General features: G+C 24.0%; 6 protein-coding genes across 9 annotated transcripts in view; 3 read left to right on the top strand and 3 right to left on the bottom strand.

Annotated features, from left to right (window-relative positions):
• The window catches only part of LOC122512542, a 7,513-nt gene extending 6,824 nt beyond the window's left edge, over positions 1-689 (bottom strand). The window contains exons 1-2 of the mRNA XM_043628441.1: positions 607-689; positions 394-449 (exon numbers count right to left, since the gene is read on the bottom strand). Of these exons, the coding sequence (XP_043484376.1) occupies positions 394-449; positions 607-633 (83 nt within the window). The 5' untranslated portion in view covers positions 634-689. The remainder of the gene's footprint in view (positions 1-393; positions 450-606) is intronic.
• Positions 690-78,761: 78,072 nt separating this feature from the next.
• LOC122512253 (sodium- and chloride-dependent GABA transporter 1-like) lies at positions 78,762-90,973 on the top strand. The gene is made up of 15 exons (XM_043627997.1): positions 78,762-78,984; positions 82,307-82,553; positions 82,722-82,853; positions 83,957-84,111; positions 84,512-84,597; positions 85,168-85,300; positions 85,394-85,528; positions 86,075-86,178; positions 86,974-87,098; positions 88,198-88,310; positions 88,544-88,672; positions 89,021-89,120; positions 89,827-89,927; positions 90,072-90,224; positions 90,554-90,973. The coding sequence occupies exons 2-15, from the start codon at positions 82,325-82,327 to the stop codon at positions 90,710-90,712; spliced, it is 1,854 nt and encodes a 617-aa protein (XP_043483932.1). The 5' UTR covers positions 78,762-78,984; positions 82,307-82,324; the 3' UTR covers positions 90,713-90,973.
• A 3,056-nt stretch (positions 90,974-94,029) lies between these two features.
• LOC122512565 lies at positions 94,030-106,760 on the top strand. Its single transcript, XM_043628465.1, has 7 exons — positions 94,030-94,253; positions 102,193-102,343; positions 104,342-104,482; positions 105,000-105,140; positions 105,432-105,578; positions 105,847-106,070; positions 106,585-106,760. The coding sequence occupies exons 1-6, from the start codon at positions 94,030-94,032 to the stop codon at positions 106,006-106,008; spliced, it is 966 nt and encodes a 321-aa protein (XP_043484400.1). The 3' UTR covers positions 106,009-106,070; positions 106,585-106,760.
• Positions 106,761-106,826: 66 nt separating this feature from the next.
• Positions 106,827-112,545, top strand: LOC122512592. 4 transcript variants are annotated; one of them, XM_043628511.1, is made up of 4 exons: positions 106,827-106,874; positions 111,484-111,661; positions 111,800-112,025; positions 112,204-112,545. In XM_043628511.1, exons 2-4 carry the CDS (start codon positions 111,484-111,486, stop codon positions 112,391-112,393), a joined length of 594 nt encoding a protein of 197 aa, XP_043484446.1. In that variant the 5' UTR covers positions 106,827-106,874; the 3' UTR covers positions 112,394-112,545. The 4 variants fall into 4 exon arrangements, with proteins under 4 accessions (XP_043484446.1, XP_043484444.1, XP_043484443.1 ...); XM_043628509.1 differs by lacking the exon at positions 106,827-106,874 and adding an exon at positions 107,486-107,732 and having other exon boundaries at positions 112,204-112,543; XM_043628508.1 differs by lacking the exon at positions 106,827-106,874 and adding an exon at positions 111,074-111,169.
• A 446-nt stretch (positions 112,546-112,991) lies between these two features.
• LOC122512602 lies at positions 112,992-121,624 on the bottom strand. The gene is made up of 4 exons (XM_043628524.1): positions 121,148-121,624; positions 115,426-117,504; positions 113,848-113,993; positions 112,992-113,363 (listed from the first exon to the last, which is right to left on the bottom strand). Exons 1-4 carry the CDS (start codon positions 121,603-121,605, stop codon positions 113,257-113,259), a joined length of 2,790 nt encoding a protein of 929 aa, XP_043484459.1. The 5' UTR covers positions 121,606-121,624; the 3' UTR covers positions 112,992-113,256.
• A 2,926-nt stretch (positions 121,625-124,550) lies between these two features.
• LOC122512438 (uricase) lies at positions 124,551-142,815 on the bottom strand. Its single transcript, XM_043628260.1, has 5 exons — positions 142,597-142,815; positions 135,406-135,528; positions 129,554-129,966; positions 125,438-125,748; positions 124,551-124,961 (listed from the first exon to the last, which is right to left on the bottom strand). Exons 2-5 carry the CDS (start codon positions 135,525-135,527, stop codon positions 124,791-124,793), a joined length of 1,017 nt encoding a protein of 338 aa, XP_043484195.1. The 5' UTR covers position 135,528; positions 142,597-142,815; the 3' UTR covers positions 124,551-124,790.
• Positions 142,816-144,179: the final 1,364 nt, after the last annotated feature.

Raw genomic sequence — 144,179 nt, 5'->3', positions numbered from 1 at the left:
TAGTACTACTACTATTAGTAGTGTTACTACTAATAGTACTACTACTATTAGTAGTGTTACTACTAATAGTACTACTATTGTTACTACTAGTAGTGCTATTATTATTATTATTAGTGTTATTATTACTTGTTGTAGTACTATTATTACTAGTTGTAGTTCTATTATTACTATTACTACTACTAGTATTAGTACTATTATTATATTACTATTATGATTATCACTGCTACTAGTAGTAGTACTATTACTATTATTATTACCACTACTAGCATTACTATTATTATTATTAATATCATTATTGCTACGACAATTATTATTATTACTAGTATTTTTACTATTAAAATTATTAATATTACTATTACTAATTTCGTGTACTTATCTATAAACTGTACGTACTATTCGAAAATTGTCCCCTCTGCTGAAGCAACGAGCAATAACAAAAGCCAGAACATCTATAAAGAATAATCTTCTTTAAATAATTAAAACGAAAAGAAAAGTAATAAAATTTGTAAATTAAAAAAAAATTAAAAGTAGAGAGTATCACTTCTAACACTAAAAATTGAGAAAAATAGACAAAAAAAAGTAGCAGAAACGATAAAAGTGAATTACTACGAAAATGAGACGCGTCTTCTTCATGATGCCCCAGTTTTCTGGGCGTCTAACGTCCACGTGAAATGCATAACAAACTGAGAATTGCTACCAAACAGGATCTGTTTATAAGAGCTACTTCCTTTTCTCGTCTTTTTTTCCATCTCCCATTACACTCACACTTACCAACTCCCTTCCCACTTGACAAAAAAATTTTTTTTTCCTCTCTTTGTTATCTTTTTCTCGCTCATTCACTTTACAGAGTTCACTGGCACACGGCGGGAGATTAAATAAATTATCAACAAATCAAATATTCATTATAGATAAACCAAATTACTAGTGTTAATAAAAAGTAAGGCATTCAAAAGTAAAAAATTTTTATATCTAAAAATTTTATTTTTATTTATATTCTCATTATAAAATGTTTTATTCTTAACCACACTTGTTAATATTTTATATTTGGTCAGAATTTCTCAAACGAATCACCTGAAACAAAAAAATCTTCTCTTTGAACCAAAATATTTTTTTTGACTCTTAATATGGTTAAGAAGAATCCCTAAAAATATTAAGACAAAAAAAATTTTTTTGTAAAATTTATTAACATTTGAATTTTGTAATACTGCTAAATTAATTATTCCCGAAAATTCAATTATTTTGAGACATTTAAATGAAATTTGTTTCCCACATTAAGTTATAGTATTAAACAATTTTTTTTTAAAATGAGTACAAACTCTGAAAGTGAAATGATTTTTAAAAGGAAGCAAAGTTTTCGTAGTAAATAAATTAATGCAAATAAGATCATTTAATCTTAAACAGAGCACATGATGTGCTTTATTATAATCACTCTTGACGATATTTATATATGTATATTAGTCTGATATAAATCGCATAAACGAATGAGGTAATAAATGGAAAACATGAGCTCAATGTTGTATACATATATATAGTAATAAAATTAAACTGAGATAATAAATTCTCAGTTGTCACATAAATTAATTTTTCATTTGTCAATAAAACCTAATCATTTCATTAAATTTTAACTTTCTCCAAAGATTTGAATAATTCCTTTTTTGCAAATTTTCATTTCATTTATATACTTTAATTTTAATATACAAGATCAATATTTTTAAAAAAATATCAATAAATCACAAATATTTAAAAAATATTAATAAATCATCAATTTAAATATTAATATCATTAATATTTAAAAATAAATGAAATTGACAATAAATCAAAATTACTTTATTTGTATTTTAAAATTATATTAATTGCGAAAAAAGGAAAAAATCAAATTTCGAATTTCAAAAAGCCCGCGTTAAAATTGATTGGCAGAGGGCGCCATTGACTTTCTCGCAAGTGCTAATTTTTCCCATGAAAAATTTTTTTTTATCAAATTTTACATCAAATTTTTTTTGTTAACACTTCTATTATATTTCCAATGTCAAGTACCACTGACTTTGAACTCTATAAATATTAATTTCACCAATTTTTTCATATCACGAAAAAATATTAATTTTTGATAACAATTTCCTTTCTTTGCAACTTCCGGTAATAAAATTACTATATTTTTATAAGTAGTTTAAGTAGAGGAAATAAAAATCGATTACTATAAGACTGAGAATTATTCTTGCGATGAAATATATACATATATGTATATGTATGTTAATGTATAGTTGACAAGTTTTCACTTTCATCTTTTCTACATTGCACTTTGAACATAAAAAAAATTCCCATTTAGGTGAGCGAAAGAGAGAGAGAGAGAGAGAGAGAGAGAAATTCTCACCATTTTCAATGCCCTGTTGAACTTGAAAACGAGATCTCAATACTTGTCACTGTGTCACTTATTATAGCAATTTTTTTCTAAACTTTGAACGGAACACAATTTTGTATTCAAGAAACGCCTTCGCATTATTATTCCTTTTAAATAAAAGTCTAAAGAATAATAAATATGTTCGTGTGTAGAGAATGTTTTAGAAAAATTTTCTTTTTAATTTTCTCAATTTGTTATACTTTCAAAAAAAAGAAAATAAATTTACTGCAAAAATTAAATTATTAAATAAAATGTTAAAATACTAAAAAACGTTATTAAATTATAATACGTACATAATTTAATATTTCGTAATAATTGAATTGTAAAAAATTTATTTATATTAACTTAATAATTTCTTAACAATGTTTATATTATTATAAACAATAATATAATAATCTGATATAAGTAACAATATAATTATAATAATTATTTTTTATTATTTTTATTAATTACTTTCATTATTATTATTTATACCTATAATTACATAACAATCTTTGTATTGTTATAAAAAATAATTGTTAATATAACGTACAAAATAATATTATAATACGAAAATAATACAATAATATAAAATATTAAAAGAATAATAAAATAATTAATTATAACATTTTTGAGAAACGGTTAAATAATTGATATTTTCATTTTGAATAAAAAATAAATTTTATTTTTATATAAAAAATAAAGTTTCATATGTAAAAAATCAATAATGCCAATAAAAAAAAAAGAAAAAGTTTCATACTTGTTAAGCAAACAATCATATGGGACTTGTTCTACTAGCATAGTAAGGCATCTTATTTACTTTCTCAGATGACTTTTTGTTTTTCCTGTCACATAATGACAATAATAAGGATTCTTATAACGATATCTCCAATCACTCTCAACATTATTTTTTCCCCACCTGATATAATATTTAAAATTGTTTACTTTCTATTTCCATATCTAAACTTTAGTATATCAGAATTTTTTTTCTCTTTTTTAATGAACATATGCGGCAAATGTGTATTTAAAATCAATAAAAATAAAAAAAGATAAATTAAAGTAAACTGAAATAAATGAAAATAAACTGAAACAAAAATAATAAAAAAAAGAAACTATGTAATAATAAAAAAAAAATTTTATTACTTTAAAAAAAAGACTTTAGTTTAAAAAAAGGAGATTTATTTTAGAACAAAAATCATTCTATTCAAATACAACACTTAATTTTTATTAACAATTCATCAAGTCTCAAATTTAAAAAAAGAATGTCAAAAATTTTATCACACCTGAAAATAAGATATATATTGCAAGTGAATTTTTGACAGTGATTTAAATGAAAGCATAACTTTCCAGGTCAAAGAGTTAAGAGCAATTAGAAAACCATGCCTTTTCAAATTATGTATTAATTTTATTTTCAAATGCAAATGCAAAACGTCTATTCTAATTCTATATATAAATATATGTATACCTTCCGCTTGATAAAACATGATCGGATTCTAATTAATACAAGACGAGATGAAATGAAGGAGAAAGCACACACGAGGAGAGGTATAAAGTTTATATACAAAGATTTTGACAATTTCCTATTTTTTCGCTGACACATATTCACACGTTATACATATACATATATATACATACTCCACTGACTGTGAGACAAGTTCTTTCAATTATAAACACTTTCACTTTTTTTTACTTCCGTTGTAATCAATGTTTAATCATTTCTTAATATAGATAGAGACAAGTTAATTTTAAAAAGAATTAGAATTTTCAAAAATATACATTATAAAAAAGTAGGTTCTTCAAAATAATGAAAAGTAAAACTAAAAATTATATTTTCAAAAATAGTGTAAACAAATTTTTGATTTTTAAAATAATTACATTTACCAAAACATTAATGTTGAAAAAATTTGATTCTTCTTTTTAAATATAGGATATTTTTTTACTGAAAAAAGCAGGTTTCGACATTGCAATATGAGATAAGGTAGACTTCAACTTTATCAACAGTCGGTAATGTAACTTCCTACTTTACCTATAAATGCTAATGTTAGTACCTACTTTACTGACGACTGACAATGATATTTCCTATATTACCGACGACTGGTTGTTTTTGACATTGTCGTGAATGATAATAAAGATTTTCTATCTACCAACATGTTTTAATATAATTTTTTGACATTGTCCATGGACGGTACGATAGATTTCGACTTTCTCAACAGCCGATAATGTAGATTTCTACTCTACGGGATGATGGTAATGTCGATTTCGACTTTATCGACCAGTGTTAATTTAAGTGTTGATGTTGTTAACTGTAGATACTGCAGTTTTCGATATTATCGATAGATGGTAAGGTAGATTTTTTATATTTTGTGAAGATGAAATCGAATAGAAAATTATTTTGTGCTGAAAATATAATTTAATAATTCTTAAATACTAAAGTAGAGTGGATTTTAGGAAGAAATTTTGCATATTAAATTCTATCTCTAGAAGGATTAAACGAATATGTGCTTTATTGTCAATGTTTATGTAAAATGTAAAAATTAGTTAATAAGCCGTGTAAAAGGAAGTCATTTTAAGAGAAAAGGCAGACCGGTTTTTGGCTCGAGTGCTTTTCATTTAAATCCATGTGCGGAATTAGTCAGTGAGTATATTTTGTAAGTTGGTTCATTTGTTAGAAAAGGGGTTGGAGATTGACTGAGAAATGGACAAAACCGCACAAGTGAGCGGACACGTAATGGGATTAGTGTGACGAGAAATATACTTGCTTCAACGAATACTCGTTAGGGGACATCCGATTTCTCGAGGAAAATATATATATACATATGTGTATATGAAAGGTGCCATTTTCCACCTATTCGAATAGGGCTTTCTCTCTCATTCACTCACTCACTATTTTACAAAGAGATATAAACGTTCGAAGTATTATTAAATAAACCTTGTCTCTAATATTTTATCCCGACGACTAACCACAAACCATGAAGAGGAATTATTTATTTTTCCTGCGCGCTATCGTTTTCATTGTGTGTGTGAGTGTAAATGAGTGTACTTCCCTCCCCCCCCCCTCTTTCACCACCCTTTCAAAAAAGAAAAGGTGTAGGGAAAAGAGCTTGTCAGAGTTCGCGGTCAATTAGCTCGGGGGATTTTAAAATAAACATTCGTTAACGGTACTTAAAACAAAACTCCTTGTTTGATTTAATTATCTGTCTACACAATTTTTCATTGAGTACACGTTGCACTTAACCGTTAACTATGTTATAAACTTTTATGTATTGTTGGAAGAAAAAATATTGACAAAAATGTGTAGAAAATTTTCAATACTACTTCTACTGCTACTACTACAAAAAATGTCGCATACAGAATTACTCGGGTAAAAAGTTATTGATAAGAATGAATTGAATTGTTCTACTTACAATATATTAATAATTCAGTTAAAAGTGACTCTCTATTTAATGTCATTAGTCGATAAGGTTGGATCCATTATATCTACATACCAATTACTAACAGATTTATCGATAATCACTTACTAATGGTAAAGTAGAAAGCCACTCCAGATTCAATACTACTAGTTGATATGGTTAGAATTATAATATATTTTGTAATTTCTATCAGATTTATTGGTAATTACCGTCTGATGGTAAAGTTGAAAGTGACTCTCCATTCAATACTACTTGTTGATAAGGTTGGAGCCATTATCTCTACATACCAACTACTAACAGATTTATCGGTAATCGCCGACTGATGGTAAAGTAGAAAGTGACTCAATTCAATACCATTAGTCGATAATGTTGGAATTATAATAAATTTTGTAACTGCTATCAGATTTATTGGTAATTACCGACTGATGGTAAAGTTGAAAGTGACTCTCCATTCAATACTACTAGTTGATAAGGTTGGAACCATTATTTCTACATACAAATTACTAATAGACTTATCGGTAATCGCCGACTGATGGTAAAGTAGAAAGTGACTCTATTCAATACCTTCAGTTGATAAGGTTGGAATTATTATTTCGTAATTGCTAACAAATTGATCAGTAATTACCGACTGATCGTTCAGTAGAAAATTCTTCAGTATTCAAAATCATAAATCGATATGGTTGAAATTACTATTTTAAAATGCCGATGAGTGATAAAATAGAAATATTGTTACCAGCTGACCTGCAATTACCGAGCATTAATCAATAGATCGATAATTACCAACTGATGGTAAAGTAGAAAATGATTTATTACTAAATATCACAAGTCGACAAGGTTGGTATCATTATTTGCAAATGACGATGAGTGATAATATAGAAACATTATACCGATTTTGAAGAAATAGTAGGTAATTGCCGACCGATGGTAAAGTGGAAAATAGTTGTGTGCATTATCATACGTCGATAAGGTAGGAATTTATAGTTCAAAAGGCCGATAAGTAGACTTTTTCGTAATTTCTAAGTATTTTTAGAAATTTATTGCTTTTAAAGTATAATTCAGACAAATTTGAAATGTATAATGTTGACAAATTGATAGGTAATTACCGACCGATGGTAAAGTAAAAAATAGCTCAGTGTAAATTATCATACGTCGATAAGATAGAAATCAATAGTTCAAAATGCCGATAAATTGACTTTTTTCGTATTTTTTTAAAATTTTATATCTATTAAACGCACAATGCAGCGTTATCTATTATAGAGATAACAAATAAATACTGAATGACATTAATTACTACAATAAGAATTATTAAATTAACGCAACAAATTATCTTAAAATTAATCAGGCTTCCTACTGCTTTCTTTTCATATTTCTATTATTTAATGAAAAAATTTTTTCTTAAAATAAAAGTAAAAAGTCACTGCAACATTTTACAATGTTCCCAACATTCTTATTATGATTATTAATAATATAAGAAAATCTCAGCGTTAAATTTTCATAGGATTGAAATGAAATTGAAAATTTTTGTAGAATTTATCACAATTGCCACCCCCTTGCCGGTGAGTTTATTAAATATAAAAGAAGGTGATTTAGGACAAAATGCGAAGGGGGTGGAAGAAAAAAAAAGGTATACAGAAAGAGAGAGAAAGAGAGTTGGGAGTCGAGGTTATCCAATCACTTAAGAAAATAAGTTTTACGAACGCCTATTTTCTGGAGCGAATATATATGTTTCTCTCTATATGTATATATATACTCACACGTGCATATAGACGCAGGCTGCTATAATGCTACTCATAGAACAAAACGATCTATACAGTCTCTATACTCACGGAAAATGGTATAAACTCTTGTTTATTGCATTACTTTAATAACACAGATCATATACGTACGAGATCGTGTTGTATACGCTGCCAAACATTTTCGCAGCTATATTAAAAAAAATTTTCTTAAAATAAATTTTCAATCAAAAGGAATTCCTTAAATTAAATTTTCAATAAAAAAAAAATGTCTTCAAATAAATTTAAAAAGAAAAATTTTCCCAAAATCAATTTTCTATTAAAGAATTTTCTTTTAATTGTAAATGAAACTGCAATATTAATAAAAAAAATAAATAAATGAAAAAAAGAATCGAAGAATTTCTTAAAGACCTATAGAACATAATCTCTTAGAATGTGACCTTTTAGAAAGTTAGTAAATATATCTAATGGACCATCAAATGAGACTTGTTTCCGAATCGAGAGGAAAGTTGATCTACAAGTAGCGTTTTCGTTTTACGACCAAAAATTGGCTTGCAAAGTGTTACTGATATAATTTGCGAGTTATTATGATTTTCTATTAATAGGAAGTTGTTATTTTAATCACTAGTATTACTATCAGTTATTATTATAAAAACTATTATGATTATTTTATTATTATTATTATTAATTTGATTACTGTTAGTGGAAAAAGGCAATGTTAATGTAAATCCCTACATTATCCGTCGTAGTCAAAGTAGATTTCTATATTACCCTTCGCAATCTATGTAAATTTCTATATTATTCTTAGCAGTAAATGTAAATTTCTACATTACTTTCAGCAGTAAATAAGGATTTTTAAATTACCGTAAGTAATAAATGTAGATTCCTATTTTATCAACCAGAGTCAGAGTAGAACTCTACATTACCCGACGTACTAAACGTAGATTTCTGCAAAACTTTTAATAGTTAATGCAAATTTATATATTACCCTTACTAGAGAAAGTAATAATAATTATTTATAATTTTTTATAAGTAAAAATTTTTTTTCATTAATTACGCACATTTAGATGTTTGCATCTTTTGTTCTAGACACCAACAATTTTATTACGGTTGGAAATTAAATTGTCTGAGATCTTTGCTGTTGATGTCGCCGTTGAAATTGAAAAATGAATCAGCAACGTTCTATTACTTTCGATTCGTAATAATTAATTAATTGTTTGTTTAATTAAATTTTTTAAATCAATTTTATTTATGTCTTCAAATAATAATTTTTTTCCTTTTTCTTTCACTTTATAGGAAAACAAAGACTAATTAAAAACTTGTATATGGAGAAAAGATCATTTAACATTTTTTTTTTTCGTTTGTATGTTGTACTTGCATTCGATGTTAAACAATTTTTTTTTACTTTCAATTTTTTAACAACTCTCGGTGAATGTTAATTGGCAAATAAAATGTTCGACGGTCGTTTTACTGAGACAAGTTGCATTCCAGCCGACCATACTCTCGATCGATTTCGGCAATTAATTTAATTCCTCGTTACTATAGCTAATTAACGTGTCAGGCGCAGACTTTGCACACGAAAGGTCAGAAAAGGTGGTTTGGTGCAAGGTCTAGACTTGAGCTCTACTCTCTCGCTCTCTCTCGGCTTTACCCTCATAGAGGTCGTGACAATTAACTCCTCTAATTGCCGGGACAGTATGAATAAAATAAATAGTGACGCTTTTTAAGTGAGGACTCATTTTTTTTAACGAGCTATCATTCACTTTTTCTTAATTCCTGACCTGGAATCAAGTTTTGAAAAAAGGGGTAGATTTTAAAAACAAGGGTGGATGTGGATTAAGATTTCATTATCTTATATTTCAATAGAGCTTGATCCTTATTATCGTTACTTGCCCTTACCTCAAAATGTTATAGTATTTCATCCATTCCTGGCAAAAAGAACAATATGTACCACAATTATATAATAATTATTAAGATAATCTGTCCTCATGCCGGCTTCGCACTCATTTACTAAAACCTACTATTTACTACTTTTATTACGACACGTTTTAATTTTTTTTATTTTCCTATCTGACTCAAAGTGATCGTTCACCTCAATGTTTTTTAAATTAAAAATTTTATTTTTAATTTTTGTTTCTAACTATAGAGAAAAATTATATCAAAGAATATTATTTTCTCAAAATATAATACAGTCCAAGTATACTATTTGTACGGAATTATACAATTAATACACCATAATGATGAGAATTAAGAGGAGGCGTAACTCGAATGGACGTGAGTTTACATGGAATCCGTTTAACTACTGGCAAAAAGCCCTTGAGGGATTTTACATGAGAAACTGCCTGGGCTAAAAATCCTTGCCCAAATATTATGCTTAAATCAGCAATGTAAATAGTAGAAAGTAATTAACAGCCTAAACGCGTATCAAAACTACCATATACACAAGTTTTGATATACATACATAAGAACGCCTCAAGCTTACAAATTTTAAGGCTAATTTTCATCATAATATTTAAACAAAAACTAATTTTCTCCCAAAAGTATAAAATTTACAGAAAATTTTTATTTTCTTTTTCTATTTTCAAACCATTTTTTCCTATTTACAAGAAGAAAATAGATTACTCTTATTCTAATGGAGGAAAATTAAGTTCAGCATTTCTTTTTTTATCTCTTCTTTGTCTGCCAATAAAAAATTGCATGACGTCAATACGTGTATATGCTTGTTAAGATGGAACTTGTTAAATTTTTCAAGACGTGTGTGGATGCACTTAAATCTTAGTTCACGTGAGCAATGTACATATATATGTGTGTGTGTTAAGGTAAAGGTATTGAGAGAAAATACGCACAATAGAAACGACAGATATGTTAGCGAGGGAAATTTCAACGACATTCACCCAAATCCACCTCTCTTTCCAACCCCTCTACTCAAACCGTAGACATATATGTATCGTTATAGAATGAGGGGAATAAAGGTGCCACAGAGACCGTGGGTGTTCCTTTATTGAACTAATTTTATACCCCACGGTATCTTCACTATCTACATGTATATATATATATATATATATATATATGTATAAACCGACTCGATACACACGGCCGTCCAACTTTGCCCCATTACGTCTACGCAAATATAACCAGTTAGCGGTTGCGTGCATTTGTGAATGCACAGTCACATACGTTTGTCTATACATACATATATGCACAAAACTACCCCTGGGAAGAAAGATAACGAAACCAAATACGACATTTTCATATCTCTTTTTAAGACACTAAATTATATTTGCTAATTTTTAATTTTATACTTTCGTTACATACATATTTATTTAAGAATAAAAAATTTTTATTATAAAACTAGTGAAAGGCACAACTAGTTTTTTTTAATAATGGTAGATGTCTACTTTACCTTCAATCGGTATATAATCCTACATTACCATCGGTCGGTAATATTTCTACTTTACCTTCAATCGGTAAGATATAATCCTACATTGCCATCGGCCTATAATATAAAGTATTTCTTTATAAATTGGCTAAGGTCGGTTTCTAGTTAACCCTCCATAGGTAATGTAGAATCCTACATTATCATCTGTCGGCAATATAAAGTATTTCGTTTTTAACTGCTTATTATTATTTTGCCACGAGTAGGAAATTAAATGAAATATAATTAAATATATATAAAACATTTAATAAAATTAAATATATATTTAAAAATACCAAATTTCTGTAAGAAAACTAGTGAAAGACAAATAAGTCTACTAAAAATGGTAGAATTCCAGTTTACCTACTATAGGTAATGTAGAGTCCTACATTACCACCTGACGGTAATAAAAAGTATTTCTATATAAACTAACAATGGTAGGTTTCTATTTTACCCTTAATATGAAATTGGAGAATAAAACATAATCTGTAGGCAATAAAAATTATTTCATTTTAAAATGTTCATTATTATTTAATTTCCTATATTTAAAATGAAAATTTTTTCAATAACGAAACAAGTAAAAGACAAAATTAGTCTTCAAATAATGATTGATTTCTAGTTTACCATCAATAGTTAATGTAGAATCCTACATTACCATCTGTCGGTAATGAAAAGTATTTCTCTATACACTGGCAATGGTAGATTTTTATTTTATCCATAGTAATAAGTAATTAATAATAATTAAAATATAATTTTTAATAACTAGCAAGGATAGAATTCTATTTTAACCTTATCAGAAAATTGTAGATACATTCTGCATCAGCATCAGTAGAAAATGTAGAGTTCTATATTATAATAATTCTGTAAAAAAATAATTTTACATAACGCAATTCTAGATTTCTTTTACGTAAATTAGAAAACGTAGATTTTCCATTTTTATTTTTTGTAAGAAATGTATATTTCTAATTTAATGTAAGCATTTGGGGAAAAAAGTAAACGAAACCAAATAAGAAATTTTTATAACTCTCCTTAAGACATTTAACCCCTTCACAGTCGAGTGAAAATAAAGTTTTTGTGCCATAAGTGTTCAAAAAAATTTTTTTTTTTTAAATCATGATATTGTCATATCATATGTTTTTGAGGTCACTGATTCAAAATCCGTGGTCGAAAAGCCAAAATTCAAAATGGCGGCTTCAAAATATCCACCAAAAAAAATTAAAAAGTTAACGAATTCGTTAACTTAAAAATTTTTTTTAGCTTTTTTAAAGCAGCCATTTTAAATTTTGAATTTTTGACCACGGATTTGGAATCAGCGACCTAGAAAACTCCCGAGTAGGCATTTTAAGGTATTTTTAGACAGATTTGTTAACTTAAAAAATTTTTCTGGGCGCCATTTTGAAGCCGCCATTTTGAATTTTGAATTTTCGACAACTGATTTGGATTCAGCGACCCCGAAAACCCCCGAGTAAGGATTTTTAGCCATATTCGTTAACTTTTAAATGTCTTTTTTTCGATGGCCCTATAGAGCCCATGGACATACAGTGCACGACATTTTTATGGCTCTATAGAGCCCACTGACAGTGAAGGGGTTAATTAAACATATTTGCTAATTCTATTTTAAAACCTACATTACATATATATGTATTTAAAAATAAAAACTGTCTGAGAAAACTAGTAAAAGAAACAACTAGTCTTTATATAATGGTAGCTTTCTAGTTTACCCTCAATAGATAATATAGAATCCTATACTACCATCTGTCGGTAATACATTATAAACTGACAATGATAAATTTCTAGTTTACCCTCCATAAATAATGCAGAATTCTACATTACCATCTGTTGGTAATACAAAGTATTTCGTTTAAAACTGCTTATTATTATTATTTTGTCACTGGTAGGAAATTAAATTCAGTGTATTTACAATAAAATATTTTTAAATCAAATATATTTAATTTCATATGTATAATATAATTAAAAATATTTTTATAAAAATAAAACAATTTCTAAGGTAACTAGAGAAAAAATAAATTAGTCTTCTAATAATGGCAAATTTCTAGTTTACCATCCATAGGTAATGTAGAATCCTACATTACTATTTGTCAGTAGTAAAAAGTATTTCTTTATAAACTGGCAATGGTAGATTTATATCAGAAATGATTAAATTATACATTATTATCTGTTGGTAATACAAAGTATTCGTTTTAAACTGTTTTTTATTATTTTGATACTAGAAGAAAATTGAGATACTTGTTTCCTCATTCGGAAAAAATAAATATGTATATTTGAAATACAAAATTTTTCTCTAAGAAATCTAGTGAAAGACACTACTAGTCTTTAAATAATCATTTGAGGAAAATATATATTTAGAATAAAAAATTTATTTCTAAGAAAACTGGTGAAAAACCAAATTAGTCTTCTAATAATCATCAATTTCTATTGTACCTACAATAGGTAATGTAGATTACTACATTACCATCTGTTGGTTATAAAAAGTATTTCATTATAAACTGGTAATTGAAAACATGAAATTCTTTAAATGTCGATAACTTTGTTAAATATTAACATAGAAAGAGTTTTAAGGCAATTTTGGAAAGATTATAAAATATATCGTTAAATGATACTATCTTAAGTTGCCAAATAACATCCTAAAGAAAAGAAAATTTATTTCAACTTTTAAGTAGTAGTAGCCACAGCCGAACGTAAGCAGAAAATTAAAATTTGGGGAAAAAGACGTTTAAATTCAAAAATCTATTAATTCTAATAATTTTAATGGGCTGGTAATCATCTGAATTGTTGATGGGATGTTGATAAATAATATCCTTAAGAAAAGAAAATTTATTTTAACTTTTAAGTCGTAACAGCCGCAACCGAACGTTAGCAGAAGATCAAAATTTTGGGGAAAAAAAGTTTAAATTTTTAATTCTAGTAATTTAAATGGTCTGAAAATTACTTAAGTTGTTGCTGGGATATTCTTTAAAAAATCCTAAAGAAATAACAATTTTATTTTAAATTTTAAGTCGTAGCAGCTACATCCGAACGTTATCAGAAAGTCGAAATTATAATTTGGGGAAAAAGACGGTGAAATTTAATTTCTGTATTTGTTATTTGATTACATTATATTCTTGTTCTACAGAATAAAACAATAAAATAATCCTGTAGAATAATAGGACGTTTAATGAAAGAAAGTAATATTTCAGTTTCTCTTCAAAATTGATCTAATAAATTATCTAACGAATAAATAATCATTTCGTTAGCCTCATTTTCTTTATTGTAATTTATCTACATTTCGTGTGAGCATTTATCTATATGGTGGTGTGGCTAACGATTTTGCGTGGCCCGGGACTCATCTAAACGATCCTGAGAGAGAGGAAGACAGGGAAGATTTTACAAGGATGGCGAAGGTGGTGCAGTCGAAGATAGGCAGTGAGGAAAAGAGAGAGATAGAGGGAGAGAGATACGTAGAGACAGAAAAGGGTGGTCCCGTGGAGGCCTGTTACACGGTCAGCTAACAACCCCTTAGCAGGTCCCCTGAGGGACACCAAACGAGTATATAGCTCCCTGTCCCGGTAACGACTGTTTGATCGTTCCCATTTTTCGAAACGCAGCTAACCAATGTAAATCTTCATACGGAGTATTCCCTTATGATTTCAACAACTGCAATTTGCAAATTGATGTCTAAATTGACCAATTCTTCCGGGGAAACACGTGTTTCACATAATTTTTCACGATAACGATATACCTATAATCTTAATTTCCCCTAAAAAATAAAAAAATTTTAATTTTAAATTTTATCCTCATTAAAAATTTAAAAACTAATATTTAATTTTTGTATAAAAGAAAAACTTTCCCTCCTACTACTGTAAAATATTTATAATTAATTATTATTAAAAATTATAATAGTGTATTTAAATTAAAGACTTCGAATTGTTTGAAAGAATTTGATTATAACTTTTGAGAATAGTTTTTTCATTTCTAGTATTAGCGAATTTAAAGTAGTGGAAATTCTCAAAAAATAAACAGAAATAGTATCTTTTAGTAGCTAAAATCTAAAAAAAGTACTTAAATAGTAGCATAACGCAAAAAAGTAGTAAATAATAGGTTTTAGTAGATGAGTGCGAAGCCTGAAATTATTTCTTCTTATTCGTCAATTGTAAACTAAAAAAAAATTCCCTTATCTCAAACTTGGGACGCATGATTATTCCCCAAATGTCATTTTTCCGAAATGTCATTTTACCGAACTGCACTTTTGCGAATACTCATTTTTGCGAAAAGCCAATTTTGCGAAATGCCACTTTTGCGAATTGTCATTTTTTCGAAAAGCTATTTTTGCGAATTGTCATTTTTGCGAATGGCCATTTTTACGAATTGTCAATTTTCTGAAAAGTCATTTTTGCGAATCGTCATTTTTACGATTTGTCAATTTTTCGAAAACTCATTTTTGCGAATTGTCATTTTCACGAAAAGACATTTTTGTGAAATGTCATTTTTGCGAAAAGCCATTTTTGCGAAAAGTCATTTTTACGAATTGCAATTTTTGCGAATGGTTATTTTAAAGAAATGACATTTTTGCGAATTGTCACTTTTGCGAATCGCCATTTTTACGAATAGCCATTTTTACGAATTGTCATTTTTGCGAATAGTCATTTTTGCGAAAAGTCATTTTTACTAATTGTCATTTTTGCGAATTGTCATTTTTGCGAAAAGCTATTTTTGCGAATTGTCATTTTTGCGAAAAATACAATAGTGAATTTATAGACCTACAAGTTTTCTATTGTATTTTTCGCAAAAATGACAATTCGCAAAAATGACTTTTCGGAAATTTGACAATTCGTAAAAATGTCGATTCGCAAAAATGACTTTTCGGAAAATTGACAATTCGTAAAAATGGCGATTCGCAAAAATGACAATTCGCAAAAATAACAATTCGTAAAAATAACTTTTCGCAAAAATGACTATTCGCAAAAATGACAATTCGTAAAAATGGCAATTCGTAAAAATGGCTATTCGCAAAAGTGACAATTCGCAAAAATGACATTTCTCAGAAATGACAATTCGCAAAAATGGCAATTCGTAAAAATGGTGATTCGCAAAAATGACAATTCGCAAAAATGACGTTTCTCAAAAATGACAATTTGCAAAAATAGCTTTTCGAAAAAATGACAATTCGCAAAAGTGGCATTTCGCAAAATTGGCTTTTCGCAAAAATGAGTATTCGCAAAAGTGCAGTTCGGTAAAATGACATTTGGGGAATAATCATGCGCCCTCTCAAACTTGTACCAATTTCAAAAAGAATTTACTAAAACGACTGCATTTACCAGTAAGTACAGACAATTACTTCTAAAACAAAAAAAGAAATTAAAACCTAGTTTAAACGTATATTAAAAACTTAGTTTTGAAAGGAGAAGTTTATGCGGATAAATAATGGGTTTGGAGCAGAACAATCAAAATTAAAAGACAATTTGGTTAGTTGGAGGAAGGAGGATAGGTTGATAGTTAGATATATGTGTGGTATAGGTAAACAAGTAATTTGACTGTCAGGAGAACGTCCCTCTGAGGTAAAATAAGCGTATCATTATCCTCGGTCGGGCGGATCTTGTAATGTGCAAACACTCGGCGAGTTCCCACGCGGCAACCTCGCGAATATTACGCTTGTGTAGGCGAAATCATCGCTTTTTTCTGCTCTCTACCTACACTGTTACGTTCAATTTCAATACTAATAAAATACAAAAAAAGAACAATAATTTAACTATATTTATCAAATGTATCCTTGAGATCTGAAATTGAAATAAAAATTAACTCATAATTTGGTTTTGATTATCTTTTTCATTTTTAAATTTTGACATAGATATTAAATAGATAAATATTCACTATCTCTGTATCTATATACATTTATCGGCAATTATTATGTAGATTTCTACTTTACCGGCAGTAGCTAATGTTGATTTCTACATTACCCATAGTAGTTAATATAACTTCCTACATTATCCACAGTAGTTAATGTAGATTCGCACATCGACCCCTAAGTAGTTAATGCATATTCCTACATAACCCCCCCTAGTTAACGCAGACACCCACATTACCCCCATGTAGTTAATGCTTATTTCCACATTACCCGCAATGCTTATGTAGATTTCTACATTGGCAGTCAATATAGATTTCTACATTATCTTTCGTAGTCAATGTAAATTTCTACATGAACTTGAACAGTACACTTAAATTTTTACATTTTCCCTCAGTAGGTAATGAAAACATTTATATTATCAACAGTCGGTTAAATTTTAACGTTTTATTTTTTAGTTTAATTATATTTTGTTTTGGTTAACAACTGGACTTTCGACAAACTTAAAAAACAGAAAATTGTAAATCTTAACTTAGAAAAAAATGTTGTTATACTTACTTACATTTCGATGTTGACAGCTTTTGACGCCAGAAGCCCTAAATTTTTTTACGATTTGAAATTCAATTGCCACCTTGCTCTCAGCTGAAGAAGTGTTGTCTGAAATTGAAAAATGATTTAGATTAGTAATAAACATTTAATTTGATAAATAAATATGTTTTTAGTACAATATAATTCAAAAAAGAAGACAAAAAACCCAGTTTGGAAAAGTAAAATATTTGGTTAAAAGTAAGGACCCCAAAAAACCCATTTTGGAAACTAAAACATTAGGTTAAAAGTAAGGATCCCAAAAAACTTATTTTGGAAACTAAAATATTTGTTTAAAAGTAAAAACCCAATAAAAACATTTTGAAAACTAAAATATTTGGTTAAGAGTACAAATGGTTGGGAATTGAGAAATTTTTGTTTAAAGGAAACACCCTTTTGGACAAATTGGATAATTACTGTGTATGGTTAACGAAGTGGTGTAACATAATAATAAATGTCCCTTTACGTATATGTCAAGCTTCATTTTCCTTCTGTGGGTCCTTTCCCTTTTTCTCCTCTCTCTCTGTGTCTATATATGTATGTGTGTGTATGGTAGAACAGCTTCCTTTCCAACAAGCAGACAACTTGGTGGTTTCGTTGCCGCTTTCCAAGGGAACCACACGATTTAATGAACATTACGCTTGTTAGCCTACTGTATTACCCGACTTGAGAGAGTGAAACAAAAAGAAAAAGGAGGAGAAAGTGGTTGAGAAACGGAAGCAAAAGGGGGATGATGAGAGAGAGAAAGAGCTATTGTGGGTGGTGAAAGCGAATGCTTTTAATTTGTCTGCCATTAGCACGGATTAGAGGGATTCTTGCCAGAACTTCTCTTTCTCTCTCTTCATCCCCCTTTTGCAATTTACTCGAAATGATCCCAAAAACGAGATTTAAAATGAAACTGATCAACTACTAGTTTCGTTTGATTCCAATCAGATTGCAAGTGGAATTAAAAGAGAATTCTATTTTGTTACAAGATTTCAAACTTTTTGTAATAAAGCATTAATACAAATTTTTGTTATTCAAAAAAAGAATCCACGTCTAAACATTACCAAAAACTTCGTCTTCATAAACTATGAAAACAACCTAAAGCATTCAGTGCTGATAAATAATTCACCTACCTTGGGGCCCTCTACCCTTTTTTGATAATTTAGAAACAAAAAATAAAATATAATAATTGATATTAAAACAAAAGGTGTCAACATTAAACCAACTGCAAGTACTTAGCATGACAGAATTGGACATAAAACTAATACTTTTTTTATCAAGAGAATATAAAATCTCAAAGGCTTGTTTAAACTGGACGTAACAATTTATAAAATCCGAAGCAAATAGAATCTAAAATGATTCAGTGTAAAATTTTATGATGGCCACCATAAAAGAGAAATAAACAAATATGCTTTTGAAACTGACGTAAAAATAAGTAGTGTTTTTACCTCAAAATTTTCTAGTGTAAACTTAAAAAAGGTTGCCACAAAAATTTAATTTTCTTTTTTCCCTAACTTTCCCCTTAATTTTTGAAATTTTTTTTACAGAAAATTCACAATGTTCAAAAAGATTTAGAATTGTTTTGTTTCAAAAAGAATACTAGTTACGAACTAGAAATATTTATTCGAAGCTACAGTACAAAAATTGGTTCCATGTAGAACCCCAATCCTCCAGCTCATATTTTATATTTCCACGGATCTAATCGTTTCGTTAAAAATAATATTTGATATTCCTCGAAATGGTTGGACGAGTATCTCGCGGGACTTTATCTGCTTGTTTTCTTACGACCCGCACCGACCGTTTCCAAGGGGTCGAGAGACGAAGGGAGAGAGAGAGAGGAGAGATCTGCACTGACTCGTATCAGGCTATGCGAAGCAGCCGTCCAAGCAAATTATAATAGTGGACATTGTTTGAAAAATACTCCCGGCTCTCAAGAATAACAGGACCGCCATACTGGCCTCGGCATATGGACATCGTTATCTCGTCGACTATATGTCGCAAAAACGGGGGTTGGAGTGGGTGGGTTTACATGGGACTGCGCTTCCAACCCCTTACATTCACTCTCTCACTCCTTCTCATTCCGATGCACGAAACCGGAAATTCCTTCATCCTTACATTTTTCGAATAATAAAAATCTCTCTACAATCTCTATCTCCATACATAACACAACATTAGTAATGACCCCCTTTTTACGAATCACTATCGAAGGAACATTTTTTCCCCTTTTTTTACTGCGGATTTACTATCTCTTGAAACTTGTAATTTTAAATTAATTCATACTAGAAAAATTTATCACACTTTTTTTTCTTAATAATTATTTAGAAACAAAATATACTAATTGATATGAAAACAAAATGTTTTAACATTAAAACAACTACAAGTACTTAGCACGACAACATTGGAAAGAAAACTAATACTTTTTTCTATCAAGAGAATATAAATCTCAAAGGCTTGTTTAAACTGGACGTAACAATTTGTAAAAAACAAAGCTAATAGAATCTAAGAATTAGTGGAAAACAGAAAAAATTGTTGAAAAAGAAAATTTAAAATCACTACGAGAACTTTAATGACCCAGAGGAAAATATTAAGGGGAAGGGGGGACATGGGGGAGGGAGTAAAGGGATATAATGGGGTGGCTAAAGTTGCAAAATGGGGCAGGGACACGAAAGCCACCACGATGGACTACTATTATCAACACGCCACATGGCAATACGAAAAACATTAGGAGCAGAATAAATCTAAATCATAAAAGCTGCAAAGTGTTAACTAATGGATAATAATCAAAGAATTTTACATATATATGAATTTATGTATATATATATATATATATATACATACTATATACAATATAATATAGAATATAGTACATATTGTACACATATTTACACACATACATATGTGAGGAATTTTACGTGAAATGTCCTAAGTTGAAATTTCAACTTTTTGAAAAAATTGAAACTATTAAAATTTGTTGTTGCAAGAAAAGTCAATAAAAAATTTTAAACCGCTCAGAAACATTTTTTTTTAATCCAGATCAAGCATACAGTAAAAAAAGTTTTTAAAATTCTAATAGAAGTTGCTATTACTAAGAAAAGAATCAATCCCTCATTATATTCAAATTAAAATCAATCATTGCGTATAAATTATACATCTAATTAAATACAAATTATCAGTGATGGAGATAAATTAACAGTATACAAATTTAATGATGATAAATTTGAATTTCATACATTGAATGTCGATTAAAAATTTTAAATTTAAGAATCTAGTTAATATAAATAAAATTAAATGATAAAATTTTAATGATAACTATCTATTATATCTTTTATTATGTTAATGCGGTAACATAATCTTAACAATAAGTTTCAAGGGAATTTTTAAAAATTAATCCGCAATATTAAATCCGTCATTTTTAATATTTTAAAATTAAACTTTAATTTAAATTTAATTTTTTCATAAGCCCGTTTACTACTTGAGTAAACAAATAAATGAAATTATTGAATTAAAATTAAAATTTTATTTAGTAAAAGTTTATACATGATTTAATAGAAATAATCATATTTCCAAAAACTGTGTTTTTAAAGAAATTTTTAAAAAAAGGTAATCAATACTCCTGCATTATTATTTTAGTGCACTATAAATAAGGATGGAGATTAGAGAAAAGTAGTTATTCTAACTGATATTTCACTGTGTCGTGGTACTGGTATAAAAATTTATTTGTAGCATAGAATTTTACTTTTATAGATAAAAAATAAATTGAAGCGCAGAATTTGTTCTAGAACATTTAGAACATACAAAAATTTAAGGAAAAAATGTTTAAGAATATGTGTTATATTTTTCTTTTTGCTTTTGCAACAATTTTTCTAAATCAAAATACTTTTGCTTTAGACACTAGTGGAGTTTTAAAATATCTTCATTATTCAACTGCTAAAAGTGAGATTTACTTCAATTCGTTCGTCTTAATTCAATTTAGAAAAAACTTTTGTTTACTTTAATTTTTTTTTATCTTAAATAAATAAATAAACAATTAATTATTAATTTGTTTATCAAAGTGAATTTTGTTATTATTAATATAATTAATATGTATTTTATTGCTTTTAATTTTAGAGGCATGCATTAAATCAATTCCACTTAATGAGGATTCATTCAATGGATATGAATATAAATGCACAAAAAGTGGTCGTGTATCTTATAGTTTCGAATTGGCTATTGGTAAGTGTTACAAAAAATAATAATAATAATTATTATTATTATTAATTTATTTTAATTTGTTTTACGTTTAAATTAAATAAATATTTATCAACACTTTTTTTACAGCGCAATGCATTTATTTCTACAATGGATTCTATCGTTGCAACTAAATTCAAAAAAATTTAAAATTTTGCTAAGAAATGACTATTTCTTTTGTAAAAGAATAATAAAAAAATGTGTATGAAGTAATAAAATTGTAAAATTATTTCCACTCTAAATATTTTGTAAATATAAATTATTTGTTTTTTGAATCTTTTAATAAAAAATTATTTATTTTTTAAAATTTTAAACATAATAATAAATTACTTTTATTTTTAACCCTCTAACCAAAAAATTATTCATATTTTTGAAATTTATAAAACAATCGAGAAAATATTTTATAATCGAATTTTAAAATTTATGAAATTCTTAATTTTCAGGATTTCAATTATTTTTAATACAATTTTACAGGAAATCCTGAAAGAATGTAATTATTCTTAAAAATTTCATTTCAATTCTTCGAAAAAATTAATTATTTGAAAAAATGTTTTTTTAAAATTCTTTGGAAGAATTCAATTCTTTTCATGTATAATAAAAATTTATCAGGAATTCAATTATTTAAATTAAAATTTCCGTAAAATTAGTCGAAAAAAATCAATTATTTTAAAATTTTTGTAAAATTCTTCACAAGAATTAAATTATTTTTATAAATATTTAAATTCTTTCATGAAAAATAAAATTCGTTGCAGGAATTCAATTTATTAGTAGGATGAGAAAGAAGTAAATATTTTTGATAAAAACTAGGAAAAAGACAGGAAAATAAAATATAGATTGGAATTTTTGTCAGTTTTGTGAAGTTTCAATTTAATATTTTAAAATAATTTGGGTTAAAATTGACAAAATTCTTAATTTTTTGTCTGACGTTCCTTTTCAATTATGTACATGAAAACTATAAAAAGACAAAATAATTTTGCTATTCCTTAAGCAGTTGTCATGTCAAGCGTAGATGACTATTAAATATGAATGTAAATTGTCTGATATCTTACGAACTAAACCCAGTAATTTGTCCTGCATGTCTGAGAAGTTGAAATAGTTAGCTGGGACAGGATATATATATATACATAAAATATAATAATAATGTCATATTTCTTAACAAGACTTTAAGGGAATTATAAATTGAAAATTATTTTGAACATGCTTCATAACATCAGACGAATTCATTCATTATTAAACATGACAAGTTACTCTGAAATTCAGACACTTTTATTGATTTTCGCATATTTTTTTAAACTGATAATAGATCGTTTAATTATTATTAACTATAATAATCCTCTTATTCTTTCTTTCATTCTGTCCACACCTCAAGTTAGTCATGATTATTCTTTTGTTTTTTTATACATTTCGATAGAAAATAGAAATTAAAATCATCACGATTTTTTAACAAAATTCATGCTTTTGTTTTTTTATTTGTTTTGATAGATAATATTACATTTCTTTTTTTTATTATATCATTAATTTAATAATATTGTTTTCATTTTTCAAACAATTTAAAAAAATCTTTATTAATCTAAAAAAATTATTAATATTATTATTCATTATTTCATTTTATTTTTCACTGAAGTTACAAATTATAATCACTTATAAAGCAAAATCGAAATTCAGAAAATTAATGAAAACTTGGAATATTGTTGACAATTTGTCAATTAAAAAGATGAATTATGCAAAATCTTTTTCTTTCCTTCTAAAAAAAATTTAGTGACAAACAATTGTTAGTAAACAGAAGATAAAGTTTGCTCAAAAAATAATTTTTTATCTTCTGCTGATTATCGGCTGTGGTTACTATTTATAAATTGTGAATTAAACTAATTTTGATGACTCAGATATTAATTGGAATTGTTCTAGCAATAGTTTGGGACCAGTAAAAAATTTATTGACTGACAATTGTTAGTAAATTATTTTATTATAAATCGTGAAAAAATACCTGCTTTTTCACCTTGAGATTTTAAATTCTCTTGGTCACTGAATCACTTCAGCGAATAATTGTTCTTGTTTATAGAAATTGTTACGTCTAGTTTAAACAAGCCTTGAGATTTTAAATTCTCTTCGTCACTGAATCACCTCAGCGAATAATTGTTTTGGTTTATCGAAATTGTTACGTCCATTTTAAACAAGCATTTAGAGATTTTAAATTCTCTTGGTCCTCTCGGAAATTCTCCTTCTGTTTTAGCAAAACAGTTTGCTAAAATAAACTTTCCTAATCCGAAATTTATTTTTTCATTAAGAAATAATAATTCCAAAATAAAGTAGATATAGATTTTGTTAGTAGCCCCTATTAAATTATTGATTTAAATAATTATTAAGCATAATAATTAAATAAAAGAGTGTGTTAATCCCCTGGGAGTATAAATTTATACTCTCTTCTTTTACAAGTCGATTGAAACTATCAAAATCGAAACATAGTTTTACAAAACTTAAATAAGAATAAAGACTCTCTTCCATTACAAACTCGGTAATTGTTGATAAAATCAATGATTCTTTCGTTCTTTGATTACTGTTGTCATGTCTGCAATGATATTTCTGATGAGTTGAATAATAAGCTTGAGAGAGCATTAAATGCATGTATTCGTTTTGTTTATTATATATCCAAGTTTCAGCATATTACTCAATATAGAATTAAAGCGGGTTTGTTGAATGTTGCGACCAGAAGGCAATTTTTTATTGGGAATTTAATGTATTCTATCATTAATAGCAAAACTCCATCTTATCTCTTTGAATTTTTTGATCTTATTAATAATAATGAATTTAGTTGTACTAGACTTCGAGAGAGGAATAATGTGTTAAAAATACCTTTTCATCGTACTTGTAAGATGCAAAGATCATTTATTGTAAGAGGCTCAAGGCTTTGGAACAAACTGCCGAACAGTATTAGAGAAGCGCCTAATCAATTTTTTCTTTAAGAAACTATTTTTTAAGTATTTAGGTAAAAAGAGCAGTGGATTTTTTGATATTACTTACTGGTAACCCTATGATTTTGTTATTTCTTTTTTTCTTACATTGTTTTATTATTTGGTTTATTGTTTTTTCTTTTTGTATATATTTTTCTTATGAATGTTAATGAGAATGATGTATACCTCTATTATGTTATCTTTGCTATTATATTATTTGTATTTTTATTATGTTGGTCATCTTAGTTTTAGGACTATGTAATTAATATTAATATTATGTACATTGTTCCTTAGTGGGCTTACAGCCCTAGGAACTTGATTTCTTTAAAATAAATAAAGTCGTGTCAATTTCTCTGATAACGAGTTTTATCGTATTCGACAAGGTTTTTGGGGCACGCGTTAACACAATAACCCAATCCAGCCTCCTACAATTCCTCTCGTTCTACACTCGATCATCACATCGACAACCCTCTTTACTCTCTTCAGCCAACGGCATATACACATCGAATTCGAAGCCAGCTCTCCAGGGTGTTAACCCCCTCCACCTCATCCTCCTTCCGCCCTCACAAAAACGATCGATCCTCACCAATTATTAGTTGCCTAACCAGTCCCGATTGGAAGAATAGGTTTTGATAGAATTGTGGCTCTATATGGGAAATTAACCCCTGACCCAGGATGGCTACCTAGCGTCCAGTGTCACGTTTTTCTAGTCAGGATATTTTTGTTCCGCACACAACCCCCTCCCTCTCTCTCTCTCCCTCTTTTTACTCTTTCACCGATCCAATAGCTCTCTTTTTTCTCCCCCCCTCTATCTCTCTATCACTATTGCTAAAATTGCCCCGCGTTCCAACAATTCTCATCAACCCCTTTCATTTTCCAAGCCACAGTGTAACAATGCTACACTCGTTGAATTCGGAAAACGTCATAACTGCATCAAAACTCACGGATCAGGCAAAAAAAATGTAGAAAATCTAGGCTTCTCTCTCACACACACTCTCTCCCTCCTTTTGTGTTAGCTACCGTTTGTTTTTAAACGAAAACAAATTTTTTTTCATATTTTTTTGATATGGACATTTTTTTATTTATTATTCATTTGTTGAATAGTAGCATTTATGTATTTATTTAGATACTATAACGGAATTTTAGTTTTTTATTGAAAAGACACTTTAGTCAAATTTTTGCAAATTGAAACAATAGAATTAAAATAGAAAAAAATAATTGGCAGAACGGTGGAATATTATCAGGGTTGCCACACAAATTTAATTTTATTTAATTTCTTTAATTGTAAAATTATTTGAAAACATCAAAAACTTTATTTTTTAAAAACATTTAATAATTATTATTTTTCCATAGAAATTAAGATTTACAAAAAATTTAAATTCAAACCTCTTTAAAATTCAACAACTTATAAGAAATTGTTATAAAACATAAAAAAATTTATTCATGTTTTATAACAATTAACCCTCTGCCTACGCAAGTGACCGTTATCGACAAAAAAAACCACAATTCGGTCATTTAAATTGGTTAAGTAAATTATTTTTAATAATTTTTGAGAAAGTTCTTCTTTGAGAATTTTTAAAATCATTTCTTTACAATTCCATTTTTTTCGTGAAATGCCGGTTATTTGGAAATTTTTCAATTAATATATATTAGAAAACAGAAACTTTAAATAATTTTTTAAAATTCCGATTTAACTTTTCCAGAAAAATTTCTTATATAGAATTGTTAGCTAAAAGTATGAAAAATTAAAATTTTCAAACATTTTAATTTAAAACCTTTTCAAAATTCAATTATTTCTAAAATTCACGCTATTCTCTTAATATTAAATTATAATCTAAAATTGTAACTAAAATTCATTTTGAGATCAATATATATTAGAAAATTATACAAAAATCCAATTGTTTAAATGCAAAAATAAATAATTTATTGAATTAAAAATAACTGAATTACTTCGAAGAAATATATATATAAATAATTTATAAATACTTGAATTCCTGTAAAATTGTTATTATTTATAAAAATAATTAAATGTTTGCGTTAAATTATATTAACATTTTTTAAAAATAATTTAATTTTTGTAGAAAATTTTATTAAAATAATAGCTATTGAAAAACATTCAATATCGAAAAATTTTATTAAACCTTTTTAAAAATAATTGAATTTCAGAAAAGAATTTTTATATTTTTAATGATAATAATTGATTTTTTAACGAGAATTTTTTAAACTTTATGAATTTAATTAAATGTATTTAAAAAAATAATTTATTGAATAATTAAATGTTTCTCAAAGTTAAATTCTCATAAAAAATGTTATCAGCAATTTTTTTTAAATAATTGAATTGTTTAGAAGAATAGCAATTAAATTTTTAAGAATAATTACATTTTTCGAGGAATTCGATTAAAATTGTATAAATAATAATTGAAATTCTGACATGAGTTTTATTACTTATGATGAAAATAATTGAATTATTGTAAAGAAATTTATTGAAAATCTGTAAATAATTGAATTCCTGTGAAATTGTTATTAATTATGAAAAGAATTAAATATTTTAGAAGAATTTTATTAAAATTTGTTTTAAATAATTAGATTCTTTTGGAAAATTTTATTAAAATAGTCTACTATTTTAAATTGAAAATCATTAAACTGAGAAAAATTTTTAAAAATAATTAAAATTTTGACAATAATTTTATAAAAAATTTTAAAAACTATTGAATTTCTATAATCGTTTGAAAGTTTTCCAAAATTTAATTTTTGTTGTTTTAACTAAAATTCTTTTATAACATATTTTAATAATTGCATTCAATTATATTCAATTCCAGTTTTGATAAAATTTCTTAAAAAATTTAATTATTTTAAAAACAATTTTATAAATTTCTTTGTAACAATTAAATTATTATAATACATTTTAACAAAATTCTTCACGCATGAATTCAATTTTTATTTTCAACAGTTATATGAATCTGTGACTGATTTCAATGAGTTTCAATACAATCTTTATAAAATATCTTATTGCAATTTAATTTTTTTTGAAAATTCTAATAATATTCATCTCAGGGATTTCATTAGATACATTAAAATTTTTATATAAAATTTAAATTACTTCCAAAGTACAATTTAAAAAAACATTGAAATAATTTTATTATTCTATTATTTTCAAAACTTAATTGAAGAAATATTGAAACAATTTGAAAATTAAATTATTTTTAAAAGTAAAGGAGAGTAAAATTGAAATATTTTAAAAATTCAATTATTTAAAAAAAATATAATATAATTTAATTCAATGTTTTCTAAATAATTTCAATTAAATTCTTAAATAGAATTCAATTTTTACAAAAATTTTCATAAAACTTTTTAGAAGAATTGAATTAATTGCAATACAATTTTAATTAAATAAAAAATTTTTGATGAAAATTAAATTTCAGAGAAGAGTTCTATATTTATAAAAATAATTAAAATTTAGACGAAAATTTTTGAATATGTGAGATTTTAAATTCTCTTGGTTACTGAATCACTTCAGCGAATAATTGTTTTTATTTATAGAAATTGTTACGTCCAGTTTAAACAAGCCTTGAGATTTTAAATTCTCTTCGTCACTGAATCACCTCAGCATACAAATAATTGTTTTGGTTTATAGAAATTGTTACGTCCAGTTTAAACAAGACTTGAGATTTTGAATTCTCTTGGTCCTTTAGGAAATTCTCCTTCCATTTTAGGAAAACAGTTTGGAAAAATAAACTTTGCTTACCTGAAACTTTTTTTTCATCAAACAATAATAATTCCGAAATAGATTTTCTTAACCTTCATATATATATATATTCAGGTATATATGTATATATGACTGTACATATAGATATAGAAACATTTCACGTATTTAACAAGGGCTGTGGAAGGGTGGTCGATGGTTATAATTTGCGTGTGATTGGTGTGAGGGGTTTGCAGAATGATGGTAGGAGGATTCGTTATCGCTCCCCCCAGGGGGGAGAGTGAAGTCCTCATTAGGACTTGTGTGAGCAAAGCCCAAACTCACCCCGCTTTCTCCCTCCCTCTCTCTTTTATCATCTTCCAACCTTCTGCAACTCGCCGTCAAGTCTCAATTCGTTCAATTTATTTTAGAAAAAATTTTATACATTACAAAACCAAATATTTTCTCCAATCAATTATACATTGCAAAATAATAAAATTTAAAAAAAACAGCAAAATTAATAACACTAAATTTTGAAAAACCCTTTTTAATTTTTATGAAATTGAAATATTACTAATTGAAAATTATAACCGTACTTAATTTTAGTCAAATTAAGTAGGTACGATTTAAAATCAAGTGTAGTAAATTTTAGTAAAATTAAGAGCAGTGAATTTTATTAAAATTTCAATTTTTTGAAAAACAAAACAGTTTTGAATTTCGAAAAAACTTTTTTTCTATCAAGAGTCTCAAATGAACGAAATTTATATTTTAAAAAAACTGAGGAAACGAGGAGAGTCGCGTGGCAGGGACTTTCTAATTGGAATTGGAAAAAACGAGAAATGATAAAGAGGGAGAAAAGAGAGAAAGAGAGAGAGAGAGAAACAGAAGTTGCAAAGGGATGATTATACGCGCTGTGGAAACGACCCTTTTCCCTTCTTTCTCCCTCGTCCTCCTCCACCTCTCATTCTCTGTCACTCTCTCCCTCGTTCCTTTCTCAAGCCTGCGGGTAGGACTCCTTGTTACTCACATGCTAATTCTTTGAGGGCAGGTTAGTCCTTGAAAATGTTAAGAGAGGTAGAGAAAAAAACTTTTTTTTCAAGAATCTCCCGGAAAAGTAGTCGTTAAAATACGAAAAAAGGGATACGAACAAGTGAAAAGAAGCAAAATCGGCAACTATATTATAAAAAAAAGTGGTTAAAAAAATTTTATAATTGTATCGACTTGAAACGTTAAATGTACTTTAAAGTTTATAACATTTTTATTATAATTCACAACAATATAATGATATACTTAATAACATACTTTTATTTTGATTATTTACTTTTATACAATTTTTTTTAAAATTCGTTTCTCTTAAAAATATAATTTTTAAAATAATTTAATCAGGGTTGCCACAAAAATTTAATTTTGTTTTTCCCTGATTTCCAGACAAAATTTTAACTTCTTCCCTCACCCTCAAGAATATTTTGCGATTCACTCTAAAAATTGTTAAATACTCAAAAAAATGTTCTATTACATTTATTTACGAATTTCGTTAATTGTATAATTATTCAAAAACACCAATAACTTCTTTTTTAAATAAATATTTAATTATTATTAGTTTTCCATAAGAATTGTGATTTTAAAAACTTTTAAATTCAAACATTTTGAAATTCAATAACTGATAAAAATATTATTGTTAAACATGAAGAAATGGATCACACCGAGTCTTCGACTCAGAATTCTAGATTTCTTCTTGTTTTATAATAATTAAATAATGCAATGCTGCCAAATAATGCACAAGAATTTCCCTAAGGTGGCCACCTTAGGGGCCCTCTACCCAAAAATATAAAAATATTGTTACTGTAATTTCTTTAAAATTATTTTTATCATTTCAATTCATTTATTATTTTTTACAATTTTTAACTAAAATTCTTCTTAAAATCGATTGATTTTAATAATTTCTGAAAAAAATCTTGTTTGAGAATTTTTAAATCTGTTTGTTTACAATTCAATTTTACGTAAAGTTTAAATTATTCAGAAATTTTTCCATTAAATATACATTAGAAAATAAAAACTTGAAATAGTTTTTAAAAATTTCGATCAAGCTTTTTGAAATTTATTTTATTAATTTTTAAAAATAATTAAATTTCTGTGAAGAATTTTATTCTTTTTTGAAAATAATTGAATTTCTGCGAATAATTTTATTAAAAGTTTTTAAAATAATTGAATTCCTGTGATGAATTTTGAATATAATTTATTCTTACAAAGAATTTTATTAATATTGGAAACTAATTGACGTCCTCCAAATGATTTTATTATTTATGTAAATAATTAAATCCCTGAAAATAATTTTAAAATTTATAAAAATAATTGAATTACTGCAAATTCTATTTTAAATAACTGAATTTCTGTGAATTTTTTCCTTTTTTGAAAAATAATTGAATGTTCGTGTAGAATATTATTAACATTGAATTAAAAAACTTTTCGAAAATAATTGAAATTTTGACATGAATTTCATTTAAATTTTTTAAAATAATTGAATTTTGCAATTAATTTTATTGAAATTCCTGAAAGTAATTGTTTTTTTCCATTTATTTATAAAGATAATTGAAATGTTGAATTTTTTTTAGATTTTTTGAAAATAATTGAATTTCTGCGAAAGAATTTTATTAATTTTGAAAATAATTGAATTCTTATGACTATTGTTATTTACAAAAAATAATTTAATTTTACAATGAATTTTCTAAAAATTTCTGAATATAATTAAATATTGGCAAAGATTTTAAATATTTGTAAAAATAATTAAATTCTTGACGAGAATTTAAAAAAAAAATTGAAAATAATTGGATTTCTTAAAGAATTTTAATATTTATTAAGATTGGGTTTAAATTTTTAAAATTGAAACTAATTTCAACAGAATTTAAATTTAAATTTTTAAAAAAATGCTGCATTAAATGATTTATAATATTAATATTATGTCTTTTTATCAAAAGAATTAAGTTATTTAAAATAAATTATTATCAGAGATAAAAAAAATAAAGTTGTTTTTAGAATTCGTGGTATTTTAATTTTTTCCAGTACTATTAAAAAATTTCCCTTACTTTCCCTGAATTTCCTGATTTTCCTGACCTGTGCTGTGGTAACCCTGATTGAAGAATACTTATTAATAATAGCTGAAACTCGAAAATTCACCCAGTAAAAACCTACGAAGAAATTTTAAAATTTAGGATTTAGAAAAATTTTTAAAATACAATATAGAATAAAATTTTTTAAAATACAATGTAGGGCAAAATTTTTAATGAGTACTTTAAATTGGAAAAAGGAGAGGTTTCGGAATTTGGCACAGTGATCCCTTGGGAGCACGACTTTATCGAAGCACGAATTCTTGCACTTTCTTCTTTTTGCCTCCGGGACGAGGAGAAGAAAGAAGGAGGGTGAGTGTGGCGATGGTCGACGGTGGTCGTGGATTGGGGTCTGAATACACACTCAGGGGTGGAAATCGAGAGCTGAGGAGGCACACGTACATCGCTAATCCGTCACTAACGAGCCACCCGTCTGATGGGGGCAACATTGGCGTATCTCCCAGTAGAGATAAAATTCCTAACTCTTTTTTTTCAACCCCCCGAAATCATATAAAAACACTCAACTCATACAAATGTACTTCTTTTTCCTGCGAAAAATCGTATAAATAATTATATAATTTTATAAATAATTATATGATTTTATAAATAATTAATCATCGTGTCAGGATTTTGTGTAATATTAGCCTAAATGATTAGCCCAAAAAATCTTTACTTTGGAAATTTATTTAGGCTTTATTACTATTTATTATTTTACAAAAAATCTTTAATTCAGGAAAGTTTTGCAAAAACGGAAGGAGACTTTCCTAAAAAAAGAAAATTAAATTTTTAAAGGCTTGTTTAAACTGGACGTAACAATTTCCAAAAAATTTTTTCAGTTCGAAATTTTTTGAAACGTAGGAAAAAATTTCCTCAAAAGAAAAATGGATTTTATTCCAGCAAAGTTTTACTAGAAACGTCTACGTTGAAAATTTTGTTATTGTTTTATTTACTCTTTATATGCAAATTATATTAAATTAAAAAAATTCCAGTGTACACAACTTTGTTCAAAATTATTAATCATTCCTTTCGTTTTAGCAAAACTTTACTGAAATAAAATTTTAAAAAAATTTTAAGGATAATGAACACATTTATATAATATTTATGCTTAGTTGTAGTTTAAAATTTCTTAGAAGTAAAATATTTTTATTTCATATTTTACAAAAAGGCTGTTGAATATTTTTTAAACCTCTGTTTATCTTGAAAATAAATTTTTAGTTATTTTTTGTTTATATAAAAAATAATAAAATCCTGACGTGATGAGTTATTTTGGTGGTCGTCTCGAATTCTAAGCAATCAGTTAAATTGTTTTTAAAGTTAAAAGAATTTTTATTACTTCTTTATAATAAAATCTTGGAAGAGATGAGGAAAGAATAAAATCGAATTTTGACGCCATTGGATCGTCAATCTAAACTAATCCAATCCACACTGCGGGTCCAAAAAGGGGCAGAGGGGGTGGGGGAGAAGAAAGTTCTTAGAGGGGGTGTGTCGAGGGGTTAGGATCCCCTAATTGGCCCCACATCCATTCCTTACCTTTCCCTCCCTGACTCGCGACTCTTAACTAGGGACCAACAGAATTACCAGAACAAAGATCAAATAAGTGAATAAAATGTAGGAAAATTTTTCTTCTAAAAGGAGAAATCATTTTGAAAACAGGATTTTTAAAAAATTGAATTTTCAGAATAGTACTTTAAAAATAGCAATTTTGAAAATAGTATTTACAAAATGATATCTTAAAAATAGTTATTTAGAAAAAGTTATTTAAAAATAGTATTTAAATAGTAGTTTTATAATATGTTTTATAATAATTAAAGTGGACGAGTGATAAAATCATTATTTTATATTATAAGAATATTGCTATTGTAACTTCTTTAAAATTATTTTCATCATTTCAATTCAATTATTATTTTATAGAATTTTTAACTAAAATTCTTGTTTAAATTAATTATGTATAATAATTTTTGAAATTGTTCTTCTGAGAATTTTTAAATCCACTTATTTACAAATAAATTTTACTTATTTTATTCTATTCATATTTTACTTTTACTTAAATAAAAAAATTATTTACTTTTAAAAAATCCAATTCTTGCCCGTATATAAATAAATAAATTTAACAGAATTGTCAGTTAAAAGTATGAAAAATTCAATTTTTTAAAGATTCTAATTTAAAAACATTTTCATAATTCAATTATTTCAAAAAATTTCACGCAATAATGCTTTTAATATTCAATTATTAACTAAATTTTTAACTAAAATTTATTTTTAAATCTATTTTTATTACAAAATTCTAGTAGAATTCAATTATTTAAATACAAAAATAATCAATTTTGAGGAATTCGAATAAAATTGTATTACAAATAATTGAAATTCTGCAATGAGTTTTATTATTTGTAAAAATAATTAAATTCCACAAAAATTTTTATTATTTATGAAAATAATTATTGAATACATGTAACAAATTTCATTATTTATAAAAATAATTGAATTTTTGTAGAAAATTTTATATTATTTAAAAAAATAATTGAATTTTTGTAGAATATTTTACATTATTTAAAAAAATAATTGAATTCTCATCACAAATTTTCATTATTTATGAAAATAATTAAATTCTTATTACAAATTTTCATTATTTATGAAAATAATTAAATTCTTATCACAAATTTTCATTATTTATGAAAATAATTAAATTTTGCAAAGAATTTTATAAAAAAGTTTCAAATAAATAATTTTTTCGAAAGAATTTATGCAAATTATATTTTAAATAATTGAATTACTTTCAAATTTTCATTATTTTAGAAGATAATTAAATAATCGTGTGGAATTTTGTTAAAATTGTTTTTAAATAATTAAATTTTTATGGGAAATTTAATTAAAATAGTAGAATATGAAAAATCATTGGATTAAGTAAAATTTTTGAAAATAATTAAAATTTTGCCACGAATTTTATTAAAATTTTTAAAAATAATTGAATTTTATTTCTTTTAAAAATAATTGAACTTTGCTATTCATTTATAAAGATAATTGAAATTTTGACGACAATTTTTATTAAATTTTTGAAAATAATTGAATTTCTGGAAAGATTTTTAATATTTATTAAAATTGTGTTAATTTTTTCTAAAATTGAAAATAAAAACAGAATTTAAATTTAAATATTAAAATAAAAAATCATTTAATTGAGGAAATTCTGAGTTTGAAATTTAGAAAATTAAAAATAATTGAAATTTGGATAAGAATTTTATTATTTATAAAAATAATTGAAATTTTGAGGAGAATTTTTTAAAAATTTTTAACATAATTGAATTTCTGTAAAGAATTTTATTACTATTTGAAAATATAAGTGAATTTCTGCAATTATTTGTAACTTCTCCAAAGCTTAATTTTTTTAGTGTTTTTAACTAAGATTCTTCTATAAATCAATTATTTTTAATAATTAATTAAATATATATAGACACATTTAACTAATTTCAGAAGAATTTGAATTACTAAAATTTTTCAAAAATCTAAGTCCTTTTAGAATTTCTAATTAAATTCATTCAAAATTGAAATCTTATAAAATTTCAAATTAAAACCTTTTGAAGTTGATTTATTTATAAATATTGTAAACGTGACTTTAAAAATTGAATTAATTTTTGAAATATTAAAGTACAATAATTTATTAAATAATTTCTAAGTATTAATTTGATGATATAGGGTAAGTGCGTCAATTGCTGCGGGTGCTTCAGTTTCTGCGGCATTTTAATAATTTAAGTGAATACATTTGTTCAGGGCACAAATAATTTTGAAATTTTTTTTAAAAATTACTTAACGATGTAAGTTTTAAAATAGATATAGGAAGTATATACCAAAACATAATATTTATGTATTTTATTTTAATTAAAAGTTGACGTGTTCAAGGTTTTATTTATTTTCATTGCTAACTTTGCTGGCGGTGCAAAAATACCTACATAAAAAAGGCTTTATTATTGTTTTTAGACTTAAAGTGGTTATTATTATGATGATTTTAGATAAAGAAAACCTTGTTTTAAAAGAAAAATTAAACTTTACTTTATTTTTGTCTGTTATTATATTTTATTTTTAAGAGTAGTAATTAACACAGAATTTGGGCTTGATTTAATTTCTGCGCCCTCAGAAAATCAACTAAGACTGGTTACAATAGACTATCTATTTTGAAAAAGAGCAAGAAAAAATTATGAAAATGAAAGAAAAAATGAAGATTATGGAGGAAAAACTAAATAAAATTTAATAAATACATAAATTAATTAAGGAAGAATTCTGTTATTAAGTTTTAACTAAATGTTTCAAAAATGTGATAATTCAGAAATTATTTGTTACTTTTGTTAATATATGATATATATTTATTTTTAATAAATTTATATTCTATTCAATTAAACATTGATTAAAATCATTGTCCCATTTTGATTTCATAGTAGTTTGCGGTATTATACACATAAACACGAAATTATGCGCAGAAACTGACCCACAGGAATTAAATTCGCGCAGCAACTGATGCGCAGCAACTGACTCAAACGCGCAGAATTAAACGCATTGAATATTATTTTTAATTCATTAAATTTATTAAAATAAATTATATTTTAGAGATGTTATTTATTGTAAACATATCTTAATAACACAAACTACAAATTTAATAAGACATAAGTTCAATTTGATCAATATAAAAATTATATTTTATAGTTAAAAGACGTCTTGACCAAAATACCGCAGGAATTAGTACACTTACCCTAGTTCTTCAAGAATTAAGTTATTTGAAAATAAATTATTGTCAGAACTAGAAAAATTTGATGATTCTGTATTAGAATTCGTGGTAATTTCACAGTTTATGAGGCAAACAAAAGACTCAAAAATTCTAAATTTTCTTATTAATTCTAAAAATTTAATTTTTTGCAGTACTTTTAATAACAATCCCCCACTTTTCCCTGAATTCCCTGTCTCAGAATATATAATTATTATAAATATAATAGTATTAAAACTATTATTTTTATATTTTTTTGGGAAATAATATACAGTAAGAAAAGCTATCCGTCAGTCATAGGAAAGTATGGGAATCGCATAAGTCTGTCTCACTCCCACTCATGGGACATGACTGACGTGGTAGGTTTTCGTACTGTATATTATTTCAATTCATATTTTATTTTTATGAAAACAAGTTTGAATTAAAAATTTTCAAAATTATATTATTTTTAAAATTTTTAATTTTATTAAAAAAAAGTAAGTAAGAATTAAGCCGAGAAGTTAGCCTTGCAAATTTGTTGCTAGTTATTTATATAAAGTGTTAATAAAAAAAAGTTGACTCTCTAAATCTGTGAGTTGCGTTTGTAGATGGGTTTGGGGCAGGAGAAAAATGGGGGAGGAAATTGAAGGCTGTCATGGAAAATGTGCGTTTTTATCGGCGTTGAGAGGCTTTCCCTCTATAAGTCTATTTATTGTTTATCATGATTAGCAACGAGCGATGCATCAATTAAGCTTGGTATACGTTGTCCGGGCGGAGTAGGATGCATTGGATATATATGTATACACACACGCAGCCACCGGATATCAGACGTTGGCTAAAAGCTAAAAGCTTTCCCATATTTCATTAGTTTCTCGCCGCCTGCCATACACGCTCTACTGCCCGTTTTGCCATCGCGCCAAGGCTGAATCCTCACGACGACTACACACATACTACACTTCGTATACATACATCTACCTTTCGGTCAAACTCATTTCTATATTGGTCGTCATACCCCTACTACTGTCCATAACTTACCCCTACTCTTAACTCTTAACCCCTACTCTCCTTCCTTTTTTATTCCAAAAATTAAAATAAAATATTTAAATCTGAACGTAAAAAATATACAAATTTTTACTGTTGATAAATTCTTTTTATGAATATTTCCTTCTTTTACTATCAGAAACGGTTAAAAATTTTGTCCCTAGTTTCCCGAAACATTCTTTGCTTCTCTTTTTTTAAAAAATCGAAACTAATTGCAAAACCGAATTTCTTTCTTTCGTAGAATATATTGACAGAAAAAATTTGAATTTGATTCGTAAAAAAGTACTAAATATTAGGTTTTAGTAGAAAAGTGCGAAGCCTGACATAATAAATAAAATTTAAAATCCCAAAAAAAAGATGAAAATTGTCAACAAAAGATTTATGTCGCAATTAATTTCGTATATTGATAAAGTTAATTAAGCTTAAAGTTTCTGGGAGACTAAAAGTGCGAGTGAAGGCTGACGAGTAGACTTAAGTTAAGTTAACCCTCTCAAATAGTTCTGCCCCCCTACTGCTACTTTCCCCCCCTCTTCGTTATTTACCCCTTACAGTTTACTAGAGAAAGTATACCCCTACCCACCTTGCAACAACATCGAGTGCATTATCGTGTTCGAAACTTGGTGTTTCGCTCTAACCTGCCAGATTCACCCTTCTTCATAGTCAATGCCATTCCTCGACACCCTTTACTGATACACCTACCTACCCACTTACCAACCGACCCCACCTGAATATTAGTAAAACCAACTTAAAATCATCAATTTTCCACTTCATTCAACATTTGTTTTAGATAAACAATTATTTTCTTTCTTTTAAAATCAAAAAAAGTCTTGTTTAAACTGGACGTAACAATTTTTAAACCTTTTGGAATTGAAATCCGCAATCATCAATAATTATAAATTTAATTTCAAAAATAATAATAAATTTGGTTTATATAATAATAAAAGTGGTTTATATAATTGAAAACTTGTTTTAAATATAATAATAAATTAGTAACATAAAACAATGTAACAAGTGAAATGGGACGCTGCTATTTTTTAAAAAAATACTTTTATTAAAGTATAAAATTCGTACGTCATGTAATAGAAAACTATTTCTGTAAGTAAACCACATCTATATTCATGAACATACACATATGGGGGAGTAAAAGGAAAACGGTATTTTTCATTAAATTCTTTTGAGGTTAGCACCATACAGGTGGGGGCGCCTAGAAAAAAAGTCTCGTAACCAAAGATACAAACTAAACAGATATAAATCTAATGTTACGAAAATTTCAAAAAACCCTCTTTCCTTTATTTCGCTCAATGTGTTTTTATTTGAGGTTAAGTTTAGGTTTTCCGAAAATTTATTCGAGCTTAAAAAAGTACAAAATTAAAAGTAGTTAACCCCCGCGCCGCCTTCCTGTGGTCAAATGTATTATTGCGCCATTGTCCTTTCGGGTTCTAAACTTTCTTCTCCTTTATTAGATTCTCATCACATCCGAAAGAAATTTTTTTTTAATTATTCTAAGAACTGCTTTTTAAGTAATTAATTTGTTCTTAATTAATAATCATAATTGAATCATGAATTTCGAAAAGGGCTCAACTTTGAAAAACTCCGAAAGTTATTTTTACATGACAATTGATACTGAAAGTTACTCTTACGGCTTTTCGGAGTTGAGCCCTTTTGGAAATTCAGAATTCAATTGTTTTTAATGATTAATATCGTCTGTAACGCGGCATTTTGTTGGCTGCGTACAGATTAACTTTCTTTGTCAATAGTAAACTGTAAATTTCTATATTAATCACGCCAAATCGGGAATTTCCGATTATTTTCTCCTTCCGAGAAATAATTCTTTTATTAAATCTTTTAATTTTTGCGAACTGTCAGATCACTGATCAAAGCAACCAATTAATAATAAGGAAATTGATACTTTGTCAATCTTTTCATGTAAAACAATAACACCGCGATCATGGAGGTATACTTACGGAATCTTGCCGAGACGTTACTGCGAATGAAGCCAGCAAATATTAACAAAAATAATAAAACACCCGTTATACTTCATTATAATTTTTTTCTTTATTATAACGATGAATAGAAATTAGAAGAATTTCTATTTTTTCTAACTTCTGTGCCAATGAATCCCTATTAGATCACATAGACTAAAATGGGATCCCTTGTCGATTTGTGCTCTACAGTTTCCTGATGGTGAAACATCCACTGGAGACCGCAATCAAAGGGAGGAGAAGAGGGTATACACGACGACAGGCAAACTACGTCTTGAAGTAATGCTTAATTTATAGGAACACGCCTTGGCTCTTTGGCAGTCTGTATTTCCAGAATTCATCGGTCAATGAGAACTCAAGAATTTCGAATTAAGGCTACACGGAATCGATAATCATTTGATTGGCAGATATTCTAGAAATGGAATTTATTTTGCTAGGAATTGAAGATGAGAAGGGGGTCGATTATCTAATAATTCCTCAACTATTTCGACTACATTTGTAAATTTTAGAAATTTAAAAGTCTGCTAACCCTGGTATTCTTCAACTTTTATATAATTAAAAATTGAATAAGCAACTCATCTAGATCTTTCCTTACAATGCAAATTTTAAAATAATTCTAATTAAAAAATTCCCTTCGGATACGAAAATAAAAAAACCGATCACACCTACAATTTCCTTCAAAATGTAATTCTATAAAAAAAGTACTTCTATAAAAAAAAACCGAAACTTCACACAGCTAAAATAAACAAAGCAAAAAAACCCCTTTATAATAAATTCACTTTGACGCAACAAAACGTTGTTTAAATAAGAGGAAATGTTTTTACAAGTACCTGACCAATGGTGTGTTGCATAGTGGATCAGAAATTTGGACTTGTGAAGGCAGGAGAAGTCATTCCTAAAGGAATGAGATAGACAAATGTGGAAACATAAACGAACCGATAAAGTAGCATTCGGTTTGACGATATCGAGAAACGTCTGTGTCTATCCAACCCGAATCGTGTCGACAGTGAAAACGATCGGTTCCCTCTATATCTATACAAACACACACACAGAGAGAGAGAAAAGAGTAATTCCGTTCCGTTTCTCTGGTCAAAGGTCCCGTACTTCCAGTTTGTATGTATGTGTGTCTGTCGTCTCGTCGGTCACCAAGAGAAAACGCAAACACGAGCTCCGCGGGATTAAAGGGGGTCGCTTTGGTCCTTAATTATGCATTGTGAAGGATACTATCGTTTCATGAGGCCTTTCCTTTCCGTTCATTTTCGTTCAATCGATCGACGAAACCCTTTCATTTTATTCATTCAATTTCTGTATTTGTATATTCCCCCGGAAAGAAAACATACCCTTTATTAAAACAAGTCGATAGTGCTATTAAATTGATAGGGAATGAAAATAATTTTAAGGTAATCAGATTCCCTTGACCTACAGATCTTACGAATTTTGACCCAATTTTCAATTTATTCTTGAAGCGAAAAGGAATTTTCTAAATTTTCTTGACCTAAACTTTTCTATTGAAGCATCTTGAGTCATTAGGGGATGAGGAGCCGTTTTACCTTAAACCGTACGGACAATTTGTTTGTTGGTTATATTTATAGAAATTGTTACGTCCAGTTTAAACAAGACTTGAGATTTTGAATTCTCTTGCTGACTGAATCACCTCAGCGAATAATTGTTTTGATTTTGAAATTGTTACGTCGAGTTTAAACAAGATTTGAGATTTTAAATTCTCTTGATCACTAAATCACCTCAGGGAATAATTATTTTGGTATATAGAATTTGTTACGTCCAGTTTAAACAAGCCTTGAGATTTTAAATTCTCTTGCTTTTTCAGGAAATTGTTCCTGTTCCTTCCGCTGTAGGAAACCAGGAACTGAAATCCGCTTGTACGAACAATAAAAGTCTGTACCCTTCCGATGAAAGATTCCTGCAAACATGACAAAAAAGGATTAACTAAAAGATTACATCAAATTGCTTCAAAACTGCTAACAACGTTTACAAAACCAGCATCGTTTTATTAAAACATTTCAAAAATTGCTGAAGAAAACCCTAAGTTCTTAATTTTTTGAAGAGGAAAGAATATCTCTTAATGTTACCTCTACGATGCGACATATACCCAACTGTAAAACAACCCTAACGCCAGAAAGGTAACTCGTAAATAATTAAAAAACCGTGAAAGTAGTATTTAATAAAAAAAAATTTAATCCGTTACTAAATATCTAATAATAGAAAAATCCGTTAAATTTTAATTGCAATTCCATTATTAAAATAATAGAAACTATTTATAAAATACTCTCGTTATTTAAAATTTTTTCAATGTAAATTTAATCGGACAATTATAATTTAAAGTCGTAGAGAACTAGAGAGAGATATAGAGGGGAAGGAAGAGAAGGAGGAAGCAAGAAGGAATTTCCCATTTTAATGGAGATCGTTTGCAACTGTTTAATTGTCCACATCGTCTCATCCTACCATTTTCATCAAACCATTGAGATGCGAAAAAAGATAACAAATTTTCAAAACTGGAATTCATTTTTACATCTCCTATTTAATATTTCCTTTAGGAAATATTAAAATAAAATAAATATTAAATAATTTAATATTTCCTAAAAGAAATATTAAATAATAATTAATAATAAATAATTCAATATTTCCTAAAGGAAATATTAAATAATAATAATAAATATTAAATAGGAGATTTGAAAATGAAATTCTATTTTTGCAAAATAATTAATTCCTCTAATATTTAAATAGAAATTAAATCAATTTACTTTTTTTTACCCTGTTTTCAAAAGTACACGAATATTTACATTTTAACCCAAAAATTCTAAATTCGAATTTTTATAATTGTTATATAATATTTAATTTTTATTTATAATATTACTAAAGTTAATGAAAAATCTTTTCTGTAAAATTCAACTACAGTATCTAGTTCCTTTTCTGAAACAAAACGTCAATCTTTTTTTTTAAATTTCATTATCAAACATTTACATTCCTCGAGATGAAAAAAAAGTTTAATATAATAAAATACCGAAAAAAATGCTAATGAGCTTCGTTTCGATATTAGATAATTAAAGCACCTCACCCCCGCCCACTTCTTCCCCTTTGCCCTCACTAGACAGTCTAATTAACTTTGAAGAGAGATTGAACGTTCACGGAATGCGTTAATTATTTTCACAAATCGATTAATTAATCAAGAGTAAGTGCTGAATTCATTTCCAATAAATGTTCATCATAATTATTAAAATATAAAATTAATTTTGTTTCACTAAAAATAGTTTAATAAATATTTTTCAATAAAAAAAGCTTATAACTATTAGTATAGCAAATTTTGCGACAAGAAAATTAAATCTAAAAATTAAATCCAACTATAAAATGTATTCTATTTAAAAAAATAAAATTTATAAAAGTGAAGAAAAATTATAAACGACAAATAATAACAGATGATAATGAAAAATAGTAAAATATTTTTAATATAAAAAATACTATATTATTTTTAATTATTATTTCATTAATATTTATTATTATTATTTATTAATATTATTATTTTAGATTGTAATTACTATTAGTAATTACAATAGTAATTACAATATAAATAAAAATTAACAAAAATGATAATAGAAATATAAATAAATGACGTCAATAATTTTATCCAAGAGGTTAAAAAGTAATAAAAAAGTAAAAATTACATTTTTCACTGTAAATTTCTAATGAAGTGCAAACAATTAAATGAAAATTAATTGCAATACGAAACTGATAAGGTGAAACATAAGGAGAGTATAATGACAAGAACCTAGGATATTTGAGAGATTGAAATTGCGCGTTGCTTTTAAACTCGAAAACAAGTTCGTAGAGTGAGTCTAGTAATAGTGTGCGGTTCTATCTCATTCGAAATTCAATTAGTCGCCTATTTTCATCAAATTCTGTGTTTCTAGTATTTCGCGTCAAAGAACTTTCAATTTATAATGCAAAATCGTTTTGAAATTAGAAAAGAAATGTAATTTTTTCTCAAATTAAAAAAAATCCTAGTGTCAAAAAGGAAAACGTTATTTCTTGAGTGGGAAAAAGTTATACTTTACTCCCTAGGTAAAAAAAATAAGTAAAAAAAGAATATTAAAAAGATTTTTGAAAGAGAAATAGTTATACTTTGCTCCCTAGGTAAGAAAAAGTATTTTAAAAGTTGTTTGGAGGGGAAAAAATTATACTTTAATCCCTAACTAAAAGAATAATTTTAAAAAATTAAAAAGTAATTTAAAAAATATTTTGCCCTTTAGGGACTTTTGGAGAACCTATTTGCAGATATCTTGGATTCCACACTCTAAAATTATGCGGAGTTGGTATAGAAAACGACAGAATTAAAAAATATAAATAGTTACTTTGTCTTCGAGTGTTGAAAAAAGTCCTGTTGGTCCAGGTGTCTTGATATTTACGATTGGAAATTTGATAGCCACATCTTATCCACTGGGAACTCTTCTCTGAAACAAAAAACAAAAACCAACTTTAGAATAAAAAAATTTTTAGAAAAACAAATTTTTGTTCTAAAATTGAAAACTTTTGTTATTTGCTATTAATATCTTGTTTCATTTTCTAATAAAAAAATATACGTCTTCGTTAAAATTATAACCTGGAGAAAAGGAAAAAATAAAAAAACTAATTTTTTTAGGGGGAGGGGGGAGAAAAACAAGTTCGTTAGAAAATTGAGAGAAGCTAGATGTAAATGGAATTGCAATAATGATTATGATAATGAAGCAAGTGTAGTGAGAAGCTTTATGACAAGTAATACTGTGTTTTACGGACAGAGCGCCTGTTGCGAACTGATGGCAACACACTAACGACGTCATTACAATTACAAACGCTGAGACGTCGAGACTTGGGCACCATCCCCCTGTACCTACCGACCGCATCATTCTGCTTTCATTTCGAGGGAAGGGGGACGAGCCGCCCGTATAGCTCAACTACTACCTCATTTCCGTCGCAACTTGGTCGTCTCGTTGTCGTCGTCAGGATTGGAAAACGGGAATTTAGGATTTCGACTCGAAAATGTTACGAGAATAGTAAAAAACGAATCTCAATTCCGGGTCGGTAGCAATTAGTCGAAAACATTTTTCTTTAGAATTTTTTACTTATTGAATATAATAATTAAAATGTTGTAATTATATTACTAAGAAGAGAATTTGAAATCTCAAGGCTTGTTTAAACTGGGCGTAACAATTTCAAAACCAAAACAATTATTCGATGAGGTGATTTAGTGACCAAGAGAATTTAAAATCTCAAATCTTGTTTAAACTGGTCGTAACAATTTCTATAAACAAAATCAAACGAAGAAAAAGTGAGGGCAATTAATATTCTTTCAAAAAAGAAAGTTTTCCTTGAAAAAATTCTGCAGAAAGGAAAATAATTCCCTCGGGTGAATATTTATGGAAGAGAGGAAAAAAATGATAGTAAGTCCTCTAATTGTCACACCTCATAAATGCACGTTTTCAATTTGAAAAGCACTCGCTTTGAAAGGTGATAATTATCAGTCTCTCTTTTTCTCCTCACTTGGATTACGTTATAACGAATGCGACGAAAGCCGTCAAAAAATAAAAAAAGAAAGAAAAGAGAGTTTACGCGTGCAATGGCAGTAAAGTGTAATGGTTCCGAGGCAACACGAGAGTGTGTGTTTCTCCCTCAACAATGCAGCATCTCACACAACATCTGAGGGACTAAAATTCATGTCCGCTGAGGAATTCAGCATTGTGTGCTTGTATAGAAAAAAATTTTTAGACTCCACAAATTTTTACGATCTGAATTTTTGGTAATCTTAACCTTTTGATTTAGAAAAAAGCCTACAGGCCTTATGCGAATTTTTACGATTTAGATTTTAGTAGTTTCAACAAAGTTTTAAAATACTAATGATTTGAATTTTGGTAGGCTTAATTCTTTTCACGATTGTTGGTCGCAGTACAGCTATTAGGCTAACACCTAGCGTGATAAATTGTGGGGAAACAATCAGAAAAATGCATATTTAAAGAAAAGTAAGAAAACGATATGAATCGTTACAATATTTAATAAATCAGAAGAAAATTTACATTAAATAGTAATTGTAATTTATAAAATGAAAAATTTTGTAATTATATTAATATATCTTGTTGTATGGATCAGAATTATGGAAATGATCTTCCTGTTTGCAATCATCAGTTCATTGTTAAGTGAATGACATTATACAATATGATTGCCAACATTGTTATTGTTCAATACGAAATCTCTCGCTTGTTCGCTCTGGATGTTGACGTCCGAAGGAGGGGAGGAGAAGGAGGAAAGACCGATGTTTCGCCTAGTCCAGCAAACTTTTGGTTTATATTCCACCATCAGTTGTAAGTGTGTTCATCGACTTTGGACTTTACCTAAAACAGGGAAAGGTACTTGCAGATAATTTCGCGTTTCGAAGCTATTATAAACGGTAAATCAGAAGTTAGCGACGTGACTGTGGGTTATAATGTTAGGGATATCCCAAGTGCGAATTCCATCTGGTATTAATTCTCCGAGAGTAGTTATAGGTTTCGTGTGGATAGCTCTTCGGCGTTAAATCGGAACTATTTAGTAGGGGCTATCACCCATAGTTAAAAGGGATGAGAAGGACCGTGATCCAATGGCTGAGAAGGAGAAGGGGGGAGTGAAAGAGATGATGGTAATAGATAGAGAGTGCGGTATGCACACAACTATTTCGCCGTATCATGCCTATTCGGGGATAGTATCGTTGGCCACCCACTGCTAATAATTTATCGAAAGCACGCTGAGTATCCACCAGGTTTATAGTTTAATAACCAAGACCAATAAGGCAACAGACTATATAACGATTTTCGTTCAGAATTAGTTAAAAGTTGCTTTTTTAGAAAATGCTCCAATTATTTCTCGATACGCTTATGTTGTTGTTTGGAGATTCCGATTTTGTAATTTAACAACTTTCTCAGTGGCAGTTTATTTATTTATTACAAATTCCCGCAGTCTATCGGGATCATACATGGGTAACTTTTTATCTTTACTATAATGCCATTGTTATATCAACTGTCCCTTTTCAGACTAATTCTACAAAGATTATTTAAATATCTAACCCTACACTACTTCAAAAAAAATATCAAAAAAACTTTAAACAGAAAGCAAGGAATTCGCATCATTGGATGCTCAAATTTTTTATATCCAACATACCTCTAGATGAGGTTTATGAGTAGTGACACTACTTAGGGATTTTGGTTTTCCGTTTGAGGTAAAGTACTGCGCACGCATAATGATGCACGGTATATTCTGAAAGGGCTAAGAGAGAACATAACATAGATGCGGAGAAACCGCGGAAGAAAATGGATAGAGAGATGTACGGGAATGCAAAAGAGAAGGAGACTACCTCACTACTTCGTTAATTGGCACTAATTACGTCCTCTAATTATTGTACTCCGCTTCGAAACATTGCCAGACTCTCTCTCTCTCCCTCTCTCTTTGGATGGGGGAGAATTAAAAGGGGCGCGTACAGCCCGTGAGTATCCGCGAGAGGAAACCTGAAGGATCTTAACGTAGAGCGCATGAACCACTTTCCAAACAAGTTTTCTATATTTTATCTAAAAACAACCATTTTTTAGATGTAAACAATTTTTTACTTTCTTTTACTAAAAATTACATAATTACAAAATTGTAGAGACATATGTAGAGAGGGAATTTTATAAACTAGGTAAAAAATGGAACTCTCAAAAATTAAAATAATCTCGAAAGATTAACTCTGATGGCTATTTACTGTGAGTGTGGATAGGATCCGCGTCGCGTACTGAGTTATACGGAAAATAAGTACGAAAAGCTTTGCCAAGCTTTCAGCACACAATAAAATCGTATAAATTATTTTAATAGTCGACCGCCATTACCCTTCGTATATATTATATATACATATATACAGAGAAGTAAAGCTCATCAGTTGTTCAACGTACTTACATTCAAAATACACATAAATGGACCTAATTTCGTGTGTTCCTGAATAGGTCCACTTAGTTGCTCGCATATGAACCATGAGTGAGGTATTTTCTTTTTTAACATAAAAACACACACACACACATAGTAGAAAACTTTTTTTTTTGCAACTCTTTAGCATTTTTCTGGCCAATTGCCAAAATTTATTTCAGAATTAAGAGAGGGATTACGAGTAGTAAAATTAAAAATTGTTACCATAGACTTTGTTTTCGTATTTTTTCCCCTTTTTAATTTATTAGAATTATAACGATCTTTTGAATGATAAATAAAAAATTATGCAAAGATTAATAAAATAATCTTTCTTTTATTCGTTACAAATCAAATATTGAGCAGAAACGAAGCTTTTTTAGAAAAAGGTATACAAATTTTAATAATTTAGTGAAAAGGAGAATTTTAAATATTTTAGGTGAGGGAAATTTTGAGTAAAATGCGGTAAATAACAAGATGAATTGAACATGCGAATAATGCACTTGCAGAGGTCTATCACAACGACAGAGCGTAAATTAGATAGTTGTAAATTGAGTCGTAGCACAAATGAATATGAATCTCATATTCTCGCTTTGGACAAGAGACGCATGTCGTTGTATATATAGAAGCAAAACAGAGCTAACAGTGCAAGGCTGTATAATGGTGATGGATTCCCTTTCCAAATGGATCAGACCTTGCATAAAGTACAATTTAATACGCTTGCTACTCATTTTCTGTTTGCAAAAAAAATCTTCAAAAAAAGCCTTAGAAAAAAATAAGCCACCACCAAAAAACACAAAATTTACATTCTATTGTTCTAAAGTCCTAATTTCACTAAAACTAGAAATTAAAAGAAGGCCTCGCACATTTTATCGATCTAGCACGAGCCTTAAAACTTATAGCCTAAAATCTTAAAACCTTCAGTGGAGTTAATCCAACCTCAAGGAAAAACTGCTCCCTGACAATTTCGACGAGAGTTGTATTTGTAAAAATAAGTAAAGGACAAATTATCTTATCTAAAGCATTAGTTTCTTTAGCCTGTTCCCTTAGATCAAAGCCTAGTGCTTTGCAAATAAATTTTCTTTCTACATTTCAACTCTTATTTTACTTTTGATCAAAAATAGAAATTTGTAAATCCGAGTTTCATGCCGATCATAATTTAATGGTTTTTTTAGGAAAATAGGCAGTTTTAACAATATATCCTTATTTTATTAAGCCTGTAGACTATGTACTTCAATTCCCTTTCGTTAGTATCTTTTCTTTCTTTCTCAAGATTTTCAAAATAAATTTAATCTAAACAATTTTAAATTTTCAAGACAATTGAACATATCAAATTAAGAAGAAGATTTCCAAACTATTAGACACCAGGGAAGCCACAAAAAAATTAATTTTGTTATTCCGATTTCCAGAAAAAAATTTTACTTTTTCCCTAACCCTAAAGAATATTCTGTGATTCATTCTAAAAATTATTAGATACTCCAAAAAATGTTCTATTACATTTATTTACGAATTCCCTTAATTGTAAAATTATTCGAAAACATCAATAACTACATTTTTAAATAAACAGTTAATTATTATTTTTCCATATGGAATTAAGATTTTCAAATTCAAACCTTTTTGAAATTCAATGATTTATAATAATTAAAGATGTCCGAGTAATACAATTATTTTATATTATAAGAATATTGTTAATATAACTTCTTCAAAATTATTTTCATTATTTTAAATTCAATTACTATTATCTAGAAATTTTAACTAAATTAAATTAAACTTTATCAAAAAAATTAATTCTACAGAAACGTTAGTTAAAAGTACGAAAAATTCAAATTTTCAAAGATTTTAATTTGAAACATTTTCAAAATCTAGTTATTTCTACAAATTCAAACTATAATGCTTTTAATATTTAATTATTACCTAAAAATTTTAACTAAAATTCAATTTGAAATCAATTATTATTAGAAGATTCTATGGGAATTCAATTATTCAAATAAAAAAATAAGCAATTTATTGAATAATTGTAAGTTTCTTAAAATTGAATTATCATAAAGAATTATATCAACAAATTTTTAAATAATTTAATTCTTTTAACGAATTTTAATAAATTTTGTAATAATTACTATTTACCAAAATAATTAAATTCCTAAAAAGAATTTTATTATTTTTTAAAATAATGAAATAATTACGAGGAAATTTAAAAAAAATCTTGTAAATAATTGAATTCCCGTGAAATTTTATTTTATTTTTTGATTAAATATTTCTCTTCGCAGAACTTCAATTACATTTAAAATTTTAAAAAATTCAATTATTTGAAAATATAATTGAAAAAACATTGAAATAATTTTATTATTTAATTATTTTTAAAAAGTAATTGAAAAAACATTTAAAGAATTTTATTATTCAATTATTTTCCAAAAGTAATTAAAAAACATTGCATCAAAAAGTAATTCAAGAAAATATGAAATAATTTAAAAATTTAATTATTATTATTATTATTATTTATTTTTTTATATTCTTCGAAGGAATTCAATTATTTTTAATACAGTTTTAATGAAATTTTGTGATGGAGTTCAATTTTCTCTAAAAATTTTAATAAATTTATTTAATAGAATACAATTTCTATCAATATTTTTAATAAAATTCTTTAGAAGAATTGCATTAATTTCAATACAATTTTTATTAAATTATAATTTTTTAAAGAAAATGAATGATTTTATTATTCATAAAAATAATTAAAATTTTGACGAAAATTCTTTTAAATCTTTTAACATAATTGAATTTCTGCGAGGAATTCCATTACTTTTGAATATAATTGAATTACTGCAATCATTTATAACTTCTCAAAAATTCAATTTTTTAGTGTTTTTAACTACAATTCTTCTATAAATTCATTATTTTTAATATTTAATTAAATGTATATTTAAAAATTTAACTAATTTAAAGAAGAATTTAAAATAAAAAAGATTTTTAAAAATCTACGTCTTAAAAATTTCTAATTAAATTCATTCATTGAATTTATTAAAAATTGGAATTTTTTTTTGAAATATTTAAGTAAAATTTTATTCATTAAATAATTTATAAATAATAATTTTATGATAGTACTTCAAGAATTGAGTTATTTAAAAAGAAATTATTGTCAGAAATAGAAAAAATTGAAAGTTTTCTATTAAAATTTCTGGTAATTTCAAATTTTTTTAAGCAAATAAAAAAATCACAAAAGTTCAGAATTTTATTATGAATTCTAAAAATTTAATTTTTTCCACTACTTTCAATAAAAATTTGTGAACATTTCTGGAATTCTCTGTCTCAGAATATATGATAATTATAGTCATAATATTATTTAAATACTATATTCCAATTCATATTTTATTTTTATGGAAAAAATTTGAATTAAAAATTTTTAAGTTCTATTATTTTTAAAATTGCTAATTTTATTTAAAAAAGTAAGTAAAAAGTTAGCATTATTATTGTTATTTAAGCTTTACTATTTTTTAAGTTCATATTATTATTGTTGATAGTTTCTTTATAAAATTAGCATTTTGGTTCTTAATATACAATTTAGAGTTGAAATTCTTTTTGTTTTTAGAAATTGTTACGTCCAGTTTAAACAAACCTTTGAGATTACAAATTCTCTTCATCTTTTCACGTGAATTCACGTGAATTTAGAGTTGAAATTCTTTTTGTTTTTAGAAATTGTTACGTCCAGTTTAAACAAGCCTTTGCGATTATAAATTCTCTTCATCTTTTCACGTGAAGCTTGACGCAATCTTCTTGCAAGCTTCGATACTATCTACTTTTAATTAAAAAACACTGACTTTTCTCTGATTCCTTCCAACCAATTCTACTTTCGTTGACTTTTCCCTGACTTCCCCAATCGGTGGCAACCCTGCAATTTTTGATAATAATAAAAATCGGTAGTCTCAATTGTGAAAAATATTTTAAACTTTCTACAAATTATTACGATTCGAATTTTGGTTGCCTCAAATAAGAATATGTAACAAACATTTAAACAATATTTATCCACTCTACATTAAAATAAACAAATCCATGAAATAATAAATTAAAGATAACAATGAACAAAACCTTTTCAAAACTATGTAAAATTTGTACTTACATAAAGGTAGATACAAAATAATATTCGCGTTTTAACTAGAATAAAATTCTATTTGATGGATTTTTCATTTTTGATTTGTTAATATTGTTTTATTTCATTTTATTTTATATTTTCATTTACTTTCTAAAAAGCACTATTGTTTTTTTTAAAACAATATATTTCGGTGTCTTTTCAATTCCAATTTTTTTCAATATTTTTTTTTATTTTATTTTCAACGTACTATGTTATTTGATTAATTAACACAAAGAAAAGTTACCAGGCTTTGTCTTGGATGAATACTCCCTCATTAGTGTTTAAACGATGGATATGCGAGAGAGGCGGTCGACGAGGGGGATAAGCGAGAGCGGTTTATTCCATAGTTTGCTCAGCTCGTTCGCATTAATTGGATAAGTTTTACAATTAAAAACACTGACCCATGTATATTGGGAGATTTTTTTTTAATGTCAAACGAGCGGAAAATAGCGAACAATACGAGATTCGTTCACTTTGCCAATCTATATCTATATGTAGATGCATATATATGTATAGATTAGAGAACAAGAGAGTTGATAGAGTGCGCCACTGTATGGATTCTAAAATCGCCAATGGCATAGATATCGTTCGATTTTCGGGGGCGGAAAAAAAACTTTTCTTCGGCAAACAATAAACCAGAAGGGGTTTTCCAATGTAAAAATTATGAAATTGCCTTTTGTAGGGAAAAGTTCCTTTTTTGACAAAAGAATTGACCTATAGGCGGGAAATCGCAAGAGAAAAGGACTTTTTTGTGCTTTCATGTTAGGGGGTGGTTTTTGTGGGCACATTTTCGGAATATCCTATGAAAGATAAATTGCTATGAAAACTCAATCGAATTTTTACTTTTTTTTCTTTTTTTTTGTAATCGCTTTCACGCTCGAAGCAATCGAGTTTTATGGAGCGATTTTTAACGTTGTTTATAGAAGTGCGGGTGGGCAAATTTATCGGAACTTTCTGCATATTTAAAACAGTTGCAGTGTAGTCGTGTAAATGTACTTTCGCGACAAGGTAAACAAATAGAAAATGTATAAATAATTTTATTTTTTAGGTTAAACACGAGAGAGAAATATTTTAAATTTGAATTTTTAAATTGTATTTATGGTTTTTACCCCTCACTCCCATAAGAAGAAAAGTATCACCTTTTTTACTATTGGAGATAAAAAATAAACTTTTTTGATTCTAGGGAGTAAAGTACATGATTTTTCAACTCTAGAGTCATGCAGAACTCTTCCTAACCTTCTTTAGTAATATTTTACCATTCGTCGGTTATGCAGAACTCTTCTTAACCTATTTTTTTAGCTATTTTACCATCAGTCGGTTAAGAAGAATATTTTATAACCAAATGCTACAGGAAAGTAGGAAAAAATTATTTTAACTATATGGAGTAAATTAATTGATATTACAGCACCAATTATACTTTTGTAATTGTAAAATTATTCAAAAACACCATTAACTTTATTTTAAAATAAATATTGAATCATTATTTTACCATGGGACCTAAGATTTTCAAAATTTCGAATTCAAACCTTTTGAAATTCCATAACTTATAATAATTAGAATTTAGAAATGATCGAGTGATAAAATAAAATTATTTTATATTATAAGAATATTGTTACTGCAACTTTTTCAAAATTTGTTTTCATCATTCATCTTCTTTGAGAATTTTTAAATCCATTTGTTTATAATTCAATTTTACGTGAAATTTCAATTATTAAGAAATTCTTTAATTAAGTATAAATTTATTAGAAAATAAAAAATTTGAAATAATTTTTAAAAATTTCGATTTAACTTTTTGGAAAAAATTAGTTTCATAAAATTTTTAATTAAAATTATGAAACCTTCAAATTTTCAAAGATTTGAATTTGAAACCTTTACAAAATTCAATTACTTTTAAAAATTGCAATTATTAGTTACTTCTCCTAAATTTAATTATTATCTAAAATTTTAACTGAAATTAATTTTTAAATCAATTTTTATTTGAAACTTCTACGTTAATTTAATTATTTCAATTTAAAAATAAATTATTTATTGAATACTTGAATGTTTGTTTAAATTGAATTCTTATACATAATTTTATCAACAAATTTTTAAATAATTAAATTCTTTCGACGAATTTAAACTTTTTAGGAAAAATTACATATGTCGAGGAATTTGATAAAAATTGTATTAAAAATAATTGAAATTCTATAATGAGTTTCATAATTTATGAAAATCATTGAATTATGGAGAAAAATTGTATAAAAAAGTTTTCAATAATGGATTTTTTTCAAGTAATTAAATTCTTTTAATGAATTTTAATAAAATTTTTAAAAATAATTACATTTTTGGAAAAATTTAATTAAAATTGTGTTAAAAATAATTTAAATTTTGCAATGACTTTTATTATTTATAAAAATAATTGAATTATGGAAAAAAATTTTAGAAAAAAGTTTCAAATAATTAATTTTTTTCAAAAAAAATTATGTAAATTCTATTTTTTATAATTAAATTCCTATGGAATTTTTATTCTTTTAGAAAATAATTGAATATTCGCGTAGAACTTTGTCAAAATTGTTTTTAAATAATTAAATTCTTTTGAAAACTTTAATTAAAAATAAATATGAACAAATTATTAAGTTTAGAAAAGTTTTTTGAAAATAATTGATATTTTCCACTGATTTATATTAAAATTTTTGAAAATAATTGAATTCTTGTGATGAATATTGTTATTTACAAAAGTCCAAATTTATCCTCCGAATGATTTTATTATTTATGAAAAAAATTAAATCCCTGTAAAGAATTTTAGAATTTATGAAAATAATTGAATTACTGCGAAGTATTTAATGCCAAATTTTAAAACACTTGATTTTGTGTAGAATATTATCAAAATTTTTATTTGATAATTGAATTATTTTAGGAAATATTATTAAAATAGTAGAATATTAAAAATCATTGCATCAATAATATTATAATATAAACAATTATAATATTTATTAAGATATGTAATTGAATTCTCTCAAAGAATTGGGTTAAAATTTTTAAAATTGAAACTAATTTCAACAGAATTTAAATTTATACTTCTCAAAAAAATACTGCATTAAATGATTGATAAGTAATAACTTTATTGCAGTTTTTCAATATAATTAAGTTATTTTAAATAAATTATTGTCAAAAATAGAAAAAATGTTAGGTTTTTTAGATGTCGTGGTAATTTTATGGTTTATGAGGCAAACAAAAAACACAAGAATTCAGAATTTTCTTATAAATTCTAAACATTAAATTTTTTTCAGTAATTTTAATAAAAATCCCTAACTTTTCCCTGACCAGTGGCAATCCTGTAGTTATTAATTAAACTATTATTTCAAAAATAGTAAATAAATAACTAAATGAGCTTGAGTCAAAATCAAAGATTGAATTAATATAACAATTCACAAAAAAGTATAATACTTTCACATCTAGTAATCAAAACATTTAATAGGAATAATTTTTCTCTTTCCAACTTACAAAAAAAATTTCTCTTTTTGCAATTGAAGACTTTTTAATGATCGTCAAATATAACGAGAACTTCGTCGTGATCATCATCATCATCATTATTTGCGTGTAGATTTCAAAGACGCATTTGACTTAAGGACATGCGTGATAAAAAATGCATGAACACGCGCGTGCGTGACCTTCAATAAAACAACATCTAATTGATGTAGATATCAATTTGCAAGAAGAAAACAATGAGAAAAATTATCCCCCCTTTTAAAAAATAAAATACTTTTTAAAATTTATCTAATTACGTAAATAGAATAATTATTTACTTGCTAATTTATTTGCCTAAATATTAACCTGTTAATTTATTTACATATATATTGACTTGTTAATTTATTTACTTAATTAGTTATTTACTTACCTATTTACTCAATAAAGCTTATTTAATAAAAATTATTAAATTTACAGTTTACATTATTATATTTAATTATTAAAATTATAAAGAAGCGAATATATAACAATTAAAAATATAATTTTAAACTTTTCTTTGCCTTTTACAATATGCCTGAAGATTTGGTTATAAATTATGTTTAGAATTAATTTAATTTAGAAAATTTCACTAATTTTAAAAGTTGAATATTTTTCTAGTAGTTTTGATTTAATTCCCTGATGTTTCTATGATTTCTATAAAACATATTTAATTTTTTTGATTTTTCCGTTATTCCCTTAAATTCTTTCAAACCTAAATTTTGAAAGAAAATTCGACAGGCTTTTAGAAATTGTTACGTCCAGTTTAAACAAACCTTTTGAGACTTTAAATTCTCATGATGTTTTGCACAGTAAGTTTGCTGCAAACTTCTTACAATCATTCGTCCATCTGAAAGTAAATAAAAAATTTACTGTAATAAACAATAATAATAACAATAATATAATAATTATAATAATAATATAATATAATAATATAATTATAATAATAATAATAATAATAACAACCAAAATAATAATAATTAAATTATTATTATAATTAAATAAAACTAACTATAATATTGTTATTTGTTTACTTTTTCTATTTCCACTGAATAATTATTCATTACTTACAAAATTAATATTAATTTAATTATTAAAACGCGCGTATAATATGGCAGAGAGTTTCTTTGAAATATTAATTGGCCAAGATAAAATATTTCTCAAGAGAAAAAGCCAGGTGTTACTAATAATTTTCATTTAGAGAGAGTGGCGACAAAATTGAGGAAGAAATAGTGACAGAGAGAGTGGGGAGGGGCGAAAGGGGAGAAAGAGACATTCGCGATGATATCGTAGCATTTTTTTCACAATTTAAGTATTCAAGCACTCTTGAACATATTATATATAAATATATATATGTATAGAAAAACTACAAAATCTTCCACAGTCTTGGACGATCAAGTAGTCGGATATTTTATTCGCTCGAAATATTCGAAGACGATGCATCGAGCCATGATTTTTAAGTTGCTTTTGAATATAACGTTCTCGAGAAATTAAACAGCCACGAATATAGTCATGCTACTATAGAAAGAATATTTTCACATTTTCTAAGCTTCAATTCTCTCCTCGACTTCTTTGATACATTTTATTTATTTTTTAAAATATTCCATATTTACTAAATTCTTTTTCATTTATAAAAAAATATATTTTTAAAACATTTTTCCATGTCTACGGTTTAAGTACATAAAAATCCACAGATCTAATTTGAAATTGCTTAAAAAATAAAAATAATTATCTTAGTCGACAGTTGGGGGGGGATTAAAGTTAATTATCACTTGAACCTGGGGTTCGATTCTTCAAAGGTAAGTTTTTTCAAATTAATACAAAAAATTCACATTGCATATAAGCAAAATAACCACTTACAGAAAAGATAAAGCAAATCCTTTTCCTCTCATATATTATTTTCCCCAAGACTGACAGTCAAAAGTATGGTAACAAAGAGGCGATTTAAAGTACGAAATTTAATAACTGACAAAACATGCGTGCCTAACGGAACTAATAATAAATAATTCAACAATGCCTTTTGCAATATTAAGGGGTAGAATGTTTCTTTTTTTGGCGAAATAACGCAAGAGGGTAAGGGGGGAAGATAGGAAGGAAGGTGCTTTACGGGACTTTTATCTGCTAGTCGTAAAATTTAAAAATTTATCCAGCCAACTTGCAATTAATAATGTAGAGTCGCGTGACTTGCTCCTAGAAATAACAGTAGTAGTAGTAGTCGTCGTCGTAGTCGTGTTCCTCTTGCGTGGGATTAATATTTGATTACTGCCTTGCTTGTAAACTGACGGTACTCACGTGTATATATATAGTATATTTGTCACAACTTTGAAAAACATATCTTGACATTAACTGTACCAGAATATTGTAAACATATATAGATATAGTTATTAAAACAAATTCCTTTCTATGTTACTTGCGAGTGAAAAAAACGTTTTGCAATAAAAATATCTAAAAAAAAATTTTTGACGCTCTACAGTTTTCTTTACTCACAGTAAATTTAACTTTACCATTTGTTAGTAATGCAGAATTCTCCCTAAAATTGTATTTTCAACTTTACTCTTAATAACCTACTTTCTACTATTTTACCATCTGTCGGTAAAGCAGAACTCTTCCAAACCTACTTTATAATTACTCTGACATCTGTCGGTAAAGTAGACCTCTTCCTAACCTACTTTCATACTACTTTACCATCAACGTTTACGGAGAACTCTTCCTAATATACTTTACTACTATTTTACCATTATTCTATTAAACGCATCACTTGCTACACTTCTTCTACTATTTTTTCATCAACCGGTTATGTAGAATCCCTTTTAAACATATTTTCCTTCTTTACCACCTGTCAGTTAACTCCTCCTCACCTACTTTTAATTGATTTTCAGAAGACACGAAATATGTCACGAAGTTTGCAGCAAGCTTACCTTGCAAACATTATGAGAATTTAAAGTCTTAACAGGCTTGTTTAAACTGGACGTAACAATTTCTAAAAACCAGTAGAATTTTCTTTCAAAATTAAGGATTAAAAAAATTTAAGGAAATAAGGGAAAAGTCAGGAAAATTAAAAATTGGTCAAGAAAAATTACTATCGGTGGGTTAAGCACAACTCCTTCTAATCTACTTTCTAACTAGTTTACCATCCGTCGGTTAAACAGAATACTACCTAACCTTCTTTGCTGCTACTTAAGCATTTAATAAAAAAATTTGAAAATAATTGAATTCCTTCTAACAATTTTATTCAAATTTTTTAAATTACCCATTTACTAAATCCGTGTGTCTACTACTTTACTGTCTGTTGATCAAGCAGAACTCTTTTTAACCTACTTTCCTACTATTTTAACTAAGTTAGGGAAATATATGCTTAACTGACACCCATAGTAAAATAGTTCCAAAGTGGGTTAGTGGTAGGTAGCCAGGAGTTCGATTTTCCATTGTCAATTAGCAAAAGGGTCATTTGGTTACTTACCTACTAAAGGGTCTTTTTAGCCAACTGATGATAAAGTTGTTAAAAAGTAGGTTAGGAAGAGTTCTGCTTAACCGACAGATGATAAAGTTATTTAGAAGTAGATAGGAAGAGTTCTACTAAATCGACCGATGGTAAAGTAGTAGGGAACAGATATTTTACCATCGGTCTGTTAAACGAACCCTTTCCTAATCGACTTTCCAACTACGTTACCATCATATCAGTCTGTTATGCAGTACTCTTCCTATCGTACTTTCCTACTATTTTATCAACAGCCGGTCTCTTTATTTTACTTTCCTATTTTGCCATTAGTAGGTTAAGCAGAACTCTTCTTAACATTCCATCCTATTTTACCATCAGTCGGTCAGGAAGAAAATTTTACAACCAATAACGAAAAAATTTTTTTTAATTAAAGAAAAATAATTATTGTATTTGTTGACTATTAATTATTATGAATAGTACGAATAGTATACTTTTTTATTAGATGATTATTTTTAGTTTCCTTTTAGTTAAGGAAATATTAATACGATTTTCTGAAACATAGTAGTTGAATATCGAACTTTCGACAGTTATTCCAATAATAGAGAGTACGTGAGATATATGCTGTGCACGCACGATTTTGAATCTCTGTAATGAACGAGCCCTAATCGGATCATAATTTCCCCGAGGTAATTCCGTGAGAATTTTGGGAGACAATTTGGCATTCCTATCCTGGCACGCTTTCTACTCACTCTCTCTCTCTCTTGCTCATTCGTTCCCATTCCTCTACCCCCACCCCACAATCCTAATATTAGCAAGCTTCTTTCTCCATCCCCTTAACCACCCCACCCCCCTTCTCTCTTTCTTCCCTCAAAAGTGAAAAGTAATTTTCTCCCTTTCTCTCACGCGCGAATCGTGACATCACACGTCGCTAACTAACTCTATAAACCCCTCTACTCCTCTCCTTTTAAAGATGAAGGTATGATTCCTCCCCCTCCCCTCCTCTCTCTCTCTCTCTCTCTCTCTCTCTCTCTCTCTCTCTCTCTCTCTCTCTCTTTCTCTACCTCTATGACTCTATCTCACCCAACTATGTTGATACGTGACCGCGTCGTTCCCGAACCCCGATGGTAACTCTTCCTCTTTCACTCTCTCTCTCTCTTTCTCTCTCACCCTCTCTCCCTACATCCTCACCATCACTGGTCCAGAGTCTCGCAATCAGTTCCCGTAATGCTGCAATTCAGGGTTCATCAGAGCGGCCATTTTCCTGACACCCCTTATTACCGCCATTTTGTTGACGTCGTGGCCGTTACTACTATTCATGTGTACGTATGTATGTGTGAGTGTAAGTGTACGTCCAATTGAATACTCACACTTTACTGAAATGTTGTGCACGTAACTTGCATTTGGACTTGTACTAAACTAACCAAAAAAAAAATATTGAAGAAATACAGAACTAAAGTTTGACAGTCAAGAAAAAATAAACATACCTGGTCATTCAAAAGTTGATTTCTTCAATATTTTTTTTATTTGTAAAAAGAATCAAAGTTTTTTCTATTAATTTGATAATATAATTTTAGCAACTTTAATTATTCTAGTATTTAATGTAGGAAAAAATTTTTTAAACAATTTTCAGTCTTTAAAACTACCCCTAACGATGATTACTACCTCTGGACAATAATACTTTATCGAAATGAATTTTAAAATACTTTACAGCTTCTGTATGATTTGTAAATGTTTATTAATATGTCCTAAAGGTTTAAAAATTAAAAACGATGATCGAACACCCCTAGAAAACTTATTTTACAAAATATTTTTCACCGAATAAAACTATCCTTAGCTAAGATTACTACCCCGGAAAGTAATACTTGATCTAAATGTATCTATTCATAATAATTAATAGTTAACGAATCTAATACATATTTTTCTCAGGGATTGAAAAAGAATTTTTTTGCTATTGGCTGTGAAATATTCTTCATGACCGACTGATGGTAAAATAGTAGGATATCATAGTAATTAAATTTCTGGTTAACCAAGTAAGGGTAAAGTAGCAGAAAATCAGGTTAGGAAGAGTTCATCTTAATCGACAGATGGTAGAGTAGCGAGAAAGTAGGTTAGGACGAGTTCTGCTTAACCGACAGATGGTAAACTAGTTAAAAAGTAGACTAGAAAGGGTTCTGCTTAACCGAAAGATGGTAAAATAGGAAAAGGAGATAAAGAGGGTTTCTACATAACCGGTTGATAATAAAATAGTATGAAACATGTTTGCGAATATGTAATAGAATAATTTTAAAATAGTGGGAAAGTAGGTTAGAAGAAGTTCTACGTACCCGACAGATAGTAAAGTAGTTAGAAAGTAGAATAGAAAGAGTTCTGCTCAATTAAACAACGGTAAAGTAGCATAAAAGCAGGTTAGGAAGAGTTCTACTTAACCAACAGATGGTAACGTTGTAAGAAAGTATGTTAGGATGCGTTCTGCATAATCGACCGAATGTAAAGTGGTTAGAAAGTAGACTAAAAAGAGTTGTTTAACTGACCGATGGTAAAATAGACAAATAAGATAATGAAGGTTTCTACATAACCGGATAATGATAAAATAGTAGGAAGCAGATTAAAAGTTTAGTATTTTTCTAGTACTTTTAATATAATGTTCTGCTGCTTCTATGAATTCCTTGACTAATTTTTAATTTTCCTGACTTTTCCCTTATTTTCTTAAATTCTTTCAATCCTAATTTCAGATAAAAACTTCGACTGGTTTTTAGAAATTGTTACGTCCAGTTTAAACAAGCTTTTCGAGACTTTAAATTCTCATGATGTTTGCACAGTAAGTTTGCTGCAAACTTCGTGCCATATTTCTTACCTTCTGAAAATAAATTAAAAATTAATTGTAATACAAAAAGTACTAATGACAATAATAGTAATTGTAATTTTTATTACTATTACTTATTATGATTACTACGATTATTATTATAACAATTATTATTATTACTATTAGACATTATTATAATTATTATTATCCTCATTATAAATAATAAATTTACTATAGTAGTATTTGTTTTCAATGTAATAAGAATAAATATTTTCAATGTCAGAGTCAAATTAACAGAGTTGGAGCAAAAAAAGTGGTTTCAAAATTTTCACGTACCCGTGAAAATAAGAGAAAGAGAGAAGGGGAAAAAGATTTTTAGAGTTGAAAAATTATATGCGAAATTCGAAGAGCAGGTGCAAACGTCGACGATTATCCCTTTCAATTGGTGACGCTTCGATGGAGAACAATTTTAGTCCCGTAGGAACGGTTTATGCGACGTCCGCTTTAACGGACCATCTCTCCCTTGTGGCATAGCATAACAACATGCAGATTGGCTCAACGAAATTAGAAAGATAGATAGATGCAAATTTACCCAACTACACCAAAACCCCGGGACCAATTCAAGAGAAAGGACATTTCGTATTCTTTTTTTTGTCATCATCATTTGTTAAAAGAAACTGTTTTTTTTTGAAGAAAAAAATGCCTTTTTGTATTTAATTTATTTACCCATTACTTTCTAATTTTTTTTTGAGTGATGTCACAAGGAAATAAATTTAGAAATTTATAAAACAATTGTTTACTACCGATTGAGTTAAAAATTACTACTACTATGAACTCTACAATTTAAATTTAAAAAAAGTTTTTAATATCTAAATTATAAATACTTTTTGGGCAAAAATAGAAATTTAATTCCCAAATTACTAAAATAATGGAGCAGGTTGAAATAGAGTGTTAGCTGTACTTTTAAATTTAGTTTCGTCTTTTATTTTTTTTGGTTTATTTTTTGAATTTTTTTCGTAACGAGACCAATAGAATTGAAAAGTTGGAACTCGTATCGACTGAAATTACGAACGCAATAAAGGCAAAGTTATAACGATTCCAGAGTTGCGAAAAGATTAAAAACTTCCGTATATTCAAATGTCGATTGATAAACGGTTTCATGAAAAAAAATTTTTTTACTCCCCTAAAATAACAATGTAGAGTTCCTTTTTTAAAAAAAACATAAATTCTCACGGATTATTATTCGGTCATTTTCCTCTCTCATCGCAAATATTTCATAACAGAAATGTATATAAGCAAAATATGTGTTTTTAAATAATTAAAAATAATATTAATAAACAATTGATATCAATAATGTATCAGTTGTATCATAATATATTTATTTGTATAATTTAGAAACATTAATAATTATTGATATTAAATGTTTTTTAATATTTAATTTTTAAGAAATAATATAAAATACCAGTAAAAAAGTAATTTTATAATATAAGGCAAAATATAATATACATTTTTTAATTAGATAAGTATATTAACCAAATTTTTAAAATTTATTATCTCGATTATTATTATTATTATGCAATTAAAAATTTTTTAAATAAAAAAACCAAAAAAGTCTACAAATACCAAAACTGGAAATAATAAGAATTTTTTTGAAAAGTTTGACAGTTCGAGAGTGCATTCGCGAAAAAAAAATTTTTTGTGTGTGGCGAGACCCTGGGTGTGATTTTATTAACAAAGGCAATGTAACCCGCGGAACGGGAGATTACAGTCAACCGCAATAACTCCAATTTATTTTGACGCTAGCTCATTCAGGAATATGCGCGGCAGGTTTCAGTTTTTTTTTGCTTTCTTTTTTTTGGTATACTGCCCCGTGCACAAAAGTGAAGCATCCGCACACACAGCTTTCACTCGATTCAGTGCATTTATTTTTCGGGAAGTAATCAAATCGTTGAGTTCCCTGTCGTTTATGTAACTCGCGGAAACCTATGCCCGCGGAATTACAAAACGGTTTATGCAAAAGGTTCGTAAAGTTCGATTGAAACAAATAAAAAAATTTCTGCTTAAAAAACATTGCACATCAATTTAAAAATTCATTTTTATTCGCCCATTGGAGACATTAAAAAAAATTTAGGGATCAAGCATATAAATATTTCTTTTTTGTGTCTTTATTTTATGATCGAAAGCCAAAAAAATTTGTTGCAACCATTTTTTTTAAATAAAAAGTAAGCTGTTTAGATTTATCATCTTTGAATCGTCCTTTTTGATTTAATTATTTTATAGGAATAATTTTAGATAGTTTCCGTTATGGCAAATTAGGAACTAAAATCCATTACGCTTTTTTTCCATTCGGTTAAAAATAATATTCTGGTTGTTTTCAAAACCAAAATTTCTCTTAGTTTTCAAAAATTATTACGTCCAGTTTAAACAAGCCTTGAGATAATAAATTCTCGTGATCTTTGCAAAGCTGCAAGCTTCTTGCAAGTTTCCATTCTGTCTGAAAGTAAATTATTTTATTACAATACACAAAATAATAATTATTAAAAATAGTTATAAGAACAGTAAGTTAAATTTCAAAATCAATGAAAAAAATTTTACAAAACAAAAAATACGTTAAGTATCAATTAAAGAAAGTATAAAACAATTTTTGAATCAAATTCCCATTCTCTTCCCTCTCCCTCACCACTTTCAATTGGTAACAAGGTTCATTGAAAATTTTTGGGTTTTTTCTTCCCCACGTCAATAAAACGGTCGTCTCGTTTAGCGCATGAGACGAAGGTATTTGATTGCAAATGCGAAGCAGAAGTACACGGTTTAATCCAAATCCCCGAATAACATTAAAGAGAGAGAATGAGAAGGAGAGAAAGAGAGAATGCATTTCGTCGTTTCTCTCTCTCAGTTGTACTCTTTCCAATGTTCCTGTGGAACGATTTTGCAAAGAGAGAGAGGGAATAAATGAGGAAAGTCAGTGAAACGAGATTGAAGAGAGAAGAGGGGGGAGGGGCAGCAAACAATTCGCGGACTACGGAAGGCTGATTCGGGCCACCCTTATTTAGTAGAGAATGTACACCCCATAATAAATTACCCTAGCTTTCCACACATATATACATGTATATAGTCTATTGTGCACCACCCACAACGTCCCCCAAACCCCTTAAATGTTTCAAGGATATGTACCGTGCAATTTCAATTTATTTTATTCAAAGATTTATACTTCATTATCAACTGATAGTTTTTGTAAAAAAAAAGAAATTTTTTAATTGAATAATAGAAAAATGAATTTTAATAAATTTTTCTAATATTTTTTACTTCTAGTAATTTTTTAACTTTAGTAACTTTTTACATTGTGCAAAAACTTAAAATTAACACTAGACTAAATTTTCACTGTGGTCAAGTAGGTAGGCTTTAAGTTTTGTAACTTTCTGAGCCTCTAGTAATTTTTTTCTTTGACCTACAAAGAAATTTTAACACTAGGTTTAATTTTTATTAGGAGTGAATCAACAGTCTCAGAGTTCAGTAATTTCAAGTCGTTTTAGTAACTTTTTTTGACATTGAAAACCCCAGTTTAAAAGTTTAGTAACATTTTGTCCCTCTAGTAATTTTATTTTTATCTAGAAATTAACATTAAAGTAAGTTATCACTAGGACTAAATCTGTGCTTTAAAGTTTAGTAACTTTTTGTCTCTTTAGTAACTTTATATAAACCTAGAACGTTCAAAAGAATAAATTTTCACTAAACCTGACTGGGTAATTTTTAGTTTTAGTAACATTGTGACCACCTAACAACTATTTTCTTTGACCAGAAATTTAATTTTAATACTAGATGTAATTTTTACTGTGGTTGAAAGCATAGTTTTATAGTTTAGTAACTTTTTATTCTCCTAGTAAATTTATTTTTGACCATAAGTTAACAGTAGATTACATTTTTTAATGGAGTCAATCGGTAGTTTTAAAGTTTAGTAACTTTTTGTCCTTTAACAACTAATTTCTTTGACCTGAAACTTAATTTTAACACTAGTTTGAATTTTTAAGGCGCTTGCACACTTCCAAATTTTTAGGCGAGCAGCGAATTTTCACGGCCTTGAAATGCACATTACTAAATATGATTGGCTCTGACAAAAGTACATTTTCAAGCAGCTTTTTGTAGAGCCAATCATATTTAGTAATGTGAGTTTCAAGGCCATGAAAATTCGCTGCTCGCCCAAAATTTTGGAAGTGTGCAAGCGCCTTTACTGGGGTTGAAGGCGTAGTTTTAAAGTTTAGTAACTTTTTGACCCTCTAGTAATTTTATTTTTAACCTAGAAATTAACATTAATTAAATTTTCACTACGACTAAATCAGTAGCTTTAAAGTTTAGTAAATTTTTTGTCTCTCTAGTAACTTCATAAAAACCTAAAACTTAATTTTAACCTCAGAATAAATTTTTACTTGGTCTGGCTGGGTAATTTCTAATTTCAGTAACTTTCTGTCCCTATAGTAACTATTTTTTGTCCCTAAAACTCAATTTTAACACTAGATTGAATTTTTACTGGAGTTATGGTGCGATCCCATGTATGCAGAATACGTCGACCGAAAGCAGAAAATCATGAGAGTGAAAAGAACAACAATATCTATCTATCTCTTTCGCACTCATGATTTTCTGTTTTCGGTCGACGTATTCTGCTGTAATGGGATTGCACCCTTACATCAGTAGATGAAAAGTTTAGTAACTTTTTGTCCCTCTAGTAATTTAAGTAGTGGTAGCCACAGCCGAACGCTAGCATGAGATCATAAAAATCATAAAAATATGTTTAAATTAAATTCTTTTCAATATTATTATTTTTTATGAACTCTTAACAACCTAGATTGTTGTTGAAATGTTGCTGAACAACTTCCTGAAGGATAAACAATTTTATTATAACTTTTAATCGCTCTTAAATAGTAGTAGCCACAGCCGAACATTAGCAGAAGATCATAATTGTCATAAACAGACGTTTAAGTTAAATTTTTTTAAATTTTATTATTTTTCATGGACAGTTATCAACCTAGACTGTTGCTGAACAATATTTCGAAGGATAAAAAATTTTATTGTAACTTTTAATCGATTTTAAATAGTAGTAGCCACAGCGGAACATTATCAGAAGATAATAATTGTCATACAAAAGACGTTTAAATTAAACTTTTTTCAATTTTATTATTTTTTATGGACTGTTAACAACCTAGATTGCTGTTGAAATGTTGCTGAACAACTTCCTGAAGGATAACAAATTTTATTGTAACTTTTAAGCCCTTTTAAGTAGTAGTAGCCACAGCAGAACACTAGCAGAAGATCATAATTATTATAAAATTTAATATTAAATTTTAATACTACATTAAATGAGACAAATAAAATGAAAACATTCGGACAATGAATAAAAATATTTATTGTTAGAGTAAATAATGTTTTTATTCATTATCCGAATGTTTTCGTTGTCCATAAAACATGTGATACTTTAGGGGGTAGGTAGAGGTCTATAAAATATCATGCTCAATGTTAATCATTAATGAAAAAGGCATCATGATGGGGGAGAGGATTAAATTTTCTGAAATTAAGTATCACATGCTTTATGGATGACCCCTTATTAATTTTTAAAAATGAAATGATAGTTTAAAAGTAATTTTCCTCCAGCTATTTACTGGACAGATACTGAAATGCTAGTCCTAGTCCTATTCTACTCCCTACAAGACATCTAAGCGCTTACAGGACCATAACGATCATATAAGGCAGAAAAGAAGTACCTAATTCAAAAAAGTTTTTCTAAAATTTACTTTTACCAAAACCCTATTTACCCAAATAGCTGTGTACATAAATATTGTTAAAAAAATAATTTTGAATGCGTGTGCGCATTAAAATAGAATGGGATCTGGCAGAACAAGCCGCCCATTATTATCACGAGATGTATCCCCTTGGGCAGCAGTCTCCGGTAACATGATAGTAATTACTGGCTAGGCATAATTAGTGGAGCATAATTAAAGCGGGACAAAAGATGAACGATATCGTCTGTCGCTCGTTAGTAGACAGTTTTGCTGTCTATACACGTCCTTTCGCTTCAAGCGTGAAGCGCTTTATAATATAACTAACAGATAACTTCACGCTTTTCCCCATATCAGATCTTTATAAACATATATACGTATATTGATATAATTGTCCCCTTTATTATCTATCATTTGAATATTCCGAAAATTCCCCTCCATTTTCGAAACAAGCCGCTGGTTTCTCCTTTTCCCTAAATGTTGAATTTTTTTGACAAAAGTTTCTAAATTGTCCACAGGAACCCAACCCCTTTTTAATTTTATTGGGACTTGTTATCCGTGGTAACCCAACCCATTCTTAATTTTTTGATAAATTTTTATCCGTAGTAATCCAATTCTTTTTTTAATTTTTTGGTAACTTTTCATCCGTAGTAACCCAACCCTTTTTTAATTTTATGGTAACTTTCAAAATGTGCCGTTCCTGATGTGTCATTTTTCGTAACTATCCAAACTTGCTGGACAAAATTAGCCTTAATTTCGTCTGGCAAGGTTGGGTAATTGACGAAATGAGTAAAATTCGTTCAGAAAGGTGGGACGGACGGTTATAAAAGAAATTGAAAATTTTTACCAGTGCAGGGTTCAAACCTATAAAAGTATTTAAAAATAAAGACTTTGCGGACCAAAAATGAAAAATTACGGACCAATTACTGACAATAATAATTATTATCTTCAAATCCATTTGCTTACAATATTCAATTTTACGAAATTACAATTATTGATAAATGTTTCTTAAAATTGAATTCTCATAAAGAATTTTATCAACAAATTTTTAAATTGTTGAATTCTTTCGACGAATTTTAGTAAAATTTTTAATAATAATTAAATTTTTCGAGGAATTCGATTAAAATTGTAATTAAAAATAATTGAAATTCTGCGATAAGTTATATTATTTGTGAAAATAATTGAATCCTTAAAAAGAATTTTATTACTTTTGAACAATATTTAATTTTTGCGAAGAATATTATTACTCTTGAAAATAATTGAATTTCAGCAATAATTTGTAACTTTTCTAAAATTAAATTTTTTGGTGTTTTTAACTAATCATCTTCTATAAATCAATTGTTTTTAATCATTTTTGAAAAAGTTCTTTACAAATTTTTAAATTTATTTGTTTACAATTTAGTTTTGCAAAATTAAAATTATTCGTTAATTCTTCAATTAAACATATATTAGAAAATAAAAACCTTAATTAATTTAGAAAAAAATCCGGAATTAAAGTTTCTCAAAAAAAATTAATTCTACAAAATTGTTAGTTAAAAATATAAAAAATTCAAATTTTCAAAGATTTGAATCTGAAAAGTTTTCAGAATTCAATTATTTCTAAAAATTTACGCTATAATGCTTTTAATATTTAATTGTAATCTAAAATTTTAACTAAAATCAATTTTTAAATCAGTGTTTATGAGAAAATTCTACTAGAATTAAATTATTTAAATACAAAAATAAATAATTTATTAAATAATTTAATGTTTCTTATAATTTAATTCTTAAAGAGAATTTCATCAACAAATTTTTAAATAATAAAATTCTTTCGACGAATTTTAGAAAATTTTTTAAGAAAATTAGATTTTTTAAGAAATTTGATTATAAATGAAGTATTGCGAAGAAATTTATAAAAAAATTTGTAAATAATTGAACTCCTGTGAAATTGTTATTATTTATGAAAATAATTAAATTAATTTTAAATAATTAAATTCTTTTAGAAAATTTTATTAAAATAGTAGATATTGAAAATCATTGTTGAAAATTTTTTAAAATAGTTAAACTTTTGCTAATTTTTAAAATTAAACTTTTTCTTAATTCAATTATTATGTAAAGTTTTAACTAAAATTAATTTTTTTTAATAAATTTTTATTAGAAAATTCTACTAGAATTCAATTATTTAAGTACAAAAATAAATAACTTATTAATTGAATGTTTCTTAAAATTGAATGCTTGTAAAGAATTTTATTAAATAAATTTTTAAATAAGTGAATTCTCTCGACGAATTTTAACAAAATTTTTAAAATCAATTACATTTTTCGAGAAATTTAATTAAAATTGTATTAAAAATTATTAAAATTGTGCAATAAGGTTTATTATTTATGAAAATAATTTAAATTTTATTAAATTTGTAAGAAATTTCTTTGAAATTTTTATTATTTTTTGAAAATAATTAAAAGTTTGTGTAGAATTTTATTAAATTTTTTTTAAATAATTGATTTCTTTTAAGGAATTTTATTACAATAGTAGATACCTATTAAAAATCGTTGAATTGAGAAGACTTTTAGAAAATAATTTAAATTTTGACAAAATTTAATTAAATTTTATTAAAATTTTTGAAAGTAATTGAATTTTGGGAAAGAATTTAATTATCTCTAAAGATAATTGAAATTTTGACAAGAATTTTTAAAAAATTTTGCACATAATTGAATTTCTGCGAAGAATTTTATTACTTTTGAAAATAATTGAATTTCTGCAACCATTTGTAAATTTCTCTAAAATTCTCCAAATTATATCGTACAATTTACGAACTTTTCATTCTTTTTGAATTAAAGTACGAGATTTAAAAAAAACCGGATTTTTACGGACTTTAAGCAAAGTTACGGAATTTTACGGGATTTACGGACCTAGTTCGAGCCCTGCCAGTGGATTTGATTTTTTTTAGAAATTGTTACGTCCAGTTTAAACAAGCATTTTGAGACTTTAAATTCTCATGATGCTTGCACTGTAATCTTGCTGCAAGTTTCTCGCAAGCATCCGTCGTATCTGAATGTAAATTAAAATATTAGTTTAACACCAAGAATAATAATAATAAAATTAATAAGAAAAATAATATTAGTAGTAATTATGATAATAAATAATAATTTTACTGAGTAGATCAATAGATAACAGCACGGTTGGGAAATTCAATACCTTTAACAAAACTTAAGTATAATTATGATAGTCCAGGGATGGGTTAGTGACAAGAAAACTAAACTATTATTAGAAGATAATGGAGAACATCATTTAATAATAGTAGTTCATTAAAGAAAAAATCTCTTCCTTATCCCTTGGAATAAACTTGCAAATTGACTCAATTTCTCACACGAATGACTTACAGAGAAAAAAAACAGAAGAAAATCCCCTTTTCGATCTGGTTACGATTGTCGGAGTGTTCCTTTTGGAGCCCGATCTCGAAAAGCCATTTGCGGCTTCAATCGACATCTCCTTCTCGGATCTTAACGTATTCCAAGCGACCTTTAGTAACAGGCGTAACATCCGACAAATAATGGTCCCGACGTCAGCAAGTCGTACAGAAGTAGTAGCTTCGAAAAAGAAACTGCACCCGAGTGTTTTTTTTCTGTACTTTTTCTCCTCATCTTGTGACTTTTTAAGGATTTCAAGTCAACTTCCCCTTCCACTCTCTTCTTTTTTTTATCATCGATTCATACTATTTCACCTAATACACCCTTCCCCCCCTTCCTCTTTTCAGTGGTAACTCCCACTTATCTAGATTCACTGACTGTCGATTTCGACTAGTTGACTTTTTCCTCCCTTTCTCTCTCTCTCTCTCTCTCTCTCTCTCTCTCTCTCTCTCTCTCTCTCTCTCTCTCTCTCGATTTCGAAACAAGAGAGAGGGAGAAAGAGAGAGATTTCGAAACGATCATTCCGTTTTCCCCCTCTCCCCTAACCTATCTCCCTTTTCTCTTTTTTTGGTCCTTTTTTTATGTGTGCAACTATCAACGAGCCGGAGATTTTCCAAACGTTCGCCACGCCTGTCCTGTGTTCGCCACAACTGGATGAATTGTCTTCTGATCTAATCTGGATAAAACGCCATTGGGATAATATTTCTTTAACTTGGAAAAATCACCCTTTCCACATTCCCCTCTTCAATCTCTATTCGGTTACTATATACCTCACCCAGCAATGGACACAATCACGATGTGAAAATGTTCGGCAATTGGCTCAATAGGATTTTTATCGCTTTTGGCTTTTTGACTCTTGGACTTTTTTTTTAAAAAAAGACTCTATCTCGATCTTGTTTTCTCCCAGTAAGACTCTCCTAATACTCTTTGATACTTGTTCGTCTAATACCCCCACATCATCAGATTGAGAACTGTGAAAATCTAGTTTTTACGATTTGGGGTTTTTTTCCCTCGGAATTTTCTTTTATTATTGGCATTGTGAAAGAATTGTTACTGATGAGATAACTATTAGGGAAGTGAAGAATTTTTCGAGGAGGGAGGAGTGGAATCTAATTCGATCATTAGGAGAATGAGTTCATCTTATAAAAAATATAGTCGATAGACAGTCGAAAAAAATTTTATGATTCACAAAGTTTGTATAAAAAATTTACTAATAATCAATATGTAAAATCCTTTAAAATCCGCAGTATATATTGGGCACATTAGCAGTGTTTTTCATGGCAAATGAAGAATTTGGAAATTGTTTTGAAGCATCGCCAAAAAATCGAGAAAAACAAAATTTTTTAGATTGTTAAAAATGTTAAAAATCGTTTTAACGTTACCCCGAAAAATTTGAATTTAAGTGATAGCCAACAAAGTCGCATAATTTTTAATTTTCAATAACAATATTGTTTACAAGCTCATTGTTTTCTTTTGAGAAAAAAAATATTACAGATTACCGCAGTTTCTTCACATTTTTGTAGTAAATTCTCAATTTGCATAAGGAACTAATTTGCATCATTTTAATTTCTTAATTACAATCGTTTTAATAAAATTAAACGTTTTTCTAAAATAAAGGTAAAAAATGTTTATAAATTTTATTTATCAATTACAAATTTTAATTGAAAATGAATTTTAAAATCTTTGAATTGTTAGAAAAAAAAGGATAAAGTTTTACTTGAAAAAATGTTGTCTTACATTTATTTACGAATTTAATTGTAAAATTATTTAAAAACATCAATAACTTATTTTTTAAATAAATATTTAATTATTAATATTTTTCCATAGGAATTAAAATTTTCAAAAATTTCAAATTGAAAACTTTTTGAAATTAAACAACTTATGAGAATACTATTATAAAACATAAAGATGACAGAGTGATCAAATCATTATTTTTTATTATAAGAATATTGTTACTGTAACTTTTTAAAAATAATTTTTATCATTTCAATTCAATTATTACTTTCTAGAAATTTTAACAAAAATTCTTCTCTATATCAATTATTTTTAATAATTTTTGAATAAGTTCTTTAAAAATTTTTAAATCCATTTTGTTTAATTTTGAAAGAAAATTGAATTAAACTTTTTCAAAAAAATTAATTTTAGAGAATTGTCAGTTAAAAGTATGGAAAATTAAAATTAAAAATTTTTAAATTTGAAACTTATTTAAAATTAAATATATTTAATTGTTATTTAAAATTTTAACTAAAATGCATGTTTAAATCAATTTTTATTATAAAATTCTATGAGAATTCAATTATTTAAATATGAAAATAAATAATTTATAAAATAATTCAACGTTTCTTAAAATTGAATTCGCATAAAGAATTTTATCATCAAATTTTTAAATAATTAAATTCTTTCGACGTATTTTAATAAAATGTTTAAGAATAATTAAATTTTTCGAGAAATTTGATTAAAATTGTAGGTATTAAAAATAATTGAAATTCCGCGATGAGTTTCATTATTTGTGAAAATAATTGAATCCCTGTAAAAATTTCTATTCTTTATGAAAATAATTGAATTCCTTTAAAAAATATAATTATTTATGAAAATAATTGAATTATTGCGAAGAATAAATTTTGAATAAACTTTGAATATAATTGAAATTTTACCTAGAATTTTATTAAAAGTTTTGACAATAATTAAATTTCGGAAAAGAATTTTATTATTTTTAAAGATAATTGAATTTTTGACAAAATTTTTTAAAAAATTTTGAATATAATTTAATTCTTGTGAAGAATTTTATTATTTTTTTGAAATTAATTGAATTTAAAATTATTATCTAAGGTTTGAACTAAAATTCATTTTTTAATTTATTTTTATTAAAAATTTTACGAGAATTCTATTATTTAAATACAAATATAAATAATTGACTGAATATTTAAATAGTCCTTAAAATAGTATTCTCATAATGAATTTTATCAACAAATTTTTAAATAATTGATTTCTTTGACGAATTTTGATAAAATTTTCAAGAATAATTACATTTCTCGAGAAATTCGATTAAAATTTAATTCTTTTGGAAACTATTATTAAAATAGTAGATATTTAAAATCATTGAATCGAGGAAAATTTTTGAAAATAATTGAAATTTTGACAATAATTTTGCTTAAAATTTTTAAACTAATTAAGTTTCGGAGAAGAATGTTATTATTTATATTTCATAAAGATAATTGAAATTTAGACGAGACTTTTTTTTCAATTTCTGAACATAATTGAATTTCTGCGAAAAATTTTATTAGGTACTTTGAAAAATAATTCAATTTCTGCAAACATTTGCAACTTTTCAAAAATTCAATTTTTGTAGTATTTTCAACTAAAATTCTTCTATTAATCCATTATTTTTGATAATTAATTAAATATATATTGCAAAATTAAACTATTTTCAGAAGAATTTAAATTATTAAAATTTTTCAAAGTTCTTTCTCTAATTAAATTTATTCAAATTTAAAATCTTATAAAATTTCAAATTTAAACCTTTTAAAGTAGATCTATTTAAGAAAGTTGTAAACTCTTTTAAAATAAAATTAATTTTTAAACTATGAAATAAAATTATTCATGAAATAATTTCTAAGCAATAATTTTATGACAGTTCTTCATGAATTAAGTTATTTGAAAAGAAATTATTGAATTTGTGGTAATTTCATAGTTTGTAAGGCAAACAAAGAAGACACAAAAATTCAGCATTTTTTCGGAATTCTAAAAATTTAATTTTTTTCAATACTTTTAATTTTACAAATCCCTGACTTTTCCCTGAATTCCCTGTCTCAGAATATATGATTATTATAGTTATAGTAGTAATAAAACTATATTTCAATTCATATTTTATTTTTATAAAAAATAATTTGAATTAAAAATTTGTCAATTCTATTATTATTTAAATTGCTAATTTTATTTAATAAAATAAGTAAGAAGTTAGTATTATTATTGTTAGTTAAGTTACTATGATTATTGTTTATAATTTCATAATAAATTAGCATTTTGTTTCATATTATACAATTTAGAGTTGAAATTCTTTTGGTTTTTAGAAATTGTTACGTCCAGTTTAAACAAGTCTTTGAGATTTTAAATTCTCTTGATGTTTTCACGTGAAGCTTGCTGCAAGCTTCTTGTAAGCTTCCGTACTATCTGAAAGTAAATTAAAATGTAAATATATTAAAAATAATAATATAATAATATTAAGAATAATTATAATAATAAAAATATTAATAATAAGAGTAATAACATTCTAGGAACTTTTCTAAAATTTTAATAACAGTTTTGTCCCTTTAGTAATTTTTTTGTCTCACTCTAATAACTTTTCTTTCTGGGGAAAATAAATGCGAATCTTGTCGTGTAGAACAAAAAGGCAAAATAGAGGAACAAAAAAATAATAAGTAACACCAAAGTGTGAAACAATGTGCGGTTTCAGAAACTCGATGGTCAGTTTCAGAATGCGGACACCGCAGTTGATAGTTTGTGTCGCGTTTGGTATGAATTATTGAGGAGCAATCCGAACTGTTCACACGTTTATCAGCCATATGATCGGTTCTCGAGCAAGGCTGAAACCAATTCTATGTACTTCCCACCACCTTATTTATATATATACGAAAAAAAATATAGACCCTTTTCTCCAATTGTGCTCAGCAATTGTGTGCATGGCAAACAAGAGAACGAAACAGTCGCAAAAAGAATTTCATTACATCTTTTGAAAATTTAATTATTTTTTTTCTTCCTTTTTCTTATTATTCAAACCACTCGGACGTTATTATAATTTATTTTTTATTTATTTGTGGGAACAGTCTACGTCTTTTGAACATATTTTTAAAGATTTTTTTTTAACAGTAAAATTTATTAAAATATTTAAAAAAATTTATTTATTAATTTATCAACTAAGGCAAATAAAACGACAACATTCAGACGAAAACGAATGTTTTCGTTTCATTTGCTCGGACGTTAAAGATTATTTAACTAATTAATTTATCAATTAGTAAACTTCGTTATTATTACTGCAATATTTTAATTTTATACTTTTTGGATTTTTTTCTATTAAAATAAATTCTTGTGTTTTCTTTTTTTGCAAATAAATTTTTTTATTTATTTACTAATAATTTATAATTTATAAAAATTTTAATTTCATAATACTCTTCTGATTTTTTTTCTACATTAATAAAATAAATTCTAGTTTTTTAGTTTTCTTTTTTTGGGAAATGAATTTATTTTTGAGTAGAATTACTGATAAAGCTACTTAAACCGAGAAAATCCCACTCATCGTTTATCGCTTTTTAACAAGGTATTACGCAAAATAATAATTCGTTTTGATGCTGAGATTAAAATGTTTTGAGACTAATCGTACAACATATATATATTTTTTAAAAAATATCGGAATAATTATTTGCATTTAAATCATGGATCATGGAACTTTTGTTACTATTTCAATCTTCTAATCTACAAACTGTAAAAATTATTTTATTCGTCACTTTTTGTATTTCTTTATATATATAAAATGAATTAAATATTCTAATTTAAAAATTTTCAAAAAAATTTGACATATTAATTTTTATTTTGCAATATGTATACTAAAATTTGGATTAAATTAAGAAAAGCTTTATTTTACAAATTAATTTTTCTTGCAATATTTATAAATTTATAATTTGTAAATTTATAATTCATAAATTTATAATTAATAAATTTATAGTTTATAAATGTATAATTTGTAATATTTATAAAATTATAAATTATGAATTCACAATTTATATAATTACATTTAAATAAGTTTATATCTACAAAAATAATTCATAAATTAATCATTCATAAATTTATAGTTTATAAATTATAATTAATAATTTAGAAGTTTATAATTAAAAATTTATAATTAATGATTTATTGATTTAAGTTTTCAGAGGCAAAAATTGCGTACAATTCAGTAAGCTTGTAATGGAAAAAATCAATATTTCAATCTCAACTGATAAAACAATGTATTGTTCTTTGATAAGGTAGGAATTTTGTTCTTTCTTCAATTTTATTCGACAAACCGAGAAACTTTTCTCAATTGATAAACGAGTAAAATTTCTTTATCAAATGTCAGTTAAGAAATAAACCCTACATTATAACATTAATAAAAATTTTAAATAAATTTCAAGAAAATAAAACTTTAAACAAATAGAGGAACACCGAATGAAGCGAATAATGAGAGATTTAAGATTATCTTTCAAAAACTGATTTTTTTAATAACTTTTTTAACATAATTAAATTTTTTAAATATTTGATTCAAAAATTGTTTAAATAGTTAAAGTCCTGCCAAATTTTACTAAAAATAATTTATTCTTCAAGTGATTTATTAACTATTTATTATTGATTATTTTTAAAAAATTATAGTACGATATTTTTAAAAATTTGATTCTTAGAGTTTTATTAACAAAATTTTTTAAAATTCAATTATCCTTAAGAAAAATTTATAATAATTTACTTTTCTAGACATTTCATTAAAATGATGGAAAATTTGTGTATTTTTCAATAATTTTTAAATTAAAATTATTCAAAAACTGAATTATTTTATATTTTCGAAAAATTCGTTTATAATATTCAATAATTTTCTAACAATTTTACTAAATTTAAATTATTTTTATTTTTTGAAATTTTTGTTCCATATTTAAAAAAATTCTTAAATGCCTTTAAAAAGGAATTAACAGATTTTAAGAATTTACTCTTTTAAACTTTTTAATTAAAATTATAGAAAAATCATGAATTTTATAATTAAAATTATTCAAAACTTGATTATTTTTTAATATTTTCCAAAACTTCGATTAGAAAATTGAATATTTTTTCAAAAATTTTACAAAATTTAAATTATTTTTTAATTTTTGGAATTTTTGTTCCTTATTTTTAAAAATTTTAAATATTCATTTATTCTTAAAAAAGAAATTGCCATTTTTTAACAATTTACTTTTTTAGACTTTTCAATTAAAATTATGGAAAATTAATATATTTTCATTAATTTCACAATTAAAATTATTTAAAAACTTTTATTTTTAAATATTTTCGATAAATTTGTTTATAAAATTCAATTATTTTCCAAAAATTTTACTAAATTTAAATTATTTTTTATTTTCGAATTTTTTTTTTAATAATTTTTTAAATTTCAATTAATTGCCATAAGGAAATAAATTTTTTTCTAAAATATCTACTTTTCTCGATTTGTATTTATTATTTCTTGATAAAATTCTAAATCTTGGTTAAATATTCAATTTAAATTTAAAATTCTTTTCGTTTTTAGAAATTGTTACGTCCAGTTTAAACAAGTCTTTGAGATTTTAAATTCTCTCGATGTTTTCACGTGAAGCTTGCCGCAAGCTTCTTGCAAGCTTCCATACCATCCAGTTACATTCAATAATTCGCCTTAACAACTTTCTAAAAAAAACAAAGATTTACAGGTACAATTAGTTTAAAACTTTAAATTTTTCTATTTTTTATTTAATTAAATTCACCAAGAAAGTTTCGGAAAATTATTAAAAATAATTGATTTCAACAAAAATTTTAGTTAGATTGTAGAAAATTGGTAAATTTTGTGTAGTTTTACAGTTTTTTATTTAGAAATAATTTTAATTTGAGAAAGTTCGAAATATTCCAAATTTTAATTTTTGTAAAAATAAATGTAGAAAAATAAATAACTATAGTATTTAAATATTTATGTAGCAAAAGTATTGAAGTCTTGAGTAATTGAATATATTATTATTATTTAAAGCAATTGAATCAGTGAAAAGTGGGAAATACAAAAAAATATTTTCCTAATTATTATTATTATTATTTAAAATTATTTTAAATAATTGAATCAGTAAAAAGTAAGTGGGAAATAAAAAATAAAATTTTCCTGACATCACTGAATAAAATATTCAGTTTATATTTTAATATTTTGTTTATAATTATGAAACAAATATTTTATTTTATTACAAATATTTTGTTTATATTTTAAATATCGAATTTTTCGATTTTTCTTTCCAATATTCAATCGACTAAAGTTAACTTCTTTTACGCCTTAAATTATATTTAAAAACAAATAAATAAATAAATATATATTAAAATAACTATTTTGACATACAGAAAAGTTATTTATAAAAAATAAAATTTATATATAGTAATAGCAGAAAATAAAAAAAAAGTATTTCTAATAGTATTTTTTTCGAAACACTTATAATGTTTATATTATCATTCTGAAGGGTTTCTAAATACACTAAATGAATATGAATTATATTTTAAGGAGATAATAATCATTCTTTCTCAAACAATAAAAAATAATGATATGTTCTTAAAAGTGAGACTAAAAAGGTGCATCCCTTTATATATTGGGATGAGTCGAAATTTAACCTATCATCATAATCACTTGCAATCACGTTATTCTATTTATATATTGTTACCTCTCGTCAGCTTAGTGATTACATGATGTGTGTATTATGGAGGGCAGTTGAGAACTGTCATTCAAATGGTCCACAAGATTCTGATGACCAATATTAAAATCGGTTGTAACAAAAAAAAACAGTATAAAAAAACATAAATAAAACAAAAAATATTTTATTAATTTTTTTATGTATTTAAAAAAAATCCGAACATTCAATAAACAAACGAAACAATAAATATTTTATTTATTTAGAAAAATTCGAATATTCAATAAATAAACGAAACAATAAATATTTTATTTATTTGTTATTTATTAAAGAAAAATCGAACATTTGATAAATAAACAAAATAATAAATAAATGAAGAAATAAATAAAAAATAATTAAATACAACTTTTTTCCATGTCTAATAAAGTTTCTAAAAAAAAGTTATTAATTACTTGAATATATTTTCTTATCACATCGAAGAAAGGAAAAACCAAAAAAAAATGGAAGATTTTGTGTGATTGGAAATTTAAAAAAATTATTCCAAGTGTTTTGAAATTTTTTAATAAACAAACGACGACGGTAAGAAAAAAATTTTTAATACCTAGAGAAAATAATATATAAAAGTTTAAAAATCAGTAAATTTTACTTATGAATTAAAAAAAATAATAGTTATATTATCAAAAATATTTTATTGATATTGCTTTAATTATTTATTATCATATTATTATTATTATTATTATTATTTTTATTTTTATTAAAAATCAATTATTATTATAAATAATCCAAAAGAAATTGATTATTAATCATTATTAAAAAGTAATGAATAAATATTTAAGTTATTAATACAGAATTTATTATTATTATTATTATTATTATTATTATTATTATTATTATTACTATTATTATTATTGTATTTTTTCTATTTTATTTTCTATTTTTAATCTATTTCAATTCTACAATTTAACAATAAAAATAAAATGACTAAATAAAAATAATAATAATATTAAATTTTCCATAAATAAATAAATTTATAAATATTTATAATTTACGTACGGTTAATAATTTTTGATAATTGTATTAATTATAATAATTGCATTATACTAATTATAATAGAACTTCTATATTTAATTATTTAATTCAATAATTCATTTATTAGTTAATTAAATAATTACTTTGTTTATTTAATATTTTATTAATATTTAATATAGTTACTATTATACTTAAAATAATTATTATAATAATTGTATTGTAGCAATTATAATAATTATATTATACAGTAATTTTCAATTATTAATAAATTAAGTTTATTGTGTTAAATATTTCTAAAAATAAATATTAAAATTTTTTTAGTTGTTTTATTTTAGGTTAATTTATTTATTTATAGTTTAGATAGTTTAAATTATATTTTTGCAGTAGCTATTGTTTCTTAATTCGTTTACTCCCTAGTAGGTATTGTAAATTTTACTTTTAATAATAATATTATTAAATTATTATTAAAATATAAATCTAACAAAAATATTATTATATTATAATGCAATTTTTCACATCAGTATGGTAAATTTTACTGTACTACTATATTGCAATTTTTAATATAACATAAAAATTAAATTTTATTATTATTTTTTTTAATTTTAATTATTTATTTATTATTATTATTATTATTATTATTATTATTATTATTATTATTTTTTTATTATTATAATTATTATTATTCAGAAAATGTTTTATTTTTAATTATCTTTCATTTTTTTATTGAAATTTAATTTTAATTTGAAAAATCAGGAAAATTTTTTTTTAATTTGTCCAAAAAGGGGATAAAAATATAAGATTATTTTTTGGCGCCAGAAATTTTAATGTTTAGTGACTGTTATAACAAGAGAGAGAAAGAGAGATGTGTTGAAATGGAAATTACTCTGACAATTCGTCATATATAACCTACTTCCTTACAATCACAGTAACCGTCCCTTTATATGAACTTAACAAATATTATGCAAACTGCAGGTGAAGTAACCAATGCGATAAATGTAAGATAGTAAAAGAGTACATTGATAAGTAAATTTTTTTTAAAAAATTCCGAAACAAAACCTCCAAGTATTATTTGAAAAAAATTGATTCAATTAAATTTTACCATACTGGCAAGTAAAGATTTTAGTAATTTTATATTAAATTATTTATCTCTGAAAAAAGTTAAGTAAATATTACCCTACTGCCAAGTGACGAATATTAAGTAAAAATTAACAATTAAAAAGTTAAATTTACCATATTCTTAGTAATTTTTAATTTTAGAATTAGATTAGATTCTAGTAATTTTTAAATTATCTCTTAAGAAAATAGAGTAAATTTTACCATACTGTCAAGTAAAGAATTTAGTAATTTTAAAATAAATTATTTCTAAAAACGTAAAGTAAATTTTATCATACTGCCAAATGACGAATATTAAGTAAAAGTTATCTCTTAAAAAGTAGAGTAAATTTTACCATACTGTAAAATAAAAGTTTCAGTAATTTTTAAATTATCACTTAAGAAAATAGAGTAAATTTTACCATACTGCCAAGTAAAGAATTTAGTAGTTTTAAATTGAATTATTTCTAAAAAAAAGTAAAGTAAATTTTATCATACTGCCAAATGACGAATATCAAGTAAAAATTATCGCTTAAAAAGTAATAAAGAAGAGTAAATTTTATCATATTGTCAAGTAAAGGTCTTAATAATTAAATTTTGAATTAAATTATCTCTGAAAATAGTAAAGTAAATTTTACCATACTGACAAGTGGAGAATATTAAGTTTAAATTAGATCACAAAAAATACAGTAAATTTTACCATACTGCCAAGCAAAGATTTTAGTAACTTTAAATTATCTCTAAAAAAATAAAGTAAATATAACCAAACTTGGCAAGTAAAGATTGTGGTAATTTTAAATTTTCTCTTAAAAAAATAGAGTAAATTTTACAATATTCACAAGTATAAAGGTCTTAATAATTTTAAAATAATTATTTCTAAAAAGAAGTAAATTTAATTTTACCATACTGACAAATGGCGAATATAAAGTTTAAATTATCTCTTAAAAATAAAGTAATTTTTACCATACTGTCAAATAAAAGTTGTAGCAATATTTTATACTATCTCTTAAGAAAATAAAGTAAATTTTACCATACTGGTAAGTAAAGATGTTAATAATTTTGTATTAAATTATCTCTTCAAAGTAGAGTAAATTTTACCATACTGCCAAGTATATTAATTTTAAAGAATATTAACTTTAAATTAGATTTTTAAAAATACAGTAAATTTTACCATATACTGACAAATAGTATTTTTGTAAAATTAAATTATCACCAAAAACATTGTGTAAATTTTACCATACTAATGAGTACAAATTTTCAACCAAATTTCTTGTAAATTTTACCATACCATAACGTAAAGTTAAAAACGCGAATTGCAGTAAACATTACCCCAATTTTATGGTATGGTAAATTTTACCATACCATAACGTAAAGTTAAAAAGCGAATTTCAGTAAACATTACCCCAGTTTTTAGGGTTTCGTGGCCCATGGCCGAAAGCCTTATAGTTTCACTTTGGCGTCCGTCCGTCCGTCTGTCCGTCGTAATTTGGGGCACTATAGTTCCCAAATTTGGGGCATTATAGATCCCAAATTTGGGGCACTATAGATCCCAAATTTGGGGCACTATAGATCCCAAATCAGTCAGTCAGTCTTAACCACAATGGTTTATGATAACCAAAACAGGATTTTCTTTTTAAATGCAACGAAACCCTAGATGTAGGCGTTTTGCGCCTGCTTCTCTTCCAATTTTTAGTATTATTATTATTACTTTTATTATTGTTATTGTTATTAGAAAAAATTGTCATTTTCCTTTTTTCTAATATTCAAATTTTATTGCCAGGCATATTTAAAAAAAAAAATGAAGAACGAATGTCAAGATGAGGAAATTTCAAGTGAAAATTATCACTGCAACGAAACGACAAAGATTAATTTATTAATCGACAAGAAGATAAAGGATGAAACAAATTTCGAGCCCGAGAGAGGAAATTGGGCTAGTAAAACGGAATTTTTATTGTCGTGTGCCGGATATGCAATTGGAATAGGAAATGTATGGAGATTTCCATATTTGTGTTATAGAAATGGAGGAGGTAATTTCCTTTATTCTAATTATATATAGATATTGTTTTTTGGAAAAAGAAAACATTATTTTAAATTCTATATCTTTAGAGGAGAAAGGGAGAATATTTTGAATTCTATTTTTTTTTTAAAGAAAATAAACACTTTTATTAATTACTTTTTTTTCCCTTCAATTTCAGGAGCTTTTCTAGTACCATATTTATTGATGCTATTTTTTTGTGGCATTCCATTATTTTTTATGGAATCATCAATGGGACAATTTAGCAGTACCGGTTGTATAACACTCTTTCGAATGAGTCCCATTTTTAAAGGTTTTTATATTTAAATTTTTATTCATTTTCAGTTTTATTTAATTTTAATTAATTTATTCATTTTCAGTTTTATTTAATTTTAATTCATTTATTAATTTTTGTCTTATTTCATTTTAATTCATTTTTTTAATATCATTCATTAATTTTGTAATTAAAAACAAAAATTTTCAATGTGTTCAAGAAACTTTGTACATATTACCCCAATGTTATTAAAACTAGTACTATTTTTAACTATTTTATAATTATTTTAAAAAGTTCTGTCAAAGTAAGGAGGGGTTAAAATGTTAAAATACCAGAAAGTGACATTTTACCCCTCTAGACTTTTCGACAGTTGACCCTAACTTTCTGGTTATTTACCCCAAAAAGGTTAAAAACTTCACTCCAAGTTAGTAACACTTCATTCTAATTTTGTGTTGATTTACCCCGAAAAGTATTAAAAATATCACGTTAGTGACACTTTACCCCACCTTTAGGTTGATTTAACCCCAAAAGTATATAAAATATCACGTTAGTGACACTTTACCCCACCTTTATGTTAATTTACACCCGAAATTTTTTATAAAATTTCACACCAAGTTAGTGACACTTTACCCCACTGTTGTGCGGATACACCCCAAAAAGTGTATAAAATATCACGTTAGGTTAGTGACACTTTACTTCACTTTTGTTATGACGTACCCCAAAAAGTATGTAAAATATGACGTCTAATTAGTGACATTTTACCCCAAGTGTTGATTTACCCCAAAAAATGTTATAAAATTCAACTCCAAGTTAGTGACACTTTACCCCACTTTTGACTTGATGTACCCCAAAAAGTATATAAAATATAACTTTAGTGACACTTAACCCCACCTTTGTGTCGATTTACCCCAAAAAATGTTTTAAAATTCAACTCCAAGTTAGTGACACTTTACCCCACTTTTCTCTTGATTTACCCCAAAAAGTATAAAAAATATCAACTTTAGTGACACTTTACCCCACATTTATGTTAATTTACCCCTAAAAAATGTATAAAATTTCACTCGAAGTTAATGCCATTTTACCCCGATTGCGTTATCGAAAAAAAGTAATTTTACACAAATATATGTTTTTTTTAATTACAGGGGCAGGTTTTGCAATTGTTATAGTAAATTTAATTTGCACAATGTACTATAATGTGATAATTGCCTATCCACTATTATTTATGGCAATGTCAATTAAAAATAAATTACCATGGAGTGATTGTGACCATCCGTGGAATAGTGAAAACTGCCTAAAAGTTTGTTTATTATTATTAGTTTATTAATATTTTATTATTTATTATAATTTAATTACAATTTTATTTTTATTTCATTATTATTTTAATGTTATTTTATTTTATTATTACAATTACTTTACTGTTACATTATTATTTGTTCTATTATTATTATTATTATTTTTAGTTAAAAACTAGTCTAAAAGAAAAATTTTTTTTTTTAATTTAATTAAAAAATTCAAAAATAAAAAAACTTTTTTTAAATTTATAAATAAATTTTAAAATATATCTGAAAATCGATTTTTATAGAACAAAAAAAACCAATGTCAAAAAAAACAGTTTTCAAATATGTTTTAAAATTTTTTTATTAAATTTTCAGAAATTAGTAATTAAAAATTAAAAAATAGTTAATATTTTTTTGTAGCTGGGCGGTGATATTCAAGGTCACAGGAACGCAACTAGTCAAATAGGAAATTTAAAAGCAAAAACACCTGCCGATGAATTTTTTCAGTAAGTTTAATAAAATTATTAAAACTTTTCAATTATCATGATTTTTTTAAATTATAAAAAAAACTTTTCAATTATTCAAAAAATTTATTCAATTAACATTTTTAATTATTGCAACTTTCTTAATCAATAAAAAAAAATAAAAAAATTGTTTTAGATTAAAAATGTATAAGTATAAAAAAAATTGTTTAATTAACATTTTTGATCATTGACACTTTCTTAGTTAATAAATAAAATAAAAAATTGTTTTAAATTATAAATCTATAAAAAGAACTATTAAATATTGTTTTTTAATTGTTAACATAAAAAAAAATTTTTTATTATTTATTTATTATTTATTTAAGTCAAACATTTTTTTAAATAAAAATTGTCTTTTAATTATTAAAATTTTTTAATTAAAACTCGTTAATTAATTATAAAAAAATTTTAAATTAATAATTATTTTTCAATTATTAAAACTTTTTTAATTAACAATTGTTTTCTAATTATAACAATTTTTTTTTTAAATTCTCAAATTTCTTTGTAACCATAAACTTTTTTTTAATTATAAAAATTATTTTTTTTTAATTTTAGTAACGAAATTCTACAGATATCGAGTGGAATCAATGAAATTGGAGGTATTGTGTGGCCAGTTTTCGTCTGTAATTTAATATCGTGGATTATTGTTTATCTATGCATTTGTAATGGCGTGAAAACTGTCGGCAAGGTAAATAGAGAAAACTATATTTTACTTCATTGCCTATTCGTGTATTTTTAATTATAAAAAAAACAATTCTCAAAAAAAAAAATATATTTTTAGGTTGTTTATTTTACTGCAACTTTCCCCTTTGTTATTCTCTTTGTTCTCCTAATACGCGGAATCACATTACCCGGAGCGATGGACGGAATTTTATTCTACATTTCTCCCGAATGGTCTCAATTAACAAATCTTAAGGTAATTAATTCAAATAATTACAAAAATAAAGAAATAATTAAAATTAAATTACAAAAAGAGAAAAAATAATAGTTTAGAGACGAAAAAATTTTAAAAAAAACAGTAAAAATTTCGACAAAGTCAAAAATAACTACTGGTGGTGACATTAGCCTAGTGGCAACGTACCTGGCTTCGAATCAAGTGGCGCGGGTTCGATTCTCGCCTAAGTGAAATTTTATTTTTTCAGTGTTATTTCTTTTCTAAAAGTATAAAGTCGCGAAATTAATCTATTCTTATTATTTTATTATTAATTAGTTATTCACTAATTAATTATTAATAATTATTATTATTAATAATAATTATTATTATTAATAATAATATTATTATTAATAATAATAATATTATTATTATTAATACAAATAATAATTATTATTATTAATTATTATTATTACCTAATTAATAATTATTAATAATAATAATAACTTAATTTTTTTACTTCTAAAAAAATAGATTAAAAAATTTTGAAAAAATTAATAATTCCAAAAATTTGAAAAATCATAATTTCAGGTTTGGGCTGATGCAGCTATACAAATATTCTTCTCACTCGGCCCTGGATGGGGTGGAATTGTTAATATGGCAAGTTACAATCCTTTCAAGAACAACAATCGAATGTATGTGACTAATTTTTTTATAAACTCTTATTCTTTTATAATTTTACTCTAAATAAATATTAAACAATAATAATTTTTTTTCCAATTTTACATTATTTTTATCAATATTGTTAAGTAATTTACTAGTATTATTTTTTATTTTCAAATTTAAAAAAAATATCATCTATAATAATATTTATAAAATATTATTAATTTTTTAAAAAAATAATTATAAATTATTAAATTATAACTTTTTTAAAGATACTAATAATCTTAATAAATTATTATTATTATTGCTGTTAACTATTATTTTTAATAAAATGAAAAAAAAATTTTTTGATCTCAGTTAATGTTTATTTAATTCAAGTAAATATTTATCTGATTGAAGTAAATACTTAATTCAAAAGAAATATTTATTTAACTCAAGGAAATAATTATTTTGATTGAATTAAATACTTGATGCAAGTAAATGTTGTTTATTTGATCCAAGTAAATATTTATTTAATTCAAGTAAATATTTATTTGATCCAAGGAAATATTTTTTAAATTCAAGTAAATATTTATTTGTTCCAGAAAAAGTATTTTATTGAAATATTTATTTGATTCAAGTAAATACTTGATTCAAGGAAATATTTGTTTAATAAAATCAATAAAATAGACAAATAATCGGTTATTTGAACCAAATAATTTTTTTCTTTTTGTTTTGATAATTTTCTTCAATTTATGTTTTATTCTATAATTAAAAATTAAATTAAATTAAAAATTTAATTTTTATTCCAATTTTAATATTAAAAATCTAAATAAAATTAAATGCAGGGACTCCATCTTTGTACCGATTTTAAATTGTGGGACAAGTATTTTTGCTGGATTCGTAGTATTTTCAATTCTGGGCTTTATGTCCTACAAAACGGGACTTCCGGTTTCAAGTGTTGCAACTGGCGGTAAGAAATTAATTTTTTTCTTTATTTATATTAAAAAATTTTAATTTTAAATAAATTATAATTAAAAATTTAATTGATATTTAACGAAATACTTAAAATTTACTCACTCGTTGATGCTAGTCCTCCAATGTTTTCTTCAATTTCTTCTTCTTCCCCCCCCCCCCACTTTCCCTCTCTCAAAAAATAGGAAAAAAACAAAAAGAAAAAAAATTGATGTTTGAGATAAAAAAATATAAAATTAAACAATAATAAAACTTTTTCAGATAATAAAAAGTTCGATTCAAAATATTTTTTACTTTATTCAGTTAATTGAGAAATTTTCCAAAAATTCTAGAGAAAAGAAAAATTTTTTTATTTTAATATTTTCACGATTTTTTAGACCTTACTTTCAATATTAAATGATTGAAATAAATACTTGATTTTAAGGAAACATTTATTTGATCCAAGTAAATATTTTATTTAAGTAAATATTTATTTGATTCAAGTAAATATTTATTTCATTCAAGTAAGTACTTGATTCAAGGAAATATTTACTTGGAACAAATAAATCTGAAAAAAAATCTTCTTTATGGAGTCTCCATTCTATGTACCGACGGTAAAGTAGACCTAGAAGGCGCCACTGCTGCTTACTTTAAAAAATTGAGCGCTAAATTTGAATTTCATAAAATTTTTTAAACTTTTTTTTAAAGAAAAAATTCAAAATGACAAAAAATATAATTTTTTTTAATGAAAAGTAAGTTTTTTTTCATGAATAATATTTCTAATATTTAATTTTTTTTAATAGAAAAAATCGTCAAGTTAGAAATCTCAAACATCAATCTACAATTTTTTTAAAATCCCGAATGACAATCTGAAACAAATAAAGAAGAAAATATTGTTAAATCATTTTATATTAATATAGAAAATATTAATTAAATATTGATATTAATTAATAAAATATTAACATCAAGTAATAAAATATTAACGTTAATTAATAAAATATTAATATTCATTAATAAAATAATATTAAATATATAATTTGCAAGCCTGGTCAGTGTTTAGATAAAATAAAAACACTATTTTTTAACTTAACAACAATAATTTTTTGTTTAACAAAAAGGTCCTGGACTGGCATTTGTGACATATCCAGAGGCAATTACAATGCTTCCCTTTCCTCAACTGTGGGCGATTTTATTCTTTTTTATGCTTTACTTACTCGGAATGGACAGTTGCGTAAGAATTTTAATCTAAATTTTTTTGAATTTTTAATAAAAAAAAGTTTTTAAGAAAAAAAAATTTTTTTTTAAACTTTTTTAAAAAAAAAAGTTTTTTTTTTGTTTTTTGTTTTTTTGTTTTTTTTAAGTTTTTTAATATACAAAAATTGAAAATAATTGAACAATTTTTGTTTCTACTATTTTCTTTATAAATCAGTAAAATGTTTTTTCAAAGATAGTCCTTTTTTACAGTTTGTACAAATAGAGGCCATTATTTCTAGTGTGACTGACGCCTATCCAAAATTGAGGAATCATAAGCATCGAGTGACTGCAGTTTCGATATTTATCATGTTTTTGGGATCAATTATTTTTGTTACTAATGTAAGTAAAAAAATTAATAAATAATAAATTTTTTATTAAATTTAAATATTTCTTATAATAAATTTTTGTTTAAAAAGAAATTTATTTTATAAATTTCTTATTATATTCTCTCTTATAAACATTTATCTAATTTTTTTTATGAATTTCTTTTCTATAAAATACGTTTATAATTATTTTTATAAATTTCCATTTATAATTTTTTGTTTATTAAAATTATTATAAATTTCTATTTATATATTTTTTTTAATAAATTTGGATTTATAAATTTTTGATTTCTATTTTTGTATAAATATTTTTAGAAAACATATTTTTCTTATATAAATGCTAATTAATTGAATTTTCATTAAGGGTGGAATGTACATTTTACAATTATTCGACTGGTATGCAGCCTCTATCTCCGTTATGTTAATTTGCTTCGTCGAAGTATTAATTGTCGGATGGACTTATGGTAATTATTACTAAAAATAATTTTCATTTGAAAATATTTAAAACTATTTTTTAAATAAATTACATCGGAATTTTTTGTTTTATTCAAAAAGTGCATTTTTTGCAAAAATGTCACTTTTAAAAAAAGGGGGGGGTGGAGGATAATTTTCGAAAAGATGTGATACTAAGCAAATGTTTAATATTCATCTCCGAATTATAAAATAATTTTTCCCTCTGAAAATAAAATGGTCCCGAAGCTTCATTTTACCGAAACATTAATTTTATTAGAAAATGGCACTTTTTTGATAAAAGGTCACTTTTTGAGAAAAAATGGAATTACTGGAAAACTCTTTAATATTTATCTCTGAACTAAAAAATAATATTTCTTAAAAAAAAAAGGTCTCGAAGCTTAATTTTACCCAAATTATTAATTTAGTTAAAAAATGGCACATTTTTTTATAAAAAAGGCTCTTTTTGGGAAAAAAATGGTTCTTTTCCAAAAAACCGAAATACTGGGAAACTATTAAATATTCATATCTGAGTTACAAAATAATTTAGTTTTGGGAAAAGAAAATGGCCTCAAAACTTAATTTCCTTTAAATTATTAATTTACTTAGAAAATGGCACTTTTGTAATAAAAAGTGCCATTTTTTTTTTTTTAGAAAAAGGGTTTTTTTTCAAAATTTACTTTAAAAGTGGCAAAAATTATTATTATTTCTACATTTAAGGTTGTGAAAATTTCGTGAGAGATGTGGAATTTATGATTGGAGAGAAACTTCATTTTTGGTGGCCCCTCTGTTGGAAATATATTACACCCTCAATATTATCTGTAAGTGTCTTGGTTATTTTTACCATTTTATATTAATACAAATCAGTATTGTAATTTTTACTAATTCAAGTATAGTTATATTTAAAAAAAAATAATAAAAAAAATAAATAAAGCAAAATTAATGGAAAATATATTCTACTTCAGTTTATATTCGTCACGACAATTATTTTTAACACGAGGGTAAGTTACAATGGAATTAATTATCCCGAATGGGCAATTGCAATTGGTTGGGGTTCCTGCTTAATCAGTATGATATGCATTCCAGGATATATGATTTACTATCTTTTTAGCAAAAAGGTAAATTAAAAGTTCAGTTTTCGAAAAATATTTTTATTACAATTTCTCTACTAAAAAATTGAATTAATTAATTAATTTTAGTTAATTCATTTCAGTTAATGAACTAATATTAGTTAATTAATTAATTTTAGTTAAGTAATTTTAGTTAATTAATTTTAGTGAATTAATTAATTTTAGTGAATTAATTAATTTTAGTGAATTAATTAATTTTAGTTAAGTAATTTTGGTTAATTAATTTCAGTTAATTAATTAATTTTAGTTAATTAATTAATTTTAAATATTCAAAAAATAAATTAATTTTTTTGACACTTTTTCTTTGCACTTTACAGGGATCATTGAAGGAAAATTTAATTATTGGCACAAATCCATCTGAAGAATGGGGTCCTGGTGATTCAAAAGATCGTGCAGAGTGGAAAAAATTTATTCTTAAAAATAGAAAATCTTCAGTTGATTCGATAAGAAACGGAGTGAATGTTACAAAATTTTAAGAACTATTTCCAATATACTATAGATAATAAAATTAAAGATAGTTTAATTTTTTTTTGAAAATTTTTTCAACAATTTTTTTGTATCTAACTTTTATTATATGTTGATAACAAATTCATGAAAAAAGACATTTTTTTCTATTAAGAATTTTTATAATTTATACAATTTACATTATTGAATTTTTCTTTAGTTGCATTAGTGAATAATATAAAATTCTTTAAGATTCTACATAAATTTCATAAGACAATATTATAAAATGTAATTTAAAAGTTCTAAACTAAATTCCTAATAAAGTGACATTTTTGAAATAATTTCCTTGAATTTTCTAAATTACTAAAAACAACAGAAAAATACGATTTTGTTTTTTTTTTTAAATGTTAACACTTACAAATGAGGTTAAAATAAATTAAATCGAAAAATTTTTTGACAAAATTTTTATGTATTTTAAGAAGCAAATTTCTAATTCTTGGCCTAATTTATAAAAAAAATCTGTTAATTTTTAAATTTTTTATTTCTTTTTCCAAAAAGAAGAATAGAACAAAAAACTAATTTTTAAAAAAGAAATTAAAAAATGAGGAAAACTTTAAAATTGAAAACAACCTCAAATCCAAAAAACGAAATAAAAATGAATAATACGAAAAAATTGAAATTGAAGAAGAATTTCGAAATTAAAAATAAAAATAATGGAAAAACGAGTAATAAAATAGTAAAAGTTGAAGAAAAAATATTTCCCAAAAAGGAAATTGAAATTCCAGTAGAAAAAGACGAGAAGAATGACAATAGTGTAAAATTTAGGAAAAATCCAAAAAGAAGAAAAAAGAAAGAGGAAAATGATTTTCAAGTTAGGGAAATTATTAGAAATACTTTGGCAGATCCAAATGAAACACCATTGAAATGGTGGGAAAAGGAACCAATAAAATATGCGTAAGTTAATAAAATAATAAGAAGAAAATTATTTTAAATTATTTTCTACAACAAATTTTTTATAAATTTTTTACAAATTTATTATTATATTATTTTTTTTTTAGTGAATTAACAAAAATAATTTTGTAAAAATTTATTATTTTGGCATTTTTTGAAAGAGGAAGAAATAAATAAATAATAATTCAAATATTTATTATATTCATTAAATCAAAGATTAAACAAATAATAAAAATAAAAAAATGAAAATAATATTTAATAAACTAATAAAATAAATAAACAGATCGATATTTGATACAAATAAATTTCTCAAAAGTAAAAAAAAATGTATTGAGTTTCTATTCTATACACGATCGATAAAGTAGAAATAAAAGGCGCCACTGTTGCTTAATTTGAAAAATTGCGCGCGAAATTTAAATTTCATACAACTCGTTATAGTCTTTTTATTTCAAGAAAAATTTATAACTGACACAAAAATTGTTAATTCAAGAAAATTCATCTTAATTCAAATATTTATTATATAAATAAATAAATAAAATAAACAAATGTTTATTACATACAAAAATATTTCCGATGATTAAAATAAATTTTTCAAAAATATAAAACAAGAAATTTATCGAGTTTCCATTCTATATTCAATCGATAGAATAGATGGCGCCACTGTTGCTAAATGTCAAAAATTGAGCGCGAAATTTGAATTTTTATGAAAGTTTTTAGTTTTTTTCAAAGAAAAAGTTTAGAAATGAGAAAAAAATTGTCGATTTTAGTCAGATTTGTATGAATTTAAATATTTATTAAACAGAATTAGTAAACAAACAATAAAATAATTATTGGAAAATATTTAATAAGTTAATAAACTAAATGTACAAATAATTGTCATAAATAAATTACAGTTGATTCAAAAAAATTTGTCAAAAAAATTTGTCAAAAAAATTGTTGATTCAAGTAAAATTTATCTGAATTCAAAAATTTACTAACTAAATTAAATAAACAAATATTTATTTGATTTAAAAATACATTGAAATATATTCAAATAAAGTTAAATATAAAAAAAAACTTTATCGATTTTCCATTCTATAACACGATCGGTAAAGTAGATTTCTACTTCATCAATAAGGCGCCACTGTTGCTTAATTTGAAAAATTGCGCGCGAAATTTGAAATTTATAACAGTTTTTATAGTTTTTTATTTAAAGAAAAATTCATGAGAGGCAAAAAAATGTATCTTAATTGAAATATTTATTAAGTAAATAAATAAATACATAAATAAAATAAATAAACACTGTTTATTTGATGCAGAAACATTTCAATTGATTGAAATAAATTTTTCAAATATAAAACAGGAAATTTAACGAGTTTCTATTCTATTTTCAATCGATAAAATAAATGTAGGAGGCGCCACTATGGCTTAATGGCAAAAATTTCGCGCAAAATTTGAATTTTATTTTAAAAAAACAATTTTTTTTTCTAAATAAAAATTCATAAACAACAAAAATTAGATGATTCAAGTAAAATTTATCTGAATTTAAATATTTATTATAATATAAATGAAAGAAAGAAAAAAAATTCCAAACACACTTTAGACTCAAGGAAAAAAATACCAATTTTTCCACTTTGAATTTATTAAAACCTTAGACCTTATTAAATCCATAGAACTTAATATACAATTCTATCAAAAAAAAAAAAAAAATGATTAGTGACATTCTGGTTTCTATAGATTTATCGATTAGCCTATATCAAAAGGTGGCAACTTCTCCTTTTTATATATTCACATGGGATAAAAAAAATGATGATCGCGTGTTAGAGGGGGGAGAGGAAGGGGGATGACATGAACCAAGAGGGGTTGAAGGTTCTCCATACTATTACAAATTACCTGTCTAGAAAGTTAACTTCTAACTCCTCCTGCCTCTCGAATGAATTTTAACTTTACGTTTTCAGAGTTCAACTATGTTTCTAATACTGTGCGTCTAATTCCAACTTGTGAGCCTCGTACTTTTTCCCTCTATCTCTCTCTCTCTCTCTATAAAATCTTCTTTTTTAATTTCAAAAAACTTTTCATCAATCAATTTTTCCCAACAAAACCACAAGTAATAACGGAAGTGGTACGATTTTTTAATGAAAGCAATTGTTAACACCTTTTTAAAGAAGAGAAGAGAAAAAAAATAATTTTAATTTGTGATTTTTTTTTTGCTTCATCCAAAAATTGTTTTCTCACTCGTTTTCTATTTGCCAAAAAAAAGACAAAAAAAGTTTTGACTTTTTTTATATTAACGTAAAAAAAGAGAAGAAAATTTCGACTTACGAGTTTATATTTGCGGAAAAAGAAGAAAATTTCATTTATATTTTCAAAAAAAAAAAAAAAATACAGAAGAAATTTGTTTGATACAAAAAGGGGTAAAATGGCTCATTGTGGAAGTTTCTGGACCACATTGGAGCTTCTTGTCTCGATTGCAGGCAAAAATGAATTAAATTCACCACAATTTAATGAAGAAATTGAAGATTGGCTGAACAATTTTCGAACTAAAGATAAATATCATTATCTATTTTCGTCACGTCAGGATGAAAATAAAGAAGAAAATGAAAAAGAAACGCCTCCAATTGATTATCATCTCATAGAGTGCAAGTAAATTTTCATTGTATTTTTAACATATTTAGTAAATTAATTCAAAAAAATTTTTTTTTAATATTTTCTTATTGTACTTTACTATAGTTCACAAGAACGTTTAATATAGAAAATTGTAAAAAATAATTTAATAATATAATAATAATAATAATAATAATAATAATAATAAATCTTTGAATATTTGCTTTTTGTTAAACTGTCTTTTAATTATTTTATAATAAAAAAATATATTTTTATAATATTTTTAGGCTTCTTTTATTATAAAAACAATAAACTAATACTAATGTACTCAATAAATTATTTGATTAATAAATTAATTTTTACATTAATATTTTTAATAATATTGAAACAATATTAAATACTTATAATATATTATAATTATTATTGTAATAACTAGCATAAATAAATTTTATTTAATTATTTTATTTAATGAATAGTTTAATATATAGAACAAATATACTTGAATCAACTATTTAATAAACAAAAAGTAAAATAAAATAATAAATAAAAAATATAGTTTAAAAAAATCATAAACGATAATAATAAAATTTAGCATAACTAAATTTTCTTTGCCATTTGTTACTTTGAAAGATTTTCTTTTTAAAATTTAACAGAAATTCTTCATTTTAAAAAAAATAGAATTTTTCTAAGTTTTTCTTTAAATTTGAAAAAAATTAAGAATCGTGTAGAAATCGCCAAGATATTTCTAACTACTTGAATGTATATTTTTGATTAAATAATTGAACTTTCGAGTAACACTACTCGAACAATTCTGCCGTAATAAATTTTATTCTTTAAAATTGAATTATTTTTCAAATTTTCAATTAGAATTCTTCAAAAATACGATTATTTCAAAATAATTTTAAAAAGTAAACAAATAAAATTCATTAAAATATCAAATTTATTTCAATTAAATTTGCCGAAATTTTCAAATCGTTTCAATTATTTAAAATTATTTTCGTAAATTGAATTATTTTTAAAAAATTGTAATTATATTTTTTAAGAAACAAATTTTTCGGAATTTCTAAATTAAATTATTCAAAACTTAAATACTTTTTGTTAAACAAAAATTTTAAAACTTATTATTTATTTTTCCACAAGAATTAAAATTTCAAATAATTTCAATGAAAAACCTTTTGAAATTTAATTATTTCTAGAAATTGCAACTGTAATTCCTCTAAAATTGAATTATTTTTTTTCGAATTTTTGAATAAAATTTTTCAAAACGTTAAGAATTTTTAAAGAAAAATAATGTAATTAATACATAATTTCTTAAAATAAAAATTTAAATATTTCTATACTTTTACTTCCCTTAAATTTTCAAACAATTTAATTTCAAAGTCTTTTTAAATTTAATTAATTCCTAAAATTTCAGTTATAACGCTTTTAATATTCAATTATTTTCTAAAATTTTAAATAAAATTTTTTTTAAATCAATTTCTATTAGAATTTTACTACGAGAATTTAATTATTTAAATGAAATAATTTTTGTAAATTCATAAAATAATGTATTTTCAAAAATAAAATTATATTATTTATAGAAAATTTTTAAAGATGAAAAAATAAAATTCTTTAAAATATAAAATTTATTTTAATAAAATTTTACAAAATTTCCAATTGTTTCAATTTTTTGAAAATTATTTTCGTAAATTCAAGTATATCCTCGAAAAAGTTTTAATAACTATTTTTCAAAAACCTAATTTTCTTCAGAATTTTCAAATTAAATCTTTCAAATTTCCATTATTTTTGTAAAATATAGGTATATTTAAATACTACTTATTTTTCTTTATTTGCTTAAAATTTTGAAATACTTTCAATGTAAACCGTTTGAAAATTGTTTATGAAAGTTTAAACCAAAATTAAATAAATAAATAAAATAATAAATAAAGTAATTAATTATTTCAAAAAATTGCATCTGTACCTCTTTAATGAGATTCTGAAATTTGGGTTACATTTTCTTACTTCACTTTTGTTATTATTTACAAATTAACTGTCAAACTTTTGACATAACAATTCGAACTATAAAACAAAAAATTGAAATAAAAAAACACTAACTTCACGTGCGAACATTTTTCATATAAATCGACTATTTTCAAAATTATTTTTTAAATTTAAAATTTGAAGTATTTTAAAAAAAAAATTTGAAAAAGAAATATTAAAAGTTAGATTATTGTAATTATATCATAAGTGTTTTTTTTTATTTTAGAATTTGTTTATTGTTTTCATTAAATGCAATGAACTAAAGGTTCGCTAACCCAATAAAAATTGAATAAATAAATAATTATTATAATTATTGTTATTTTAATTTAATATTTTTAATATTTATTATTATAATTATTGTTTTATAAAAACAATAAAAAATTTATATTCAGTACCTATTTTTATATTTTATTTATTTATTATTTATTTATTTTTTTATTTTTATTTTTTATATTTTTTTATATTTTTATATTCAGTACCTATTTCCATCGAATGATAAGAGAAAATAATCGATAATCTACATTATCTTCAGTCTTGTCAAATAAATTTTCAAATCAAATTCACTAGATGTCAGTATTTGTCTAAGTTTTCCAATCAAAGCACTTCCTACCTTTCCCTATCTTAGTTCTTAATTTCCGAAAATAAAAACAGATGTCATTACCAGTGTTTATAATTTTGAAAACGAACCGGAAATAAAAATTTCAAAAAATTGAATTTATGAAAAATAATTGAATTTTAAAAAGAAAGTATCGTTTATCAAGTTAAACTTCTTTCAAATAAATATTTTTGCATATTTTTCCTTTTTTTCCTCTCTCTACCTTCCTTTCTCTCATGGAACAGGAAAAAACATTTTCTCCCCTCTTAGACTTATTTCGAGACCCTAATAAATAAAATAACTTCTCGTTTTACTTAATTTTATCACACCAGGTCAAAGTTCGTTGAAAACAATTGAATTTACTTGAATTAAAAAAAAACGACAAAATTTTTTGTTTCACTATTTTTGAAAAAGTAAAATTCGAAAAAATATAGGTTGAAAAAACAATTTATTTAGCTAATTATATATTTTCATTTTCAATTTTCATTACAAAATTTTTTTAATTTATCAAATTTTTAAATTAGTCAATTAGCTAATAATAAAATAAAAAATATAATTAGCCAATTAACTGATAATACAATAAAAAATATATATTACAAAATAAAATTTTAATTTACTAAACCCAAAAAATTTAGGGGAAGGTAGAGATACTAAAAGACACATTTTCTCTTAAAAGTTTTCGCGAGACTTTAAAAAATAAAAAAATCTGGTTTCAAAATGACCTATTTGACCGAAAATTTAATTATCGACAAATTTTCTTTAAAAGACGAAATTTATTAACTTTTTCTGCACGAATGAAAAGAGCATGTCCATTTTAGTCAGAAACATATTTACAAGATTCGTTTATTTTTTTAGAAATTGTTACGTCCAGTTTAAACAAGACTTGAGATTTTAAATTCTCTCCTGCAGCTCCTGAAGATGAGTCCTTTAAATAAAAAAGAATTAAATTTTAAACATTTATAAATAAATTAAACAAAACAAGTTTTGATTTTAGAGTCGCATGATCGATTTAATCAAAAGTTTTACCCTAGGTTAATAATGGTTATTTTATTAAACTGCGAGCGGTCAATAAAGTGCCTATTATTGCCCTAGGGTAATAATGGACAATATTTACTTTACTGATCTGTTTGCCAGGTCAATAAAGTGAATATTATTGACCTCGGTTAATAATGGTTATTTTATTTAACCTGCGGGCGGTCAATAAAGTGTCTATTAATGCCTTTGGTTAATAATAACTACTTTATTAACTAGCGAGCGGTCAATAAAGTGACTATTATTGCCCTAGGGTAATAATAAATACTGTATAACCGAGAAAAAAAGTGTAAAAGTGCCAAAAAAGAAACAAAATAAAAATTTTAATAAAAAATGTAAATTTATAGGAACGGCAATTTTTTTGTTCCTATTGGTAAATTTTAATTAAATCCGACCTTCGAAAATGCTGAAGACTATACAATGTATATCTATATATAGATTTAGTATGTTTTGATGAATTTAGTATTGCAATCAATAACCGATATCGTTCCACATTCGTTGTCAAAATCTAGCATGTAGCAAAATATTATTCCCCACCCCCTCCCCCCTCCTTCCCCACAAAATGTCCTCATTTTTATTTGGTCCTAATTCACTATTAAATGCACGACAGTAAAATAGGCGCTCATTCTATTCTCCTGACAGTAAATTCAATTTCTCCGCATTCTCACGCCAACATTAAATCTTAATTATTGCTGGATTTCATTTTAATACAAAAAAAAAATTAATCCATAATATTAATTTGCTAGAAAAATATTGTATTTAAACAATATTTATGCTACTAATATATTTCTACTACTAAACGATAAAAAGGTGGACAAATTTTAATTGTTACTTTTTATTATTTTATTTTTCTTATTTATTATATAAATCAATTATTTTCAAAAATTTCGATAAAAAAATTTTTTTTTTCTAAATTTAATTATTTTGAGAAATTTTAATCATTGGTTTATAAAAATTCAATTTTTTTTAAGTAAAACGAACTAAATATAATTAAAAAACAAATTCAATTTTATGTTTGTAGAATTTTAGAAAATTTTAATTATTTTAAAATATTCAATTATTTTAGAAAATTTCAATTTTTAAAAAGAAATCAATATTACATATGTATTTTTAAAAATTCAATTATCTTTAAAAATAAAACTATAAATAAATAAAATTCTTTATAAAAAATAATTACATTTCATACAATTTTCTGAAATTTCAATTATAGGTAGAAAATTTCAATTATTTTAAAAAATTGCAATTATTAGTTTATAAAGATTAAATATTATCTTTAAAAATTATAACTAAATAAATAAAATTTCGTTAGTAATTTCAATTATTATTAATAGAATTTTTATAAATTTGAATTATTTTAAAAAATTTCAATTACTTGTTTTTTTACGAATTCAATTATTTTAAATAGATTTTTCTAAACTTCAATTACTTTATTAAAAAAAATTCAATTACTTGATTTCTAAGAATTCAATTATTTTTAATAAAATTTTTTAAATTTCAATTATTTTAAAAAATTTTTATTATTTGTTTTTTAAGAATTCAATTAGTTTTAATAGAATTTTAAGACATTTCAATAACTTAAAAAAATTCCATTTAATTAATTTTTAATAATTCAATTATTTTTAACGGAGTTTTAAGAAATTTCAAATATTTTTAATAATTTCAACTACTAGTGCAATTATACTTTCAACATTTTTTTTTAATTAACCTATAAAAATAAATTGTCTTTGAGAAATGCAGTTATTTAAAATTAAATTTTAAGAAATTTCAATTAATTTAAAAAAATCTTAATCACTTGTTTCTAGAAATTCAATTATTTTCAAAAGTAATAAAATTCTTTATAAAAATTCAATTATCTTTTAAAAATAAAACTAAAATATTTTAGAAATCCAAATTTTCCAGAATTTTAAAAAATTTCAATTATTTAAACAATTTAATTATTTTAAAAAATTGCAAATTACTAGATAATAAAAATTTAATTATTAAACATTTTTTTAAATATTTGTTTATAAAAATTCAATTAGCTATCTTTTAAAAATAGAACTAAAATATTTTAGAAAACCAAATTTTCCAGAATTTTAGGAATTTCCAATTTTAGTTAAACAATTTAATTATTTAAAAAAATTTCAATTACTTGTTTATAAAAATTCAATTATCATTAAAAAATAGAACTAAGTTAACAAAGTTCTATCAAAAATTCAATTATTTTTAACATTTCAATTTACTTTTATAAATTTTTCCATTTATTTTTTATATTTACAATATTTTTTAATATTTCAGACATTTCAATTACTTTTAATAAATTGATAATTTTAAAAAATTTTAAGTACATGTTTATAAAAATTCAATTATTAAAATTTTAATTAAAAATTAAAATTCAATCATTTGAATTTCAATTAAAAATTGAAATTCAATTATTAAAATTTCAATTTATAATTGAAATTCAATTTTTAAAAATTTAATTTCAAATTGAAATTCAATTATTAAAATTATTAAATTTAAATTCATTGAAAATTGGATTTTTTAAAATTTTTAATTAAATTCCTTAACAAATTTTTAATAAATATTTTTCCATTCAATTTCACAAAATATCCACTAAATTTGGTAAATTAACATTAAATGTAAAAACAAAGAGACAAATTTCTGTTTAAAGAAAATAATTTTATAATTCCTTAAAATTATCATGAAAATGAAAATTACTTGAATGCATTAAATTCGCATATCTTACAGGGGAAACACGATAATGATTAAAACTAATTGGCAATCAATCAGGAGCATTTTGAATGCGGTAATATCGAAGGAATGACAAATATATACATATCACTGGCATCTAATTCCCATAATTATTTCATAAAAAAGAAAAATCTCATTAGCTTATAAATGGCGTTCTCGTAAATCGCCTTGTCATTTCACCTTCAACCCCATTATTTCTTGGGATAAATCACTCTCCTATCAGAAATTAAATAAATATCAATAAAACACGAAATATTTACTAAAAAAAAAGCAGAAGAAAAATATAATTTCTCTTTGACAAAAATTTTTATTACTATTATAAAAAACAGGTACAAAAAAAAAAGAAAATAAATAAATTAAATTTTTCAATAAAGCAAAATCAATCCTTATTAATTTTGCTTCTACAAAATTAACATTTATATTATTTTTTATTTTCAATTATTCCTTTCGATAATTCCAGGTAAATAATTAATTAAAATTAATTTGTTGAAAACAATTTAATAATTAACTATATAATTAAATTGCTTTAATTATTTATAAATGTTTATGTTTAAATACTTATAATTATATTTTATTTTTATTTTATTTACTCATTATTATTATATTCTTTACGATTATTTGTAATTAAATTGTTTAAACAAATTAAAAATTGAATATAATTAAATCGTTTTTTTAAAATTATTTATATTTATATTAAATTAATTATTTAATATTTACTGTATTAAATTATTTAATGTTTAATTGTTTAATTGTTATTTTTTAATTTTTTTTATTAATAAAAACAAATAGATTTAAAAAAATTTATTATATTATATATTTAATATAATTGTATATAATATATATTTTTCATTATTAATTTTTATTAATATTTGTATTAGTAATTTATTTATTAATTTATTTATTTATTATTAATTAAAATATTTTTTACACTATAATTTACTAATAATAATGAAAATAATTTATCTCCGGAAATTAGCCTTTAATAAACAATTTTGCTAATGGAGAGCAAGAAAAAAAATAAATCACAGATTTTTTTACGATTTTAATAGAATTTTTCAGATACATTAGTTGCATTAAATCACTTTTATACTTATATATATGTATACAATAGTTAAACTTGCAATATTTCATTGCTTGTTTGGAACCAGTCACGAACGTCGCGCTTTTGCATCAGTTCAACTTTTTTGAGGCTCATAAGTGTGTGCGTGATTTTTCTCGATTAAATAAATAAACAAAAATACAAAAAATAAACATGTTTATAAAATTTTCGATTTTATTACAAAATTAATGAATTATCTAATTTATTTTAATTTTAATAGTTTTATTCATACATTTTGATTTTCTCCTTCGAATTGTTTTTTGTTTTCTTTATTTTCCTGATAAATAAAATAAATTAAATAGTAAAAACAAATAAAATAATACAAAAAAATAAAAAGAAAAAATAAATGAGAAAATAAACAAAAAATTAATAAACTAACTAAAAAGAAAATAAGATAAAATATAAAATTATTGTATGTAACATAACAAATCAATTAAAATTGAAATTATATTTTTTATTTATTTACTATTTTTGCAAAAATTAAATATCCTAATTTCTTTCAGCATCACTCACCCTGTGGTGAAATCAAGACTTGAAATGTTAATGGGAAGTAATATTGTGAGGCTCACAGATCGGAAATACATGCTCAAATTAATGTCTAAAATTCAACAGGATTATGAAGCGCAACAGCAAATTCGAATAAAAGAAAGAATGGTAATCTACTCTTCATTATTATTTATACAAATACTCAACTACTTTTTAAATTATTTTATTTTTAAAGTAATGTAATTTTTTTAACTGTTTTTAATTTAATTTACTTTTATTAATATTTTAATTATTATTAAATAAAAATAAAAAATAAAATTATTTTAATTAATTCAATTTAAAAAATTATTTTTAATGTTTAATTAATAATTTTCTTATAATTACTAATTGTTCTTTTATAAATAATTATTTTTGTTAATAATTAATCATCTTTTAATTTATCATTTATTTTTAATAATTTATTGTTTTTAATAATTAATAATTAGTGTTTAATAAAAGATGAATAACTACTTATTTAAAAGACAATAAATAATTTTACTTCCATCCGTCGAGATTCGAACCATTTACTCTTAACTCGCTAAACTAGAACGCTAACCACTAGACTATCTACACACATCAGTTAATAAACAATTACTTTTAATACCCACTTAGTAATTTTTAATAATATTGGAGAAAAATTTATTTTTTAAATACTAGACTCACAATCTAACCAAAATTGTTGTTTTTATATAAAAAAGAATAATTTTTAATAATTTTACAGAAAAATAAAAAATTTTTTAAATACTAGACCCTAATAATTTTTTAATAATTATTAGAGGGCAGTTGGGGTGTCAATAAATATCATGACGTGCAAAATTCGTTTCTTTTTTAAAAAATTGTTACGTCCAGTTTAAACAAGACTTGAGATTTTAAATTCTCTCCTGCAGCTCCTGAAGATATGTCCTTTAAATAAAAAAGAATTAAATTTTAAACATTTATAAATAAATTAAACAAATCAAGTTTTGATTTTAGACACTCGAATAATCAATTAAATCAAAAGTTTTACCTAAGGCCATATAAACCACATCTACTTTATTGACCTATGAGCAAGGTCAATAAAGTGTCTATTATTGCCCTAGGGTAATAATGAGGTACAAAATTTCCGAAATTAACTATCACATGCTTTATGGATGACCACATTTATTTTTTATTCCTAATGAAATAATGATTGTTTTCTTTGCAAACAAAATTTAATTAATTATTTATTATAATAATTAAAAATCGAGAAAATAAATTTTTGAAAAATTGTTTTCTTTTTGTATTATTTTAAATATAAAAATTTCCATTTTCTAGAGTAATAAATAATCGATAATCATGATATTGCTATTTTGATATTATATATGCGAATAGGGTAGGCATGCAAGTCTCGAGTCTCAAATATCGCGCAACAATTTAGAAAGTGGGTGAGAAAATGGTACGCGGGTCACATATCGTTTGCAAGCTCACGAAATGGCAAACTTTGTACGATTTAAATTACAGGTTAAATGTACTTAAATTTTAACTATGTATCACAAAATGTATACATTTTATTGAAATTTTTATTATTTTATTGTACAAAAACTATTATAATAATTATTATAATTATAATTTTTATATTTAAATGTATAATTATTTTTTATTATTAATTAAGTAAGTATATAATTATATAAAAATTAATATAAGAAAATAATAATTAATATACGACTTATTGTCATATTCTGTAAGCGGGCTTTTTCAAATTTAAAAATTTATTTTTTCGTTTCTAACTAATTAATTTAATAATATATAATAATTATAAATTAATAATAATAATAATAATAATAATAATAATAATAATAATAATAATTACTATAAAAATAATAATTATTATTATATTCTTGAAGTTAGTGACCATTACTTATTTAAATATTTTTGAGTAAAAGGCTTATCGGTCGTGTTTTTTTTAAACGTCGACACATTTGTAATAAAAATTTTAAAAAAAAATAAATTTTACATTTCTTAAAAAAACAAGACCGATAAGCCTTTACTCAAAAATATTTAAATAATTAACAATTAATATTATTGTATAAAAATAATTGGTAGGATTATTATTAATTATTAATTTTAATTTTATAATTGCTACAATAATAATTGTTTTTTATTTAATAGAAAGAAGAACTGTCAAGAACAAAAATAATGATTTTAAATAAATTGATGCCGATTCAAGACGCTCCGGAAGATATTCGAAAACATTCTTTGTTTCAACTTTACGTTCAATGTGAATCAATAATTCAAAATACAAGTAAAAAGGTATAAACAGTAATTTTTTATTTTTTATTACAAAATAATTTTTAAAAATATTTTTTAACAAATAGCAAATATTATTTTTTAATATTATTATTATTACTATAATTATTTTTTATCAATATTGTTACGTTTCTTATTTTTACTGTAACTTGAGACAAGAATATTACCACTTGCGAGAAAGTCAATGACGCCCTCTGGCAATTAATTCTAGCGCGGGATTTTTCAAATCTTAAAATTTTTTTGTTTTCGTTTTTAGTAAATCTTTTAATTTCGTTAATTATTACTATTGTGATTATTATAATTTTTTTATCTATTCTATTATAACTATCTTGTAGGGTATTTAAAAATACATTGATTGACCCAAGATTCAATCACTTTTACCATATTTATAAAAAGTTATTCATATATTTCTATTATTACTATCTCTATGATGAAGCAAAGTGTTCATGAAATGAGCACCAACATTATAAAAAAAAATATACAACTTGGCAGCGGTTTTTATTTCTATATTATATTACAGGAAACAAGAAAATTAACTCGCCTACGGAAATCTTTGTATCGAATGCTTTATCCCAATGCAACAAACTCGGAGAAAGATGAACTTGACAAGGAGGAGAATGTTCATTTAAAAAAAATAACGAATGGAGCAGAAACAGAAATTGTATTTTTATAAAATAATACAAATAATTGATAGAATAATTAAAAAATCGAATTTCTTTTCATTTTCAAAACTAATGAGCATGAATTTTGCAAAAATTACAAAATTTTCGATTTTGAATTTTTATTATTACTTTTAAATATTTATATTAAATAAATTATTATTATATAAATAATAATAATTATAATAATAAAATAATAATAATAACAAGATAGTAGTAACAATAAAAAAATAAAATAAAAACAATAATAAAAGTAATAAAAAATAATAATTAACATATTAACCACTTCGTAGGTTTCACTGACGGATGAAGAGATTTCTGCACTTTTAAGGGAAGAAGAGGAGAAAAGTGACATGGAACGGGGTTATATTTTAAATCAAGAAGATTACGACCGTCTACACTACGAAACAGAAGATGTTAAGGGTCTTAGGAATGCCAAGGTATTCTTTCCCTATTTTCAAAAATAAAATATTCCCCAAAAACTAATTTTTATTACCTAAAATTAACATTTTCTTCCATTATTTTTCTTTTTTTTTTAAATTTTCAAAAACTATTATGGAAAATAATCGATTATGACTTTTTTTAGACTTGGAAAATTTCTCTTCAATAATAATTTTATAATAAATTCAAAATTAATTGTAAATATTTAATAAATAAAAAAATTATAGGCAAAAATTAAAAAAAAAATTTTATCAATTTTTTTTCCAGTCAGTGGAGGAAATGTACGCGAAAGCACACGCAATTGTTGGCATTTTAAATTCGTACGCTGACGAGGCTCGATACAAGCAAGGAGATTACAATGACTGCAACGAAAAATTACTATCCGAGACGAAAAATACTCTAAATTCAATGGAAAATGAGACAAAATAACAAAAACTACCAACGAGGAAGAAAGCCTTTTAAAATTTTTCATTTTCAAATATCAACTTTAGGTTTTCAATTATTTTCGAATTTAAAATTTTTTAAAAATAATTTCTCAACCAATTTATTAATTTTCAAAATATTTTAATAATATTCTTCGAAACAATTTCAATTATTTTCAAAAGTTTTAATAACATTCTTTTAAACAATTCTAATCATTTTCAAAAGTTTCAATAAAATTTTTCTTAACAATTCCAATTATTATTTTCAAAAGTTTCAATAAAATTTTTTTCTAAACAATTCCAATTATTTATTTTATTTTTTAAAAATTCTATGCAAAATTAAATTATTTACAATTAAAAACTATAAAAGTTACAAAAATTATCAAAAAAAAAATTTTTTTTTTATTAAAATAGTCAAACAATAAATTATTTATTGATACATTTTTTATGGAAAATTTATTTTCTCTCTCTCCCTCTCCCTCACTCTCACTTTTTCACCCTCCTTTTTGTTTCTAATTCTCGTATTAAACGATCCATGGTAAAATTAAGCTTAAAAGACAATTTTAACGTTATTTGTTATTAGGTATTGTTTTTTTCCATCTCCTGTGGAGTCTGCGATACCTATATAAGGCGACAGAATCCCAACCACCCCTTCAGAACATATCAACGCATCGTCATCAGTTGAGCCATCCCCCAAAGCAAAAGAAAAAGGAAAAACAAAACTTTTAATCAATTTCACTATATATATAATTAATTAAATAAAAAATATATCTGTAAATTTAATATATTATAAATTAATTAAAACAAAGTGCTTCAATTAATTAACAAGTGAAGTGAATTTTGTGATATTATAAAAATTATATTATTAAGAATGTAAGTACCTAATTGTTTATTAAAATTTACAAATTTGTTATTCATTACTATTATTATTATTTGTAATATTTTCCTATTATTTATTATTTACATAAATAAATAATATTAATATTTATTTTTTCGTTTAAATTGTTTTAATTATTGTTATTGTTACTATTTCTGTAATTATCATTACCTATTATTATTATTATTATTATTATTATTATTATTATTTTTTTTTTTTTTTTTTTTTTTTTTTTTTTTTTTTTTTTTATAATAACGACGATTATAACCTTATTGGGAAAATTATATTTAATATTAAATTTGATAACATTATTTTATTATAAATAAACAATAGAAATAAATAAACAAAAATTTAGAAACAGTAAAAATAAATCGAAGAAAATAAACGAACAATAGAACTAAAAGGAAGAAATTAAAACAAACGGTAGAAATAAACTAAAGAAAATAAATAAACAAAAATCAATCGAAGAAAATGAATAAATTATAAAAAATAAAATAATTAAACTTGATAAATAAAATCCTTCTATAAAAAGAAATGGAAAAATTAGCGCCTTAACAGCCGATAATTTTTCAATTTTTTTTTTATAGGGAAAAATATGACTTCAGAAAGCACGCGCGCAATTTCAATGAGTAGTAATTAATCTAATTTTAAGAATTGATAACGCAATAATAAAATATTGTTAATAGAATGCATATATCTATATGTATCTATAAATATTCGTGTGGGTGAGATTGTGACAACACTAAGGTGCAGGTGGTGTTTAATAATCCAGTAATTATATTGCTCATATTTACTCGAAACTAATAAGAAGAGAGAAATCCCACAAGTTTGATACTTTATATATTGCCAACAAGGTGTGCGTATAACTAGACTAATAATTTTTATGCAAAAAAAAAGTCGATGAGCTGCGAAAAAAGAAAATAATACTAATTGTCACGCAACATTATTTAAACACTATATTATACGCAATAAAAAAAAGTGAAAAAGGAAAATTAATTTTTCAATTTTAAAAAATTTTTCCCAAAACTAAGCGAAAAAGAAATTTTTTTTTAATTTCGTTAACAAATCAGGGATTATTTTTTTAATTTATTTAAATTCTTTGCCATCTGACTGCAAAGTTTACACAAAAAAATAGTAGAAAAATAAATTGAAAATAGAAATATAAAAAATTTTTTTAATAAATATTGAAATAAATATTTATAATAATTATAAGCGTTAAAGTAGGATTCTTGAGAAATAATTAAATTTCAAAAAGTATTTAAATTGAAATCATTGTAATTCTAATTGCTGTAAAAATATAATATTTAAATAAAAAAATTTTTTTTATTTGTTAGCTTCCTTCAAAATTAAAAGTTTTGGATCAAATTATTCAAAAATTCTCAAAAATAATTCAATTTTAGTAAATTTTCAGTTAGAATTTTCATAAAAAAAATTTTTCAAATGACTTTACATTTAAAGTATTTCGAAATTTTAAACAAATAAAGAGCAATAAATATTTGAATATTTATTTTTAAAAAATGATTGAAATTTGAAAGATTTAATTTTAAAATTTAAAAAAATTTTTTTATTTTTTTTTTATTTATTTTTTCATCTTTAAAAATAATCTATAAATATAATTGTATTTTCAAAAATACATTTTAGGAATTTACACAAATTATTCCATTTAAATAATTCAATTGAGCCTTCCAATTCTCGTAGTTGAATTCTGATAGGAATTAATTTGAAAAAAAATTTCAGCTAAAAATTTAGAAAATAATTGAATATTTCAAACGTTAGAAAAGGATTTTTAGGTAATTAATTAAAATGCAAAAGATATTTAAGTTAAATTCTTTGAAAATTTCAAGAAAACAAAAGTATAACAAAATTAGAATTGTTATTTTCAAACCTTATAAATTCTTAATTTTCTTTAAAAATTCTTAAGGTTTTGAATAATTTTATTCATAAATTCTAAAGAAATAATTCAATTTTGGAAGAATAAATAAGAATAATTTTTAATTTTTGTTTTACAAAAATATTAAAGTTTTGAATAATTTAATTTAGAAATTCCAAAAAAATTTGTTTCTTAAAAAAATGTAATTAAAATGTTTTTAAATAATTGTATTTCCAAAAATAATTTTAAAAAATTCAATTCTCTTAGTCAAATTCTGTCAGGAATTGATTTAAAAAAATGTTCAGTTAAAATTTTAGAAAATAATTGAATGTTTAAAGCCTTATAACAAGAATTTTAGAAATTAATTAAGGGGCCGTTCAAAAAATACGTAACGCTATTTTTCGGAAATTTGGACCCCCCCCCTCCCCCCATGTAACGCAATGTTCTATACATTAGCGCCATTTTTTCTGCTGACCGTAACAAATAGCTTGACCCCCCTCCCCCCTAAAGCGTTACGTATTTTTTGAACGGCCCCTAAATTTGAAGAAATTTTTAAATAAAATTCTTTGAAATTTTAAGGAAAGCAAAAGGATTTTTTTTTTTTTTAATTTTTAAAAATTTTTTTTTTTATTTTTATTTTTTTTATTTTTTTTTAAACTTCTTAAACTTATAAAAAATTTTATTTAAAAGTTCTAAAAAAATAATTGAATTTTGGAAGAATTACATTTGCAATTTTTAGAAATAATTAAATTTCAAAAGGTTTTTTTATTGAAATTATTTGAAATTTTAATTCTTGTGGAAAAATAAATAAGATTAAGTTTTTAAATTTTTTGTTCAACAAAAACTATTAAAGTTTTGAATAATTTAATTTATAAATTCCGAAGAAATTTCTTTCATGAAGAAATGTAATTAAAATTTTTTTGAAAATAATTTTAAAAAATTGAAACAATTGAAAATTAAGTCAAATTTAATTGAAATAAATTTTATATTTTACAAAATTTTATTTTTCTTTTAAAAATTATTTTGAAATATAAACGTATTTTTGAAGAATTCTAATTCAAAATTTGGAAAATAATTGAATTTTAAAGAATTAAACTTATTACCAGGATTGTTCGAGTGGTACTCAAAGGTTCAATTATTTCATAAAAAATATCTTGCATTCAAGTTTTTGGAAATATCTTGGCGATTTTTACGAGGTCAAATAATTCTTAATTTTTTTCTTAAATTTAAAGAAAAACTGTTAGAAAAATTATATTTTTTTTAAAAAAGAATTTTCATTGAATTTCAAAAAGAAAATCTTTTAAAGTAACAATGGCAATGAAAATTTCACGCGTGTTGTTTTGCAAGTAATAGTAATAACGGTAATACTATTAATTATAATAGTTTTAATAGCAATAATTATAATAATATTTGACATGTGATGAAAATTGAAATTAAAAATAAATAGGTATTATAAAGATTGGATTAAAGGACAATGTATAAACCGTTAACTTTTCATGAAACCGTATTAAGTTCCTTTGTTATCATAAGATTTGAATATAGGGGAAGGTGGGGCTAAACGATACATTTTCTGTTAAAAAGCTTTACTATTAAAAAAAAGTTTTCAAATTAGATCAAGAAGGTATTAATTTAGAACCAATTTTGCATACTTTTTCATTTGTTTTATTTTAATATCCAAAAAACTGTGTAGATTCGAAACCCCCTTTGTTTTAATTCGACAACTTTCGTTGTAGTATTAACGATACTTTAATTTAGCCCCGCTTGTATTTTTTATTTAAATCAAATAAGAAAAATAATAAATTGCTTTTAAATTAATTGTGTTTCAAAAATTTTTAAGCTAAAAAAAAAAATTCGATAAGAATTCAAGGTTTAATTTTTTTAAAAATGTTTCAATATCAAGAACCAGAATCTTTGTGCAATTTTTTAATCAATTTAGAATTGATAGAATTAATTAAATTTATAAAGTTTAGTAATTCGCTGGTTGGGTGAAGAAACATGACAACTTGGTTTGGCTTTGAATAACATGACCCGTCGAATGACATGACACCAAACCGAGTTATCCTGCTTTTGCTCCCAATCATCGATTTGTAAAAATTTAATATATATTTTTCTAATACTTCTGATAAAATTTGCTGGCATTTAATTTTTCTAATTGGTGACAAGAATTTAGAACTGAAATTCGTTTGGAGTTTTGAAATTGTTACGTCCAGTTTAAACAAGAATTTGAGTTTTAAAACTCTCTTGATCCTTGCACTGTAAGCTCTGTCCAAAAAGTACTTGTCACAATTCAAGCAACAGTTTCAGAGCACAATTAAGTAATCTAAACTTGTTAGTCCTTTTATGCCGTTCTCCAGAGCCACTTATGCTGAAAATCAGAACTATTACAAACTGTTAAAGAGTCATTGTAGAACAAAGATTTATGTAGTGTATCAAGTAACCCCATCCCCCCATATTTTTATTTCCCTTGAAACTTTTGAATTATTTATTTATTTATTTAATTTATTTAATAATTAAATTTTCGTTTTCATAAGAACGCTATTTTCATTCAATTAAAAATGAACTTTTTTTTTAAGCAAATAAGTAGGTTTAGACTTTGAGATTAACGAAGCTATACATATTTTTTTTTTTAGTAAAAAAAATAAAAAGGAAATAATTTTTTGATTGTGTAAAAGGTGAAGCAAGTCATTTAGGTAAATACACGTAATATTGACACGAAATTATAATTATTTTTTCAGATGAAATCATTCGTTTGTTGCCTATGCCTTGTGGCGTCACTAAAAACAATTTCAGCATTAACGAAACCATTGAGTTTAACCAATAATGAAGGGGAATTTAATAATTGGGAGGAAGTTTCTTCAAATGAAAATTTATCCGATAATTCACAAATTGATTATTTTGCTAATGATAATACCAGTAAGGAACCAATGAATTTAAATTATTAAAGACATATTCATACAATAAAAATTGATTTAGTATTTAGTAATTTAGTAATTTTTGCCTTAATAAATTACTATCAATAATAATTTCAAAAATACTGCAATTTTTCTTTAGAATCATACACGCAAACAAGCGATGCCGATCTTCAAGAATTATCAAGAATTTTAGAAACATTATTAGAACAAACAGGTCCCTGGAAAGCACCTCTTGTTGTTTTTGAAGTACCATCACAACAAATTGTCGATGATTCTGAATCAAAAAATATTGAGGTAGATGAACATGATCTTAAAAAAAGATCAAGATATTATCGTCGTTATCCATGGAAGAGACGAAATTCCAGGTGAGAGAGAAATTATACTGTAAATTTTTTTATAAATAAAAGTAAATATTAATTTATTTATAAATAAAAGTAAATATTAATTTATTTATAAATAAAAGTAAATATTAATTATTAAATTAAATAAGAAAATAACTTCAATTTTTTTTCTAATTTAATTTTTCACCTCCAAATTTCGCAGTAGTTACGATTACAGAGAAGAGCAATATTTATGTATGCCATCAAGAAAAGAAGTTCTCAAATTATTAGTCGCTCTACATGGGACACGAGGACATGAAGAATTTTTAAGAACAGATGTTGACTTTTGTAAACGACACAAACCCGGAGGTTCAGTTTTCACTAATATTCGATTTTTGGGTCGTCGAAAATAAATTACCAATTATTATTACCACTAATTATACAACGATTGGCAATATTTTAATTTTCAATTGATAATTAACTGATTTTTTAATCAGTGCCATTCAAGTTTTAATTTTATTCCTATTATTATCATTAATATTGTTATTATTATTACTATTTTTATTATAATTACTGGATATTATTATTATTTTTTTTCTGCTATTTATTATTGAAAATAATTGTTATTTTTATTATTATTATAAAAATTCATACTACGAGTATGATAAAAAGTCAATAAAATGAATTAACTAATTAGTTCAAACTGCTTAAGATTAATTAATTGTAATTTTATTACAAATAAAATTTATTTTTTTCGCTGAATATACAAATATATTTTTTTCAATATGTATATATAAAATTTTTGAAGATATTTTTTTAAATACCATAAAATTTTTTTAAAAAAATATTCAAATAGTGTATATATATATATATATATATAAAAATCCTTGCCACAGTAAATAATAGGTGTCAAATAATTGTTATAGATGAATGGTGAAAATATTAATAAATTACAAACAGAAGATTATAATAATGATAAATTTTTGTTTTAAACAAAAAATAATAATATTTATTGTATAAATAGTTTTAAGAAGAAAATTTATCATGTACAAATAATATCAATCAATGTTACAAAAATCTGTGTATAAGTATCTTATAAAAGATAATTTAAAAAAATAAATAAACAATTTTCCTCAAAACCCGAATTGATAAACAAATTCTTTATTTAAATAAAAATGTTTTTAATGAAAGTACTTTTTAATTTTTTAAATAAGTAAAAAAATAAAATAAATTTCAAAAAAGATTTCTTTTTTACTAAACTATTTTTAATAGACAATTAACAATGTCTTTGTACAAAATCAATGCTAAATCCTTTTCCACTTCCAATTGCATCGGTGACGAAATAAATATCTGCTACTCTTGATTGTGAAAGATCGAAAAAAGCTGCAAAAAAAAAAAAAGTCTGCATTATTGTATTGTTTTTTTAATTTATATACCTATTTTGCCAATAATGAAAATCATTCTAAAGAAAATGAAAAAATTTAATACAGACACAGAAATGTAATAATTAGATGGTCTTAAATATTATCTATTTTATTCTGACGCAAGAAATACGCGTCATAACTTTATAAGAGGAAACTGTTTCCGATTGACGTCTACTGTAAATCTTTATAATTTTATATTTTATTTCATGAATTGTTTTTATATTCTATCATTTTTTATTAACATAATTATAATTTAATGAAAATTAAATTACAAACAATTATTGTAAATTATTTTCATCTTTAGTTAATTATATTATTTATTTTTATTTTCTGATTTTATTTTTTAATTATTAGTTTAAAAACATTGTTTTTAAATATTTCCCTATTAAAAATAATAGAAAAGAAATAAAGAAATTAAATGAAAAAAATTCAACACTACTTACTTGTCGTTCCAAGTAAAGAACTACCACAATAACGTTTATTTTGCCCGCTGAACATTAAATTATCCTTGGCACATCCAAAGCTTGGTTCTAAATAAAAATCTAGAAATGAAACTTCCAATCGACAGAAGCCAGGTGCTCGGTAAAATCTATGAGAAAAAATTCTAATTAAATTTTATTCTATTAATTTTAATTTTTAATTTAATTTGATTATTACCTATCTATAGTTATTTTTTAAGTAGTTTAAGTTAATCATAATTTAACTTATAATTCATTTTTTAGTTTCTATAATTTAATTAGTAACTATTTAATAAGTAATAATTTGATTTTAATTGCCTATCTAATTATTATTTATTTATTTATAATTATTAACTATTCATCTATTAATTATTGTTCAACTAAATTAATTTAATTTATTTATTAATTGCTATTTATAATTATTTATTATCAAACATTATTTGCTATAAATTTATTTACTTATTAATTATTTCGATTTTATTTACTTATAAACTATTTTAAGTACTTAATTTTTAAATTCTTTAATTTAATTAGTAATTATTTAAAAATAATTTGATTTTAACTATTTAATATATTATTTATAACTATTTATTCTATACTTATTTATTATTTGTACCTATTTCTTATTTATTTACAAGTATTAACTGTTTATTATTATTTACAAAAATAAAATTTGAGGAAACTTTCTAGAAAATTATTATTCTCGTTACAGAAGATTCGACATCAACGATGTTTGTCAACTTTTAGTAAATATTTATTATTAAGTATTTTTAAATATTAATTTACAATTTTAATAATTTAGATAATTTTAATTATTTGTAATTAAAATGTTTTATAATTAATGAATTTCAACTCATTTATTATTATTTATAATTGACTATTTATAATCATAATTATTTACAGTTATTAATTATTTAATAATTAATCCTTTAGTTATTTAAAATTAATTATTTATTATTAATTTAAAAAAATGAAATTTTAGGAAACTTTCTAGAAAATTATTATTATTATTCTAGTCACGGAAGCTTCGACATCAACGACCTTTGTCAACTTTTCGTAAATATTATTTTATTATTAATTATTTTTAAATATATTTACAATTTTAATTATTTAGAGCATTTAAATTATTTGTAATTATTACTGAATAAATTTCAACTCTTATTATTATTTATAATTGAATACTTATAATCTTATTTACAGTTATTAATTATTTGTAGTTATTTATAATTAATCTTTTAGTTATTTAAAATTAATTATTTATTATTAATTTAAAAATCTTAACCCAGAATAATGTACGGGTAATTTACGATTTGGTTTTCCAAAACTATAGTAAGACTATAGAACTCTTATGCACTTTTTATTATTATTATTTATAGGTATTAATTACTTAGTATTATTTATTAAACAATTTTTATTTAATTTTTTTTAATGTTTTAAGGTTTAATGTCATACAATGTTAACTATTTACAGTTATTAATTAATTAACTAAACATAATAATGACTTATTTGTAAATTTTTATTGTGAATGTAAATATTAATTACCATTTAAAGAAAATTACTGACCTGTAGCATTTTCGTAAATTATTTGGATACTGATTCGGATAGAAAGGCGAAGTAATTACTCCCTGAACAGCCGTGATTTCTTCACAATTTCCCTGGACTCCATTCCAAATGCTTTTTCCATGAACAAAATTCAACAATTTTCCCGAATTTCCCAAATCATAACATTTAGCACCCGTGAAAAATGCATCTCTTGCCGCGACAATCCAATCAAGAAAAGCTCGATTCTCACATGAATTCAAAAATAATTTCTCATTCTGACCAACTGTCGACTGATGTTGAAGATTAAAATTTCCAAAATTGTCATTTTGTCCCGAATAAAAGTAATCGCCTCTCGAATTTGTCCTCGAAAAATTCCCCAACAATTCTTTAGAATCTTCCAATTCATTGCCATTATTTTCCAATTGGATAGTTTTCAATTCCTCTCCAAATTTGTAATTCGAACCTTGACGATTTTGAATGAAGGGATAATCACACACCTCCTGAATTAATTCAATCAAAAACCCACTGAATTTCGATTTTGGAAAACCATTATAACGAACATTAATTAAAAGCGCCTGGAGATTATCGAAAGGAAACACGAGACTCAAACCAGTTTTACAACCGCAAAATTTTTTTCCACCAATTATCAAAGAACCGTCTCTACAGAATGGATCCTCATTCCCGAAATTAAAGAATTTAAAATTTAGTCTCAAACGACAACTGGTAAATGATAATTTACGTATTGTGTAACCACATTCAAACGAATTGGACGAGAAAGTATTTTTCGGAAAACCTGGACTCGAAATAAAAGTTCTCGGCGATGGAGCTTTTGGTCCGCAACATTCGGACACTGGTCTCGACCAACTGGGGTAATTCGGCAGTCCTGGAAAAATTCCCGAAGAACTAATGTCAGGTCCAAGATAACCAACGAACGAATTTGTCGATTCAAAACCAACCTTCGGAATAATATTTTCCGAATTTAAATTCGGATCTAAATTCGAAAAGTGTGGGGCACTGATTCCCGAACCCGAGAGCGAATTAACATTAACAGAATTGATATTTCCATTGTCAAAAAATCCAAAATTTGTATCTAAAGTTGTTCCCACTCCATTGGGGGCAAAATTGGAACCAGTTCCGAAACTATTTTCAAAATTTACCGAAACATCGTTCGCTGGATTCGGGTCTAAATTCGGTTTGAAGGCATATCCGTGTCCGAAATTATTTCCAGAAACTCCCGGCTTGTAATTAGTTTCGTGTCCGCAATTATTTCCAGAAACTCCCGGATTGTAATTCGTTTCATGTCCGAAATTATTTACAGAAATTCCCGGCTTGTTGTAATTCGTTTTGTGTCCGAAATTATTGTCAGAAACTCCCGGCTTATAATTAATTCCATGACCGAAATTATCCTCAGAAATTCCCGGCCCGAAATTATTGTCAGAAACTCCCGGCTTGTAATTAATTCCATGACCGAAATTATCCTCAGAAATTCCCGGCCCGAAATTATTGTCAGAAACTCCCGGCTTGTAATTAATTCCCGGTCCGAAATTATTGTCAGAAATTCCCGGCTTGTGATTACTGTCAAAATTCAAATCCGTATTTTCTACAGTAATTTCCGATTTTAAAGTTGTCCCTGAACCGATACCATAACCAACTTCATTTCTACTTTCAATACTCAAACCATAAATTCCATTTGAAGAGAAATTTTTCAATTTACTAGACAATTTGTTCCCACTTTTTTCAACACGAAACGGAATCGAGGAAAATATTGGCAATGAAAAATTTCTTTCCGGAGTTAAATATTGAGAATATGTGAAATTTCGGGGCGAATTTTCCGTGGGTGGTAGAAAAAGATATGTCGACGAGTCCAATAATGATCGAGAGAAATTTTTTCTGTCAGAATTATTATTATCATCGGGAAATTTTATTTTTGATGGATAAATTGGCGAGAGAGTTTCCACAGTTTCTTGTTTATGATTTGAGAGTGATTTGAAATGTTTGTCAATTAAAGTTTTATCCATTTTTTCCTGATGAAAGGAATTGATTGATTTTTCGACATTTTCAGTTTGCGTTACTTGTCGTGTTCCAATTTCAGGGTGATATCTAAAAAATAAAGAATGTCAAAAAAAGAAGTAACAATATTATTTCGGCATTAATTATTTAAATTAAAAATTTACAATATATCACAATAAAATTCTAATTTAAAAAAAAAAATTCAAACTTCAATTTTAGCTACAATCAAAATTTTCATTTTCGAAAAAGATTTCCATTTACATTTAGTACCTACAATTTTATGAAACTTTAATTACTGAGAAATATATCATTTAATAAATTTCAAAACTTCAATTATCGTATAAAAATTAAATTGAAATTTTTAAAAAGCTAGTTATATTAGAATTACTAATTAAATTTTTAGATTTCAATTTCAATTTTTTCAAAAAAACACAAAAATTCATTTTTAAAATTTCAAATTTTTGAGTATCTGACATTTTCTAAATAATAACATTTGATAATTCAATTATTTTGAAAACCAATTACATAAATTAATTATAATTTAAATTAAGCGCCTTTTTATGCTATTTTCGATTGTCTAATAGCGTTCGGGTGGACCTGCTACTACTTTAAAGATAAAATAAATTTTTCTATTTCACAGGATGTTGTTCAGCAACATCCCAGCAACAATCTAGGAAGTTTCCAGTACATGGAAATTAGCAAAATTAAAACGAATTTAATTTAAGCGCCTTTTTATGCTATTTTCGATTGTCTGATAGCGTTCGGGTGGACCTGCTACTACTTTAAAGTTATAATAAAATATTCTATTTCACAGGATGTTGTTCAGCAACATCTCAGCAACAATCTAGGAAGTTTCCAGTACATGGAAATTAGCAAAATTAAAAAGAATTTAATTTAAGCGCCTTTTTATGCTATTTTCGATTGTCTGATAGCGTTCGGGTGGACCTGCTACTACTTTAAAGTTATAATTAAATATTCTATTTCACAGGATGTTGTTCAGCAACATCCCAGCAACAATTTACGTGGATTCAGGTCCATGGATATTAGTAAAATTAAAATGAATTTAATTTAAGCGTCTTTTTATGCTAATTTTGATTATCTGATAGCCTTCGGGTGGACCTGCTACTACTTTAAAGATAAAATAAATTTTTCTATTTCACAGGATGTTGTTCAGCAACATCCCAGCAACAATCTAGGAAGTTTCCAGTACATGGAAATTAGCAAAATTAAAACGAATTTAATTTAAGCGCCTTTTTATGCTATTTTCGATTGTCTGATAGCGTTCGGGTGGACCTGCTACTACTTTAAAGATAAAATAAAATTTTCTATTTCACAGGATGTTGTTCAGCAACATCCCAGCAACAATCTAGGAAGTTTCCAGTACATGGAAATTAGCAAAATTAAAAAGAATTTAATTTAAGCGCCTTTTTATGCTATTTTCGATTGTCTGATAGCGTTCGGGTGGACCTGCTACTACTTTAAAGTTATAATTAAATATTCTATTTCACAGGATGTTGTTCAGCAACATCCCAGCAACAATTTACGTGGATTCAGGTCCATGGATATTAGTAAAATTAAAATGAATTTAATTTAAGCGTCTTTTTATGCTATTTTCGATTGTCTGATAGCGTTCGGGTGGACCTGCTACTACTTTAAAGTTATAATAAAATATTCTATTTCACAGAATGTTGTTCAGCAACATCCCAGCAATAATCTAGGAAGTTTCCGGTACATGGAAATTAGCAAAATTAAAACGAATTTAATTTAAGTACCTTTTTATGCTAATTTTAATAGTCTGATAGCCTTAGGGTGGACCTGCACTGAAAAAAATTTAAGGAGTTAACGGACTCGGGAGTTAAAGTTTTCGAGTTAAAAATCAACTCCAAAAGAGAGTTAATTTCTAACTCCCTTCATTTAACACCCGCGCGAGTTATTTTTTCCTTGGGGAGTTAGTATTTGGGTGTGAAACTTTAACTCTCTTTATTTAACTCCCCTGGCATTATCTTCTCAATGGGTGCGACTTTTGTAGACCTCCCAGGGGAGTTAAAATTTAACTCCCTTTTTTTACAGTGTGCTTTTACTTTAAAGTTGCAATAAAATATTCTATTTCACAGGATGTTGTTCAGCAACATCCCAACATCAATCTAGGTGGATACTGGTTCAGAGAAATCAGTAGAATTGATAAGTATTAAATTTAAATATAATATCATAATTTTTATCAAAAATCGTAAATGTAATTGAATGTTTTAGATAATTTTAATTGAAAATTGTGATTTTAATTAAAAGTAATAGAAAATTTCAATTAAAAATTGTAATTTTTATTGAAAATCGTAAATGTAGTTGAAAGATTTTTAATGAAAATCATAATTCTAATAGAAGGTACATAATAGGAAATTTTAATTGAAAATTGTAATTTTAATTGAATTTCGTAATTGTATTTAAAATTTTGTAGATAATTTTAATTGAAATTTGTGATTTTAATTGAAGATTGCAGTTAGGGGAGGATGGGGCAAGGATAGTTAGGTAAGACCTTTTCGGATCTAGCGGCCAAACTTGATTATGTATCTGCAAATGAAAAGTATTTTTGGAAAGCCTGGTTATTTGGCTATAATTTTGCTGTACATTATTTTACTGTAGACTCAAATCCCTACGAGATACGAATGAAAAAGTAAACAAAAATTTTTAACTATCCTTGCCCCAGTACCGGGGCAAGGATAGTTAAAAGAATTCGAATGCCAAAAATGTTATAGAAAATTAGTAAATTTTTGTTTTTTTTATTTTACTGGATTTAGACTATTCAATATTGATATCCCAAGTATTAAAAATATGTATGGGACATTTTCTGAATTGCAATTATTATATTAAAATTCATCTGAACTAGAATCAGAAGTTTAACCAATTTTTTTCAGACGACCACCTATTTCTTGGTCATAAGCTTCGTTTTCCGTATATAATTACGCAACATTATGTATATCAACCTAAAAAGAACAATTAAACAGTTTTTTAAAATTTTCAATGGTATTAACACGCTTTTACCGTGCCGTATTATCTCTAACTATCCTTGCCCCATGAGCCCATATTTCAGTTTATTCCAAATTTTAAGGAACGACGTGAATTAATTTGAAAATAAATACGATATTCGTGTTCAGCAGGAAATTCCACTCCGGAAAACATTTTACGTAAAAAATATTCTGAAATTCTAATGTAGAAAACAATATGATAAACATTACGTTGACATTTTAGCAAAACAGACTTTTTTCAAAAATAATCTCCCAACTTCGCAAATGGTGACAGATTGACTTGCAATTTTTACAATCACCTTTTGGTGTTAAAACGCGAATATACTATGAATTACGCGATTTTTGAGCAAGCCGTCTAAGCATAACAGCAACTAACTATCCTTGCCCCTTAACTATCCTTGCCCCATCCTCCCCTACTTATAATTGAAAAATGCAGGTAATACTAATTGAAACCCGCAATTTTAATTGAAAATCGTAATTGTAATTGAAAGCATTATATAATTTTAAATGAAAATTGTGATTTTAATTGAAAATTGTAATTTCAATCGAAATTCAATCATAATTTCAATTAAAAATACTAGTTTTAACAAAAATTCTAAATCCACTTTAATAAAGTAAACTTGTACATTGGAATTTTCAAAACTATTAAAATATTTCCCAATTTTTATCTATTTATCTATCAATATTAGAAAAATGAAAAGGAAAACACTTACCCAGTATTATTCTTGTTCTGTGTATTGACACAAGGCAATGTTGTCACTAATATTCGAAATCCCTTTGTCCCAATTTCCTTTCCAGAGTGAAAATGGATTTTCAACACATTATTCATTCCTTTGAATACACGCATTGCCGCGCTTCTTCCACAATAAATATTCGACTCGCCAATTTGTAAAAAATCATTTTCACATTTTTCCGTTGCTCGAATATTCAAGTCGAGAAATTGCAAATGAAATTCCTGCTCGCAACGCGCCTGTCTCATTCCACGTAAATAATACGTACAATTCAAATTCGCCGGATAATTACCCGGATAATTCGGACTGATTATCGAATATTGATAACCCGAAAATGTTCCTCCACAATTGTCATTTTTATTTTCACACAAAACACAGGGGAAATTTTTTGCAATTAATACAAAAATTGTCAAAATTGTGAATTTGGGTAAGTTTTCCATTTTTGGATTTTATTTTTTAAAAAACGGTTTTTTTTAACTATAACGTCTTTTTTTAAACTAAAACGTCTTTTTTCAAACTAAAACGTCTTTTTTCAAACTAAAACGTCTTTTTTCAAACTAAAACGTTTGAAAAATTATTTTATAAAATTTTTATAAAAAAATTTTTTATAAAAAGGAATTTTTGGAAAAAATATATTATTTTTAGAAAAAGGGATTTTTAAAAAAAATAGTATTTTTTTCGGAGAATAATTTCAGTGCATTTCGTGTCGAGTCAAAAATGAAACTGACTATTCGAATGCAGGTAACCATTCTCTTATGACATTGCTGTGTTTGGCCAAGTTAAATATTTCCAAGTTTCACTAAATGAAAAGACATTATTTGAGATATGACACAAAAGCGAGGAGAAAAATATAAAAGAAAAAGGGTGTGTCTAAAAAGAGGATGTGTGTATAGAAATCGACATTATAAATTTCAGGAACATTACAACTATAATCTTTGACCCAATGATCGAGTTTTACTTTCTTTCATATAATCATACTTTTAGAAATGTTATTAATAGAATTTACAAATAATAAAAAAAGTGTGAGAGAGAGAGAGAGAGAATTGTCACATTTACTCTATGTCGTGAGTCAATTTTTCACTTCCTGTCTATTATCAATAATAAAAATAATAAAAAAAGGAAATAAACAAATTAAAAAAGGGAAATTATTTGACATGTCGCAATTTTCTATAAAAATAATTCTTCTCTTCTCAATACAGAAAAAAATAGATTTTTCTTACATTTAAAAATTTTTTTATATCTTTCCCCTTCGAGAAAAATTCCATGATTTTTCTCTGCGCTTTTAGAAATTTTTATATTTTTTTTGTAAATTTTAAAACTGAAATCATTCAAAAAATTTTTTTTTCTTTTTGTTGTAAATTTTTAACTATTTAAGTAATAAATTATTACTTTCGAAAATTTATTTTAAAACTTATTTTTCTAAATAAAAAAATTGTAAGCAAAAATTTTTATTATTTTTAAAAACAATTTCAGGAAAATTTCACCAAATATTTCAATTATTTTTCAAAATTGAAATAAAATTTTTTCAAACAATTCAATTATTTTTATAAATAATAAAATTGTACGCAAGAATTTCATTATTTTTAAAAACAATTTCAGACTAATTTTACCAAATATTTCAATTATTTTTCAAAATTTAAATAAAAATTTTTTAAACAATTCAATTATTTTTATAAATAATAAAATTGTACGCAAGAATTTCATTATTTTTAAAAACAATTTCAGTAAAATTTCACCAAATATTTCAATATTTTTAAAAATTGAAATAAAATTTTTTACAGGAATTCAATTATTTTTAGAAATAACAAAATTTTTCAGAGGAATTCAATTATTTTCAATTCAATTTTAAAAGAATTTAAGTAACTTTCTCAAAAAATTGTAATAAAATTCTGCAAAATAATTCAATTATTTACAAAAATAGTAAAATTCTTCATAGGAATTCAATTATTTAAAAAAAACAATTTCAGTAAAATTTGGCCAAAAACCTTATTTATTTTTAAAAATCGAAATAAAATTCTTCTAAACAATTCAATTATTTTTGTAAATAATACAAAAATTTTACAGGAATTCAATGATTTTCAGAAATAATGAAATTTTTCATATAGGAATTTAATTATTTTTGAATTTAATTTTAATAGAATATTTCAAAAGAATTTAAATATTTTTTAAAAATTCTTCAAAATAATTCAATTATTTTAAATATTATTATTAAATAAAACTCTAATTAAATTTCTAGAATGAATTTAATTATTTTCAATATTTTTTTTTTAAATCTCTCGCAGTAATTTAAATTATTTTTCATAATTATAATTAAATTCTTGTCAAGAATTTAATTATTTTTATAAATAATGAAATTCTTCGGAATAGTTGAATTATTTTTTTGTAAAAATTTTAGTAAAATTTTGCCAAAGATTTTAATTATTTATAAAAATTGAATCAAAATTTTTATAAACAATTCAATGATTATTTCAAAAAAATCTACAATATTTAGTTTATTTTTTTTCAAAAATAATTTAATTTTTCAAATGAATTCAATTATTTTCGATTCAACTTTAATGGAATAATGAAATAAAAATTTAATTATTTTTATAAATAATAAAATTTTTCGAAAGAATTCAATTATTATTAAAACAATTATTTTAGTAAAATTTTGCCAAAGATTTCAATTGTTTGTAAAAATTGAATCAAAATTTTTCTAAAAAATTCAATTATTTTTTTAATTTTCCATATAATTTCAATTTAATTCAATTCAATATCAAACATATAAATTCAATTATTTTCAGAAAATAGAAATAAAATTCTTTGAAATAATTCAATTATTACCACAAATAATGAAATTATTCAAAAGACTTTAATTATTTTCAATGCACTTTTAATATGATAAGAATATAAAAAAATTGCAATAAAATTTCTTTCTTCGAAAAGGAATTAAATTATTTTCAAAAGTTTTTAATAAGATTCTATTTAATTATTATTTCTAGATATACGAAACTTATTCTCTGATTTAGAATTAATAATAAATCTGAATTAGTAAAAATTCAAACTTATCAAAACAAAAGTGATGTGAAATTTTTGAAAATTAATTTTTTAATTTTACATCGAACGAGACATGGAAATAAATAAAATCCTGTTTTTTTTTATAAAATAAATAAATAAAGTGTTTTTTCTTTAAAATAAATAATTAATTAGCCTTATTTTTCAGTCATAAAAATTAGTTTTACCACAATAAAATTTAAATAACTATTTTAAAAAGAAAAAGTATGAGGAAATCTTTCAAAATTTCTATAAATTCTTAATAAAAAAATTTTGAATGTAATATTAAAAACAAAAGTGATAATAGGTATAATTACTTTTACTTACATAATAAATTACTAACATTTGAAAATTGAATACAATTTTATTTATTCAAAATATAATCTTCTCTTTTTTCTGTTCTAAACATAAATCATTAAAATTAAAAACAAATTTCTCTAATTTTATAAAATAACCTAAGGAATTTTCTAAAATATACACAAAATACTGTCTTACAAAGAAAATATTAAATTTTTTATATTTTTCTTTGTCAAAGGTTTTTGTCTTCTTCTTCTCTTTTTTAATAATTTTTTTTTTTTTTTTTTTTTACTTATTAAAGTTTGGATTTAACATCTTTTCTATTTAATTGTGCATAAATTATTCCCGACGGTTTGTCAACTGGCAAATAAACTTCTTTGTTTTTATCCTGAATGACTGTGGGAAATTTCGAAAGATCCAATTCAAAGTAATGTTTATTTGGCATTCTCATTTCGATACTGCAAATCTAATTCACAAAAACAATTCAATTTTAATTTAATATTAATAATTATTTAAAAAATAAATCAAATAAAATGAAAAAAAAATTATTTATAATAATAACAATAATTATATTTTTAAAAACTTTCAAACTTTATCATTTTTTTCCAATATAATTTAAAATTAACTATTTAATGCAATTTATTTAATTTTATAATTTATTTACACTTTAAAAAAAAAGAAAGAAAAAATTAATAAATTAATAATAATTAATGAAATTTATAAATTTAAAGCAATTTTTTTTCCTTTTTCCGCAATATTATTTAAAATTAACTATTGAATGCAATTTTTTTAATTTTATAATTTATTTTCTCATTTAAACAAAAAATTAATAAAATTGATAAATTTAATTATTTAATTATTATAATTATTATAATTATTATTATTATATTAATTATTATTTAATTATTTAATTGTTTAAAATATGAAATTAAAAAAAAATACCTGATCAATTTTATCTAACACGTGCTTCTCGGCACGATAGAGTGTATTTTGAACGCTCGGCGAGTAAATTCCAGTTTTAGGTGGGCCGGCGAAATTCTCGAGAATACAATTCTTAACGGTGTACCAAACATTGTCAAAATCAACATTTAACGATGTCGAAAAATCCCACGACGCTATCACTTCAGTGCTAAATATTCTATCATTAGCGTCCGGCAATGTTCGATATTCGTCTTGAATAAAATCAGTGAACGAACTTTGTGTCGTCTTCAAAACACGTAATCCCTTTAAACCGCCTCGAATTCGTGGCTCCTCTATAAAAAAAAAGAAAAAGAAACGAAAAAATTCAAATTTAGAACAAAAATTACAAATCGAAAAAAATACTAGAAAAAAATTTTTTTGAATTAAAAAAAAATAATTAAAAGTTAAAAAAAAACAGAATAAAAATAAAAAAATAAAAACAGAATAAAAGTGAAAAAATAAAATATATAAATCAAACTGGAAATAAAAGATAAAATAAAAACTGCAAATTGACTAAAATATTAGAAAAAAAGGACTGATACAAAAATTTAATTTTATTATTCCCTGACTTTTCCCTAAATTACATCCAAAATTTTGACCTTTTTCCCTGAAGAATATTCTGAGTTACTCTAAAAATATTAGAAATTATTTTCATCATTTCAATTCAATTATTAATCATTTCTACAATTTTTAACTAAAATTCTTCTTTAAATCAATTATTTTTAATAATTTTTGAAAAAATTCTTCTTTGCCAATAAATTCATTTCTTTAAAATTCAATTTTACATGAAATTTCAATTAATCGAAAATTCTTTAATTAAATATACATTAGAAAATAAAATTTTAAATAATTTCAAAAAAATTTCAATTAAGCTTTTTGAAAAAAAAAATTGGTTCCTTGGATTTTTTAATTAAAAGTATGAAAAATTTCAATTTTCAAAGACTTTAATTTGAAACCTTTACAAAATTCAATTATTTCTAAAAATTTCAATTATTAGTAAATTCTCAAAAATTCAATTATTATCTAAAACTTTAACTGGAATCAATTTTTCAATCAAATTTTTAAAAGAAAATCTTACGAGAATTCAATTATTTAAATACAAACATAGACAATTCATTGAATAATTGAATGTTTCCTAAAATTCAATTCTCATGAAGAATTTAAACAAAAAATTTTTAAATAATTCAATTCTTTCGACGAATTTTAAAATCAAATTTTTAATAATAATTACACTTTTCGAGGAATTCGATTTAAATTGTATTTAAAATAATTGAAATTCTGCGGTGAATTTTATTATTTATGAAAATAATTGAATTATTGCGGCAGAATTTTACAAAAAAAAAATAGTTTCAAACAATTGAGTTTTCTCGAAAAAATTTTTCGCAATTTATATATTTTTAATAATTGAATTCCTGTGAAATTTTAATTATTTTCGAAAATAATTGAATATTCGTGTAGAACTTTGTCAAAATTGTTTTTAAAATAATTCAATTCTTTTGAGAAATTTTATTAAAATAATTGATATACAAATTATTTGAATTAAGAAAAATTTTAGAAAATAATTGAAATTTTGCAATGAATTTTATTAAGATTTTTTAAAAGTAATTGAATTTTGTTAGGTACTTTTGAAAATAATTGAATGATAAATATTGTTATAATAAATATTGTTATGATAAATATTGTTATTTATGAAAATAATTGACTTTCTCCGAATGATTTTATTATTTATGAAATTACTTTAAGTAATTTAAAAAATTTTAAAAAGAAAAGAATTTTAAAATTTATGAAAATAATTGAATTTTATTGACTTTACAAAATAATTGAATTTTGTCATGAATTTTTTTAAAATTCCAGAAAACAATTGAATTTTTCTATTCATTTATAAAGATAATTGAAATGTTAACAAATTTTTTTCAGATTTTTCAAAAATAATTGAATTTTTGAGAAAAATTTTATCAATTTTGAAAATAATTGAATTTTTGTGATGAATATTGTTATTTATGAAAATAATTGAATTTCACCATGAGATTTATAAAAACTCCTGAAAAGAATTGAATTTCAGCGAAAAATTTTGCTATTTATAAAGATAATAAAATTCTTAACGAGAATTATTTAAAAAAATTTTTGAAATTAATTGAATTTCTGGAAAGAATTTTAATATTTATTAAAAAAAATTGAATTCTTTCAGAGAATTGCGTTAGAATAAAATTCTTCAAAACAATTCAATTATTTTTCAACACAATTTTTCATAAATTTCTTGAAGGAATTTAATTATTCTCATAAATGATAAAATTCGTCGCAGGAATTCAATTATTTTTTAAACAATTTCAGTAAAATTTCGCCAAAGATTTTAATTACATTTAAAAATTTTTAAATAAAATTCTTCGAAACAATTCAATTATTTTTATAAATAATAAAAGTTATACTTAAATTTCAATTATTTTCAATTAAATTTGAATAGAAATTCTCAAAAGAATTCAATTACTTTTAAAAATTGTAATAAAATTCTTCGAAAAAATTCAATTATTTTTTTTTTAAATAAAATGAATTTATGACAAAGATACAATTATTTTTACAAATAAAATTCTTTGTAAAAATTCAATTACGTTTAAAACAACTTTTGTCAAATTTATCCAAAGATTTAAAGCTTATTTTCAACAATTTTAATAGAATTCTTCGAAACAATTCAATTAAAAATAAAATTGTATTAAAAATAATTGAAATTCTGCGATGAGTTTTATTCTCTTATGAAAATAATTAAATTCCTAAAAGTAATTTTATTATTTATGAAATAATTGAAAATAATTAAAACAAAATTGAAAAAAAGAAAAAGAAACAAAATTGAAACAAAACGAAAACACAAACAAAATAATTGAAACCCTGTAAAAAATTTTATTGTTTTTGAAAATAATTAAATTCTTGCAAAAAATTTGGGAAAAAATTTGTAAATAATTGAATTCTTGTTAAATTTTTATTATTTATGAAAATATTTAAATGTTTGGGTAGAATTTTATTAAAATTTTTTTAAATAATTGAATTCTTTTGAAAACATTTATTAAAACAGTAGATATTGAAAATCATTCAATTGAGGGGAATTTTTGAAAATAATTGAATTTTTACCAAGAATTTAATTAAAATTCTTGAAAATAATTGAATTTTAGAGACAAATTTTATTATTTATTAAGATAATTGAAATTTTGACAAGATATTTTAAAAATTTTTTAACATAATTGAATTTTTGCGAAGAATTTTATTACTTTTAAAAATAATTGGATTTTTGCGAAAAATTTTATTACTTTTGAAAATAATTGAATTTCTGCAATAATTTCCAACTTCTCCAAAATTCAATTTTTCTTAGTGTTTTTTGGAATTGAATTTTGGAGAAGTTAGAAATTATTGCAGAAATTCAATTATTTTCAAAAGTAATAAAATTTTTCGCAAAAATTCAATTATTTTTAATAATTAATTGAATATACATATATATTAAAAAGTTTAACTACAACTTCAGAATAATTTGAATTATTAAAATTTTTCAAAAATCTAAGTTCTTTAAAATTTCGAATTAAATTCATTCAAAATTGAAATTTTATAAAATTTCAATTTAAAACCTTTTGAAAAGTTGAACAATTTATGAAAATCGTAAACGTGACTCTTTTAAAATTCAATTATTTTTGAAATTTTCCTGATTTTTCCCCGACTTTCCAAAAATCTATGGAAACTTTGAAAAATAAAATAAAAAAAAATAAAATAGAAATAAAAACTAAAATAGAAATTAAATAAATATGAAATAAAAAAAATAAAATAAAAAGGAATAAAAATAGAATAAAATAGAAATAAAAAATAAAATAGAAATTAGAAATTAAATAAATATATAATAAAATATTGTAAAAAAAATAAATAAAATTCAAACAAAATTATAAAAGAAAATATTGTAAAAAAATAATTAAAATTCAAACAAATTTAAAAAATAAAATATTAGAAAATATAAATAAAACAAAAATAAAATTCTAAAATAAAATATTTAAAAAAATAAAAGTGAAATAAAAATAAAACAAAAAGGAAATAGAACAAAAATAATTGAATGAATCATAGAAATACCATTTCTAAGTTGAGTGACTTGACAATATCTCGTGGCCATGGGAGTCAAGACAAATGCATGATTGTGAAGTGTGCCATTGACTTGATGTCTGGTCCAGGGATATTCCTCGACATTGACATTAACTTCCTCGACGTGTTTATAAGTCTCAAGAAAATGGGCGCAAATTAATAATCCAAATTCCTCCGGCGACTTCACGCCGTATTTTTTCGCCAACAAGTAGACGGTATTTTTTTGACTGTCCGTCGCTATTATGTCACGATTATCGCCAGTTAAATAATCCTTCTGTGTATTTAATCGCAAATGCGTGTCAACCTCATATTCACGGATTTCATGATATTCATTACTTCGACGAACGTGCAATAATTTCACGCTGTTCTTTCCATAACCATGGGATCCCAATTCATATTTCTCGCTGAAATTAAATTAATTATCAATTACTTTAAATTCATTCAATTATTTTCAATTATTTTCACTTTATTTTCAATTATTTTCAATTATTTTCACTTTATTTTCAATTATTTTTAATTATTTTCACTTTATTTTCAATTATTTTCAATTATTTTCAGTTATTTTCAATTATTTTCAGTTATTTTCAATTATTTTCAGTTATTTTCACTTTATTTTCAATTATTTTTAATTATTTTCAGTTATTTTCAATTATTTTCAATTATTTTCAGTTATTTTCACTTTATTTTCAATTATTTTCAATTATTTTCACTTTATTTTCAATTATTTTCACTTTATTTTCAATTATTTTCAATTGTTTTAAATTATTTTCAATTATTTTCAATTATTTTCAGTTATTTTCACTTTATTTTCAATTATTTTCAATTATTTTCAATTATTTTCAGTTATTTTCACTTTATTTTCAATTATTTTCACTTTATTTTCAATTATTTTCAATTGTTTTAAATTATTTTCAATTATTTTCAGTTATTTTCACTTTATTTTCAATTATTTTCAATTATTTTCAGTTATTTTCAATTATTTTCAGTTATTTTCACTTTATTTTCAATTATTTTTAATTATTTTCAGTTATTTTCAGTTATTTTCAATTATTTTCAGTTATTTTCACTTTATTTTCAATTATTTTTAATTATTTTCAGTTATTTTCAATTATTTTCAATTATTTTCAGTTATTTTCAATTATTTTCAATTATTTTCAATTATTTTCACTTTATTTTCAATTATTTTCAATTATTTTCACTTTATTTTCAATTATTTTCAATTGTTTTAAATTATTTTCAATTATTTTCAATTATTTTCAGTTATTTTCAGTTATTTTCACTTTATTTTCAATTATTTTTAATTATTTTCAATTATTTTCAGTTATTTTCACTTTATTTTCAATTATTTTTAATTATTTTCAGTTATTTTCAATTATTTTTAATTATTTTCAGTTATTTTCAGTTATTTTCAATTATTTTCAATTATTTTCAATTATTTTCACTTTATTTTCAATTATTTTCAATTATTTTCACTTTATTTTCAATTATTATCAATTGTTTTAAATTATTTTCAGTTATTTTCAATTATTTTCAATTATTTTCAATTATTTTCAGTTATTTTCAATTATTTTCAGTTATTTTCACTTTATTTTCAATTATTTTTAATTATTTTCAGTTATTTTCAATTATTTTCAGTTATTTTCACTTTATTTTCAATTATTTTCAATTATTTTCAGTTATTTTCACTTTATTTTCAATTATTTTCACTTTATTTTCAATTATTTTCAATTATTTTTAGTTATTTTCAATTATTTTCACTTTATTTTCAATTATTTTTAATTATTTTCAATTATTTTCAGTTATTTTCACTTTATTTTCAATTGTTTTCAATTATTTTCACTTTATTTTCAATTATTTTTAATTATTTTCACTTTATTTTCAATTATTTTCAGTTATTTTCATTTTATTTTCAATTATTTTTAATTATTTTCAGTTATTTTCAATTATTTTCACTTTATTTTCAATTATTTTCACTTTATTTTCAATTATTTTCAATTGTTTTAAATTATTTTCAATTATTTTCAATTATTTTCAGTTATTTTCACTTTATTTTCAATTATTTTCAATTATTTTCAATTATTTTCAGTTATTTTCACTTTATTTTCAATTATTTTCACTTTATTTTCAATTATTTTCAATTATTTTTAGTTATTTTCAATTATTTTCAGTTATTTTCAATTATTTTCAGTTATTTTCACTTTATTTTCAATTATTTTTAATTATTTTCAGTTATTTTCAATTATTTTTAGTTATTTTCACTTTATTTTCAATTATTTTCAGTTATTTTCAATTATTTTCAGTTATTTTCACTTTATTTTCAATTATTTTCAATTATTTTCACTTTATTTTCAATTATTTTCAATTATTTTCAATTATTTTCAATTATTTTCAATTATTTTCAGTTATTTTCACTTTATTTTCAATTATTTTCAATTATTTTCACTTTATTTTCAATTATTTTCAATTATTTTCAGTTATTTTCAATTATTTTCAGTTATTTTCAATTATTTTCAGTTATTTTCACTTTATTTTCAATTATTTTTAATTATTTTCAGTTATTTTCAATTATTTTCAATTATTTTTAGTTATTTTCAATTATTTTCAGTTATTTTCAATTATTTTCAGTTATTTTCACTTTATTTTCAATTATTTTTAATTATTTTCAGTTATTTTCAATTATTTTTAGTTATTTTCACTTTATTTTCAATTATTTTCAGTTATTTTCAATTATTTTCAGTTATTTTCACTTTATTTTCAATTATTTTCAATTATTTTCACTTTATTTTCAATTATTTTCAATTATTTTCAATTATTTTCAATTATTTTCAATTATTTTCAGTTATTTTCACTTTATTTTCAATTATTTTCAATTATTTTCACTTTATTTTCAATTATTTTCAATTATTTTCAGTTATTTTCAATTATTTTCAGTTATTTTCACTTTATTTTCAATTATTTTTAATTATTTTCAGTTATTTTCAATTATTTTTAGTTATTTTCACTTTATTTTCAATTATTTTCAGTTATTTTCAATTATTTTCAGTTATTTTCACTTTATTTTCAATTATTTTCAATTATTTTCACTTTATTTTCAATTATTTTCAATTATTTTCAATTATTTTCAATTATTTTCAATTATTTTCAGTTATTTTCACTTTATTTTCAATTATTTTCAATTATTTTCACTTTATTTTCAATTATTTTCAATTATTTTCAGTTATTTTCAATTATTTTCAGTTATTTTCAATTATTTTCAGTTATTTTCACTTTATTTTCAATTATTTTTAATTATTTTCAGTTATTTTCAATTATTTTCAATTATTTTCAGTTATTTTCACTTTATTTTTAATTATTTTCAATTATTTTCAGTTATTTTCACTTTATTTTCAATTATTTTCAATTGTTTTAAATTATTTTCAATTATTTTCAATTATTTTCAGTTATTTTCACTTTATTTTCAATTATTTTTAATTATTTTCAGTTATTATCACTTTATTTTCAATTGTTTTCAATTATTTTCAATTATTTTCGATTCAATTTTCATCAAATTTCTCAAAAGAATTCAACTAATTTTCAAAAATTTTAATAAAATTCTTCGAAAGAATTCAATTATTTTTTATAAGTAAAAATAAAATTTTCTACAAGAATTCAATTATTTTTATAAACAAAAAAACTCTTCACAAGAATTAAAATATAAAAATTCTTCGCAAGAATTCAATTATTTTTATAAACAAAAAAACTCTTCACAAGAATTCCATTATTTTTATAAATATGAAAGTTCTTCGCAAGAATTCAATTATTTTTAAAAACAATTTCATTAAAGTCCACCAGACTGGAATTCTTTTTAAAAAACGAAATATAAATTCTTCTAAATAATTTAATTATTTTTGTAAATAATATACAAAATTTTTACGAAAAATTCAATTATTTTCCAGAAATAATGAAACTTTTTACAGGAATTTTATTATTTTCAATGCAATTTTAATTAAATTACACAAAAAAAATTCAATTATCTTTTATAAGTAATAAAATTTTCTGCAAGAATTCAATTATTTTTATAAATAAAAAAAATTCTTCGCAAGAATTCAATTATTTTTGTAAAAAATAAAATTCTTCGAAATAATTCAATTATTTTTTATATAAGTAATAAAATTTTCTGCAAGAATTCATTTATTTTTATAAATAAAAAAATTCTTCCCAAAGAATTCAATTATTTTTGTAAAAAAATAAAATTCCTCGAAAGAATTCAATTATTTTTTATAAATAATAAAATTTTCTACAAGAATTTAATTCTTTTAGTAAATAATATAAAATTTTTACAAGAATTCAATTATTTTCAGAAATATAATGAAATTTTTTTTTTACAGAATTTCAATTATTTTCAATGCAATTTTAACAGAATTCCTCCAAAAAATTCAATTATTTATAAAAATTTTAATAGAATTCTTCAAAAGAATTCAATTATTTTTAAAAACAATTTCAGTAAAATTTCGCCAAAGACTTGAATAATTTTTAAATAATTGAAATACAATTCTTCTAAATAATTTAATTTTTTTTGTAAATAATATAAAATTTTTTACAAGCGAATTCAATTATTTTCAGAAATATAATGAAAGTTTTTACAGAAATTTTATTATTTTCAATGCAATTTCAATTAAATTACACAAAAAATTCAATTATTTACAAAAATTATATTATTTTTATAAATAAAAAAATTCTTCGCAAGAATTCAATTATTTTTGTAAAAAATAAAATTCTTCGAAAGAATTCAATTATTTATGTAAAAATTAAAATTTTTTGAAAGAATTCAATTATTTATGTAAAAAATCAAATTTTTCGAAAGAATTCAATTATTTTTCATAAGTAATAAAATTTTCTACAAGAATTTAATTTTTTTTGTAAATAATATAAAATTTTTACAAGAATTCAATTATTTTCAGAAATATAATGAAATTTTTTTTACAGAAATTCAATTATTTTTAATACAATTTTAATAGATATCTTCACAAAAATTTAATTATTTATAAAAATTTTAATAAAATTCTTCAAAAGAATTCAATTATTTTTAAAAATAATTTTGGTAAAATTTCGCCAAAGACTTGAAGAATTCTTAAAAAATTTAAATAAAATTCTTCCAAATAATTTAATTATTTTTGTAAATAATGTAAAATTTTTACATGAATTCAATTATTTTCAGAAATATAATCAAAGTTTTTACATAAATTCAATTATTTTCAATGCAATTTTAATAGAATTTCTTTAAAAAAATTCAATTATTTACAAAAATTCAATTATTTTTGTAACTAGTAAAATTTTCAGAGGAATTTAATTTTTATAAATATAATTTTTAAGAGAATTTTATAAAAGAAAATTAATTATTTTCTAAAATTTTGATAAAATTTTATTTTAAGAATTCTGTTATTTTCAATACTATTTTTTATTAACTTTTTTGAAACAATTCAATTATTTTTATAAATAATAGAAAATTGTTAGAAGAATTCAATTATTTTTGTAAATAATATAAAATTTTTACAAGAATTCAATTATTTTCAGAAATAATGCAATTATTTTAAAAAAATGTTTAATAATTAAAAATAATTGAATTCGAAAAAATTCAATTATTTTCGAAAAAAAAAATTTTTCGATAGATTTCAATTATTTTCAAAAAATTGAATTGAAATGTTTTAGAAATCAAATTTTTTTTCGAATTTCCTATAAAATTCTTCGAAAATTCAATTTTTGTCATTTTTATTCCTCTCATTCTATAAAATACTAATTTTTTTTTATTTTAATTAAAACTATGTTAGTAATAATTGAAATTAATTAATTTGAATTTTTTGTACCTGTCGACACTTTTAGCCGCACTAAGATGAGGACGAACAGTCGTTCCTGGAGATGATGGAGAGTTGCAGGAATTTCCTGTCAATGATAAAGAACCACCGGCCAAGGAACCTAATTTATTCATTCTAAAAATAAATAATAATAATATTACTGAAAAAAACAATAAATAATTAAATAAAATAACTAAATGCAGGCTTCGCACTCGAAAATAATTAATTTCAAAAAAAAATATCAAAATCGTGTTTGACAATTAAAAAAAATTCACAAAAATTTGATTCTGTATTTCCCTGACATTTTCCTGATTTTTTCATTAAAAAATCCATTTTTTCATAATTAATAAAATTTAATATACATTATAATAATCGTAAGTTTCCTTTCCGTTAGCAAATTATCTGCATTCATTTGTTTGTTTTGAAAATTAAATTTTGTGGGTTAAGTATTGGCATTTTTTATATATTTTTTAATGTCAAACTTTTTTAAGTGGAAAATACTTTACTTATTTAATAGTCTCGACTCTTTGGTAAAAAATATAAAATTATCAGAAATTCGAAAAAATTCAAAAATCCGTTTTTCTTAAAATTCAACATTTTTTCCTCTCTATTATGGGATTTAGCTTCATTATTTTTGTGCTTTTGGAAAATACTTTACTTATTTAAAAGTCTCGACTCTTTGGTAAAAAATCTAAAATTATCAGAAATTCGAAAAAATTCAAAAATCCGATTTTCTTAAAATTCAACATTTTTTCTTCTCTTTTATGGGATTTAGCTTCATTATTTTTGTGCTTTTGGAAAATACTTTACTTATTTAATTGTCTCGACTCTTTGGTAAAAAATCTAAAATTATCGAAAATTCGAAAAAATTCAAAAATCCGATTTTCTTAAAATTCAACATTTTTTCCTTTCTTTTTTGGGATATAGCTTTATTATTTTTGTGCTTTTGGAAAATACTTTACTTATTCAATTGTCTCGACTCTTTGGAAAAAAATCTAAAATTATCAGAAATTCGAAAAAATTCAAAAATCCGATTTTCTTAAAATTCAACATTTTTTCTTCTCTTTTATGGGATTTAGCTTCATTATTTTTGTGCTTTTGGAAAATACTTTACATATTTAATAGTCTCGACTCTTTGGTAAAAAATCTAAATTTATCGAAAATTTTCAAAAATTCAAAAATCCGATTTTCTTAAAATTCAACAATTTTTCCTCTCTTTTATAGGATTTAGCTTCATTATTTTTGTGCTTTTGGAAAATACTTTACTTATTAAATTGTCTCGACTCTTTGGTAAAAAATCTAAAATTATCAAAAATTCGAAAAAATTCAAAAATCCGATTTTCTTAAAATTCAACATTTTTCCCTCTCTTTTATGGGATTTAGCTTCATTATTTTTGTGCTTTTGGAAAATACTTTACTTATTTAAAAGTCTCGACTCTTTGGTAAAAAATCTAAAATTATCAAAAATTCAAAAAAATTCAAAAATCCGATTTTCTTAAAATTCAACATTTTTCCCTCTCTTTTATGGGATTTAGCTTCATTATTTTTGTGCTTTTGGAAAATACTTTACTTATTTAAAAGTCTCGACTCTTTGGTAAAAAATCTAAAATTATCAAAAATTCGAAAAAATTCAAAAATCCGATTTTCTTAAAATTCAACATTTTTTCCTCTCTATTATGGGATTTAGCTTTATTATTTTTGAGCTTTTGGAAAATACTTTACTTATTTTATAGTCTCGACTCTTTAGTAAAAAATCTAAAATTATCGAAAATTCGAAAAAATTCAAAAATCCGATTTTCTTAAAATTCAACATTTTTTCCTTTCTTTTTTGGGATATAGCTTTATTATTTTTGTGCTTTTGGAAAATACTTTACTTATTCAATTGTCTCGACTCTTTGGTAAAAAATCAAAAATTATCAGAAATTCGAAAAAATTCAAAAATCCGATTTTCTTAAAATTCAACATTTTTTCCTTTCTTTTTTGGGATATAGCTTTATTATTTTTGTGCTTTTGGAAAATACTTTACTTATTCAATTGTCTCGACTCTTTGGAAAAAAATCTAAAATTATCAAAAATTCGAAAAAATTCAAAAATCCGATTTTCTTAAAATTCAACATTTTTCCCTCTCTTTTATGGGATTTAGCTTCATTATTTTTGTGCTTTTGGAAAATACTTTACTTATTTAAAAGTCTCGACTCTTTGGTAAAAAATCTAAAATTATCAAAAATTCAAAAAAATTCAAAAATCCGATTTTCTTAAAATTCAACATTTTTCCCTCTCTTTTATGGGATTTAGCTTCATTATTTTTGTGCTTTTGGAAAATACTTTACTTATTTAAAAGTCTCGACTCTTTGGTAAAAAATCTAAAATTATCAAAAATTCGAAAAAATTCAAAAATCCGATTTTCTTAAAATTCAACATTTTTTCCTCTCTATTATGGGATTTAGCTTTATTATTTTTGAGCTTTTGGAAAATACTTTACTTATTTTATAGTCTCGACTCTTTAGTAAAAAATCTAAAATTATCGAAAATTCGAAAAAATTCAAAAATCCGATTTTCTTAAAATTCAACATTTTTTCCTTTCTTTTTTGGGATATAGCTTTATTATTTTTGTGCTTTTGGAAAATACTTTACTTATTCAATTGTCTCGACTCTTTGGTAAAAAATCAAAAATTATCAGAAATTCGAAAAAATTCAAAAATCCGATTTTCTTAAAATTCAACATTTTTTCCTTTCTTTTTTGGGATATAGCTTTATTATTTTTGTGCTTTTGGAAAATACTTTACTTATTCAATTGTCTCGACTCTTTGGAAAAAAATCTAAAATTATCAGAAATTCGAAAAAATTCAAAAATCCGATTTTCTTAAAATTCAACATTTTTTCTTCTCTTTTATGGGATTTAGCTTCATTATTTTTGTGCTTTTGGAAAATACTTTACATATTTAATAGTCTCGACTCTTTGGTAAAAAATCTAAATTTATCGAAAATTTTCAAAAATTCAAAAATCCGATTTTCTTAAAATTCAACAATTTTTCCTCTCTTTTATAGGATTTAGCTTCATTATTTTTGTGCTTTTGGAAAATACTTTACTTATTAAATTGTCTCGACTCTTTGGTAAAAAATCTAAAATTATCAAAAATTCGAAAAAATTCAAAAATCCGATTTTCTTAAAATTCAACATTTTTCCCTCTCTTTTATGGGATTTAGCTTCATTATTTTTGTGCTTTTGGAAAATACTTTACTTATTTAAAAGTCTCGACTCTTTGGTAAAAAATCTAAAATTATCAAAAATTCAAAAAAATTCAAAAATCCGATTTTCTTAAAATTCAACATTTTTCCCTCTCTTTTATGGGATTTAGCTTCATTATTTTTGTGCTTTTGGAAAATACTTTACTTATTTAAAAGTCTCGACTCTTTGGTAAAAAATCTAAAATTATCAAAAATTCGAAAAAATTCAAAAATCCGATTTTCTTAAAATTCAACATTTTTTCCTCTCTATTATGGGATTTAGCTTTATTATTTTTGAGCTTTTGGAAAATACTTTACTTATTTTATAGTCTCGACTCTTTAGTAAAAAATCTAAAATTATCAAAAATTCGAAAAAATTCAAAAATCCGATTTTCTTAAAATTCAACATTTTTTCCTTTTTTTATGGGATTTAGCTTCATTATTTTTGTGCTTTTGGAAAATACTTTACTTATTCAATTGTCTCGACTCTTTGGTAAAAAATCAAAAATTATCAGAAATTCGAAAAAATTCAAAAATCCGATTTTCTTAAAATTCAACATTTTTTCCTCTCTATTATGGGATTTAGCTTCATTATTTTTGTGCTTTTGGAAAATACTTTACTTATTAAATTGTCTCGACTCTTTGGAAAAAAATCTAAAATTATCAGAAATTCGAAAAAATTCAAAAATCCGATTTTCTTAAAATTCAACATTTTTTCTTCTCTTTTATAGGATTTAGCTTCATTATTTTTGTGCTTTTAGAAAATACTTTACTTATTTAAAAGTCTCGACTCTTTGGTAAAAAATCTAAAATTATCAAAAATTCAAAAAAATTCAAAAATCCGATTTTCTTAAAATTCAACATTTTTCCCTCTCTTTTATGGGATTTAGCTTCATTATTTTTGTGCTTTTAGAAAATACTTTACTTATTTAAAAGTCTCGACTCTTTGGTAAAAAATCTAAAATTATCAAAAATTCAAAAAAATTCAAAAATCCGATTTTCTTAAAATTCAACATTTTTCCCTCTCTTTTATGGGATTTAGCTTCATTATTTTTGTGCTTTTAGAAAATACTTTACTTATTTAAAAGTCTCGACTCTTTGGTAAAAAATCTAAAATTATCAAAAATTCAAAAAAATTCAAAAATCCGATTTTCTTAAAATTCAACATTTTTCCCTCTCTTTTATGGGATTTAGCTTCATTATTTTTGTGCTTTTGGAAAATACTTTACTTATTTAAAAGTCTCGACTCTTTGGTAAAAAATCTAAAATTATCAAAAATTCGAAAAAATTCAAAAATCCGATTTTCTTAAAATTCAACATTTTTTCCTCTCTATTATGGGATTTAGCTTTATTATTTTTGAGCTTTTGGAAAATACTTTACTTATTTTATAGTCTCGACTCTTTAGTAAAAAATTTAAAATTATCAAAAATTCGAAAAAATTCAAAAATCCGATTTTCTTAAAATTCAACATTTTTTCCTTTTTTTATGGGATTTAGCTTCATTATTTTTGTGCTTTTGGAAAATACTTTACTTATTCAATTGTCTCGACTCTTTGGTAAAAAATCAAAAATTATCAGAAATTCGAAAAAATTCAAAAATCCGATTTTCTTAAAATTCAACATTTTTTCTTCTCTTTTATAGGATTTAGCTTCATTATTTTTGTGCTTTTGGAAAATACTTTACTTATTCAATTGTCTCGACTCTTTAGTAAAAAATCAAAAATTATCAGAAATTCGAAAAAATTCAAAAATCCGAATTTCTTAAAATTCAACATTTTTCCCTCTCTTCTATGGGATTTAGCTTCATTATTTTTGTGCTTTTGGAAAATACTTTACTTATTCAATTGTCTCGACTCTATAGTAAAAAATCAAAAATTATCAGAAATTCGAAAAAATTCAAAAATCCGAATTTCTTAAAATTCAACATTTTTCCCTCTCTTTTATGGCATTTAGCTTCATTATTTTTGTGCTTTTGGAAAATACTTTACTTATTTAATTGTCTCGACTCTTTGGTAAATAATCTAAAATTATCGAAAATTCGAAAAAATTCAAAAATCCGATTTTCTTAAAATTCAACATTTTTCCCTCTCTTTTATGGGATTTAGCTTCATTATTTTTGTGCTTTTGGAAAATACTTTACTTATTTAATTGTCTCGACTCTTTGGTAAAAAATCTAAAATTCGAAAAAATTCAAAAATCCGATTTTCTTAAAATTCAACATTTTTCCCTCTCTTTTATGGGATTTAGCTTCATTATTTTTGTGCTTTTGGAAAATACTTTACTTATTTAAAAGTCTCGACTCTTTGGTAAAAAATCTAAAATTATCAAAAATTCGAAAAAATTCAAAAATCCGATTTTCTTAAAATTCAACATTTTTCCCTCTCTTTTATGGGATTTAGCTTCATTATTTTTGTGCTTTTGGAAAATACTTTACTTATTAAATTGTCTTGACTCGAATATTGTTATTTATGAAAATAATTGAATTTTGAAAAAAAATTTAATAAAATACCTCAAAATAATTGAATTTTCGGGGGTAATTTTTTTATTTATCTTTAATAATCTTTAATAATTTTTCTTTCGAAAAATTATTCGTGTAAATAATTGAATTCTTAGAAAAATCTGATTAAAATTGAAAAAATTGAATTATTTCAAAAAAATTTAATTAAAATCGTATTTAAAACAATTAATTTCTTTCTAACAATTTTATTAAATTTTTAAAAATAATTATTTAATTCTTCCATAGAATTTAAAAAAAACATTTTATAAAATAATTTATTTTTCGAGGAATTGAAATTAATTTTTTAAGAATAATTGAAATTTTTGAGCAATTCCTGTAAAATTGTATTAAAAATAATTGAAATCCTGCTATGAATCTTATTACTTATGAAAATAATTGAATTGTTTTTTATTTGAATAGAATTTTATTATTATTCTCAAAAATAATTGAATCACAGAGAAGAATTTTATTATTTTTGAAAATAATTGAATTATTGCAGAAAAGTTTATTAAAATTAAAATATTTAAAAAGAATTGAATTTTTGTAAAAATTTTATTATTTTTGAAAGTAAGTGAATTCTTTATTAGAATTTTATAAACATTGTTTTAAATAATTATTTTTTTCGAAATATAATAAATATCATGAAAATTTTATTATTTTAAATAATTGAATTCTTAAAAAGTATTGCATCAAATTTTTTTGAAAAATAATTGAATTCTATCAAGCAATTTTATTAAATTTGTCCTGAAAATAATTGAATTCCTCTTGAATTTTTGGAAAGAAATTAATTAAAATTTTTTTTTTTTAAATAATTGAATTCTTTTGAGATATTTAATTTAAAATAATATTAGATATTGAAAATAATTTAATATCAGCGAAGAATTTCATTATTTGTGAAAATAATTGATTTCATGACAAAAAAATGTTCTTAATATTTTCGAAAATAATTGAATTCTTTCAAACGAATTTTATTAAAATTCTAGCGTTTAGTGTCACAAATCTAAAAAAAACAATATCAAAATAGTAAAAAAAAAAAGTAGTAAATAGTATGTTTTAGTTAATAAGTGCAAAGCCTGTAAATAATTAAAAAAACTAAACGAAAAACTGTTAAAAAAAATAATAATATTTATTTTTAGTTATTTTGTTTATTTTGTCGTATTTTATTTATTTACAGTTTTTTAACTATAAATAAATAAAATACGACAAAATAAACAAAATAACAAAAAATAAATAAAATAGAATATAATAATAATCAATATATTATTATTAATAAAATATAATAATAATAATAATAATAATAATAATAATAATAATAATAATAATAATAATAATAGTAATAATAATAATAATAATTAAGTTCAATAAATAAATAAATAATTTTGATAATTAAAATAAATAAATAAAAAAACTCTATAAATAAATAAAGTAAGATAAATAAATAAACAAATATTTGTCTTATTTTCGAAAAATTTACTTACTCAAGAAAAATAATTTTCCCTCTTCTTTCACACGCTCACAAAAAACACAATTTTTCACAAATTTGAAAAATTAATACTTTTTCGATCAAATTCCCCTTTTTTTCTTCTTCCTCCTTTTTTTCACAATTATTCACTTTATTAAAAAAAAGAAAAAAATCTTTGTTCCAAATATATCAAGAAATATTTCACTAATAATGAAAATTCGGAAGTAAAACTCTTATATATGAATCGTGATTAATACAAGTGTACTATGTATATTTCTCTATATACAAAGATATAAATTACCACGTGATTTTTCCCCGTTTTTCTCAATATTGACCTCCTGAGAAACTAACATTTCTTCTCATTTTACCCCCCCCCCTCCCTCCTCTTATAAAATACAAAGCGCGCGAAGGAAGGTGGGAGGTGAGGATAAAATAAAAAAAAAATGTCTTAAGCTTTTTTTATCGGAAAACGACAATTTCCAATAATCCACACATTTATTTTATAAATAAATAAAATTAGAAGAAGTGAAGAGAGGGAGGGAGGGAGGAAAGAAAGAAAAATAATAATAAAAAGATAATTAGAAAAACTGTAATGCGTGACTTTCGTCAGGAAGACTAACGTCACACTTTGTTACAATTTAATTATCATCATCATTTTTAATAATAAAACACTCGTTTATATAAAACAAATAAAAACATCGCATAGAAAAAAATTATTCTTTTCTTTTGCCTCAAGTCGTCATTGAAATATTCATCAAATTAAATGTAATAAACGATTTTTTTTTTTTTTGTTTTTTTTGGGGAGGGGGATTTTTTCTAATATAATATTTTTTTTTTTTTTATTTACTGAATTTAATTAACATTTTAAAATATAAAAATATTTATTTAAATTATTGTGGAAAAACTAATTTTTATGACTGCAAAATAAGGCTTATTAGTTATTTATATTCATAGAGAAAAAAAAACAATGGATTTTATTTATTTTCACCACGTCTCGTTCGATGTAAAATTAAAAAATTAATTTTCATAAATTTCACTTCACACTTTTGTTCTAATAACTAGAAATTATTACCAAGTGAGATTTATTTAGATTCAAATTTATTATTGACTCATTCGGAAAATAAGTTTTGTAGAAATATTTTCGCAAGAAAAATTTAGAAAATCTACTGAAATTAATTGAATTCTAAAGAATTTTATAAAAAAAATTTTTGAAAATAATTGAATTCTTTCAAGGAAATTTGAAATACAAATTAGACCGAAATTAATTGAATTCTTCTTAAGAATTTTATCAAATTTTTTTTTTAACATAATTTAATTCTTTCAATCAATTTTATTAAATTTTTGAAAAATAATTGAATTTTATTAAAATTGTACAGAAAATAATTGAATTCCTCTGAAGAATAAATTTTATTGACTTAAGTAGATAGACAGGGAGCGTTCTGGACCAAGATTCCTGCACCGACATGTTACCGACATTTTTAGCCCAGACTCAAACCACTTAGCCAAGACTCAATCCATTGGGGGGGGGGGATATTCTGACTGTTATGCTGAGCCGGATATGACGTCATACTTCCTAGAATTTTTGGAGTGGGGGGATAT

This window comes from Leptopilina heterotoma, unplaced genomic scaffold, assembly GCF_015476425.1.
Source record: "Leptopilina heterotoma isolate Lh14 unplaced genomic scaffold, ASM1547642v1 Lhet_123, whole genome shotgun sequence".
Lineage (NCBI taxonomy): Eukaryota > Metazoa > Arthropoda > Insecta > Hymenoptera > Figitidae > Leptopilina > Leptopilina heterotoma.
Note: the sequence above shows the minus strand (reverse complement) of the source record. Positions and strands in the feature narration are given on the sequence as shown.

Bases quoted from the DNA above. Each gene is read 5' to 3' on its own strand.
- LOC122512253 (XM_043627997.1), top strand. From the start codon at position 82,325: ATGAAGAACGAATGTCAAGATGAGGAAATTTCAAGTGAAAATTATCAC. The intron at 84,598-85,167 runs GTAAGTTTAATA...TTTTAATTTTAG, and splicing joins CCTGCCGATGAATTTTTTCA to TAACGAAATTCTACAGATAT. The intron at 85,529-86,074 runs GTAATTAATTCA...TCATAATTTCAG, and splicing joins CTCAATTAACAAATCTTAAG to GTTTGGGCTGATGCAGCTAT.
- LOC122512565 (XM_043628465.1), top strand. From the start codon at position 94,030: ATGGCTCATTGTGGAAGTTTCTGGACCACATTGGAGCTTCTTGTCTCG. The intron at 94,254-102,192 runs GTAAATTTTCAT...AATTTCTTTCAG, and splicing joins TATCATCTCATAGAGTGCAA to CATCACTCACCCTGTGGTGA. The intron at 102,344-104,341 runs GTAATCTACTCT...TTTATTTAATAG, and splicing joins TTCGAATAAAAGAAAGAATG to AAAGAAGAACTGTCAAGAAC.
- LOC122512592 (XM_043628508.1), top strand. From the start codon at position 111,089: ATGCCGTTCTCCAGAGCCACTTATGCTGAAAATCAGAACTATTACAAA. The intron at 111,170-111,483 runs GTAGTGTATCAA...TTATTTTTTCAG, and splicing joins ATTGTAGAACAAAGATTTAT to ATGAAATCATTCGTTTGTTG. The intron at 111,662-111,799 runs GTAAGGAACCAA...ATTTTTCTTTAG, and splicing joins TTTTGCTAATGATAATACCA to AATCATACACGCAAACAAGC.
- LOC122512602 (XM_043628524.1), bottom strand. From the start codon at position 121,605: ATGGAAAACTTACCCAAATTCACAATTTTGACAATTTTTGTATTAATT. The intron at 113,994-115,425 runs GTCAGTAATTTT...TTTTTCTCATAG, and splicing joins AATTTACGAAAATGCTACAG to ATTTTACCGAGCACCTGGCT. The intron at 113,364-113,847 runs GTAAGTAGTGTT...TTTTTTTTGCAG, and splicing joins TTCTTTACTTGGAACGACAA to CTTTTTTCGATCTTTCACAA.
- LOC122512438 (XM_043628260.1), bottom strand. From the start codon at position 135,527: ATGAATAAATTAGGTTCCTTGGCCGGTGGTTCTTTATCATTGACAGGA. The intron at 125,749-129,553 runs GTATTTCTATGA...TTTTTTTTATAG, and splicing joins AGTCACTCAACTTAGAAATG to AGGAGCCACGAATTCGAGGC. The intron at 124,962-125,437 runs GTATTTTTTTTT...TTTGTGAATTAG, and splicing joins TGTTAGATAAAATTGATCAG to ATTTGCAGTATCGAAATGAG.